This window comes from Mustela putorius, unplaced genomic scaffold (genome assembly GCF_011764305.1).
Source record: "Mustela putorius furo isolate JIRA1106 unplaced genomic scaffold, ASM1176430v1.1 tig00537227_pilon_pilon_pilon, whole genome shotgun sequence".
Classification (NCBI taxonomy): Eukaryota; Metazoa; Chordata; class Mammalia; order Carnivora; family Mustelidae; genus Mustela; species Mustela putorius.
In genome coordinates, this window is record NW_025422368.1 from 43,662,909 (window position 1) to 43,776,691 (window position 113,783).

At 39.1% G+C, this 113,783-nt stretch overlaps 2 protein-coding genes, 1 long non-coding RNA gene and 1 pseudogene across 4 annotated transcripts; 2 read left to right on the plus strand and 2 right to left on the minus strand.

The window, feature by feature from the left end:
* Positions 1–21,536: 21,536 nt before the first annotated feature.
* LOC101689299 lies at positions 21,537–46,313 on the minus strand. The gene is made up of 3 exons (XR_199400.3): positions 46,169–46,313; positions 24,743–24,919; positions 21,537–22,879 (listed from the first exon to the last, which is right to left on the minus strand). It is a non-coding gene; the product is annotated as an uncharacterized LOC101689299 (long non-coding RNA).
* LOC101689022 lies at positions 31,155–32,709 on the minus strand (annotated as a pseudogene).
* Positions 46,314–47,443: 1,130 nt separating the features above from the next.
* LYZ (lysozyme) lies at positions 47,444–52,800 on the plus strand. The gene is made up of 4 exons (XM_004752454.3): positions 47,444–47,626; positions 49,811–49,975; positions 50,966–51,044; positions 51,820–52,800. Exons 1-4 carry the CDS (start codon positions 47,491–47,493, stop codon positions 51,884–51,886), a joined length of 447 nt encoding a protein of 148 aa, XP_004752511.2. The 5' UTR covers positions 47,444–47,490; the 3' UTR covers positions 51,887–52,800.
* Positions 52,801–65,513: 12,713 nt separating this feature from the next.
* Positions 65,514–85,108, plus strand: YEATS4 (YEATS domain containing 4). Of its 2 annotated transcripts, XM_004752453.3 has the most exons (7): positions 65,515–65,805; positions 68,667–68,786; positions 71,695–71,761; positions 71,870–71,964; positions 77,094–77,186; positions 77,277–77,364; positions 84,457–85,108. In XM_004752453.3, the coding sequence occupies exons 1-7, from the start codon at positions 65,755–65,757 to the stop codon at positions 84,624–84,626; spliced, it is 684 nt and encodes a 227-aa protein (XP_004752510.1). In that variant the 5' UTR covers positions 65,515–65,754; the 3' UTR covers positions 84,627–85,108. The 2 variants fall into 2 exon arrangements, with proteins under 2 accessions (XP_044929055.1, XP_004752510.1); XM_045073120.1 differs by lacking the exons at positions 71,695–71,761; positions 71,870–71,964 and having other exon boundaries at positions 65,514–65,805.
* The last annotated feature ends 28,675 nt before the right edge of the window (positions 85,109–113,783 follow it).

The window sequence follows — 113,783 nt, forward strand, 5'->3', positions numbered from 1 at the left end:
ACTGCTATAGGAGCACCTGGGTGGCTCTGGCCGTTGAGCATCTGCCTTTGGCACAGGTCATGATCTCTGGGTTCTGAGACCGAGCCCCGTGTTGGGCTCTCTGATCAGCAGGGAGCCTACTTCTCCCACCCCTCTGCCCCTCCCCTCTGCTCTCTCAAAAAACAAAAACAAACAAAAAACCCACTTTTTTTTTTTTTTTTAAGATTTAATTTATTTATTTGACAGAGATCACAGGTAGGCAGAGAGGAAGGGAAGCAGGCTCCCTGCTGAGCAGAGAGACCAACGCGGGGCTCCATCCCAGGACTCTGGGGTCATTACCTGAGCCTAAGGCAGAGGCTTTAACAGGCGCCCCAAAAACCACCTTTTTATAAAAAAAATAGATTCCTGCAATAATTCCTATAGTTCTCCCCATTTTCTGCTCTTGCCTACCTACAGTCTTCCCAACACAACTCTTGGGGTTTTTGGTTTTTAGTTTTTTTATCCTATCTTCAAAATCCTGCAGTGGCTACACATTTCTATCAGGAAAGCTCCTGTCTTGAAAAGGTTTCTCCATAATTTGGCGCCTAAATGTCACCTTTCTGACCACATCTCCCAAAGCCACTTCCCTCTCCCTGCTGATTATTTTCTAGTCATTCTGGCCTTGTGTTGTGTTGTGTTGTGTTGTGTTTTCCAACAGGCCAGACATGCTTCTGCCTCTCACCCTTGCAGGGCCATTTCCCCTGCCTAGAATGCTTTGGATATCTGCATGACAATGTCATCTTAATGAGGTTTATTTTCACCTTTCTGTTGAAGGATGAAAGAGTCTGCTAACTCCCTTACTCTGCTTTATTTTCCCAAGTGCTTATTAACACAATGTATAATACACTCCCTAACACAATGTATGGTATGTTTGTTGTCTTTCAGAATATGACTTGTTTCATTTCTTTTTTTGTTTTTTTAAAGATTTTATTTATTACTTATTTGACAGAGATCACAAGTAGGCAGAGAGGCAGGCAGAGAGAGAGGAAGGGAAGCAGGCTTGCTGCTGAGCAGAGAGTCCAGGACCCTGGGATCATGACCTGAGCCAGAAGGCAGAGGTTTTAACCCACTGAGCCACCCAGGTGCCCCGACTTGCTTATTTTCTAAGTCCTAAGTTCCTACATAAGCGTGTGCCACATACATGTTCATTAAATGAATGAGTGAATGTCTTCTAAATTCGTAGCTCTACCACATCATCTTGTTAAGCTTATGGTATACAGGTATTCCTGAAAACAGGCACTGTTTTCAAAAGTTTGCATTTATGTCACTTCTATGAAATTTTACTAAAGTTAGTGCCTTGTTTTTGTTAAGCAAGAGGAAAGAGGATTTTTGGCTTTTATGGGAAAAGGCAAAAAGTAAAAGTGTCAATCACTTTTTTGACCACCAGCTGTTACAGAGGCTGTGTGGACCCTGAGCAGTGAATGGCACTACCAGGCTCCTTCCCTGGAAACCACTCAGCGTCAAACCACCATAGCTTTGCACTGTGAGCATCTGAGCTTTATCTTGATTTATTTTGTACACCCCTTAGCAAAATGTGTCCTAACATATTAGAAAAGCCTGAGGTTATTTTGGGGGTCTACTTTTGGTTGGCAGGGAAACCTGCAACAATAGTTTTAAGAGCTAATTCATGAGCATCTTTTAAATGGTAAAACATGTTTAAAATGTCATTTTAACCATTTTTAAACATGTATTTCAGTGGCAGTAAATACATTCACAATGTGCAACCATCACCACCATCCCTTTCCAGAACTGTTGGATCATCCCAAGCAAACACTGTACCCATTAAACAATAACTCCCCATTCCTACTTCACCCCCAGTCCTTGACAACCTCTCCCGTACTTCCTGTCTATCAGTTTGCCTGTTCTAGGTACCTCATATAAGTGGAGTCATACACTATGTGGTCTTGTGTGACTGGTATATTTCACTTAGCATAATATTTTCAAGGTTCATCCAGGATGTAACATGTATCAGAATTTGATTTTAATGGGTGATTGATCCATTGTATGTATATACCACCTTTCATCCATTCATCTGTTGGTGGGCATTAGGGTTTTTCCATCTTTTGGCTGTGGTGAATAATGCTGCTGTGAACATTGGTGTATGAGTCCTGCTTGCAATTCTTTGGGGGTATATACCTAGCAGTGGAATTGTTGAATCAGATGTGCTGATTCTGTTGAACCCCAAAGACTTTCCCATAGCAGGTGCATCATTTTATATGCCCACTAGCAATGCATAAGGATTTCAGTTTCTCCACACCCTGACCAACACTTACTTTTCATTTTTCTGATGGTAGCCGTCTTAATGGATATGAAGTGGTGTCATTGTCAACTGTGATTTTTAAAGTGAGTCTTCTTTATTGAGTCTTTCCAAAATATTAAGCTTAGTTTTCAAATTACCTGCAAATTTTGTACTTCTACAGAGACTGTTACTTTAATTAAAGAATATATTTAATGTTTCTTTGAAGAGGTGTATACAGTTTCCTAATGTCATTCTAAACAGAATTCTCATGGTAGGTTTAACAGTAGACTTACCTTTATTTAGTTACATAATACCATTTTGTTTTGTTTTTTAAACAAAAGATTTAAAGATTTTAAGATTTAAAGATTTTATTTCTTTATTTATTTGACAGACAGAGATCACAAGTAGGCAGAGAGTCAGTCAGAGAGAGAGGGAGAAGCAGGCTCCCCGCTGGGCAGAGAGCCTGACGCAGGGCACTATCCCAGGACCCTGGGATCATGACCTGAGCCGAAGGTAGAGGCCCTAACCTGCTGAGCCACCCAGGTGCCCCCCAATACTGTTTTTGTTTTTAACCCTACGTGAAAGCCTATCTTCTTTAGAATTTGAGTGCCTCTTCTCTGCTAAGTATGGGATTCAGGAATGAGTTATAAGCCAAGGAATATTCCTTCTGTTTTTGTGAGCCAGGAAATAGAATAATTTCTATTCAATGAATATTTAAAATTATTGCAATGTGCAAAATACCTTGAACATAAAAAAAAGCAATGTGCTGTCTGGAAAAAAAGAGTTGATGAGACTAATAGATGCTGGCCACTTCCCATGTGTTATTTCATGTAAGTGTCAAAACAGTATTATTAGGGTTCCTCATTTTATAGACAAGGAAACAAATTTAGAAAGATTCAGTAGCAAAGCAGTGATCTCTACTATGGAGTCAGAGGAGTCACCCTAGAGAATGTAATAGTGGGTCTCGTTAGTGGTCATTATTTCCAGGTGATAGGAGATGATATGAAAGACCGAAGTTAAATTATTAGAATTAATAGGTTAACAAGCTCTGTGAACACAAAATACAGAAATCAGATGTAAAGAGCTAGTATTAAATTTAATCAAAGATGTGGAAGCCCTCTTTTGGAGAGTTTTAAGCCTTTACTGGAAGATCTTAATTTAGATCCAAATTAATGGACATACCATGTTCATGAATAAAAAGTATTGTAAATTTGACAGTTCCCCCAAACTGATCTAGCATTAGTACAAATTCAATTAAAATTCCAAGAGGTTTCTTTCTTTTTGTTATTGAACTGGATAGCCTGTTTCTCAGCCTTATGTGGAAATTAAAGGCAGATGATGAACAACAATGAGATGTGGGAAGATGCCCGTCAGTCAAAACTTCTAATAAGAGAGTGCAGTGTACTAAGTCATGGTGCAAGAATAGATAAACAGACTATGGAACAATATGCAGAGGCCAAAACCACATGTATGAAAGCTAGATTTATGCTAGAATGCAAATTACTCTGGACTGTTCTGAGAAAAACTAGGATTTTTGCCTAATGCTATATGTAAGTACCAGTTCTAGGTGGATTAAATGTGGACTGAATCTGAGAGGCAAAGTTAGAAAATACAGGAAATACAAGAAAATCTGGAAAGTACTTTTATGACTAGATTAGAATTTCTTAAGGCAAGGTACACATCAAAGGGCAATATTGATAAATGTGAATACATTAGGAACTTCTTATTAGAAGATAACCACAGAATGCAAAGAGAAGCTGCAGTCTGGAAGGACTAGTATCAAAAATATAAAAACCCAGATCTGTAAGAATGACAAAAACCCAACAGAAAAATGGGCAACAGACATGAACTGACATTTCACAGAACATTCCATAATTATGTGAAATTATTTCTAACTTCATTAGTTATCTAAGAAAAGCATATTAAATTCACAGGTGTCATTTCAATTGAAATATCTGCAAGATAGGCCAAACATGTTTAATTGGTTCTAAGTATTAGCTAGGATGTGATCCAATGAAAAACACTGCTGGAAGGGGTGTTAATTGGTATATCCACTTTGGAAGACAGTTTAGCACTACTTTTTAAATGTGCATATATACATTAGGAAAACTTGAATCTCTGCACTAGGAGGCATATAAACAAAAATGTTTATAGCAACATTTTTAATAGCAAAAGATGGAACAGCTCAGATGTCCACTGACAATAGATAAATAGGACATTTGTACAATAAAGTACTAAAGCAGTGGGGCCACAGCAGTGTCCACATTAACCAACCCTTGGGAAGAGCCCAGATTCCCACTGACAGATGAATGGATAAAGAAGATGTGGTGTATATAAATGCAGTGAAATATGCAGCCATCAAAATCTTGCCATTTGCAAAGACATGGATGGAACTAGATGGTATTATGTTAAGCAAAATAGGTCAATCAGAGAAAGACAAATACATGTTCTCATAGATATGTGGAATTTAAGACACAAGGCAGAGGATCATAGGGGAAGAGAGGAAAAAAATGAAACAAGACAAAACCAGAGAGAGAGAGAAACCATAAGAGACTTTTAATCTTAGGAAATAAACTGAGGGTTGCTGGAGGGGAGAGGGGTAGGAGGATGGGGTAACTGCATGGTGGACATTGGGGAGGATATGTATTGTAATGAGCACTAGGTATTATATAGGACTGATGGATCACAGACCTGTACACCTGAAACAAATATGTTATACTTAACTGAATTTCAGTTTTAAAAAATGGGGGGAAAAAAAAAAGGCCAGGTAAGATCAGCAAGAGGGTGATGATAAAGAGAAAAGGCCAGCAAACTGAACTCTACGGTGCTTCTATGGCTAGAAATAGGGAAAATGGAATGATGCAGCAAAGAATACTGAGATGGGGCAGACTGTGAGGTGAGAGAGCCAAAAAAAAAAAAGGGGGGGGGGGTGAGGGGTCCCCTGAGTGGCTCAGTTGTTGAGCGTCTGCCTTGGGCTCAGGTCATGATCCCAGAGTCCTGGGAAGAGGGGAAAGAAAGAAGGGAGGAACAGAAGAAGGAACAAACAGGAGGGTGTCTCAAGCCAAGTTTCACAAAAGAGAGTGTGAAGTGTGTCACATGCTACTGAAGGGTTCAGTAGGATGAAGACTAAATCGACCATTTGATTTGACAATCCAGAATTCATTGGTGTCTTAGAGTAGTGTGATTTAGAGGAGTGGTGAGCATTAAAAGATGAGTGGAATGAACTTGGAAGGGAGTGGGAGACAAGAAAGGAGATCGTCAATTTTTAAAAAAATTTTTGTTGCTTTTTTTTAGAGGAGATAGTCTTGAAAAGAATACTGTGAACAGCAAATAAACGGGGAAGTAGTTGGATAGGGATGTTACTAATTGATAGATGTTTGGAGTGTTGCACAAACCAAGTGTCATGATGATTTAGAGTGACCAAGCCCTCTGCACTTGTTTGAAAAGCCCCTTCCCCTACTGCCTTATATAAACTTGAAGTCCCCAAGAAGTACACAGTTTTGCAAAATAGATATTTTTCAATGAGCTGTTACTGGTCAGGGAATAGCAGAAGAATCTAAAGTTCTAGATTTGTGACCTCTATGAGGCTTCCATCGTCCTAACAATGGAGCTTCCCATTTCTCTCACACAGTAAGCTTGTGTCTCATATGGGACTTAGAAGGCATAATGACTTTTACCAGAACTTACTGTACATCTACCTATAAAGAGCCTTTGTTCCCAATAATGTAAGCCCTTGGCAAGGACACAAGCTCACAGTCACTCAAAAGTCTTCCATATTGCAGTCACACTTATACTGTGGAGAAGTTTATTTGCTTACATGTATGAAAATACTCCTTGTCTATATTTATTCAGGATCCTTTGTAGGTTGGTAAGCAAAAGGAACACATTCCTTTTGGGGTAATCACGTAGGGAATTCTAGTGACAGAGTTCTTTTGTAAGTGTGGAGAATGGTGGGCAGTGAAATTTATGACCGCTTAGATCCAAAGTTCCTTCCACCTTCTAGACACCTACCAGAGCAACAAGCAGGCAGTATTTTCCTAGCACTGCTGTCACGGAGTACCATCACTAAAACAAATTTATTGACTCACAGTTCTGGGGACTAGAAGTTCAGAATCAAGGTGTTAGTAGGGTCATGCTCCCTCTGAAAACTGTAGGGCAGTACTTTTCTCTTCCTAGCTTCTGGTGGTTTGCTAGCAATCTTTGGCACTCCTTGGCTTGCATTTGCATGACTCTAGTCCCTGCTTTCATTATGACATTCTGCCTTAGTGTCTCTGACTTTTCATGACTGTAAGGACACTAGTCATATTGGATTAGGGGCCCACCCTACTCTAGTGTGACTCACTCTTAACTGATTCCATCTTCAATATTTCTATTTCTAGACCCTATTTCTAAGGTCATATTATAATCTACCTGGAGTTAGGACCTCAACATATCTTTTGGGTGGGGTAGTTTGCAGAAGGGGACAGACGATTTGACCTATAAATCTGGATTATAGACCCAAATCCACAAATGGCAAAAGATGTAAGTGGTATTGAAAACAAGTACGAATGGAGACTATTGGAGTAGTGGGGGAGAAGGGATAGATAACAGCTTTAGAAAGAGCCAGCAAACATATATGGTGACACTGCACTAATACAAATATACTACAGAGAAAAATGTGAGTAGAGCAGTAAAACTTGGCATCAGACCAAAAAAAAAAGTAACCAGAAAAAATTTTGTGCAGAAGATGAAAATTATAACCAAACTCCAGCACCACCCATAGATCTAGACAAATAGAGTCCCTGTTCTGGGTCCCACACTTGAGAGGGACCCACATATCACAGGCACACAAATATATTAAAGAACACACAAGGCAGCACTGTCACTTTGACTCCAATGCTAATTGCCAACACAGTGCAATTAGTAACTACACTTCTGCTCTTGTGAATAACCACACTCAGACCCTAGGGAAACACTTCTCCATATCCTCTGCCTAGTATCTTCAAAAGACAACCGTGTCCAAATATGCAGGTTTGTCGGTTGTGTTGCTACAGACATTGCTTCACGGAGCAAGGAGGATTTGAGTATCTGAAGTTTGGGGACACAGAAAAGACTAATTGTCAAGCTCTTCCTTAGCACAAGTGTAAAAGATTCCTGCATAACAAAGCAGTTTCCCACTAAGGGCCAAGCATTGATTTTCTTCTCTTTATGTTCAAATTTGTACTCTACAAATTTTGTATACTTTGAATAAGCTTTTGTTTAGGGTGGGCTGGGTGATGGACATTGGGGAGGGTATGTGCTATGGGGAGTGCTTTGAATTGTGTAAGACTGCTGAATGACAGGCCGGTACCCCTGAAACAAATAATACATGTATGTTAATTTTAAAAAAGATTTTGTTTGGGCGCCTGGGTGGCTCAGTGGGTTAAGCCGCTGCCTTCGGCTCGGGTCATGATCCCAGGGGCCTGGGATCGAGTCCCGCATTGGGCTCTCTGCTCAGCGGGGAGCCTGCTTCTCCTCATCTCCCTCTCTGTCTGTCTCTCTGCCTATTTGTGATCTCTCTCTCTGTCAAATAAATAAATAAAATCTTAAAAAAAAATTACAGAAATAAGAGGCAGGCAAAAAAAAAAAAAAAAAAGCCTAACGTAATTGAAGTTCTAAATAGATAATCAACATAGTTTTCTGAACTGAAGATTCCAATCTCTACATTGAAAAGGCACACTGTGTACTAGGTTAGTACAAAGAGATTTCTGTTTCCATTGATGGCAAACTGAATGGATTGCGCCTACTTTCTCACCTAAAACAACTGGGAAAGCTGGAGAAATTGTAAATCTGTTTGAATGCATCAAAAGCAAGCATGCATGAAGAATTGCAGGGTTAAAATCTAGGAAAGGAGTTATGAGTCTGCCATGTGAGATTCTGAAAAACATTCTAAAATTTCAATTCTGGAAATAGAGCCCAAGAGGACTAGAAGCTAAACACAATTTTTAGCATGCATGTGGCTAAAGGAACACAAATTAGAATTGAAGGCTGCAAGGAAAAACTATACATATCAGGTTTTTATTTGGGATCCCAGAAAGCTTATCCAGCTTCAAAATTGTCTTAATCCCTATATGAATGAAAGGTGCTACAAGTAAGTCTGCCTGCCTGGCAGAAACAGAAGTGAGTTATCTGGAGGAAGATTGACATCATCCAGAGTTTCAAAGTCTGCACTCGAGTGCAGTTCTGTCCCTCAATCAAAAATAACCTGATTTAACAACTGGAAGACAAAATATGAACAAAAGAGAAATGACAGATAATGGAAACATAATAATGGTCTAAGCCAGGGGCCAGCAATATATGGCCCATCCGTCAAATCCTGCCCCCTGCCTGTTTTGGTAGATAGATGTATTGGAACAGACCTACATGCATTCATATATGTATGTTTGTGGCTGCTTTTGTACTCTAACAGCATAAAGAGAACTACTCGAGGGCTCACAAAGCCTAAAGTATTTACCAGGAATATTCACAGAAATTTGCTAGCTGCCAATTTAAGCTACCTTGATAAGATACCAGAACAACAGGAAATTTTAAAAGGAATAGAAGGCAATTGTAGAGATAAATGCAGAACTTAGTAAATACTAAACAGAGAATCAACACAGTCAACAATTGGGTACTTCGAAAAGGTAATTAAAAAGCTTAGCCCTTAATGAGACTGATAGAGTTTGAGAAAGAGAAGGTAAAACTAACCAGTGTCAGGAATGAAAATGGGAAAATTAATACGAGTTCTGCCAGGCAAAAACCAATTTGCCAAAACTGAATTGAGAAAAGTGAGTAGTCCTTTGTCTGTTAAAGAAATTGAGGGGCACCTGTGTGGCTCAGTTGATTAAGTGTTTGACTTTTGATTTCGGCTTGGGTCATGATCTCGGGGTTGTGAGATCGAGCCCCACATTGGTCTCCGTGTTCAGAGCAGAGACTGTTTGTTCCTCTCCCTCTGCTCCTCCCCCTCCTCACACACTCTCTCTCATTCTCTCTCTCAAATAAAATCTTTTAAGGAGAAAAGAAATTGAATTCCATAATTCCCACAAAGAAACCACCAGATGAATTCTTCCAAACATTTAAGGAAGAAATAACACTAATGACATAAAACCTTCCAGAGAATAGAAAAAGGCATCCTGGTCTCACCTGAGCAGGATGAAAAGGGGCTCCCCGGTAGCTGGTCTAGTGTGTGATGCAGAGCCAAGCAGGGTGATGAGGCTGCCCACATGGGGGCAGCCTTACATAGGCTGTTGGAGCCCAAGTGCCATTAGCAGGGCGTCCATATGGAAGGAGTAGCCTGGATGGGGGGGCGTGTGTGGTGTGGGGAGATAGGGAGGCGAGGTTAGAGTCCAAAGTGCCCACACTGTGGAATAGCCTTTTAGAGCATAACAGCCCAGAGTAAAAGAGGAAAATGTTCATGATGGGCTACACCTTGGCATGGAGAGCCAGATCCTGAGGAAGGTAAAGAATGCCTGTTAAGGGTTGCCACAGCCTGTGCAATTAGGAGAACATCCATGTATGGAAGTAACCCAATGTGGGGAGTCAGAGGCTAAGCAGATAAGAGGAGGGCATCCCTGCAGGAGTGTGGACTGGTGTAGAGTGGCAGAAGCCAACCAGGGAGATGAGATATTTGTGTGCATAAGAGTTGGTAACAATAGGGCGCCTGGGTGGCTCAGTGGGTTAAGCCGCTGCCTTCGGCTCGGGTCATGATCTCAGGGTCCTGGAATCGAGTCCCGCGTCGGGCTCTCTGCTCAGCAGGGAGCCTGCTTCCTCCTCTCTCTCTCTCTCTGCCTGCCTCTCTGCCTACTTGTGATCTCTCTGTCAAATATATAAATAAAATCTTAAAAAAAAAAAAAAAGAGTCGGTAACAATAGAGATGGGAGATTAGTTATATGTAAGGGAACTGAGTAGACAGGAAAAGGGAGATAGAAGACAGGTTTCTCACTGTCTGAGAAGGGAGTTAAAAATCCAGAAAGGATGAATTACTGAATGAACCCTGTGTTTGTTTTTTTTAATTGGAGTTTTATGTAATATATTTCCTATATCTATCTACTCAGAGGGTCTGGGAACAGTGACACTTTAATACCAATGAGGATATCTAGTGTCTGGATCTTGACTTCTAAATGTCATATCCACTAAAAGGAATTAGGGCTGCTTAGAGAAATGACTGGTTTTGAGGCTGTTACAGGCAAAGTGAATCATAACAGAGTAGGGGTGCCTGGGTGGCTCAGTTGTTCAAGTGGTCGACTTTTGTTTAAAGTTCAGGTCATGATCTCAGGGTCGTGAGCTGGAACCCTACTTAGTGTTCTGAGCTGAGTGTGAAATCTGCTTAAGATTCGCTCTCTCTCCTCCCTCTGCTCCTCCCCACCCCTGCTTGCGTGCACACGCACTCCCTCTCTCAATAATAATAATATGGGGCACCTGGGTGGCTCAGTGGGTTAAAGCCTCTGCCTTCGGCTCAGGTCATGATCCCAGAATCCTGGGATCGAGCCCTGCTGAGCAGAGAGCCCGCTTCCTCCTCTCACTCTGACTGTCTCTCTGCCTACTTGTGCTGTCTGTCAAATAAATGAATACAATCTTTAAAAAATAATAATAATAATAATAATAATTGTAATAACATCTTATGTCAAAAAGCAAGGAAGTTCTCAGAAAATGGGAACAGATCAAAATGACCCAGAATCCAGTAAGAATGGGTGCTCCCCTGTCCAAACTGAGAACAATTTTGCAACAACCACAAAAAGGTGATAGTACAGACACATAGACCAATGAAACAGAATAGAGAATTCAGAAATAAACCCTCATATGTATGGTCAAATAATTTTTGTCAGGGTGCCTAGACCACAATGGGGAAAGGACAGTTTATTCAACAAATGGTACTGGGAAAACTGAATATCCACATGCAAAAGAATGAAGTTGGATCCTTATCTTACACCATATGCAAAATTTAACTCAAAATGGATTAAAGGCCTAAAGTTAAGACCTAAAAAATTTTATAGTTTTAACTATAAAATTCCTAGTTAAAAACATAGGAGAAAAATTCGATGGCATTGGATTTGGCAATGATTTCTTGGATATGATACCAAAAGCCCCAGCAAGAAAAGCAAAAATATGTTAATGGGACAACATCGAACCTAAAAACTTCAGCACATTAAAGAAAACAATAGAGTAAAAGGACACCATATAGAATGGGAGACAGTTGCGAATCATATATGTGATAAAAGGTTAATATCCAGAATAAATAATTCTCAAATATCTCTCAAAAGAGCAATGAACCCAGTTAGAGCATGGGCAAGGGACCTGAATAGACATTTCTCCAAAGCCGATATGCAAATGGCCAATAAATATATTAAAAGATGCTCTACATCACCAATCATTAGAGAAGTGCAAATCAAAATAACTATAGGATATCACTTCATACACATTAGGATGGCCACTATCAAGAAAAACAAAATACAAATGGTGAAGATGTAGAGAATTTGGAACCCTTGTGCACTGCTGGTGGGAGTGTAAAATGGTGCAGCCATTATGGATATCAGCATGGAAATTCCTCAAAAAACTGAAGATAGACATACCATATGATCTGGCAATTCCACTTCCGAATATATATCCAAAATAGTCAAAAGAATGATTTTGAAGAAATATTTGCACACCCACATTTATTGCAGCAGTATCCACAATATCAAAGAGGTGGAAGCAGCCCAGACATCCATCAACAGATGAATAAAGCATGGCGGAGGTACACAGTGGAGTATTAATTCAGATTTTAAAAAGAAGGAAATCCTGTCACCTGCTACAACGTGGATGAACTGGGAGGACATTATACTGTGTGAAATAAGTCAGTCGCCAAAGGACAGATACTGTATGATTCCACTTACATGAGATATCTAGAGTAATCCTCAGTCACAATTGTGATTCCAAATTTCCAGTTACAGTTGTGGAAACAGTAGAATTGTGGTTGCCAGGCTTGGAAGAGAGAGAAATGGAGAGTTGTTTACTTTGTGTATAGACTTTCAGTTTTTCAGTTTTGCAAAATGAGAAAATTCTAGAGGGGCACGTGATAGGCTTAGTCTGTAGAGCATGTGAGCCTTGATCTCAGGGTCGTGAGTTCAAGTCCCACATTGGGTATGGAGCCTATTTTAAAAAAAGAAAGAAAGAAAGAAAGAATTCTAGAGATCTCTTATACAAGATGTAAATATAGTTAACTCTACTGAGCTTTACACTTAAATTTTATACTATGTATTTTACTATAATTTTTTAAATTGCAAAAAAAGTGATAAAAGATTTTAACACATTGTAAACATAAGAGTGAGCCTATACAGATATAAACAAATAAATTGAAGAGTGAGTTGATGAAGAATGGGGTGTTTGCATAATTTCAAATATCTCCCCACAAATTACTTACTACTTATAAAGGAGAAAACATTATTTTCATAGTAATGATGCCTTGTGGACGTGACCGTAATCAAATGATCAAATGGATATTATTAGTAATGGGACAAATGGATACCATGTGCCACCTGATGGGATGCATTGAGGAGAACACAGTCTCGTATCTGTAATATTCCGGCCAACGATACATCACCTCAATCTTGTCATGAGGAAAAATCGGACAAGCCAAAATTGAGAGACATTTCTACAAAATAAGTTACCATGATTTCAAAAATTGTCAAGACCACAGACATGAAAAAAGGACTAAGGAACTGTTCTAGCCTAAAAGGACCAGAAAGATGGGACAATAGAAGTCAATGTGCGATTGTAAACTGAATTATTTTGCTCTACAAGATATTATGGGGATAATTAGTGAAACTTGAATGAGGGCTGAGGATCGGATTAACATATTAGTGTTAATTTTCTAATTTTGGTTGTGGTAACGTAGGAGAATGTCTGTTGGAAAGAATACACCTAAAGTGATGGACATCTGCTCAGAAATTTATTTTCAAAGGATTCAGGGAAAGTTTATAAAGGATTCAGGGAAAGTTTATAATATTCTTTCAACTTTCCTATAATCTTATAATTATTTAAAAGGAATTTAATGGTGTACTAGGGCTTTATCAGCTATTAGGGAAAAAAATATGCTGCAGCTTCATGATTCGGTTTCTTTTCAAATCTTTGAAAAATATATTTTGGAGCCCTTAAAATGTTTTTGAGCCCATGTTGCAAAGTTTGAACAGCTTCATCATGGGCAGATCATCTAGTTGGCCCAGGTATTTTCAAAATAGTTCATCTGTGAGATGACTCTGAAAAGAATACAAACAATAGTTGCGAAATGTTGTATCCAAGTCAGTAAATCCCAGTAGCGAAGAAGCCATATTTTCCCCAATGAGATTTTAAAAAAATAGCTTGACAGAGCACATATTGTGTGCTTACTTGTGTTTTTAAAGAATGCTTTGTTCACACCTGTCATTACAGTTGTGTCCTTATACAACTGATCACAAATGTCTTTTAACAGTAGGTTCCCATCATCCAGAACTTGCTTCACTTTGTTGAATAAAGCCACAGCTAGATAGTTAAAAATTATGCCTAGGGTTTTTTTTTTTAATCATGACTATATTACATAATAGCAGTTGACCAGAGTTGTCATATCTGAAAATCTCCAATAACTCCCTATTAATTTCTGCTAATTTGTTTTATTAGCAGAATTTAATTAGGTGTAATTGTTACACCTAATTTTATACATATTTCTCATTTTTTAATTAACTCTTAAATTTTTTTTTGTTAAATGCTAAATTTGTTTTTCTCATTTTAATATTTTTTCAAAGGCTCATGGATTAAAAGCAGCATTATTTTGATGACCTTCATGAAATTTAAGAATGCTAGTGTTCAGAGTGCCTGGGTGGCTCGGTGGTTTAAGCCTCTGCCTTCAGCTCAGGTCATGATCTCAGGGTCCTGGCATCGAGCCCCATATCCGGCTCTCTGCTCAGCGGGAAACCTGCTTCTCCTTCTCTCTCTCTGTCTACTTGTGATCTCTCTCTCTCTCTGTCAAATAAACAAATAAAATCTAAAAAACAACAACAACAAAAAGAATGCTAGTGTTCAGTATAAACTCTGAAGGGGAATTCTCTATTTTGTTTTTAAAATCTTAAGAGCCACAACTATTAGCACTTCAGAATAATGCTTAACATTCTTTCTTGTCTGTGTTATAATGCTCTGGGCTAGTGCATTTTTATTTGATTTATGTGTAAACCAAAGAAAGATAAGGAGACATGGAATCAAGTGCAATATGGTGTCCCCGGTTGGATCCTGAAACAGAAAAAGGACGTGAAAGGAAAAGCTAGAGAGATCTAAGTACAGTGTAAATTTAGTTAATAGTAATGTACTAATGTTAGTGGGTTTTTAAAATTTTTTAAAAAGATTTTTGTTTATTTATTTGACAAAGAGAGATAGCGAGAGAGGGAACACAAGCAGGGGGAGTAGGAGAGGGAGAAGCAAGCTCCCCGCTGAGAAGGGAGCCCAATGGGGAACTCCATTACAGGACCCTGGGATCATGACCTAAGCTGAAGGCAGACGCTTAATGCCTGCGCAACCCAGGTGCCCTGTACTAATGTTAGTGTTAACATCTTACATAACCCCAGTTGGTTTGTCAAAACTAAGATAGTAACATTAGGGCAACTTGGTGATGGACTTCTTTGTTCTATCTTTGCAGCTTTTCTGTAAATATAAAAAATGTTTTAAGGGCACCAAGACAATGCAGAGGAAGGATAGCTTTTTAACAAATGGTGTGTTGGGACAATTAGACATCCATGTGCAAAAAATTACCTTGAACCTATATATCACACCACATACAAAAAATAATTCAAAATGGATCACAGACCTTAATGAAAAACCTAAAACCACAAAAGTTTTAGAAAAAAAGATAGGAGACAACCGTTGTGACCTGGATGTTAGGCAAAGACGTCTTAGAGCACAGTCAAGAAAAGAACAAATAGATAAGTTGAACTTGAACATAGTTTATATATTATGATGCTTTTTAAAAGACACTGCTAAGATAATGAGAAGACTGGGAGTCTGGGTTGTATGGATGTACATCATGGGTGTATGGATATGTACAAACTTAACCAAATTGTATACTTTAAAAAAAATTTTTTTAAGATTTTATTTATTTGAGAGAGAGAGTAAGGACAGGCAGGAGAAGGGGGAGGTGCAAAGGGAGAGGGAGAAGCAGACTCACCACTGAGCAAGGAGCCTGATAGGGAACATGATTCCAGGACCCTGGGATCATGACCCAAGCTGAACGCAGACACCCAACCGACTGAGCCGCTCGGGCACCTCAAAGAGAGTGTTTTCAACAAATGGTACTGGAGTAACAGGATATCTCTGTGGACAAAATTGAACCTCTACTCTCATGTCATACATAAATACTGACTCAAAGTACATTCTAAACCTAGATATAAAAACCAAAACTATAAAACTTCTTGGAGAAAACAGAAGAAAATATCTTCAACTTTAGGATAAGCATGGATTTCTTAAAGACAGAGAAAACATTAAAAGTTGATAAGTTTTACATCATAAAAATTAATAATTTGCTCTTTGAAAGACACTTTTAAAAACAAGGCAGACTACAGGCTGGGTGAAAGATTCCCAGTACATACATCTGGCAAAGGGGTATTATCAAGAATTCTTTAAAAACTAATCAAAAGTAAATACCCCAATTTTTAAAGTAGGCAAAAGATTTGAACTTGCACTTTCTGAAAGAAGATATATGAATGACAATACCTGAAAAGTATTTTCATCATCATCATTTGCTATTAAAGAAATACAAATTTAAAACTATAATGTGGGGAACACCCAGGTGGCTCAGTCGGTTAAGTGTCTGCCTTCAGCTCAGGCCATGGTCCATGGGTCCTGAGATTGAGTCCCTGCATCAGGCTCCCTGCTCAGCAGGGAGTCTGCTTCTCCTTTTGTCCCTCACTCCACTCGTGCTCTCTCTCTCTCTCTCAAATAAATAAAATCTTAAAGAATATACAATGTGATGCTGCAATATACACACTAAAAAGACTAAAATTGTGAAGTCTGACAATATGAAATATTATGAGTTGTCAATGCTGTTGGGTATGTAAAATGGGACAACCACTTTGGAAAACAGTTTAGCTCTCTGTTACAAACCTATACCAGTGTACCAGCAATTCTCATCCTAGAGGAATGCAAATAATATCCTCACAAGACTTGAACAGAAATTTTTGTAGCAGATTCTTTCATAATAACTAAAAAAAAATGGAAACTATCAAAGTGTTAATTGAGGTGAATGGATACATTATGGTATAACCACACAATGAATTACTACTTCGCAATAAAAAGCAATAAACTCCTAATACATTCATCAACCTGGACAAATCACAAAAGCATGCTGATATAAACTAAAGAATCCAGATATAAGAGTGTCTATAGTATGACTCCACTTCTAGGAAATTCTAGAAAAGAAAAAACTGTCCTTAGTGACAAAGAGCAGGTCAGTGTGTACCTATGGCCAGGATCAGAAGGTATGGACTAGAAGGGGCAAAGAACCCTTTTGGATGATGAAAATGTTTTATATTTTCACTGTGATGATGATTAATCAGGTGTTTACATTTGTCAATACTTATCAAACTGCATTTAGATGAGTACATTTTATTTAATGCAAAATATGTCTTAATATAATTTAGAAAAAAGAAAAGTAGAAAAAATTCTTGACTTTCTCATGTTCCTTTCTCTCTTTAACCAACTGAGCCACCCAGGCGTCCCGTTCCTTTCTCTCTTTAACACTTCAGCCTGGCTTATATCACCAGGACTCCCTAAAAATTAATCCCACAAAAGATCACCAATTGCTTCCCAATTGCAAATTAAATTTCTTGCCTTATATGACACCACATTGTTCTCACATACTTTTCTGCTCAGTCTTTCTCAGTCTCTCTTGAGAGTTTTGGGGTTTTTTTTAAAGAATTTATTTATTTAGGGGCACCTGGGTGGCTCAGTGGGTTAAGCCGCTGCCTTTGGCTCAGGTCATGGTCTCAGGGTCCTGGGATGGAGTCCCGCATCGGGCTCTCTGCTCAGCGGGGAGCCTGCTTCCTCCTCTCTCTCTCTCTGCCTGCCTCTCTGCCTACTTGTGATCTCTCTCTGTCAAATATATAAATAAAATCTTTAAAAAAAAAAAGAATTTATTTATTTATTTGACAGACAGATCATAAGTAGGCAGAGAGGCAGGCAGAGAGAGAGGAAGGGAAGCAGGCTTCCTGCTGAGTAGAGAGTCCAATGCAGGGCTTGATTCCAGCACCCTGGGATTAAGACCTGAGCTGAAGGCAGAGGCTTTAATTCACGGAGCCATCCAGTCGCCCCATCTCTTGAAAGCTCTTGATAATAATCCGACTGGCTATAAATGATGTTTCCCAGAGTTTTTCTTAGGCTTCTCTCCTTTGACTTTCTTTGGGTGCTCTCATCTACTCTTAGTGTTTCAAAGTTGCCTTATAAGAACCCTGAGATGTTCACTTCTATCCCGGATTTCTCTCTTTCCAGATCCCAATAGAAACCTCTTCTCTTTGAAATCCCGCAAGCTACAAAAATCAACATGTCCAAAACTGAGCTCATAATATTTATTCCTAAATCTATCCCTCTCTCTCGGTGATGGTACTCTGTCTTGTTAATATCATCTTCATTTATCTAAGTTAGAGAACCAAAAGTGACATCTACCTTTCTTTCATTTCCCAAGGCCAACTGGAGAGCAAATCTTGTTTATTCTACCTTCTTAAAGTTTCTAGTATTTCTTTTGATCTTATTTCATCTTATTCATGCTTGCCTTAGTTACCAAAGTCTATAAATTGTCCTCCCATGACTGCATCCCAGCCCTTCCTCTTTTCCAAACCATCATCCACACTTTAGCCAAGGAAGCGCCGTATCTGACAGGAGTAAACCCACCCAAAATTTCTTGAGTGAATGAATCGCACTTCCTCTTCTGTGGCTATTCGTGGCAGTAAGAATAATAATAACCCTTTAGGAATAATGAACAATGAATGAAAATTACGGACTCTCTCCCTAGAAAAAATGTACATTATGCACATGTAATATTTTGCACGGAGTTTCACAGGGTCTCATGAAACTCCTGATGCTCATGTAAAATTAAGAATATTGTAGGATAAAACAGATACCCCTTAGCCCGACCCTTCATTGTCGGACCCCCCCCCCGTATTTCAGTACCTTCTCTGCCTGTGCCCCCTTTGCATCCTACCCTCTAGCCACGTAAACTACTGGCATTTCACTAAATGAATTGAGCTGTTTAAAGTCTCCGTGTATTTACATTGTGCTGCTTCCTTTGCCTGGAATAAACCAAGATGTTGTTATGAATATTTTGACACTCCTGTGCCACAATATTAAAACCTTAGTTTTTACTACCAAACATTTACTGTAACAGATATCTATGATATGAGCTATTTGGGGGATGAGAGTGGTGAAAGATGGTGTGAGGACCAATACCAATGTGAGGCTCAAACGTGGAATCAGAATGGCTTTTGGGGGGAATATATTACTTTAAAATAAAAAAGATATAATGAAACGATTTATGAGTGATATGAAAATATTTAGGCAAATGTATCTAAACTTTTACAGGTGCAACAACTATAGAGTTTGACGCCAGGGCTAGAAATCACTTTCTAAAAAATTTTTAAATAACGAATGATATTGGCAGCATTAAGTACATTTCTGACAGCAAAGAGCTTCTATTTTGACATGCATGTGACTAATCCTCTGGTTACAACTGTATTCTGACTCCTGGGAAAAAATATCCCAGATGGTCTTGTGACTATGGGTTTCAAACCTGTTTCTCTTACTTACGGTGACACATGTGGTAGGACATGTGCATTGTGCAATATAAGTTCCATCCATGCACCTTCTTATTGCATTGCCAGATGCACCGGTGCAGTGGATAATAAGAGTATCTCTGGAAGTTACTTCCAACACCAGATCAACTAGCAATAATCTAACTGCAAGAAGTGAGGGTTATCCACAGAATCCAGCTACAAGTATCTCTTGAGTCTACATTCCCAAAATGTTTACAGCTAGATTCCTGCTTCTCCCTCCCCCACACATCACATAAAAGGGGAAGTGAAAGGAGGGGAATTTGGAGTGGAAAGAACCAGCAGGATCAACGGTTTGAAGTTAACATGTCACATTTTTTGCAAATTTTACAAAAACATATGACCATGTAAACATATTATTAGGGTCCCTCCTAGGGCCTTATGAAGGGCCCAGGTAAATGAGGGGTCCCAAAGCTTAAACTTCATTAACTTTTAGTTAATGCCTATTAAAACTGTACATGGTACAAAAGTCAAAAAGTGCAAAAGGATAATACAATGTAAAGTTTCTTCGAAATGGGTCCCTCCGATAGTAGTTCTCTATTGCAGACAAAAAGAATATTCAGTTTCCTGAGTCCTCCCTGAAATATTACACATAGGTAAGTAAGCATTTTGTGCTGAATATTTGGCACCCCCCCATCTTTTCTTACACAAATACTAACCTGCTACATATAATGTTTTGCACCTTGCTTTTTTTTTTTTAAGACAGTTTTATTGGGTATAGTTCACACTACAATTTACTCCTTTAAAGTGTATGCTGAGTGGTTTTTCGTATATTTCGTATATATTTCGCGTATTATCATACAGATAAGTATATCCATCACCAAAGCTGATTTCAGGACATTTTCATCATCTAAGAAAGAAACCAGATACCTTCTAGCTATCACCTACCTGTTAACATCTCTCCCTGCCCATGCCTACACAACCACTGATCTACTTTCTATCTCTCAATATATTTCTCTGGTCTGGACACTTGATATGGAATCCTATAATATGCAGTTCTGTGACTTGCTTTTTTTTTTTTTTTAAGATATTTATTTATTTATTTATTTGTCAGAGAAAGAGAGAGAGGGAGAGAGAGAGAGCACAGGCAGGCAGAGTGGCAGGCAGAGACAGAAGGAGAAACAGGCTCCCTGCGGAGCAAGGAGCCAAATGTGGGACTTGATCCCAGGGCGCTGGGATCTGGACCTGAGCTGAAGGCAGCTGTTTAACTGGCTGAGTTACCCAGGCGTCCCATGTGACTTGTTTCTTTCACTTATCATAATGTTTTCAAGGCTCACTCTTGTATCAATACTTATACTAATCAGCACATGTATCAGAATTTAGTTATTTGTTGTCTTCTTGCTCTTTTACTTCATTAGTCTAGTAGAAGTGTATCAATTTTACTGACATTTTCAAAGAACCTGATTTTGGTTTTGTTGATTTTCTCTGTTGTATCCTTGTTTTCAATTCCATTGATTTCTGCTCTAATTTATATATTTTTCCCTCTGCTTACTTTAGACTTAAATTGTTCTTTCTCTAGTTTCCTAAGGTGGGAGCTTAGATATTTTATTTTAGATATTCCTTCCTAATATATGTGCTTAATGCCATAAATTTTTCTCTCAGCACTGTTTTCACTACATTCCATAAATTTTAATAAGCTGTATTTTTTTTCTTTTTTAAAAAAATTTTAAAAGATTTTATTTATTTGTCATAGAGAGCACAGGCAGGGGAAGGGGACAGCAGGCAGAGGGAGAAGCAGTCTCCCTACTGATCAGGGAGCCTAATCCAGGGACTCCATCCCAGGACCCTGGGATCATTACCTGACCTGAGGGCAGACTAACTGACTAAGCCACCCAGGTTCCCCTGTATTTTTTATTTTCACTTAGTTCAAACTGTTTTTAAATTTCTCTTGAGACTTCTTTTCTGACTCAAGTATTATTTAGAAGTGTGATGTTTCACATTCATTTTTGAAAGATATATTTCTGTATTTAGAATACTAGATTGATGATTTTTGCCTTTTAGGAGTTGAAATATGTTGTTCCAATGTCTTCATTGTTTATATTGTTTCTGACAAGAATTTTGACATCATCTTTTGTCCTTCCATATGTGACAAGTCTTTCTCTTTGCCTCCTTCAAAAAAAAAAAAAAAAAGTAACAGCTTTACTGAGACACAATTAATATCCCATATACACACTGATTTAAAATGCATCATCTGGGGCACCTGGGTGACTCAGTCAGTTAAGCATCAGCCTTTGGCTCAGGTCATGATCCCGGAGCCCTGGGATCAAGTCCTACATCAGGCTAGGAAGCTCAGAGGGGAGCCTACTTCTCCCTCTCCCTCTCCTGCTCCTTCCTCTGCTTCTCCTCTCTCTCCATCAAATAAAATTTTTAAATCCTTAAAATAAAATAAAATGCATCAATTGATGGGCATTTGAGCTGTTTCCAGTTTTTGCCCATTACGAGTAATGCTGCTATGAACACTTGTGTACAAGTTTTTGTGTGAACGTGTGTTTTCATTTCTCCTGAAATGAAACCTGAGAGTTGAGTTTCTGGGTCATAAGGTTTAACCTTAGGAACTGCTAGACTATTTTCCAAAATGATTACACCATTTTATATTCCTACCAGCAGTGGGTGGAGGTTCCAGTCTCTCTAGAGAATATTTACAGTTTGAACAAATAACAAAATTGCCAAAATTATCTTACGGGGATTGTATCAATTCACTCTCCCCCCCCCCAGGAGTGCACAGGAGGGTCCATTTCTCCACACCATTGCCAATATAGGGTCATATCAAGATTTTTTTGTCTATGACAATGTGATTAAATGTGGTATCATTCTTTAGTTTTAATTCACATTTCTTGTATTGAGTGTCATTAAGGTTCTTTTCAAAGTTTAAAAGCCATGTATATTTCATTTTTGGATGATTTTTTGGTACTCACTTTTTATTGGGTTGTTAGTCTTTTCCTTATTGATTCATAAAATCTCTTTATAATTTAGGAGGTTAAGTGCTTTATTTGGGGTATGAACAGCAAATATTTTTCCAGTTTGTCTTTTGTCTTTATCCCCAATGTTTTTGCCATGCAGAAAGTGTGTGTATGATCAAAATTTTCACTCTTTCTTTTATGGTTTTTGAATCTCCACTCAGAAATGTTTTTTATTCTCCATAATTTATTTTAATTCTTTTTTCATATTTAATATTTAAGTATTTGATCTGTCCATAACTCAGTTTTATTATAAACTGTAAAGTATGGATCCAGCTCATTTTTCCAGATGGTTCTTCAGTTGCCATCTTTCCTCCTATTGATTAGAAGCGTTGCCTTTACCATATACTCCATTTTCACATGAATGTATGTATTTATAAACTTTCTATTGTAATTCTTTGATCTGTATGCCGATTCATATGCCAGTAACATACTGTGCTAATTGATGAAGCTTTAGAATATGTTTTACTATATGATTAGGTTAATTCCCTTGTATTATTCTTTGTTTTTAAGATCTCATGACTGCTATTACTTATTCTTCAGGTGAGTTACCTATTGCTGTATAACAGATTACCCCCAAATGTAGTGACTTCTGTGGTAAACAGCTACTAATTGCCTCGTTTTTGTGGGTGAGGACCTTCAGGGCAGCTTAGCTGGGTTCTTCTGGAGCAAGATCTCTCGTGAGGTTGTGGTCAGGATGTCGGCTGAGGCTGGAATCATCTGAAGGCTTGATGGGGGCCGAAGGATTTACTTCCAAGTGGGCTTTGGCAAAAGACTTCACAGTTTTTCACTACACAGACCTCTCCATAGACCTTTTTGAGCATCCTTACAGTTTTGTGGTTGATTTCCTCCTGGGCAAGTGATGTTAAAAAAAAAAACAAAAAACAAGAAGGAGGCCACATAGCATTAATGACAGTCTCAGAAACGACACACTGTCACTTTGTCATGGTCAAGGACGGGAGTTAAGCTCCACTTCTTAAAGAATTTGTAGATATATTTTAAAAACCACCGCTCATTTTTTTCTGTATGAACCTTGGAATTAGTTTATCTGCTTTCCAAAAAATAATATTAATGGGTGTAATACTAATATATTAATAATATAGTAACAATATTGATTAATATTAATATTTTTATTATAATACTTTGATTTGCAGGCAGAGAACTTCCTTTTTGAAAGACAATTCTATCATCTTTTTGCAACATCTCTGTTTTTTTTTTACTGTCATAAAATAAAATAGGGATGCCTGGGTGGCTCAGTCAGTTAAGTGTCTGACTTCAGCTCTGGTCATGATCTCAAAGTCCTCGGATCAAGCCCATGGTAGACTTGGCACTTAGCAGGGAGTCTGTTTCTCCCTCTGCTCCTCCCTCCTGCTCCTGCACTCTCTCTCTTTCTCTCAAATAAATAAATGAAATGTTAAAAAATAATAAAGAATTAATAAAGCATGGAAACAGTATTGAGGTTCAAGCAACCTGCACTATGCACAGGAAAAACTTTAAAGATAAAAGTTACGGGGCGTCTGGGTGGCTCAGTGGGTTAAGCCGCTGCCTTCGGCTCAGGTCATGATCTCAGGGTCCTGGGATCGAGTCCCTCATCGGGCTCTCTGCTCGCGGGGAGCCTGCTTCCTCCTCTCTCTCTCTCTCTCTGCCTGCCTCTCTGCCTACTTGTGATCTCTCTCTGTCAAAAAAAGAAAAAAAAAGTTACATTTTCATGCCCAGCTTGTTGTTTTCTTTTTCCTAAATGAGAGAATGTCCAGCCCATTTATGGACACCTGGAAACCATAGAAGTATACTTCTCACTGGTCTGTTTTATCCATACCAGCTTCTAAATTGTCAAAATAATTCTGTTGAGAGATTTTCAATGGAAAGAAGAGAAGGAAGTGGGTTTTAATTTCAGGAAAATTTAACAGATATAAAACTCTTTTCAGTATATCTTGCAAAACTATTTATGAGAAATAAATTACATGTATTTTAAAGGTTCATAGCAGCTTTTAAAAAGCTCTTTATTTTGGGGCACCTGGGTGGCTCAGAGGGTTAAGCCTCTGCCTTCAGCTCAGGTCACGATCTCAGGGTCCTGGGATTGAGCCCCACGTCGGGCTCTCTGCTCAGCAGGGAGCATGCTTCCCCTCCTCTCTCTGCCTGCCTCTCTGCCTACTTGTGATCTCTGTCAAATAAATAATTATTTTTAAAAAAGCTCTTTATTTTGAGATAATTATAAATGAATAGGGGTTTGCAAAGAACATACAGAGGAACTCCATGCACTTGTCCTCTAGCTTCCTCCAGTGTTCACACTTTGCACAACTACAGTACAACACCAGCATCAAGGTTGTTGAAACTCATACCATCTGTAGAGCTTATTTAAATTTCACCAGTTATACATGTACTTGTGTTTGTGGGTGCGGCCTGATGCTGAATTCTTTCTTTCTTTTTTCTTTTAACTCCAAAAAGAATTTTTTTTATTATGTTCAATTAGCCAACACATAATACATCATTAATTTTTGATGTAGTGTTCAACAGTTGCGTATAACACAATGCTGTTTTCTCACATAGAACCCTTGGACAGTCACTGCCACAGCCATGATTTTCAACTGTACCCATCACCACAAGACTCCTTTCCTGTCACCACATACAGCCACGCCCCTCTCTTCCCTACCATCTCAAACCCTTGACAATTACTACTCTATTCTGCATCTCTACTATTAGGTTATTTCACCAACCTTCAATAAGTGAGATCATCCAGTATGTATCCTTTTTAGATGGACTCTTTTCATCCAGCATAATTTCCTTGAAGTTCCTTCAAGTTTATGTTGTGTGTATCAATAATTTGCTCCTTTTCTATTACTGAGTAGTGTTCCATAGGGTAAGACGTGCCACAATTTGTTTAACCATTCATCCTAGAAAAGAAATTTGGGTAGCTCACAGATTTTGCCATTAGGAATAAAGCTGCTATGAACATTCATGTACAAGTTCTTGTGCAGAAATAAGACATTTCTCTGGGATAAATACCAAGAGTGTATTGCTGGATTGTATGATAAATCCATTTTTAATTTGATAGGAATTGCTGGGCTATATTCCAGAATAGGTGTTACATTTCATATTCCCACAAGCAATGTATAAGTGAATGGGTTTCTCTGCATCCTTTTCAGCATTTGCTACTATTACTATTTTTGGGCTTTGCCATTCTTTTTTAAAAGTTTATTACCTTTTAAAGATTTTATCTATTTATTTGAGAGACAGAGAGAGCACAGCAGGGCTGGGTGTGGGGAGCAGAGGCAGAGGAAGAAATGTGCTACCCCCTAAACAGGGAGCCCAATGTCGGACTCAGTTGCAGGATCTTGGGATCATGACCTGAGCCAAAGGTAGACGCTCAACCAACTGAGCCACCTAGAAGTCCCCAGTTTTGCCATTCCTATATGTATATAATCATATCTCATTGTAGTTTTAGTGTGCATTTCTGTAATGGCTAATAATGTCAAAAATCTTTTCATGTGTGTGTTTGCCACCTGTACATTTTATTTGGTGAAATGTCTATGAATGTCTTTTCTGTATCAATATCCAGTTTTCTAATTGGATTTTTTTTATGTTGAATTCTGAAGGGGTTTTTTTTAATATATTCTAGATAAAAAGCTTTTGTGTGGCAGATGATCTGCAAATATTTTCTCCCAGTCTCTCATTTTTCGTTTCATCCTTTGAGTGGGATCTTTGGGATAGGAAAAGGTTTTTATTTTGATGAGGTCCAATTTATCTATTTTTCCTCTTAAGAATTACGCTTTGGGTGTTAAGTCTAAGAACTCTTTACCTAGTCCTAGGTCTCAAAGATTTTCTTGTATATTCTTTTCTATGAGTTCCCCAGTTTTACATTTAGCTTATGATCCACTTTGAGTGTGCTTTTGCATAAGGTGTGAAGTTTGGGTTGTGTTCTTTTTAAATTTTACTTATTTATTTATTTTGGCTAATGGATGTTTGATTACTCTGACACCACTTATTGAAAAGGCTATGCCTTCTCTGTTGAAATGCTTTTGTTCCTTGGTCAAAAATTAACTGAGTATATTTGCTTTCTGTTTCTGGTTCTCTATTCTGTACTTGATCTATGCGTCTATCTCTTCTTCAACACCATACCAATCTCGTTTACAATGATCAATTTTTAACAGCTATGTTTTCAGCTGTATCTTCTTATTTTTTTTCCTCAAAAATTTCTAAAATTACCTAATAAACAGATGCTATGAAGGTAACAAATTTTCTCTGATTTTTCTCATTCTTATTCTAGTATCAGATTGAGTCAACTGTGATAAAAATCTTTTCATCTCAATCGTGTTTATTTGGGTTTGTGGTTTATTCAGATGGTCAGGAGAGTGTTATATGTAAATGCTATGGCATGTAATATACTCAAAGTCTGGAATTTTTCTCAAGAGGTTATTAAATTCATAGATTCATGAGATCAGACACATACGTACTTAGAATAGTCTGTGACACATGGTATGTGCTCAGTTTATGTCAGTGTAATTGTTCTGGTTATTTTATAATAACTTATATTTATAGTTTGTAGAAGAGAGGGAGCTGGAGTGGGGAAGAGAAGGAGTTGTCATTTCTTGACTTTTAAACTTTGCCGTAATCTTCCTGGTATGAGTTAACAAAGTACAAAGCAAACGTTAGTACTTCCAGTGTATACAGGAAGAAAGTGAGCTTCAGAGAGGATGGATAACTGGCTAGGATCATACAGATGGGTGCAGTTTCTTAATCTCTCTTTTGGAGAGGTTACTTGGGCAAATACGTTCTCTGTTGGTGCTAATTCTGCCATGGCCAAACTCTTCATGGTAAGGTGAGTTGAAAAGAAAAAATATTTATCAAGTACCTGGGTTTCATAATTCGGATATCCTGAATGATGTCCTGTCTTAGCACCTTGGGAAAGCACCCTTGACATTGAGTGGTGCTTTACCAGTTAAGGTTCTACTTGGTCAGTTTGACAGAAAATTATGTTGCTGTCATATACAAACATCTTCTTCTTTTATATTTAAGGAATCCAAGGACACTTATTCACTCTGGAGTATCTATTCTGTTTACCCCTACTTCCTCCTGAAGTTGGACAACCCAGACAACTCAAGAAAATAACCAGTTCATCATAGCTATTGCTAAGCCTTAGTCCTTCTGGAGGGGAGGCTAACAGGTTGTCCCTTTCACCAGTATGGAGAGCAGTTGTTGCTGAAACATATGGGCAGCTTAATCAAGGGGAATAGATTTTCTGCCTGTCTTCTCTATTGCTGGGATGCTGATGCGTAGTGACCTGTGACTGACATCCTATGGGACTTCAGACTAGGACTCCCTTTCTTCCAGCTCCAGAATAGGGATGTCTATCCCTTAACAATTAGGCCCCTGACAGACTACTGTTATTCCCTGCTCTTGTCCTCCTACCTCCAACATGGTCTAGAAGGGCTTCTTCTTAGTAGGGCTCTAAGCCTTACTCAGAGAAGGTGCACCAATTGTGGCTATGAGAAAAAAGTCCGAGATCACTCAAAGAAAAGTGAACCATCTTTCAGAAGCTGCTGAAGTTAGAATGGGGTTGACAAAGGAGGGACTATGAAAGAGAGAGACAAGCACTCATAAAGCCTATACTCCAGGGGCGCCTGGGTGGCTCAGTGGGTTAAAGCCTCTGCCTTCAGCTCAGGTCATGATCCCAGGGTCCTGGGATTGAGCCCCGCATTGGGCTCTCTGCTTCGCGGAGAGCCTGCTTCCTCCTCTCTCTCTGCCTGCCTCTCTGTGATCTCCGTCTGACAAATAAATAAATAAAATCTAAATAAATAAATAAATAAATAAAAGCCTATACTCCAGTATCTAACTATGAAAATCTGGACATGTGTCAGGAGTCCTCACAAGCACTCCAGACTTCCAACTACCAAAGCCTGAAAACTTAGCAGGTGGGCTGGGAGAAACCCCCATGGGCATTCTGGACCTTTATGGAGAGAAAAACAGTTTCCCTCCAAAGGCCAGAGGATGGGCAGTAAGACTGAAGGAGATCTCTAAGCACAGAAGGAAGCTAGACTGAAGAACAAAGAAAGCTCCAAGCAACCCAATAACTGGCAGAGATAACCCTATAGTGCTAACAACTGAACATAGTTATGAAGCCCAGATTGTTCTTTAGGATCTTGTTAGCTTTCAGGTCCCAGGCTCTGCTGAAAATAAAGTCCTGGTCTCACTCTTATAAATTTGAAGCCAGTGATGAGCTGAATCACACGAAAACCATAACACAGCCAGACACAGTTCAGCTACAGATCAAATTAATTTGCAATAGCCTGACAGAGAAGAGGAGATGCATCTGGAAATGGTCCTCAGTGGCCATGACCAGAGGCCAGAAATGAATTTATTTTTTGAATTATAGTTTTATCTCTAGGGGGGGGGTACCTATGTAAAAAAGAAAATCAGTTTGGGTTCATATATTGTAGCATATCACCATATAAAAATCATGCCAAAATGGATCATAGATCTAAAGGTGAAACCTAAAACTGTCTAGAAGAAAACAAAAGAAAATCTTGGACCTTAGATATAAGGTCAAAAGCACAATCCATAAAAAAATTGATAAATTGGACTTCATCAAAATTTAAAAATATTGTTTTTCAAAGGACCATATTAGGAAGCTAAAAGACAAGCCACAGATCTCAGATGTGGAGATAATATTTACAAAGCAAATATCTGATAAAGGACTTGTATATAGAGTATATAAAGAATGCTCAAAACTCAGCAATAAGAAAACAACCCATTTTTTAAATGGTGCAAAAGAATTCAGCAGACACTACCAAAGAACATGTACTAAAGATGGCAAAGGATCACAAGAAAAAATATTCTCTCTCACTAGTCATTAGGGAAATGCAAATTAAAAGCAAACTGAGATACCACCACATACCTATTAGAATGGCTAAAATTGAGAAGATGGACCATAACATGTATTGACAAGCATGCTAGCAGTGGGAATTTAAAGTGTTAAAACTGTTTTGGAAAACAGTTTGGCAGTTTCTTTAAAAGTTAAACAAAGGGCCACGTGGGTGGCTCAGTAGGTTAAGTGTTGGACTCTTGATTTCAGCTCAGGTCATAATCTCAGAATGCTGGGATCAAGCTGTGCATCAGGCCCCATGCTCAGTAGGAAGTCTGTTTGAAGATTCTTTTATTTTTTTTTTTTCCTTAAAGATTTATTTATTTATTTGACAGAGATCACAAGTAGGCAATGGGGCAGGTGAGGGGTGGGGGAAGGCAGAGAGCCCAATGCAGGGCTAAATCTCAGGACCCTGGGATCATGACCTGAGCCAAAGACAGAGGCTTAACCCACTGAGCTACCCAGATACCCTGTTTGAAGATTCTTTTCCCGCCCTCTCCCTCTGCCCCTTTCCCTGCTTTCTCTCTCAACTAAAAATAAATACATCTTTAAAAAATTAAGAGGTTGGGATGCCTGGGTGGCTCAATTGGTTGAGCGGCTGCCTTTGGCTCAGGTCATGATCCCAGTATCCTGGGATAGAGTCCCATATCAGGCTCCTTGCTCAGCAGGGAGCCTGCTTCTCCCTCTGCCTCTGCTTACCACTCTGCCTGCCACTCTGTCTGCCTGTGTTCACTCTCTCTCTCTCTCTGACAAATAAATAAATAAAATCTTAAAAAAAAAAAAAAACTACATACAACTACCATTAATCCCAGCTTTTTTTTTTTTTAAAGATTTTATTTATTTGACAGACAGAGATCACAAGTAGGCAGAGAGGCAGGCAGAGACAGTGAGAGGGGGAAGCAGACTCCCTGCTGAACAGAGAGCCCAATGTGGTGCTCAATCCCAGGACCCTGGCATCATGACCTGAGGCCCCCAGATGCCCCTATTCCTGGCTTTCTAATCCTAGGTATTTACCAAGAGAAAGAAAACAGATATTCATACAAGGACTAGACAAGAGTGTTCATAACAGCTTTTTTTTTTGTAATAACCCCAATTTGGAAATAACCCAAATGTCCATTAACAGATGAATGGAATAGCAAATTGCGATATAGCCATATGATGGAACAGTGCTCAGCAATGAAAATAATGCACTATTGATACATGCAATGATAAAGATGGATGTTGAAATAGCTATGTTGACTTAAAGAACTTAGACAACAAAAAGCACGTATTGTGGGGATTCTATTTACCTGAAACTCCAGAAAATGCAAATGTATAGTGACAACAAATTAATTGTTGCTTGGAAAAAGGAAGGTGAGGATGAGGGGAAAGAAATTACAAAGGGGCACAGAAAATGTTTGGAGATGATGGATATGTTCACTGCCTTTGTGGTGATTATTTCATAGGTGTATACATATGTCAAAATTTCAATTTGGACATTAAAAATGTGAAGTTTACTTTATGTGTGTTATACCTCAAAAAAATATGTTTAAAAAAATGAGGGGCTACACTGGGTGGCTCAGTCTGTTGAGCATCTGGCTCTTGATTTTGGCTCAGGTCATGATCTCAGGGTCGTGGAATCAAGCCCCCTATGGGGCTCCACACTCAGTAGGGAGTCTGCTTCTCTCCTTCTCCCTCTCCCTCTTCCACTCTCCCCATTCACACTCATTCTCTCTCAAATAAATAAGTAAATCTGAAAACAAAACAAGACAAAAAAAATGAGATCTACTTCCTACCCACCAGATAGACTAACATGAGAAGTTCTGGTAATATCAAGAGTGTGAGAAATGAAACGTTAATCACTGCTGATAGGTAGCCTGGGGATGCACAGCTATTTTGGAATACTGACAGAACTTACTAAAACTAAACAAACAGCTGTGCTGGGCACAACAATTTCCTTTCTTGGATGCTCTCAAGAGAACAGAGTGCATATGCCTACCAAAAATATGTACAAGGATGTGCATAGCAACTTTATTCACATTTACACAAAACTGAAAAAATAACCCACCAATAGTAGAATGGACAAGTTGTGGTATATTATCCCCCCACCCTTCTGAACTTAATGAAAAAAAAAAAAAAACAATGATGGTAAATCCTAAGAATATTGCCAATTTTCTAGAATTCTTCCCTTGAAAATGGGACATTTGATTTCCAAATGCATGCTAAAGCTAAAGCATACAAGGTTCCCAGTCATATTAAGTAGGTGAGAAACTAAAATCTTTCAATGTTCATCTTCCAACTTTCCCCTGTCTGTGGTCTGTCTTTGGATCAGCCATAATTGCCTGCACAGCTACCATGGATGGCTTCATGAATTTTTTGTCAGTAGCTCATCTCTATGCAGCAACTGCAGTATTCAGGCAGCTTCATGAAGAACTGCATCTCCTATGTCAAAACTAAGAATATGTTTGTCTCAAGCAACAGGCAAGCCTTCCTTTGTTTGATTTGCTTTAGCACCTTCATCCTGGGTCAGGTGCTCCTGGATCAAAACGCGGTTTGCCTTAAGCATTATCAGGTAATTATAATGACAGCTGAATCTGGAGAAGGTTAGCCAAAGCCATTACACCAGCCTTGAAACTGGGATTATTTACATTCAAATGGTCAATGGCTCTGCAGTCTTAGCTGCATTGTCAGCATTTTTTGGTATTATCAGTTACCAACTTGTATTTTTCAGCATTATCTCCATATTCAAGTCTAACAGCTAAACCAAGAAGCCTGTCAGTTGCTTCTTGTTGATCTTGAATCTTGGTTCTTGTCCAAGATGGTGAAGGAATAGAAGACCTTAGTTGTTTCTGGTCCCAGGAATTCAGCTAGAAAGCTATCAAATCATTCTCAACACCTGCAAACTCAACTGGAGAGCAAAGGAAAGAATAGCTGCACCTCTACAAATAGAAAAGTGACCACTTTCTGCAAGAATGACAAAACAGATAAACTCATTAAAAAAGAGAACAAGATGCAGTACTGACTGCCAGGGACCTAATCAGTATGGACTTAAGTAGGATGTCAGAATTAGAATTCAGAATAACTATTATAAAGATACTAGCTGGGCTTGAAAAAGGCATAGAAGACACTAGGGAATCCCTTTCTGGAGAAATAAAAGAATAAAATCAAATCAAGTCAAAATCAAAAAGAATATTAATGAGATGCAATAAAAAATGGAGGCTCTAACTGCTAGGATAAATGAGGCAGAAAAGAGAATTAGTGATATAGAAGACCAAACAATGGCAAATAGGGAAGCTGAGAAAAAGAGAGATAAACAACTATTGGACAAAGAGGGGAGAATTTGAAAGATAAGTGATACCATAAAACTAAACGATATTAGAATTGGGATCTCAAAAGAGGAGGAAAGAGAGAGGGGGCAAAAGGTATATTGGAGCAAATTATAGAGGAGAACATCCCTAATCTGGGGAAGGAAACAGGCATCAAAATTGAGGAGGCACAGAGAACTCCTCCTTGAAATCAATAAAAATATGTCCACACCCCAACATATAATAGTGAAACTTGCAAATCTCAGAGACAATGATCTTGAATCTTGAGTTAACATCAGTTAACATCAGTTACTCTCAGTTAACTGATGTCTCATTTAACATCTCTGAGATACTCTTCAAAGAACTTGAGCTAGTCATTGCTGTGGATATTTCTTAAATTACCTCTGTCCTCAATCTTGTAGTGTCTGATTCTCTGGTCTTCAAGCCAAACAATAAAGTTCCTAAATTCTCATTCATTTTTGCAGTTGAAGCCAGCAGGGTTGTGGTATTCAAGGGCTGTGAGCTTGTGTCGTAACATGGTCCCCATATCTCACTCTGGTGCCCAGGGCTTCCACCAGGAGAAAAGAGGTGAAGAGGAGCTTGTGATGTGGCAAGAGGGCCAAATTGTGGTATGTTTATACAAAGTAATATTACACAGAGAAAATGAACTACCACAACAAAGAGACTCACATGAATGAATCTCAAAGACATACTGTGAGGTGGAATGAGGTGAGCCACACATGATGAAAACATACTCTCTGATTCAATTTTTATGAAGCTCAGAAAAGGACAAACTAAGAGATCTAAATAGTGGCTAGCTTTGGAGAAATATTGATTAGAAAGAGACATAAATGAACCTTCTGGGTTGCTGGGTCTATCCTATAAGTTGATCTCTGTGTTGGCTACACAGAAATATGTAAAAATGCCTTCAGCTGTACACGTAAAATGTGTGAACTTTGCTAAATGTAAATTATATATCAATAGAGGTATAATAAAAACATTTTAATTGGAATTCCTATTTATTATTTTAAATGAAAGAGAAATCAGACTATAATATGAATGTTTTACTTTCCTAAGTTAGGAACTTATAGCTCCAGCGCAAGACCCTCTTTACTGAACTGAAAGATCCCAGGATCCAGCTGCCTACAAGACATGTCTACTTGGGATCTCAAACACAACATATTCAGAATTAGACTCATCATCTCCCACCCACCCCATCCTCCTCCAGATTTATCCACTATCCTGCATTCCCCATATTCTGTTCACCAAAAACCAAAAATGTCAAGCTAGCTTTTCCACTCTACCTTGTAACTTCCATCCAAGCAATCAAAAAATTCTGCTGATTTTGAACCTTTGAGATGTCTCATCTGCCATCTCCTCTTTGTACCTCCTACCTTCTTCTATCTTAGACACTTATTTCTCTTAAAGATTGTTAACAGTGGTCTCTCAAAGAATGATCTGGTGTCCATGGTCCCCCTAAGAGTATTAATTGATAAAAACTGAATTTTTTTCTTCATTTTTATGGACTAACAATGCACACTCACAACCTGAATGCTAAAGTAGATGTATATACCATTCCACCAAACTTGTTTTTTTTTAAAAAAATGACATTTCATCCTAATGACTCCATTCTTTTTCCTCAGGAAAGTGGTAACAGTATGGTAAGTTAAGTTATGGGATCATTTCTTTCTCTTGCGAAGTGGACCATGATCAAAAGTTTTTGAAGATGGGACGCCTGGGTGGCTCAGTTGGTTAAGCAGCTGCCTTCGGCTCAGGTCATGATCCCAGTGTCCTGGGATCGAGTCCCACATCGGGCTCCTTGCTCCGCAGGGAGCCTGCTTCTCCCTCTGACTCTGCCTTCCACTCTGCCTGCCTGTGCTCGCTCTCGCTCTCTCTCTGACAAATAAATAAATAAAATCTTAAAAAAAAAAAAAGTTTTTGAAGATCATTGTCTTTGTTATCATCTTGCCTTTATACCTGCCTTTCTTTTTTTCAAACAGGCACACACCATCACTATAGTCTGTACTACCATAAAGATGATTTTTATGCAAAAAATATAATTGTGTCATTTTTCTTGCTCAGAATATTTCAGAGTATCTACATCAACTTCAACAATGATCATTAACATATTTTAGGTACTTTTCCCCTTAAGAACAAATAAATAATAAATAAAGCTTTTGACTGCCTTCTGAGAAGAACATACATATAGACAACATAATTTCATAAAATTTCAGAGGTTTTGTAATAGTCCTGAAACCTAGCCATAGATTTTCTAGAGATTAGTCACCTAGCCTATACAATTTAGGATTTTCAAGGATTTATACAAATTTTATGCTTTTCAAGGATTTATACAAATCCTTGAAAAGCATAAAAGATCTTTTACTTACCTACTCAAACTCATCATCTCCACTCCTCACTTTATTTTTTTTTTAAAGATGTTATTTATTTATTTGACAGAGAGAGATCACAAGTAGGCAGAGAGGCAGGTGGGGGGGAGGGTGGCGGGCAGCAGGATCCCCGCTGAGCAGAGAGCCTGATGTGGGTCTCGATCCTGGGACCCTGAGACCACAACCCGAGCCGAAGGCAGAGGCTTAACCCACTGAGCCACCCAGACACCCCTCCACTCCTCACTTTAAAAGGAATTTCCAGAACACACCATGCTCTCTCTTACATCTTCTTATTAAAAAAAAAAAAAAATTAGAATAGTTGTAGATTTAGGTAAAAACTACAAGATAGTACAGATAGTTTTAGTATACTCCATGCCCACTTTCCCCTATTACTAACATCTTACATCAGTATCGTTCATTTTTTATAATTAATGAACTAAGAGTGATAAGTTATATTAACTAAAGTTCATACTTTATTCAGATTTCCTTAGTTTTTACCAAATGTCTTTTTTTCTGTTCCAGGATCCCATGTGGGGTGCTGCATTACATATAGTTATGTCTCTTTTGGTTCCTTTTGGCTATAATAATTTCTCAAACTTTCCTTGTTTTTATAAGGCAATTCTTTTTTTTTTTTAAAGATTTTTTAATTTATTTATTTGACAGATCACAAGTAGGCAGAGAAGCAGGCAAAGAGAGAGAGAGGAGGAAGCAGGCTCTCCGCAGAGCAGAGAGCCCGATGTGGGGCTCGATCCCAGGACCCTGGGATCATGACCTGAGCCGAAGGCAGAGGCTTTAACCCACTGAGCCACCCAGGTGCCCCAAACTTTCCTTGTTTTTGATGACCTAGACAGTTTTGATGAGTACTGATCATGTATTTGATAGAATGACCCTTAATTGGCAATGACTTATCTGATGTTTTTCTCATAATTGGGCTAGGTTTATGTATTTTGGGGAGGAAGACAGCAGATGGAATGTACCATTTTCACATCGTATCTAAGATGCATGCTATCAATGGAATTTACCATTGTTGATATTAATCTCCATCCACTGGCTGAAGTAGCATTTGTCAGATTTCTCCACTGGGAAATTAATCCTCTGTCACCTCCCCCACCTCCCACTTCTTCTATGCTGCATTCTTTGGAAGGAAGTCACTATGCACAACCCACACTTAAGGAGGGCACTTCCTGGAGGGCACAAAGTCTTTTGGATGGGCAATTTCTCTATTCTTCCTTTCTTTTATTTTTAGCTGTGTTACCTCTATCTGAAATGCTGAAATAACAAAACAATCCCCAAACTTTAATGGCTTAACATATGATTTATTTTTTTGTCTGTGTCATAATGCCTATCACGGTTCAGCAAATGGCTCTGCTCCACAAAGTCATTCAGGCACCCAGGCTGACCGAGTTTCTGCAATCAGATAACTACACCTTCTGACACATAAAATGTCACTGGTTGTCAAGGCAGATAAGAAGTACTGGAGAGTTTTGCACTAGGAATTAAATGCTTCAGCTTAGAAGTGATAAATGTCATTTCCTCCCATAGCTCACTGATAGAATTAGTTACATAGTTTTGCTTAACTACAAGAGTAGGGAAATATGATCCTCTTCTGGAAGGAGAGAGAACCTGACATGAGTGAGCACTGAAAGTTTCTAGCATGGGGTGCCTGGGTGGATCAGTCAATTAGACGTCTGCCTTGGCTCAGGTCATGATCTCAGAGTCCTGGAATCAAACCCCTCATTGGAGTGGAGCGTGCTTTTCCCTGTCTGTCTACTGCTCCCCCTTCTTATGCTCTCTCACTCTATCAAATAAATAAAATCTTAAAACAAACAAACAAAGTTTTTACAAGTCTCCTAATCCAGCTGCCCACCAAACCTAATCCTACTCTTCCTCTAAATCTTATTTAGCTGAAATGCTATAAAGCCATTACTGTCTCTTCCTCACAGACTTCAGGTCCCCTCCACACTCTATTAGTACTTTGTACAGACCAACATTAGAGCAACTATTATAGGGACACCTCAGTGGCTCAGTCAATTAAGTGTCTGCCTTGGGCTCAGTTCATGATCCCAAGGTTGTGGGATGTAGTCCTACATCAGGCTCTTTGCTCAGTGGGGAGCCTCCTTCTTCCTTCACCTGCCGCTCCCTCTGCTTGTGCTCTCTCTCTCTGACAAATAAATAAATAAAATCTTTTTTAAAAAGCAACTATTATATTGGATTGTAATTATTGATTTTCATGTCCTGAAGAAGAAAACAATCAGCCTGCTAGCCTCAGTAGTGGTACAGTGCCTCTTACATAGAAGATAATGAATCAACCCTTATTAATTATTGAATTAATTGAAGGACAAATTATTAAATTTTATCCTCAAATGTTACATAGGAATTTCTTACATAATTCAGTTACTAATATATAATTTTTTGGCAAGTGAAGTGGAGACTTTTTCCCTAACTTTAAGTGTGGAATCATACCTTCAAAAATGTTTTACCTACATTGACATGAGGAATCCTGTATCTCAAATACAGGTCTTATTTCTAATTTATTCCAGCTTTCAATTTTTAAAAAATCCCTCTTTTTAAAATTCCAGCCTTTCTAATTCTTCTCTAGAATGTTTAAGAGGAACATCCTTTCGTAGTTTGTGGTTGGCTTTTATTTGTAAGTGTGTGTTACTTGCATGGTTTGCAATGCCAGAAACCTGTTTTAACATGTGGTCAAGAGAGGAGAGTAACACCTTAACTGTAGGTGGAATGCACTTTTTACACGGTGAATTTATCAATCATGTTGAATGTCTATATTGTACATACAAGTGAGCTTCTCACTGAAAAGGCAGAGGAGAAGCCTTGTCAGGTGAGTAAGCTCTTAAAGAGCTCATGATGGTGAGTATATAGACAATTTGACAGTAAACCACAACAAAGTCATAGATAACATGTGATTGACAAGTGTATGTTACAAACACCAAGTCTTATGAGCTCAAGGCTGACATGTTCTGGGTACAGAGTGGGTTGGAGAGGAGAGAATCTGGAGGTTAAGGAGACTACTAAGAAAGGCTTGTCAGTAGTCCCAGCATGACATTTAGGTCTATATTAGATCTCATACACTGCAGTGCACAGTGTAACTTGCATTGATTTCATTTATTTTTTTTTTTAAGATTTTGTTCATTTATTTGCCAGAGAGGGAGAGGGAGAGATCGAGCACAAGCAGGGAGAGCGGCAGGCAGAGGGAGAAGCAGGCTCCACGCTAAGCAAAGACCCCACCATGTGGGACCTGATCCAGGATCCTGGGATCATGACCTGAGTCAAAGGCAGATGCTTAACCAACTGAGCCACCCAGGTGTCCCACACTGATTTCATTTCTTACATAAGAAAGATATTTTAAGTGCAGTTTTTCTATATTTAGGTTTATTTTATTTCCATTGTATTTTCACAAAAGTTAGTAGTCATGTATATGGGTATATGTCAACTTTTTTATTTTAGAAGGTAGTATACTTATATGAGGAAACTTAAAATATCTTAAGTTCCTAGATGTTAAAACATTTACTTTTTGTTCTTTTTCTTTTTCTTTTTTAAAAAGAGAGGGAGCATGCAGGCATGCATAAACAGGCGGGTGGAGGAGCAAAGGGAGAAGGAGAGAGAATCTCAAACATGCTCCACACTCAACATGGAGCTGATGTGGGGGCTTGATCTCATGACCTGGAGATCATGACCCGAGCTGAAATCAAGAGCCAGATGCTTAATGGGCTGAGCCACCCAGGCACCCCTTACTCGTTTTTTAAAGCAGGTTCAGTTTACCATCCTATATTTTTATAACATTTCTAACATTTTTTGTAACATTTACTAAGTTACTCTTTAATTGCAAATTATTTTGAATCAGCAGTCAAGGAAACTATTTTCCAAAATCAATACATAAGACAATAATATAGCCCTCATTATCTTTTCACTCGTCAGGTCATTGTGAGACCCGTGTGTAAATGGCACAATATTTGTGAGCAGTTCCTACTTGACTGTTTCATGCAAGCAACCAGCTACCTGGCGGAGGCAGCTGACCTGGGGGTGGGAATGGAGGGAAGAAAAGATCGTATGGCTGCATCCAAGATATCTTGGAGTGATGCCAAAGGGAAGAAAGAATTGCATTATCTTCCATTACATGTACACACATAAATTATTATCAATTTGTTAAGCATATTACCTTATTTGCTTGCTAAAGGTAGCAATAAAATTTCAGTTTGTCAAGAGGTGAGGAAAGTACAACCCAAGGAGATGACCTCATTCTCCTATTTGCAACAATTTTTTCTCCTTCTCCAATGTTTTGTGATTTTACAGAGCTAATTTACAGGTTGAAATCATTGGTTTCTAGTCCAGTGAAAGAAATTTTAATGGCATTGGCACAAATGAAAAATCACACAGAATCTTAACCCCAAAGATTAAGAAAATGAAATCGGAATGCTCTTCTGGAAAGCGGAAATCAAAATGGGAACATGTCTTTGCAAATAAGACTAGATTTTATCACACATTGGAAAGGTCAGTTCAGTATTTCACCATAATTTCTCAATGCTGAGTGCCCAATTATTGTGTAAATTGAGAAAAGATTTTTGTAACTTGACCAAAGTGGGAAGGAAAATAATTGTTTCTAATGTGAAACAAGGAAGTGAGATCCAGCCAAAGTTCTAACTGTATTTGCGCTGGCAGCTTAAAGATAGAAAGAAATAATAGTGTATTCAGAGAGTATTCACAAAGAATCAAAAGCCATCCAGAATTATTCTATTAGTTGTTCACACACCAAACATATTGATTTTTAAAACAGCTTCTAACCGTTCAATGGCATCTAAGAGGTGTTAGACCAACTTCTCAGAGATAACTCATACTTTAAAAATAAATGTATAAAATAGGTTTGCCAAGCTATAAATGGGTTTGCAAAACTATTATCAGGAACCAAAGTTAGACAAGGGATAGACAAAGAATTTATGGCTTCGTCAAGGGATGAGAAGTGGGTCTCAATATTTAGTTCCTTCTCTTTCCCCCTCAATTTTTACAAGGTAGAGTGGTACACTGAAAAGGCCATGGAAATGAGTTGAGTCTAACTCCCCGCTCTGTCCTTCACCAGCACTATTTCTCTGGGCAAGGGACTTACTTCTCTGGGACACATACTTTTTTCAACTGTAAAGTGGAAATAATACCTACCTCTACAATCCCTGTAAAAATTACAGGTAGTGTTTATTTCCAGAGATTTTCAAACCTCTGGCCCCCAGTTGTCTCCACCCCCGACCATTGTCTGCCATCGGAATGAACTGGCCATTCTCTAGCAACAGTCCCTGAGTCTAATCTAGAGTGATTTTTATAAAAGATTTTGATCCTGTTATTCTCCAGTTTAATACTCAAAAACAGTCTCCCCTTGTCTTTCAGATTATGAGCTAAATCTCACTGTCTTTGGGATGAAGCACCTATCTGGCCCTGCTCACCCCTCGAGCCTCATTGCTCTTGGCCTTATTTCACCAGACATCCTGGCCCTTCTTTCGGGATCTGCACAGCAGATTGCAGAAATGGTGGCATGGAGGCAGAGCAGAGAGTGAGTGCACAGCAAATACCTAGGACGGCACATTGCCTCTGTAACTGCTTGTAGCATATATGGCAGACCTTCCAAGGCCAGCCCTGTTTATTAGATCTAGGGATGGTTCCATACTCAGTAACTCATGCCTCTGTCTGTGCGAGAGCCCAGGAACTAGAGACTCATGTAGCACAGTATTGGCACTACAGTAGAAATAATTCTCCAGTATATGTTAAACATTATTTCCTTTCAGTATGGATCAGTTACCTCCCTCAAAACACAGCAACAGCAAGGCCATAGAGTAAATTAAGTGCAAAAGTTAAATGATATCCAGAGTTTCGATGGTGTCAGGAGACCCAGGAAAGAAATTATCTTGCTTTTTGATCTTGCAAATTGCAGGAGCTTAAATCACAGGGATACTGAGAACTAAAGGAACAAAAAGTGATCACCAAGCCACAGGGGAATAAATACACTGGTCTAGATTAGGCAAACCCAAATTATTTACCATTTGCCAATGACCCAGGGATTCCGGGGCCAGCAAAATGCCACTTTTGGATTGGGGTCAAGCCCCGCTCCTGAAGCAGGAAATGTTCCCACAGGAAATCATGCTGCCCTGTGGGTAGGCTGCGGAACTTGCAAGGAACAGCTGCTAGGGCTCCTGGGCCCATTGCCGAGGGTGCTGTGCAGCTAGATGATGCCCCACTAATTGAATGAGAAAATACTTCACCTTAACCTTTCAGCACTTGCCCCTGGAGCTCCTGATGTGTTCTTCCCCCTCTACCTCCCGCTGCTTCCCTTCCATCTCTCCCATCCCTGCATATTCTCCTTAGAGCCATGCTGCTCCAGCAGAGATGAGACTAGGTCCTCTGACCCCTGGGCCAGACTCTGCAGAGACAGCATCAGCTGAGTAAGGAGGCGAGTACAGCTACTCTGCTCATGGTCCCCCAGAGTCCTTCCCAGCTTCACGGATATGGCAGTGTTTCACTGGCAAGTGTTACCTAACACCCTCTGACCAAACCCAGGCTAATGTCTTCCTCCATTAATATAAACAGGTTTTTTTAAAGTATTAATTAATTTATTTAAGTAATCTCTATCCCTAATGTGGGACTCAAATTCACAACCCTAAGATCAAGAGCTGCACGCTCTTCCAAGTGAGCCAACCTGGTGCCCCAATACAGTTTTGATTTACCAATGTCTGTTGCTTTCTGAGGCTAAATCATTTTTAAAAAACATTTTATTTATTTTTATTAAAAAAAATTTTTTTTTTAAATTTTCCTCCCACCCAACAGGGAGCCTATTGTGGGGCGTGATCCCAGGACCTTGAGGTCATGACCTGAGCCAAAGGCAGATGCTTAGCAGACTGAGCCACCCAGGCACACCTGTGTGTTTATTTATTATTTTGCTAATGGCAAAAGTAACAATTGCTGGAAGAAGAAGAAAACTTAGAATACGCCAAAAAAAAAAAAACCCAAAAAACAAAAAACAAAGTAAATAAAAATTCTGTAAGGTTTTCATAAATAACCACTGTAAACATTTTGTTGTATGTCTTTTAGTTCTTTTTCTCACACCATATACTTTTTAAATTTCACTTTTTCACCACAAAATATATGTGTTTATTTTTAGAGTAAAATGAAATGTTATAAATTTAATGAAAACCGAATGAAATTAATTGAATTAATTAATCAACTTAAATGAAAAATTGCCCTAATCTTTCTCATCTAATACCCAACACTAGGGTAATCTCTTTTTAACTTCTTTAGCTATTTATTTTTTCTAGTATTTACTGCCATATATCTCAAGAGCATGTTTATTCTACTATTTCTTGATTTTTAATCGTAAACGTTTCTCTTTATCTCCACCGCAGAAGATAAAGATTTAGGTCTCTCTCAACTCTCCCTTCCCTTGTTGTTGTTGTTTTTTAAGATTTTACTTATTTGAGAGAGAGAGAGAGAGAGAGAGAGGTAGAAGCAGACTCTTTGCTGAGCAGAGAGCTTGACATGGGGCACCATCCCATGACCCTGAGACCAAAGGCAGTCATTTAACCAACTGAGCCTCCCAGGCACCCCTCTCCCTTCCCTTGTTCTTCTTTACAAGCAAGCACCAACACTTGCAGATGACTATAATATCTACTAACTTGGTTTTGTTTCCATTCTTAAGTGTTTTGTTTTTCTTAGTATTAACAATTGCCTTGTTTTTCTGTTTGCTTGGTTTTTCATGTACTTATACATGTATTAAATCATTACCCAAAGTCTCGGACAAAGTTGCTAAACTCCTTTCAATAGGTTCAGACATTCCAAGCCATCTCTAAGTGTGGATCCCCCCCACCCCCCAGAGTCCACACTCCTAGAGCCATTCACGCTCTTGCTATAATCTGAAATGGCTTCTCTTTAACCAGTCACAAGGCTGTTGTTGTTGGACTGGACAACACTTCTTCTTTTGTCTTGTACCTTCCTTCATCTCTCTCCTATGAGATCCCTGTTTCCTAGATCCCACATCTTTTTTCTTATTTGCTCTTTCCTAACACATCTGAGAATGTTTGGGGGTCTTTTCCTCCTCTCACGCTGGATGGTTTGACTGCCTGTAGGACTATGGGTTGAAGATCACTGCCCTTAAGTATTAAATTTTTCTCTTTATCCCTGTTGTTCTGAAATTTCATGAGGATGAATTTATACTGGTATAAATTTTATTCCACACCACTGTGTCAAGCACTTGGTTGCCTTTTGATGTGGATAACTGTGTCCCTCAGCTTCGCACATTTATTGTGTATACATATATATATATATATATATATATATACACATACATATATATATATATATATTAAGATTTTATTTATTTATTTGACAGAGAGAGAGAGAAATCAAAATAGGCAGAGTAGCAGGCAGACAGAGAGGGGAAGCAGGCTCCCTGCTAAGCAAAGAGCCCAATACTGGGCTCAATCCCAGGAGCTTGAGGCCATGACCTCAGCCGAAGGCAGAGGCTTAACCCACTGAGCCACACAGGCGTCCATATATATATACATGTATACATATATACATATATATGGACATATACATATATGTGTATATATATACACATATATATGGACATATACATCTATGTATATATGTATACGTGTATATATATAAATATATAAAATATATATTTATATTTTATATATAAGTGTATAAAATATGTATTTAATATATCTATTAAAATATATATATATTTAAAGATTTTTTTTATTTGACAGAGAGAGAGCACACAAGTAGGGGAAGAGGAGGCAGAGGGAAAGGGAGAAGCAGGTTCCCCAAGGAGCAGGGACCCCAATGTGGGACTCAATCACAGGACCCTGGAATCATGACCTGAGCTGAAGGCAGCTACTTAACTGACTGAGCCACCCATGTGCTCTATTTTATATTTTTTTCTTCTGTAATTCCTTTAAAGAATTCCTATTAATTGGATGTTTGATTTCTTCATTCTCTAATTTTCTCATCTTTTCTCTCCTGTTTTTCACCTCAGTCTTTTTATTCTATTTCCAAGAATATTTCTCAAATATATCTCATAATTTTTCTATTAAATGTTTTATTAATATGGTCATATTTTTTAAAGTATTTATCTATTTATTTGAGAGAAAGAGTACACATGCATGGAAGGGGAAGGGAAGAAGGAAGGGGAGAGAATTCTCAAGAAGACTCTGCTGAGCGTTGAGCCCAAGGAGGGGCTCAATCTCACAACCCTGAGATCATGACCTGAGCCAAAATCAAGAGTAGGATACTTAACCTATTGAGTTACCTAGGTGCCCCATGTGGTCATATTTTTTAAATCTCAAGGACTCCTCTTTTTAAATTATCTGATTATTTCATTACTATATATCCTCTCTTGTTACATAGATATGATATCCCCCCCTTTTTTAAAGATTTTATTTATTTATTTGTCAGAGAGAGAAAGAGAGAGCACAAACAGTGGAGCAGCAGGCCGAGGGAGAAGCAGACTCCCTACTGAGCAAAGAGCCCAACATGGACTCGATTCCAAGACCCTAGGATCATGACCTGAGCCAAAGGCAGACACTTAACCGACTGAGCCACCCAGGCATCCCAGAGAACCATTTTTTATTGTACATTTTGTTCTTTGGTTGAATTTATAATTTTATAATCTCAAATAATTAGTACAGATGGTGTAAGCTAATTTAACTAGCCTTAATTTATGTAAGTATATATATACATATTTATTCAGTTGTTTGTTTTAGTACTTTTATTTTCTTTAAGGCAATTAATAGAACTCTTCCACAAGTTAGTTTTTAGGACTACCTTCCAGAGGGAGAAAAATACCATATATTATGTGACATGCATACATTGCCACACATAAACATCCAGACAGATGCAGAGACCTTGTAGCTTTCATTTAAAAATTTTAGCCGCATATCAAGTACAATAATACAAAACTCACCTAACTTATAAAAAAATAGTTCGATCTAAACAGTGTTTCTGGCAAATGGAATAAGATATTATGTTCAACTGCTTAGATAGCTAAAGATTTTACCAATATTTGTGGAGAAAACTTTTAAGATTTTTGTTTTTCTCTAGTAGATAATTCTATGGAGGCTGTGGACTAAATTTTGGGCCAGGAGCCTATAGAAATATCAAGTAGTGGATTGTTTTTTAAAAACCTATTTTTCCAGTCTCAGGAGTTGCTTTAACAAATTTTCTCCGTGGATACTTACATTTCAAAGATATGATAACATGAATATTTCCAAGGGACTGAGAAAGGATATGGGGTTTATCTAAGAAGGAAATCAGGGGTATATTTGCCTACTATCAAACCAAGGGTCATTACTATGAAGTTTTTCTTCCTTTATTAGGGGTAGGACAGTCCGATGAATTTTTTTTTTTTTTTTTCCTGCAGTGGAGGCCAGAAATATGGGAAGGCCTAGACCTCGTGGGATCTGCTTACAGAGTAAGGAACAATAAATCAAGCCTTCTTGGGCAGAAGGCTTATGTGCTTTTGTCAAATCTAATTCTTGGCTATCAGTATTTTCATGTTTCATACCTGCTTGAGTGTTATTTGCAGTTTTTAACACTTGCTCTGAGTCTGATCTCTATCTCTTAATCTAGTTAAGGAGGTGTATGGGTTTTTCCCCCATCATACTAGCCAAGGTTTTCTTCTGTATCTATTTCTTTCTTTCCTTTTCTTTCTTTCTTTCCATTTTCTTTCTTTCTTTCTTTCTTTCCATTTTCTTTCTTTCTTTCTTTCTTTCTTTCCATTTTCTTTCTTTCTTTCTTTCTTCCTTTCTTTCCTGATCTTCCTATAGGTATTCATGAGACATTTGTTTAGGATGAGACTTCTCTTAAAAATCCTTTTAGAAATAGAAGTCTAAATCTTCAAAGGTATACCTACTTCAACTGTGACTCCAAACCAGTAAGACTTTTATGGCTTAACCGTGGACAGAGAGAGAGTGCAAATGAGGGTGCCCTCTTGAGATGCAAAGCCTCCCAAGATGGCTTAAGAAAGCAAAGATTTTCACTGTCACAGGTGGAAAAGAAAGTTCTGTCTCCTACAAAACAGACACTATAATTCACAGATCCACTAATTTTTGTTACCAGAAACTGACACCGGAATAGGAATTTTCCCAGCACAAAAGAGAAAAGGAAAACAGAGATAGCAACAGCCCCCTAGCCTGCTGGCCCACGACCCCTTGTAAGCCTGCCACAGTGGACTCCCCTCAACCCCACTGTGCACTCTTCCACTTGCAGAGTGGAAGAGACCAGAGAATATTCTCATTAGTTACAAAACCAGGTTTCAGTACCTGAAACAAGACAAATGAAGAGTCTCATCTTACAATTTTCATCCTTATGACAAATAATACCGAAGTCAGACAAAGGAAAACATGACTATTTGGGGGAGGCAAAGAATCAATAACCTGTAGGTACCCAAAGCTAAATTCACGAGTGTCATGATTCGAGACCTGTTTTTAGAAATGTTATTCTCCTCCCGTGATGAATTTGGGAAGGAAGGGACAAGGAGAAAATTTTACACTCTTCTCTTGGCTGGAAACTATAGTCAGAGATATGGGAGGCTCACGTGGTAAGAACTCATACCTTCTGCTGGTCTGTTGTCAGTTACCCTACAAGTCAACTGCAGTCTTTGTGGAGAGAAGAGTTTTCCAGCCTTCTACTTGCCCATCCTCATCACTGGAAATGACAAGAGGAGGAAATTCTTTGTCGTTCTACTCTTTTAGGGTTTCAGCTGGGGCTCTGTAACAAGAGACAGATTAGCAAGAGTAAAATCAGTTTATTAACAGGGGTATCTCATATATATTTGAGAGATATGCAGGCATGAGTAACTCAAAGAGGTGGCTAAAATTTGGGCTTACATACCATCTTAACCAAAAGACAGTATATTTTTAGAAGAATGACAAGATAGAGGAAAAGAGTTTTAGGCTTCCACGGGCCACAAACCGTGGGAAGATAAATAGTGGCCACTGGAAGATAACAGCTAGTGAGTAAAATTTGTTATATGACGTCCTGCAGTGCTATATTGGGGCTGATAAGCCTGTAGGATTGTCAGTGATTAATGACTGTACAAAGCTAGGTTCTGTTTTCAGGTATATAGGGGAAGGGCAGAGAGCTTTCCTGGATCTGCTTCTTCTCATTTGCCTTCAGTTCAAAATAATCCTAACGCCAAAAGGGAAGATTTTCAGGTGGCATATTCTGTTACTCTTCTTAAGGTTTGATTATAAAATTCCCTTGCTTTATAATGACCCCTTATATTCTAAGATTACAATGTAAGACTAGGCACTGTTAAAAAGTTGTCAAAAAGCCATGAGGCTTATCTGAAACAGTAAAACATTGATTTATAAGCAAAATATAATAGCAACAAAAAACTTAGAGTGGAAATATGGCTGAGCAATATGGTATGCTATAGCTATACCCATTAAAATCATAGGCAACATGTTATGTGCTTTTGGGGAAAGAGTACAGAAAATAATTTTAAGTGAAAAAGATAAGGACAACGTAGTGAATGCAAAATCAAAAATTGGAGCTCTTTTTCTGTTGTGTGAAATGTTCATTCGGGATTTTTTTTTCTTTGTATTTGTTCAAATTCATAATAAAATAGGAGACAGTTCCTGGTTTGGAAACTGTCCAACTTCCCATTTCTTCCTGAGCCAGGTCTTTAAACAATGCCATTTCATCAGTTTCCTGTAGGTTAATTCTTAGAACATCAGAATAGCTCCTTTCAAATGTTAAAAAAAAAAAAAAGAGAGAGCTTTAATGTCAGTGAACCAATAAAGAGTTCCTGTTTTTCACATCTCCCAAAGGGTGGAACCCCCAAACCACCAGGAGAAGAAGGAAGTTAAAAGATGTTAAATACCGAGGACTGCTCTCCCTGGTCAGCCCGGAGGTCTGGCTTCCCAGTCAACATGAAGGCTCTCCTTCTTCTCGGGATTCTCTTCCTCTCCGTCACCGTCCAGGGCAAGGTCTTTGAAAGGTGTGAGCTGGCCAGGACTCTGAAAAGACTTGGGCTAGGTGGCTACAGAGGTGTCAGCCTGGCCAACTGTAAGTTAACTTTTTCCTACTTGCAAATGATTAGCCAGGTGTGGGACAGATAGAGGATGAATAGTAGTAAAGAGGCTTTGAGTATATGGGCTTCTTTTATTTCTTCTGAGGGTCTGTATACTTACAGTGGTGAAAAATATCAACTTGTTTCTTTAGAATCAGATATGCCAGATGAAGGGATGAAAGCAGGGGAGGGCAAAAGCCTCTGCCATTCCAAGTAAGTACAACAGGACCCCTTGTGCTCTTCTAGTGCCACAAAATTTGTCAGTTGCCTCAGACTCCGTGGCCCATGTAGGCTGACTGGAAGGTTTGTCTGAGCTCCTGGAATATCTATCAAGTCCTTGGTACTTGATGACGGGCCTTTCCTTTTTTTTTTTTTTTTTTTTTTTTAAGATTTTATTTATTTATTTGACAGACAGAGATCACAACGAGGCAGAGAGGCAGGCAGAGAGAGAGGAAGGGAAGCAGGATCCCTGCTGAGCAGAGAGCCCGATGCGGGCCTCGAACCCAGAACCCTGGGATCATGACCTGAGCCAAAGGCAGAGGCTTTAACCCACTGAGCAACCTGGGCGCCCCGATGACAGGCATATCCTGTGTGGAACTTGGTTCCTCGGGTAATGAGTCTAGAGCAATGAATATTTTTCTCGGCCGTGACATTGGATTTTTAGCAGCAACCCTACCTTGAACTCTCAGTGCAAGGGCAGTCGGAAACTATTTCCCCTCGATTACTGTTTATATAAGAATCCCTGAAATGCAGCTTGTTATGGTCTTTTATTATTCTTTTTTTTTTTTTGATGATTTTATTTATTTATTTGGCAGAGAGCACAAGCAGGGGGAGCGGCAGGCAGAGGGAGAAGCAGGCTCCCTGCTGAGCAAGCTGAGCCCGATGTGGACTCCATCCCAGGACCCTGGGATCGTGACTTGAGCCAAAGGCAGATGATTAACCAACTGAGTCACTCAGGCGTCCCTATTATTCTTACTCAGTATAGTTTATTAACTATTGTTCACTCTCTTCCACATAATTCAAGATATGTCTGAGCAAAAGTTACTGTATATTTTAGTTCATATTTGTCAGTGTGATCACTTGTATTTTCCAGGTTGAATTCAAAAATTTCTTCTCAATAACTACTTTTGAATGAACGAGTGGATGGATGGATGAAATAGTCTTTCCTATTGATATCTCTTTTTTTTAGATTCTTGATTTGATAACCAAATTCACCTTTAGATATCTTAAGAAAATTTATTTCTCCCAGAAAATTCTTCTTTTTCCTAATACAAAGCAGGTTTCCATCAGCATATGTATGTATCTGCTATTAATTATATAAATCCACTCAACAACTCTGTTGCTTTTTCCATTCTAGGCTAAATCTTGCCTGAGGGATGGGAGCAGAGGAAGGGTAATAGCAATGGAAGAAACAGCTATTTTAATTTTTTAAAAAAGATTTTACTTATTTATTTGAGAAAGAGAGAGAGCAGGAGTGCAGTAAAGGGCAGAGGGAGAAGAAGACTCCCTGCTGAGCAGGGAGCCTGACGTGGGGCGCAAACCCAGGACCCCAGGATCATGACCTGAGCCGAAAGCAGACCCTTATCTGACGGAGTCATCCAGGTGCCCCTATTTTAATATTTTAAAAGTATGTTATCTAGTTCATCAGTATTACAAAATGATCTGCTAACAAAAGGATTCTCCCTAGAGGGTTAAAATATATTGGGGGGCACCTGGCTGGCTCAGTTAGTGGGGCATGCAACTCTTGATCTCAGGGTTGTTAAGTTCAAACCCCAGGTTGGGTGTAGAAATTACTTTAAAAAATAAAACCTTAGGGGCACCTGGGTGGCTCAGTGGGTTAAGCCGCTGCCTTCGGCTCAGGTCATGATCCCAGCCAGGGTCCTGGGATCGAGCCCCGCATCGGGCTCTCTGCTCAGTGGGGAGCCTGCTTCCTCCTCTCTCTCTGCCTGCTTCCCTGCCTACTTGTGATCTCTGTCTGTCAAATAAATAAATAAAATCTTTAAAATAAAAATAAAAATAAAAACTTAAATATAGATATATTTTTTTTTACAAAGAAAACACACCTTTCTACTTACAAAATAAGTCATTAATGAAATAGAATAGCAAAATAGAACGGATTATGGTCTGTGAAATACATAATGTGGTGTTGATGTTTCTTACTAAAAATACATTTTTTTCAGGGATGTGTTTGGCCAAATGGGAAAGTAATTATAACACAAAGGCTACAAACTACAATCCCGGAAGCCGAAGCACCGATTATGGGATATTTCAGATCAATAGCCGCTACTGGTGTAATGATGGCAAAACGCCCGGAGCTGTGAACGCCTGTGGCATACCCTGCAGTGGTAAGAGACACTATGTCTGAGTCACGGCACAGGAATCATCTAGTCACACGTATGAGAACAGAGGTTCAGTGCAAATGAACAAGTCTTAAAAGATTCATCAGGGTCCAAGAAAAACTTTATTTTAGTGCCTAGAAACTCTTTAAAATTCCTTTCCTAATTCCTTAAGAAATTAAATAGCTGATGATGTCATAAAAGTTCGTGTTTTCTAATGTACACCAGCTTCTAAAATGATCTATTAATTTACCGTAAATGAACACATTGATGCTTTGTTGAAAACAATGCCGCTTCTCCCACTTTCTTTGGGGAGGTTTAGGGATAATTTGGATGTGTGGCTCTTTTCTAAAAATTGTTTTTACTTTTTATTTTGAGATGTCCTAAATATATAGAAATTTGGGGACTTTAGTATAAAAAACAGTCATATGCTCATCACATACTTGAACAGTTGTTAACACTTTGTCATTTTTACCTTTTTTATATGTATGGTGGTGGTGATTTTTTTGTTTTTGTCGAATGATTTTTTTTTTAAAGATTTTATTTATTTATTTGACAGAGACACAGTGAGTGTCTGTGTCTGGTGCCCCATTGCTATGAAATGTCTTGTGCATACATCTTTGGGTACATTTTGAAATCATTTCTTTCGGCTAGATTTCTGAAAGTAGGACTCTGATTTAAAAATTACTAGTCTGTGTTTGGTTTTTTTGTTTATTCTTTTGTTTTTACAGTGCCTGGTGAACAGAGAACCTTCTGTCACATTAGTTAACAATTCCAGAGCTTCCCATGACTTTGGTAAATGAGAAACAAAATGTTTTGTTCCATGCCAAATGGGATAGAATGAAGAAAAAATTTCCCCCAACATCTACAGATAAATGGACTCTTGGAAAATAATTTTAATGTTCTTTCCTCCTCCTAAGAGAATAAAGCTGACTAAATCTTAACTTACAATGAAATTTCTATGGCAGTTGTTTTCATTCCTCACCACCTCTTTTTCAGATTTGCTGAAAGATGACATCACTCAAGCTGTAGCATGTGCCAAGAGAGTTGTCAGGGATCCAAATGGTATTCGTGCATGGTATGTTTAAGCATTAAGGTCCGGGGGTGGAGAAGGGGGTGGTGTAGAGAGGGAGGGTGACTGGGTGGCTCAGCTGGTTGAGCTTCTGAATCTTGATTTCGCTCAGGTCATGATCTCGGGGTCCTGGGGTGGAGCTCCGTGTTGGGCTCTGCACTGGGCATGAGCCTGCTTAAGATTCTCTCTCTCTCTCTCTGCCCTTCCTCTTCCCTCACTCCACTCTCTCTTTCAAAAGATTAAATAAATAAATAAGGACAGCTATTTTGCCCTAGTGGTAAGAGAGAAGTGAGAGAAGATTTTCAAAGACTGAAGTATGGTAATGAGAACTGAACGTTGCAACTTTAGACTTGACCCTAAGCAATGAATTAGGTAGAAAAAACTGTTTCATCTGATTTAGAATCTTAACTCTTTTCCTCTTCGATTTATTTTAGAGGATTTCTGGAGTTTTTAAGATTCTCAACATTCTACCAGTTCGTTGTCTTATCTTGAAATTACTTTCGGAGTTAAGTAAATGTGGAAAGCACTTTGCAGTTGCTATTATAGAATGCGTAGATCAACGTTCATGTTCAGCATCCTGTTCTCTAGTGAGGGCTTTGAGGGGAAGCAACATACTTGGTGTACATACCTCCCTTTAATAAATAACAATACTTGAATCTTTCTGTAGCCTGTTGTCCCTTTACCGGTAAAACACTCTGTTCTCCGAGAGGATTTGAAGTGTATCTATTACAAGGAAGGTATGTTCTAACCTTACCAGCGTTTATTTCACTTTTCTCCACAGGGTGGCATGGAAAGCACACTGCGAAAACCGAGATGTCTCTCAGTATGTTCGGAATTGTGGAGTGTAACTGTGGAGTTTTCCTTCTGCAGCTCATTCTGTCTCTTTTTCATATTAAGGGAGTAGTAGTAGTTGAGTAAAAGGTCACATTACCATCCTGTCAAACAATAACACTTCTACAGAAGCAGTAACAAAATATAGTCTTTCTTCTAAAAGGCTTCATGTTTAAGAAATGTGTTTATTATTATTTGATAGCCTGTAACATTTTTCAGTTTGCTAATAGAAATAATGCTGGTGAAAACTTACCTAAAGTCTTGCCTATCAAATACATCTCCAGTATATTCAGTTCTTAAAGAAATAAACCCAACTTAATCTTTAGTACTCCCCAATAGTTCATAAAAATGTAACAAAAGATTATCTTAAAAATAAACTGATCTTAGGCAAAACTCTAGCTAAATAGGCATCTGTTCAGTCATCTCCAAAAGCAGGAAAAAACAAAATGAAACAAAACAAAACAAAAAAACCACAACAAAGCAAACTGAAAAACTACAAAACAAACAAAAAACACACTCTCTGTTGGGCAATATAAAGTTTGAAAAGGAGCAGAATGCCAAATGGCTAAAAGTGAAGAGAGCCTGAATTAAGAATTTTGTTTTTCTAAAGAGTGACCTTGGATTAAATATTTTCTCAGAAGTGTTGCTTTCCTACTGCTTTAAAAATAAGTTGACAGTTTATATGTCAATCTATTTTGGCTCTTTAAAGAACTCTTCTATGCATCTTTCTGATCATGAAGGAATATAAAGAAGGATTAGAGGAGCTGTTGCTGTTCTCTGATTTTATTAACTTAGATTTGTGCATTATGACTAAATGCTGAGGCAAATGACTTTGCAAGTATTGAAATAATTGCTGATTAACCACTGGTGTGAAATTATGCATTTTATGTTATAAAAATAATACAAACATCATTAAAAGTTTTGCAACTCATAACTTGTCTGTCTTTGTTTAGACCCAACTAGTGTCTATGAAGAAAAAATATGTGTATTCAAAAAAGAATTATTTGGTACTCTTAATATACCTTATATCTTTACCTATACCCAAAAAGCTGGATATTGCTGGGGGAAAATTCTACACGCATTCTGAGGGATCTCACTTTACTTTTTTTAAGATTTTATTTATTTATTTGAGTGAGTGAGAGAGAGCAAACATGAGCAGGGGCGGAGGGGTGGCCAAGGGAGAGGGAGAAGCAAACTCCCCGCTGTGTTAGGAGCCCCCCGTGGGGCTCGACGCTGGGCTCGACCCCAGGACTCTGGGATCATGACCTGAGCCAAAGGCAGATCTCACTTTGATAACCACAAATCTTACATGGGCCCTCTGTCTGCAAGGTCACCTGAGTCACTCCTCTGCACTCCTGTGTTGGTGTCCCCACTCTCCAAAGGGGAGAGTTTTACTTCTCTTCCTCTCTCTTCAAAGCCCTGGCACACACATCCAACTGCTTACCTTCCACCCTCTCTGTTCTCAGTAGATGACCTGGCCTCATACTACGCTGAGAAAATAGAAGCAAACTCATACGAAATTCTCCCCTCCTTCCCACTGTGACAGCGGTCACACTTCCCCTGGGCCCACCCTCTCTTCCTTTGCTTTGGCCAATGGCAGAGTCTCCACATGCAATCTTGGATTGCATCCCTTTCACAGCTCCTTTAGTGGAGTGTTTCCTGCACCCTGAGTTTCTCTTTGCTGGATATCCCCTGCCATTGTACAAAACGTGCTGGAAAACTTGCATCTTAAAAAACCTCCATTACCCCCACACAAGCGTCTAACTACATCACTCTGACTTCTGGGATGACAGATCCATGCCACACTGACTGCATATCCTCATCTCTCATTCTCTCTTCGAACCTTCTTAACCTGGCTGCTGTCCTCAGTCAGTTGAAACCTCTCCCTTCAGCGCTCCTCCTGTGGCTCCCTGGGGCCAATTCTAGTGATCTCTGTTCATCTCACATGATCTTAGAGCAGCACTTGGCTAAGTGAACCACTTCATCCTTCTAGAAAGCTTTTTCTCCCTCACCTTCTCCTCCTTCTGGTTCACATCTCGTCTCACAGATTCCGCCTTCTCAATCCTTGGCTGGCCTTCCTTCTGCTATTTAGATTCTAACTGAGGTAGTGCTCTAGCATTCAAGACTATAGCCGTTTGATAGACTACATGTCTTACTCATTTATTTACTTGTCATCTTTTTTTTTTAAAGATTTTATTTATTTATTTGACAGACAGAGATCACAACGAGGCAGAGAGGCAGGCAGAGAGAGAGGAAGGGAAGCAGGCTCCCTGCCTAGCAGAGAGCCCGATTCGGGGATTGATCCCAGAACCCTGAGATCATGACCTGAGCCGAAGGCAGAGGCTTTAACCCACTGAGCCACCCAGCCACCCCTATTTATTTGTCTTCTTGCTACAATATCACTTCTAAAATAAGAGATGTTTCTCACTTTTTAAGGACATTGAAATAACTCAATTTTCCTTAGGACTTATAAGTACAATACAAAGGCCTTAATTTTCCCAAGCAGTTTGAGGGTAAATTCATGCCCATGTGACCCTGAGTCCTTCAATGTGTGATTCCTACATAACCTCAAAACAGCACCCAAATCTGGAAGTGAACATCGATACATTATTACACCTAATCTTTAGATTCCATTCAGTTTCATCCACTGTTCCCTAAGTTCTTCACAATAGAAAGATCTAATTCAGAATTATGTGTTATAGGGGCACGTGGGTAGCTCAGTTGGTTAAGCGGCTGCCTTGAGCTGGGGTTGTGATCCTACTATGGGCCTAGGATAGAGTCCTGCATCGGGCTCCTTGCTCAGCAGGGATCCGGCTTCTCCCTCTGGCTGCCCCTCCCCTTGCTCTCTCCCCACTCTGTGTCAAATAAATGAAATCTTTTTAAAAATTATACGTTGCTTGCCATTTTTTTTTCCACTTTCTTCATTCTGGATCATTTCTTCAGTTTTTTTCCTTGACTTTGATGACTAACAATTTTGAAGACCGCAGAACAGTTACGATGCAAAATGTCTTAAAATTGTTTTGATGTTCTCTTGGTTAGGTTAAGTTGTGCATCTTTGGCAAAAATACACAGAGGTGATCTGTGCTGTTCCCATTGTATCCTCTCAGGTACCACGCACTTTTGAAATGTTCTATTACTTGATGGTGTTTACTTTGGTCATTTGATTATGTGACCCCCTCCGTGAAGTACGTGGGAAGGGGTAAGTTACTTTGAGATTGTTCCTTATCAGGTTTTCAGTTCATGCATTTATTTATTGTATCAATATGGGCCCATGGCTTCCTATTTTATTCAAGTTATAGTGAACAATCATCTATTATTATCATTTATTTTGATGTTCATATTGTTCATAATTTGGCTTGTAGAGCCTCTCTGCAAGCTAGCTTCTGCGTCATTTCGCCATGTCCCCATCATTCTTGAGCACTTTCTTGTTTTGCAGTACAGGATGTTCTAAGACTCTTCCTGTTCTTTACCTGCTCCAGCCCTGGAATCAGCCATTTCTCCACAGAGCACTAATTCCTCATAGTGGATAATGGTATTTATTTGTTTATTTATTTATTTATTTTTAAAAATTTAAGAGAGGGTATGTGGAGGGGCAGAGGGAGAAGGAGAGGGAGAGAAATCTCCAACAGTTTCCCTGCTGAGCGTAGAGCCAGATGCAAGATTTGATCTCATAACCGAGATCATAACCTGAGCTGAATCAAGAGTCCAGTGCTCGACTAACTGAGCCACCCAGGCACCCCTGGACAATGGTATTTGAAAAACAAGATCTAGACACTAGAGTGTCTCTGTTTCCAGGCCACACCTGTGGATGGAACTAGAGGATATATGTATTTACACAATTGATCACTTTATCTATTTATATTGAATTCATATCAGTATCTCCAATTCCAGTCCCACACCACAAGGTTCATTCTAGTTTTCTCTTTCTCCACGCTTCTCTGATAGTGAGAAACCTGGCTTCCATTGTTCTTAATGGCTTTCAAATGTATCCTTAGGACATGTGTGTATTTGATCAATTTGTCTGTATGTAATCAATCTCCCAACACTGCCATGCCATGGAATAGACCCTCTCTACTCAGGCTGTGATATCCTTCTTGGCTACCCCTTCCTCCACATCTGTACACTCTCTTAATCATGTTACCTCTCTGACACACCATACTGGGTCACTGTCCTAATAGGAAGGAGGGCAGAGTTTTTTACTCTTGTTTATACCCATATTCCAAACACCTGGAACATAATACGTGCTCCATAAACAGTTGAACCCATGATCCTCTTTCTGAGGTTCCATGATGACCCTCTCAGGATTTTTCTTACTCTTCAGGCCTACACGATTCCAGTAAAACAGCTTTTGGGATCCCAAGGGTCAAGTCTCAAGACTGTGTGGATGTAATGGGTAGATCAGCCATGGGAGGGCAGTAGAGGTCCCCAACACAGGCGCAGCCTTTGGCTTTCAGATTCTGGAGCCATTCTAATATGATGAAACTCAGAAAAAATACGGGTTTGTTCAGATCAGGTCACCCAAAGGTGTATAAAGAATGGGCCAAGGTAGGGGAGAGAGACTTGAGAGTGACAGCTCAGATGCAGAGATGGGTTATATCCAGGAAGCACGAGATAGCTCGGATAACAACACAGGATAACCACTGGATAACAAAAGAGGCTGATTGAAGAAACAAACACAGATTAGCAAAAAAGTTGGCTGAAGAGGGAAAGCAATGCTTGTTGGAGATGTTGCTTAATGTTTGTGATAACTGTCATTTCTTATTTACACCTGTTATTTTCATACAATCAAGTTCTCGAACTAAATTTCTAATTTGGGAATGGAATAAAAATCAATATTAATGTTTGATTTTTTTTTAAGATTTTATTTATTTATTTATTTATTTGACAGAAAGAGAGATCACAAGTAGGCAGAGGCAGGCGGGGGTGGGGGGCGGGAAGTGGGCACCCCGCTGAGCAGAGAGCCAGATGTGAGGCTCCATCCCAGGACCCCGAGACCACGACCCCAGCCAAAGGCAGAGGCCAACCCATGGAGTCTTCCAGGCGCGCAAATGTTTGATCATTTTTAAGAGAAACTCATTTTGTATTTACTTAGTTTTACCACAGGGTATTATTTGAAATGCAGAATGATGCTCCAGATGATAACTTAGCTCTTTATGTGGCACTAATTATAACTAAGCCCTGAACACATTTCTTGTACTTCTATTTAGTGGACTCATTTATTCTTTTTTAAGACTTACCTATTTTAGAGAGAGAGAGCACAAGCAGGAGGGGCAGAGGGAAAGGGAGAGGGATTTCAAGCAGACGCCCTGCTGAATGCAGAGCCTGACTTAGGGCTCAACCAGTGGGGGTCGGGGGGTGGGGGGGTGTCAATCTCACAACCCTGATATCAGGACACCAGCTGAAACCAAAGTCAGGCACCCAACTGATTGTGTCACCCAGGCGCCCATAGTGGACTCATTTAAAAAATATTTACTTAGAAGTTGTGAAAAGAGGGCACCTGGGCGGCTTAGTTGTTAAGCCACTGCCTTCAGCTCAAGTCATGATCCTGGAGTCTCCAGATCAAGTCCCACATCAAGCTCCCAGCTCCATGGGACATCTGCTTCTCCCTTTGACCTTCTCCCCTCTCATGCTCTCTCACTTTCTCTCTCTCTCAAATAAATAAATAAATAAATAGAATCTTTTAAAAAAAGGTCGTGAAAGTTGTGAAAGGAAATTAATAAAAATTGTAATTAAGAGTGATTGTCATTCATAGTTTTCCAATTAAATGCATGTCTATTATGCAATTGTATTTTTTCAATCATTTTTAAATTTTTTTAGCTTTTCTTTTTAAAGATTTTATTTATTTATTTGACAGACAGAGATCACAATTAGGTAAAGAGACAGGCAGAGAGAGAGGAAGGGAAGCAGGCTCCCTGCTGAGCAGAGAGCCCTATGAGGGGCTTGATCCCAGGACCTTGGGATCATGACCTGAGCCGAAGGCAGAGGCTTTAACCCACTGAGCCACCCAGGTGCTCCTCATTTTTCATTTTAATAAGGTTATAAATCCTCAATATTTAGAGTCAGCTCCACAAAATTTATGAAAGATGTACCTCCTCATTTCTTCCCCCTTACATGCAACTGCTTTCTGCTCTTTTAATGTTTGTTTTTTTTTTAATATTTACCATCATGCTTTTAAGTGTTAGGCTTATATTGCTTTTTCTTGGACTATTAGGATGCTGACTTTCCTGGACTATTAGGATGCTGACTTTCCACTATGGAAGTTAAGGATTAGGCTCTATTTCCTCCTCCTCAATCTCCATCATACATGGCACCCTTCCCCAATGCTCATCCTTCCAATGTAATTATACATTTTTGTTAGGCAAATACTCAGTATTTACATAGTCACAAATACAATTATTTTCTTATCTAGTGAAAGATTGTATTTTCCCTAGAGCTAATAAGTGCATGGCTCTTAAATTTGCTCAGTATTCTGTGTATCTCATTGGTTTACTTCCCAAACTCTAGATCTAATATTTAAACGTTAAGTATTAAGTATTTTTTTTTAAGATTTTATTTATTTATTTGAGAGAGAGAGCAGGAGAGAGGAGAAGGTCAGAGGGAGAAGCAGACTCCCCATGGAGCTGAGCCTGATGTGGGGCTCAATCCCAGGACTCCGGGATCATGACCTGAGCTGAAGGCAGTGGCTTAACCAACTAAGCCACCCAGGTGCCCAAATATTAAGTATTTAAATATTCTCCGAAGCTTCAGAGCAGCTGGAATTTTGTCAATTTTATCCTTTTCTTCTTGTTTATTAATTTATTGAAGGTATCTCTACACCCAATGTGGCCTTGAACTTATGACCCCGAGCTGGAGAGTCACATCCTCTTCTGACTGAGCCAGCCAGAAACCCCAATTTCATCTTTCTGAAGCAGTAATTCCCAAAGATTTCCCACCAAATCTAACTGGAACTGGTTTCTGTCTTTGCTATCATCCTGGCCTTGCTCTTTCAGCATCATCTTGGGACTCTCTTATCTCCGTATTTGATATTTATTGTGTTTCCTGTATTTCACAATTGCCTCCTTAGTTTGTTTCTTCCTTCTGGTGGGTCATACCTCCAGAGTCTTCCTGAGAAAGGGTTCATGAAAGGTACTTTTTTGGAGACTTAGCATGTCTGAAATTATCTTTGTTCTATTCACACACTTGGTTGATAGTTGGCTGGACATGGAGTATTAAGCTGGAATTAATTCTCTTTAGAATTTTGAAGGTGGTCTATTGAAATGGGACTACTTGCAGAACTGAGTCTAGGGAAATCCGTTGCTCCCTTAGATTACAGGGTTGCTACTGAGCCATCTGAAGCCATTCTGAATCTATAACCTGGAAGTATCTATGATCTCTTTCTCTCCAGTGTTGTGAAGTTCGAGATGATGTGCCTTGATGTGGATCTGTTTTCATTTTTTGTTCTGGGTGTTTGGTAGGATCTTTCAGCTTAGAACCTCGTAACAGGAAATGTACAAGAAAAACTTTCTTGAATCATATATTTATTATTTCTTTCCTTCCAGTTTCTTCATTCTTTTTGGAATTCCTAGCCCGGTCATCTGATGTAGTTATATGGAATGAATCGTATCCCTCTAAAATTCGTATGTTGAACGCCTAAACTCCCTGTGACTGTATATAAAGATTAGGCCTTTGAAGAGGTAATTAAGGTAATTAAATGAGGTCATAAGGCTGAGGTCCCAATCTAGTAGTCCTTTATAAGAAAAGGAGGAGACATTAATTATGTGTATGCACAGATAAAAGGCCATATGAGGACATATCAAGAAGGTCACTGTCTGCAAGCCAAGGAGAACAGCCTCAGGAGAAACCCCATCTGACAATGACTTGATCTTAGATGTCTAGCTTCTACAACTGTTAGAACATAAATTTCCATTGTTTAAGCCACCGAGCTGGTGGTATTTTGTTATGGCAGCCCTAGCAAACTAATACAGATGTTCTTGTGTTTTCTTCCCTCTTTTCCATTTCTTGTTTTTTTGTTCTACTTTCTGAGAGATTTCTTTGATTTTATCATCTGACCTTTTTTTTTTTTTTAATTTTATTTGTTATTTGTTTTTGGAGAGAGAGAAAGCAAGCACCTGTGGGGGGTGGGAGGGGCAGTGGGGATGGCAGAGGGAGAAGCAGACTCTCCGCTAAACAGAGAGCCCAATGCAGAACTCAATTCCAGGACCCCAGAATCATGATCTGAGCCAAAGGCAAACACCTAACTGACTGAGCCACCTAGGCACCCTACCATCTGAACTTTTAACTGATTTTTTTTTCATTTCTATCATATTTTAAATTTCCAATAGCTCTCTTTTGTTCTCTAAATGTTTTGTGTCATATTTACTATTTTTTATTTTATCTGAATATAGTAATAATAATGGTTCTGTTCTGTTTGTTTTTACGTTACTTCCCTATGTTTCCTCTAATACACCATTTTGTTTATTTTGAATTGTATCTTTCATATTAGAGGCATTTCTCAGTAATTTGGTAATCCTTGGTTGTCTGCTTATTAGGAGTGGAAAACTAAAAGTTTAATTTTGAGTTCTAAGAGCCTATATGGATTTGACTGTGCATACTTTGCTGAAGGATGATCAAGCTGTGTTGAGTTAGTTTCATCGGGATCCTTAGATCTCATCTCGTAGGCTGTCAGATTCCCCAGAAAAACCTCTTCCTATTGCCTGCTACAAAACAAAGGCCTGGTTGCTAGCATTTTAAAAGTTAAGTGAAGGACAGAGGTCCTGGCCTGGCAAGCCTATGTTTCATTAGTCTACCTATTTTCTGTATGGTATTCCTCCTTCAACTCTACCTAGTGTTCTCCAAAACAGAGACCATGTTTTTCCTGTTTTATTCCTTGGTGGTAAGTAAATAACAGGTAACTGCTTAATTATATTAATATTTCTTTTTAAAAGATTTATTTATTTATTTTAGAGAGAGAGGGAGAGACAGAGCACACGTGGGAGGGGAAGAGGGAGAGGGAGAGAGAATCTCATCTAAAGCAGACTCCACCCTAAGTGTGGAGTCCAAAGGGGGGCTTGACCTCAAGACCCTGAGATCTCCACCTGAGCTGAGACTAAAAGCCTGAGGCTTAACCAACTGTACCACCCAGGAAACAGACTCTCAATCCGTCTTTGTTAGCTTCTATCTTCCATCTCCTTCCCCTCATGTCCAGAGATTCCCCACAACTACAAATTCTTGAGACCTGGCGGGGAGGAGGAATGGTAATTAGCTTTGACTGCTCAGCTCTCAGAACTGCCCTATACCACCATTTGTAGTCCAGATTTCAAGATTTTGTGTTGCCTTCTCTCTCATTCTTCTTTTTTTTTTTCCCCTTCATTCCTCTTATCCTTACAGGTTTATGCATTTTTGAAAATTTCTTCACTTGCTTTAAAGGAGTTTTGGGAGAAGGCAAAAGTTGTGTAGTCAGTTCATTATCTTTTCACCAAATTTCCCAGTATGTTTTATGTATTTGCTTAATTTTGCTTTGTTAAATGTTATCTTACTTCAAACATACTTAGGGTAAGATTTTAAGCAAAGAATAAAAAATCCTCTGAGAAACAAGAGAAAAGCAGAAAGAAGAAAGCTAGAGTAATAAATTTAAAGGGCAAATTTGGTTTCCAGAGATCATTCTGATAGCCACAGTTTGAAAAAGATGAAATTTAGGTGAGGGTACAGGGAACAAAATATCCTGTATTGTGACATGAAGGATTTTGTAGGACAGTGTGCTTTAACAAATCTCACTGGTTTCAACCACCTTTGGAAAGTAGCCTCAAGTCTTCTTGACTTCTCCATTTTTCAGTTATTTACTATTCAACAAACTGATTATTAGGCACAAGAAATATTCACTAGGGCATACAAATACTAAGGTGAATAAGATACAATTATAGTCTTCAAAAATTATTAATATAGAACATGGTAAGTGTTACAATCCCTTAGCCACTATGGGAACATGGAGAAGAGAGTGACTAGCTATCTGTAAATCAGCTGGCAGAGAAACAACAGAAAAGCCACAAAATGGTTATCACAAAGGGAAACAGTGGATAGCGGAGTCAAATCCTGCCAGGAAGTCAAAGGAATTAAGGGAAAGTGGTTGATTTACTAATAGAGAGGTTTCAGTGAGGATGAAATTCAGAAGGTGATGGACTGAGGAACATATGGAAACAAATAGGAACTATCGAGAGCCTTTTCAAGGTTGACTTTTAAGGATAATACAAAAATAGAGATAGGCAGGATTAAAAATGGTTGGTAGGTTTGTGGGGTTTTTAAAAGATTTTATTTATTTATTTATTTAACAGGCAGAGATTACATACAAGTAGGCAGAGAGGCAGGCAGAGAGAGAGGAGGAAGCTCCCTGTTGAGCAGAGAGCCCAATGTGGGGCTCGATCCCAGGACCCTGGGATCATGACCTGAGCCGAAGGCAGAGGCTTTAACCCACTGAGCCACCCAGGCGCCCCGGTTGGTAGGTTTTTAATAAGAAAAGTTTTTTTCAAGTTTTTATTTAAATTCCATTAGTTAACATACAGTGTAATATTTAGAATTTAGTGATTCATCATACATACATATATCATACATACACACAATACCCAGTGTTCATCACAAGTGCCCTCTTTAATACCAATCATCTATTTAACCCATCCCCTGCCCACCTCCCCTCCAGTAAGTTTTTTCTCTAGTTAAGACTCTGTTTCCTGGCTTGCCTCTTCCCCCCATGCTCATCTGTTTTGTGTCTTAAATTCCACTTATGAGTGAGATCATATGGTATTTGTCTTTCTTTGACTGACTGAGAGGGAACGAGAGTGAGCGTGTGCACACAAGCGGAAGGAAGAGCACAGGGCAAGGGAGAATGAAAATCCTGAATCAGACTCCTTGCTGAGCATGGAGCCCAACAAGGGCTTGATCCCCGGACCCTAAGATCATGACCTGAGCTGAAATCAAGAGTTGGAGGCTTAAAGGACTGAGCCACCTAGGCACCCCTAGTTGATGGGAGATTTGGGCTCTTTCCATAATTTGGGCTATTATTGATAATGCTACTGTACACATCAGGGTGCATGTATCCCTTTGAATCCATATTTTTGTATCCTTTGGGTAATACCTGGTAGTGCAATTGCTGGATTTGGATATTTTTTTTTTTCTTTTCAGCGTAACAGTGTTCATTGTTTTTGCACCACACCCAGTGCTCCATGCAATACGTGCCCTCCTTAATACCCACCGCCTGGCTCCCCCAATCTCCCACCCCTCGCCCCTTCAAAACCCTCAGGTTGTTTTTCAGAGTCCATAGTCTCTTATGGTTCACCTCCTCTTCCAATTTCCCTCAATTCCCTTCTCTCCATCTCCCCATGTCCTCCATATTATTTGTTATGCTCCACAAATAAGTGAAACCATATGATAATTGACTCTCTCTGCTTGACTTATTTCACTCAGCAGGATCTTTTCCAGTCCCGTCCATGTTGATACAAAAGTTGGGTATTCATCCTTTCTGATGGAGGCATAATACTCCATAGTGTGTATGGGACCACATTTTCCTTATCCATTCGTCCGTTGAAGGGCATCTTGGTTCTTTCCACAGTTTGGCGACCATGGCCATTGCTCCTTTAAACATTGGAGTACAGATGGCCCTTCTTTTCACTATATCTGTATCTTTGGGGTAAATAACCAGTAGTGCAATTGCAGGGTGATAGGGAAGCTCTATTTTTAATTTCTTGAGGAATCTCCACACTGTTCTCTAAAGAGGCTGCACCAACTTGCATTTCCACCAACAGTGTAAGAGGGTTCCCCTTTCTCCACATCCTCTCAATGTGGTTTTAATTTGAATCTCCCTAATGGATAGTGATGATAAACATTTTTTCATGTATCTGATAGCCATTTGTATGTCGTCATTGGAGAAGTGTCTGTTCATATCTTCTGCCCATTTTTTGTTATGATTATCTGTTTTGTGTGTGTTGAGTTTGAGTTCTTTATAAATCCTGGATATCAACCTTTTGTCTGTACTGTCATTTGCAAATATCCTCTCCCATTCCCTGGGTTGCCTCTTTGTTTTGTTGACTGTTTCCTTTGCTGTGCAGAAACTTTTGATCTTGATGAAGTCCCAAAAGTTCATTTTCGCTTTTGTTTCCTTTGCCTTTGGAGACATATCTTGAAAGAAGTTGCTGTGGAAGGGTAGTTCTATTTTTAACTTTTAAAGTAACCTCCATACTGTTTTTTTTATTTTTATTTTTCAAGATTTGATTATTTTAGAGGGAGGAGGAGAGGAAGAGACATCTCCATCAGACTCCCAGCTGAGCATGGAGCCCAACACTGCAGCTGGATTCCACAACCCTAAGATCATGACCTGAGCCTAAACCAAGAGTCAGATGCTTAACCCACCGAGCCAGCCAGCCCCCCTTCCCCCATACTGTATTCAATGAGAAACATTTAAACCTAACTTTTATGGGAAAAACCCAAAGTAGAGGAAAAGCTGAAGATACAGGTGGAGTGGGTGTGATTGATGGAGACAAATCCTTGAAGAAGCAAAAAAGACTGAAGAACTGTTTTTAAACTGAAAGAAGATTCTCTCTTAAACAGAAGAAAAGGGATGGAAGATACTGAGCAAACCAAAGCTTATGTTTAGGTCTTTGGGTGTGGAGGTTTGTTTTCTCTATGAGATTACATGCAGTCATCTGATAAGAATGAGCGGGTTGATGCCAGAGTTGGAGGTTTGAGACTGGGTAAAATTTTAAAGTAACTAGGGGATAAAAAAGAGCGAGAACTTCTGGCAAGCATCTAAGGCTTCAACTGATTTGATTTCATTAATTTAGTGTATGTAATCTGCGCAGTTATGGGTGCCACTGAACAGGCAATAGGGGAAGGTTTGTGTCAAGTTATGGACCTTGGACTATAAATTCAAGAGTGTCAAAGAAAGCAAAGATAGGGGCGCCTGGGTGGCTCAGTGGGTTAAAGCCTCTGCTTTCGGCTCAGGTCATGATCCCAGGGTCCTGGGATGGAGCCCCGCATTGGGCTCTCTGCTCAGCGGGGAACATGCTTCCTCCTCTCTTTCTGCCTGCCTCTCTGCCTACTTGTGATCTCTGTCTGTCAAATAAATAAATAAAATCTTAAAAAAAAAAAGAAAAGAAAGAAAAAGAAAAAAAAAAAAAAAGAAAGCAAAGATAAAGGGATTAAATAAGAAATAAGCCATTCAACCCCGGAGGTCTGGATGAATACAATGAAAAGCTGTGGGCAGGCGAATAGAGTTGAACTTCATTTCAAAATACTTTTTTTTTTTTTTTAATTTATTCAGAGAGAGAGCACAAGCAGGGGGAGAAGCACAGCGAGGGCAGAAGCAGACCCCCGCTGAGCTGGGAACTCAACTTGGCGCCAGATCCCAGAATCTGAAGATCATGATCCAACCAAAAGGCAGACGCTAAACCATCTGAGCCACCTAGGCGCTCCCTAAAATCCTCACTCTTTAGGGATGATGAGGTATTGGCTCCAAAAGCCGACTTCTCGGTTGTTCCGTATCCAAGTTATCCAGCGGGTCCTCAGGGTAACAGCACCACTAGGCCTCCAGCGGTTTCCCACCACCGAGGCCCGCCCTCTGCAGAGCCCCGGCCGGGCGCCTGCGCCCTCGGCGCGCCACCTCTTCGCGCCTGCGCACGGCGCCGCCACCGCTCCTTCCGTTGGGCTCTTCACCGCGCGGGACTAAACGCGCTTCCGGGACGCTACCCGCCGCGAGGAGTTGGCCGTTCCTCAGCGCCCCGAGCCCCGGAGACTCGCCCTCACTCCGCCAGAGGCCATCCGCCTGGGCCCGCACAGGAGGAGCGGGGCCTCTGAGGGGAGCGGCGACCCCGCCGGCCCCGGTCTCTTTCCCTGGCGGCGGCGGCTTCTTCCGTAGGACAATATGTTCAAGAGAATGGCCGAATTTGGGCCTGACTCCGGCGGGAGAGTGAAGGTCAGTGCCCGGCACGCGCCTCCCCTCCGGGAGTGGCTCTCAGGTCCTGGCTCCGCCCTGCGCTGCGTGGGGAGGGCGCGGTGGCTTCCCTCCTCGCGCCTTCTCAGCCCCGGTTCCAAACAGTGGTTTCTAGACTGAGAGCCTGTCAGAGCCGCTGCGGGGAAAATCAGTGTGACTTTTGGCCGCGATTTGACCGCCTCTCAACCCCTTTCCCTCCCCCGCCCCAAAAGCCGGTGGTGGCTCGGGGGAGACCTGGACGCTGTTGCCGAGGAAAAGAGCTACGTTGATTGAGGGCTTGGTGCTCCTTCTGCCAACCCAGGTCACCGGTAAACTGGGGGTGCCATCCCCCGATGGTGAGGGTAGTAACAGCAGACACTGGATGCTGCGCGTAACCGTGCCAAGCACAGTAGCCAAGCGCCTTACCCGATTCTGTGACTCTGTCCTTGCAGCCGCTTTAGAAAGGCTTGCACACGTAACACGTGCAAGTGCGAGAACTGAAGAACTGCGGGGGGGGGGCGGGGGTAGAAAAGTTCAGAAAACTTGCCGGAGTCCATGATGTCCACAACGCCCCAAAGCTTCGGCCAAGATACTAAGCAAGGCACGCAGAGAACAGAACACTGGCCCGCACATAGAGAACATTCAGTCAGTGTGAGGTTTTTGTTGTGAAAGTTGTTAACGTAATGTTTGACACTGACACATTTCCCTCCCACTTTCCTACATGCCCTGGCACATGAGTTTTTAAGGCAGGGCTTTCGAGTTCTTGATAGAACACCTACTTTTACGCCTTCTGATTTTATATTTACTGCAGAAAGGAAATTTTAAAAAATCACGCGCATTTGCACCAATCTAGTTACTCTTATCAGTGTCCTTATCAGTGTCACACTGTTTTTACATAATTTTGACTCTCTGTGTATACAGCTGTTATGCACAGTGCTTTAATACCAAGCTGTTATGCACAGTGCTTTAATACCACATGCAAAGTAGAAGTTTTTGGAAAATTTCAGAAACTATACCAAAATTTAATAGAATGGAAAAGATGTCAGGTAAAAATTTATACTACCAGAAACTTAATAAATATATATCTTGCCCAAGCTTTGGGCAAGGTTTTGGACTGATAGGAAAGGGGTTGGGACGTTAGCTTTTGGAGAACTTGCGGAACTTTCTCTACTTGTAATTGTGTAAGGTTCAAAAAGTTAAGCCCACAGTGATTTGAGAAAATTAGGCTTGTAATCTTCAAATGCTTTTCCACCAAAAACGTGTGCGAGTTAGTCATGTAAAGCTTTAAAGTTCGGGATTTCTCATTCTTTTTTTTCTTTAAAGATTTTACTTATTTATTTGAGAGAGAGAGAATGAGAGAGAGAGAGCATTAAGTGGAGAAGGTCAGTGGGACAAAGAGACTTCCTGTCAAGCAGGGAGCCCAATGCGGGACTCGATCCCACTCCAGGATCATGACCTGAGCCGAAGGCAGTCGCTTAACCAACTGAGCTATCCAGGCGCCCCCGGGATTTTTCATTCTTGATTGTTATGTGGTTTTGTAGGCATCTTTTTCCAATTTAGATTAATTTCCTTCAGCGAGAAAGGCTTTTGACAGATGAACCCCGTTTGCATCATGTGAGGAAATCCACTCAGCAACACGTCATAGCTGCAGGATCTCTTATCCATTCCCCACACCAGTGCTTTTTATGCTCATTTATTCCTTCTTTCCTCATTATCCTTATGCCTTGAACATGATGCCCCTTCTGTTGTTGCCACAAGTGTCAAGTAGCACTTACTGTGATTATTTAAATTCTCATACAAACTGCTTGCTTTCTTCTGAACTAACTTGAGGCTAATAGGGATTGGATTTGTTAATTTTCCAACCAAAACGGAAAGTTTTTCCATTTGTTCACTGCTTTTCCTCTCTTATAAGTTGTTGAATACATTGGCACAGCACTTCTAATATGTGGTATGTATATCTTGCTCTTTGATGTTCAGATACATTTTTACTGTTGAACAATTAGTCTCAAATTTCATGTGCAATATTCAGCATTTTCTCCTCAACTTGAAATTTTTTGTCTCCTTTTCATGATAATCAGGCAACAGTCACCACATCTACACTTACCAGATGTGATGTGAAACATGAACTTACATCTCAGAACTTAATGCATGAGTAATCAATTGAAAAATGTTTGCCCTAATTCTACCTAAAATCCTCTCCCAGACTGCCTTTAATATTTGTACTCTGTTTTGGAAAGCACTGCCATAAGCTGATAAATCAGGACATTATTAACATCAGGTGATGGCAGTTAATTGGCAGTCTTAATTTAATTCCCAAGGCTTGATTTAAAGTTTGTAAATAAAGAGCCTTTCTTCAAAACAAACAAACAAAAAATCAAAGTATTTTACATAATTTAAATAGACATTTAAAAAATGGGGACATTGGGGCGCCTGGGTGGCTCAGTGGGATAAGCCGCTGCCTTCGGCTCAGGTCATGATCTCAGGGTCCTGGGATTGAGCCCCACGTCAGGCTCTCTGCTCATTGGGGAGCCTGCTTCCTCCTCTCTCTCTGCCTGCCTCTCTGCCTACTTGTGATCTCTCTCTGTCAAATAAATAAATAAAATCTTAAAAAAAAAAAATAAAAATAAATTAAAAATAAAAAAATAAATTAAAAATGGGGACACTGTAATTAATCTGGTGTTTAGTTACTTGTGTTAATATGAAGGTAATTGTCTGATACTGATTTGTTGAGAGAAATCCATGTTATAAGCAAACTATTTATTTAGATTGCTTGCCATTCCTTAAAACAAGTTTTCAGAGCTCTTATTCTGTATATTTGGGTAATGATGCAGTATTAATTTGTGTTGAAATTATTTTTCTTTTAGGGGGTTACTATCGTTAAACCAATAGTTTATGGTAATGTTGCTCGGTATTTTGGAAAGAAAAGAGAAGAGGATGGGCACACGCATCAGTGGACAGTGTATGTAAAACCATATAGAAATGAGGTAGGCACTTGTTTCTCCTGTAACTTTTTTGAAGCTACCGTTTGTTTTTGATTGAAGGTAAATTGTAATATTACAGATAACTTTCTGGTTATAAAATTGTCACATTGTAGAAATGTCATCCCCCAGATGTTGAAAGAATAAAGTGAGAGTTGTCTTCACATAACTATTAGTAGAAATCAATTTTCCAATAATGTTTTCTAACTTAAGTTATGACAACAAGAACCATGCTATAAACACAGCACATCTTCCAATCATTATGTCTTAAGTTAGCTTCCTATTTAATCAGGAAGGGTAGTTCATACTTTTTAGGAACAATTTGGTAATAAGACCATCAGGAAGGTGAAAGACATGAAACTATAATCTGGCTGCTAGTAATTTTGTTTGGCTGCTGAATCTCTAATGCCTGGAATACAGTCAGTACATAGTAGGTATTTGCTGATTTAAAGTTCACACAAAAATTTGTATGTGAATGTTTGTAGCAGGAGCATTCATAATAGCCAAAAAATAGAAACAATCCAAGTATCTTTCAGCTGATGAATGGATAAGTAAAATGTGTTATATCCATACAACAGAATATTACTAGGCAGGAAGAAAAGTACTGAAATGTGCTGCTACCACATGGAATAAATTTAGAAACATTATGGTAAGTGAAAGAAGCCAAACCAAAAGCTGCATATTGCATGATTCCATTTTTATAAAATGTCCAGAATAGGGCGCCTAGGTGGCTCAGTTGGTTAAGCAACTGCCTTTGGCTCAGGTCTTGATCCTGGAGTCAGGAGATCGAGCCCCATGTCGGGCTCCCAGCTCCATGGGGAGTCGGCTTCTCTTTCTGACTTTCTCCCCTCTTATGCTCTCTCTCACTGTCTTTCTCTCAAATAAATAAAGAAAATCTTTAAAAATAAAATAAAATGTCCAGAATAGGCAAATCCACAGACACAGAAAATAGATAAGTGGTTGCGAGTGCATGGGTGGAAGAGGGATTTCGGAGTGAGTGCTAATGGGTATAGGGTTTTCTTTATGTATGATAAGTACATTATAAAATTGATTGTGGGGATGGTTGTTCAATTCTGAATGTACTGAAAACCATTGAAGAATTACTATAAATGGATGAATTGTGTGGCATATGAATATCTTGATAAAGCTGTTATTTAGAAAGACAAAACAGAAAACCTTCATTGACTGTTGCCCTTAGGATAAAGTTAAAACTATTGTGTTTCACCTAGGTGGCTCAGTCAGTAGAGTTTGTGACTCTTGATCTGGGGTTGTGAGTTCGAGCCCCATGTTGGGAATAGAGATTACATAAAAATAAAATGTTAAATAAATAAAATGGTTTTAAAAGGCCTTTCCCAGTTCTGTTCCTGCAGCCCTTGCTGTGTTTGCTTCATCGTATACCCTACATTCCATCAATACTAGATTACTCTCAGTTTCCCAAAGGGACACTCTTAATTAAAATGTCTTCATTTACTCCTTCCCATCTACTCCATTCTTATTGTTCCCTTGGGTCCAAGTTTAAGTGTATTTTCTTCTGAACTACTCTCAGTCTCCAAAAATTAAATTAGATGCCGTTCCTACGAACTTATACCTATTGCTCTCCTAACACAGATTACATTGAAATGGCTGATTTTCCTGTCTTCTCCCTCCCCATGAGGGCAAGAGTCTATTATTTACCTTTGTAGTATCTGGTACCCAGTATTGGTCATTTGTAGAAAAAAACGAAAGAAAATATTGCCCAAATATGCTTATGAAAAGCTGCCTCAAAAAATGATGACAATATGTTACATGGTCAAAGCAGATGTTAGTATATCATTATGACCCCAATTTTAAAAAATGTAGATAATCATTTGAAAAAAATTCGCAAGAGCAACTAAAAAGATTAATGAACACTAGTGTCAAGTGTGACTGATTCAGTTTTGCACTTTCCTATTTTTCTGCAATGAAATTTTTTTTTGAAAAAGTCACTTTCCCTAGGAGTATCCCTTTATGTGTCAGAACTACTGAATATGCTTCTGTGCTTCAAAATAAGATTAGGAAAAGGAGTCTTATATCTGATGGTTTTAGGTTACTTAGTTTAGTTGACCTTAGCCTTACATAATATAATTTTATTCTTTAAAGTTGCTTAGTTCTTAGATGTGCTTTAGTTTATATTCTTATTTCTATAAAATATGTTGGAAATGTACTATTATATAAATTTTATATAAAATTTTAAATATTTATATGAATTTTGTTATGTATAATGTATCATATATAATATATATCTTATATATAAATCATATATAAAATTATTTTAAGTTTATATAAATATAAATTATGTTTATCTTTTAAAACATTAATATTTATATTTAATATATAAATAAATATAACTTTATTTTATTTATATATAATTTATGTAATATAATACATATTATATTTTAATTACACATATAGTTTATATAATACTAATTTTATATGATTTATAAAATAAATATAAATATTTATATATTTAAAATCTTTTTAGAGCATTGTCTGTAGAAATATATAAAAATGGGATTCGCAAAACAGGTAAATTAGGGATATGTATGTTCCTGTGTATTACGTTATGAAAGAATTCAACTCAGGCCTCCTTTGTTTAAAATAAAAACCGAACCTAGGTATAATTCACATTTTTTAGAAAATTATAGATTCCAGTAAGGATTAAGGGATACACTTGTCGTGTTGACCGCTGGTTGATATATGGAATTGTTCAATCACTATATTATACACCTGAAACTAATAAAATACTGTATGTTAACTATACTGGAATTAAAAGAAAAGAAAATTAGATCCCATAATATTTGAGGGGAAGTATATTTTATGAAATCAGGTACAATGCTCAGTGTATTTTCCTTGTAGTTTTTATATGTAGATAACAGAACTAATTCCTCTATTTTAGGATATGTCAGCATATGTGAAGAAAATCCAATTTAAATTACATGAAAGCTATGGCAATCCTTTAAGAGGTACAGTACAGCTTTTTGATTCATAATATAAAATTTATTTAACAAATTTAAAAAGATGTAGGAGACTGTACCAGTAATTTATAATTTGTAATTTTTTTTTCTCTTCAGTTGTTACTAAACCTCCCTATGAAATTACTGAAACAGGATGGGGTGAATTTGAAATAATCATCAAAATATTTTTCATTGATCCTAATGAGAGACCTGTGAGTAATGATAATCTTTGTAAACATAAAATAGATTTTTGTAATTGTGAAAATGTAACATACTTAATGAATAGTTTGTTATATGTTGACATTTTTATCCAGATACACTTTATGTAAGCTTATAGCATGGTGATTTTGCCATGAGTTAAGGTTTTTCATTTTTATGGGAAGTACCTTTCAAAACTTATTTTTCAGTTATAGAAAGAAGGGATATAATGCGAACATTTCTCAGAAAGAAACCATGGAATCATCTGATTACCACAGTAGAAGTTTAAAATTCAGGGCACCTGGGTAGCTCAGTTGTTAAGCATCTGCCTTCGGCTCAGGTCATGATCCCAGGGTCCTGGGATTGAGCCCACATTGGGCTCCCTGCTCAGAGGGAAGTCTTTTTCTCTCTGTGTCTCCCCCCACCCCCCCGCTTGTGTTCCCTTTCTTGCTGTGTCTATCAAATAAGTAAAATCTTAAAAAAAAAAAGGTTTAAAACTCATTAACATTATTTGGTTATTAGTAATAAACGAGATGAGTCCATCTGCTGTTCAGAATGAGAGTATCTGTTTTTTTATAGTTACAACACCTAGCAACAGTGTTTTTTGTTTTTTTAAGTTGCTGTCACTACTAGCAGCTTCATTTTATGCTTGAATTTTAATTTACAACCACTGATTTTTTTTCTTTTGTTCTCTTCTTACCAGATTGTTGCTTGATAATGTAAAAAGTCCCTCAAAACGTTCACTTTGATCCCTCAGCAGTTTTGTGAGGTTGAGGATATCATCATTTTAGAGATGAGGATACTAAGGTTCAGGGATCAAGTCATATACTCAGAAACACAGTTAACTGTGGCAGTTAGTTTTTGAACCTAGTTTATTTGCATTCAGACCTCACATTCTTTGCATTATCTTTCCTTTGAACTAAAACTACTCAGCTTGTTTTGTTTGTAAACCCATAGGGTTACAACTCAGTTATAGCTCCCTCATTCCACTTGTGTGGTTGGTGTTTAACTCCAATTTCAGATCATCACCATTAATTTTCATCTTGATAGATTCAGTGCATTCCTTTAGCACCAAACGTTTACACTTTAATAATCAGATTATTTATAAAAGTGCTTCTAATAGAGCTTCTAATAGGGCTTCTAATAGAGCTATGACCTGGGCCTGTAGTCAGAGAATTAGTTGTTTTTCAGTTGTTGTTGTTTTTCAGAAATTCAAACTCCTAGGCCCCATCCCCTGGAGAGTCTGATTTAGTAGGTTTGGAGAGGGGCCAGTACCCCTCAAAATAACCCATGTGATTTTGGTGCACAGTAAGACTTAGGACCCATAGGTATAGGCCATACTTCTGCTATGCAGGAAGTCCTTTAGGCAGTCTTTCAAATGAGTCTTGTTTGGGCTTGCTGTCTCCAATAGAGAGACTGTTGACTTTGTTATTAAGTGAAAGATCCTGTTCAGTCTGGGGTAGTTATGGTGGTAAGAAAGCTCTAGTTTAGGGCCTCCTGGGTGGCTCAGTGGGTTAAATAAGCCTCTGCCTTCAGCTCAGGTCATGATCTCAGGGTCCTGGGATTGAGCCCTGCATTGGGCTCTCTGCTCAGCAGGGAGCCTCCCTCTCCCTCTGCCTGCCTCTCTGCCTACTTGTGATCTCTCTCTCTGTCAAATAAATAAAATCTTTTAAAAAAAGAAAAAAAGCTCCACCTTGGACTTTTTACCAATAACTAACTATTCATATATTCATTTTCTTTTCTCCTGAATAACATCTATAGCTCATTTAAATGTTTTCCATGTGATAAGGTTTTCAGATGTCCTATCATTCTTTTGTTCTTTTAGAATACTCGCAACAGACACTATATTCTAACTGGCAAGAAATTATTAAATATCCATTACTTGCCAAGATACTGTTCAAGGGGTAGGATACAAAGATGAGATTCTGCTCCTGTCCTTAATGAAAATAGTCTATTAGGAAGGATAGAACCCAGAAATACAGCAGATGTTGAGAGAAGGAAAAGAAATCAGTAATGCTACTAGTGCAGAAACTCTTTTTAACTTTGTAAGATTACTTGAATTCATTTTTACTTTGAGAATGTGTTGCCTTACTTGTCTGTTCTTCATCTGTCCTATCCATCACTCCCAATAGGAAAATACATCTCTGAAAGACATCATTATATCATATAACATTGTTACGAGACAACTCTCAAAACTCTTGGAAAGAGTTTATTGTACTTCCGCAGTGATTAATTTATTGAATAGGTTTCCATATAGATCAACACAGGCCTGAATTTTATCACCCAAAAACTGTCTCATGTTCTTTTAGTATAATGAAACCATTATACTTTTTTAATTGTTGGCTCTTTTTTTTGTTTGTTTGTTTGTTTTTGTTTTAAAGATTTTATTCATTTATAACTGAGAGAGGGAGCACAAGCACAGGGGAGCAGGAGCGGGAGAAGCATGACTCGGGGCTTGATCCCAGGATCCTGGGACTGTGACCTGAGCCAAAGGCAGATGCCTAATGACTGGGCCACCCAGGCATCCCTTTAATTGTCAGCTCTTTTAAAATAAGTCAATGATGTTTTATTTAAAATAATAAAGAAAGACACAGGTAACATGTGATTTATTCCTGTTACCCGGTTATAGATTAAAAATCTATAGATCAAACCATTATATGCAGTCAAATGCTCTACCACGGAGCTATACCCCCTAGATCAAACCATTATAGATTATAGACCAAATCATTATAAAAGGAATGATTGTTCCTAAAACCAAAATGCTGAACTTGTGTTTTTATTCCTAGAAATATCTTTGTGTCTAGTTTAGGCATTTTCATTGATCTAAGAATCTTCAAACACCCCTTAAAATTAGAGACACCTGTCTTGGCATTTTTCATTGTCCACATCTACATGAATGCCTCTAAGTGTCTTAATAATAAATTCAAGGAAGGATAGTTTTATGATGCAGTTTTAAATTATTCATAAACTATAAACAGTATGTACATGGTTTAAAAAAAGATTTTAAAAATAAAAAATACAGGGCACCTGGGTGGCTCAGTGGGTTAAAGCCTCTGCTTTGGCTTGGGTCATGATCCCAGGGTCCTGGGATCGAGCCCTGCATCAGGCTCTCTGCTCTTCGGGGAGCCTGCTTCTTCCTCTCTCTCTGACTGCCTCTCTGCCTACTTGTGATCTGTCAAATAAATAAATAAAATCTTTAAAAAAATAAATAGGGGCGCCTGGGTGGTTTAGTGGGTTAAAGCCTCTGCCTTCGGCTCAGGTCATGATCCCAGGTCCTGGGGTCGAGCCGCACATTGGGCTCTCTGCTCAGCCAGAAGCCTGCTTCCTCCTCTCTCTCTGCTGCCTCTCTGCCTACTTGTGATCTCTGTCTGTCAAATAAATAAATAAAATATTTAAATAAATATATAAAAAAATAATGCAAGTCTCCTGCATGAGTTTCTTAGGGCTGCCATAACAAAGCACCCCAAACTGAGTAGCTAAAAACAACAGGTATTCTCACAGTTCTGGAGGCAAGGTATTGGGCCATTTTCTCTCCAAAACCTCTAGGAAAGGATCCTTTCTGGCATTTTCTAGTTCCTGTAGCCCAGAGGGTTTCTTGGCTCTGGTGGCATAACTAAAATCTTTGCCTCCATTGTCGCCTGGCTCCTCTCCTTCCTTGTCTCTGTGTCTCTTATGAGGACACCAGTCATATTGGGTTAGGGTCTTAGCTAAACTTTATTACATCTGCAAAGACCTATTTCCAAATAAGGTCACATTTACTAGTACTGAGGCTTAGGACTTCGGCATATCTTTTTAGAGGACACAGTTCAACCCATAACCTCTTTCTCCCACCTCTGGCCCCTTCCCTAGGAAAACCACAATGATTGTTTTCTGTTTCTCTAGAAATTAGTCCCATGCATCTCACATATTTGAATCGCCAAGTTTGGATTTTTCAGTTTTCAGCAGTACCTGTCCACCTCGTTATGATGATAGATGATCCCTTTTCTTTATTGTTTCAGGCATTTTTCATTTCTCTAGAGGAATTTCTTCAGAAATAATGCCTGAGAAACCTTCAGAGCCATTGCTACTGAAAATATCTTTATTTTGACCTCATACTTGATTGTTTGCGTAAAAACGTCTAAATTTCACAGGAGGATGTGCTGTCTCATGTCTGAGTGATGGGAGAAGGAATGTTAATGGGCCCTGCCACCACACAGCATTCTTGATTTCTGTACTTGTCAACTTTGGGCTTGGAGCCCCCCGTTTCCGCTGGTTCCAACCTGTAATGCTGCTTTCTGCCTTGAGTTTTCATGTTGTGAATTTCCCTATTAGAGTTTGTCCACTTGTGTAGTCTCATCTCCTTTCTGTCTACTTGAGAAACTTGTCAAATTGTCTGCTTTAAATATAGCAATAATGCATGCTTCTTAGAATTATTTAAGCTAACCTTTTGGAAAATTATTTGAGGCCTCTGGATTGGTTTCTGCAACTTTAATATCAACTGTCCTGTTTATTAGCTAGGTTTTATTTTGCTCAAGTAATCACACATTGTGCTGCAAAGCTTTTCCTTTGATGTCTTATTATACCTGTTTTTGTGTCTTTTGAAGACATGTTGGTTCTACCAAAGTGAATTATCATTGACAAACTTGTTTATTATGTTATTTGTTTAATAATATTATAGGTCACCAGAGAAAATATCTTGCCCTCACTGAGCATTTTAGTATTGGTTATTTATTTTGAAAGTGCCAAATCTTTCCTCCCCCTGTAAATTTATAAACTTTAATCTTGGGCAGAATAACTGTAAAATTAATCCCATTTCATTTGTGTAAGTAAAAAAGTTAGTATCTCAGTGAACTTCCAGCTTAATTTCTATAGCTGTACTTCATGTTATTTTTCTACATAGTTACTCTGTAGAGATATTTTCAGACATCCATACCTACCCTCTTTAAAACATTCATGTTTGGTAGAGGTGGATGGGTAATAATACCTAATAGGAAAATAAAAGTACAGAATTTGAGTAATTTGCCACACAGTAACTTGTAGTTGAGATAAGATCTTGAATTTGACATGTTAACTAATTCTACTTTCTAATTCAGTTACAGAAATCATGATGTCTCACGATGATGAAAACCATTGCACAGATGTGACATCTATTTTTATTTCACAGGTAACCCTCTATCATTTATTAAAGCTGTTTCAGTCAGACACCAATGCAATGCTGGGAAAAAAGACAGTGGTTTCAGAGTTCTATGATGAAATGGTAAGAGGATTTTATAATGAGAATTTTAAAAGCATTTTAAGTTGTAGAACTTTAAAGTTATTGGGCTTTTTTTTCATTTTATCCCATTAGATATTTCAAGACCCAACAGCAATGATGCAGCAATTATTAACAACATCTCGCCAGCTAACATTAGGAGCCTATAAGCATGAAACAGAATGTAAGTGCCATGAATTCATAATTAATCCTGAAATATAATGTATTCTATAATGGTGAAAGGATTATGGTTAGTGACTATTAAATTTTTTCTAAGGATATATAAAGATAAATTTTTTATGAGTTAAAAAAATATATATATTACTATAGAACCTCTAAGAAGGATGCTTTAAATTGTTCACAAAGTAGCGTCTCACATTCTCTGAAATACTGTCTTTTATTCCCTAATCACATTTTAGCATAGCTTTCAATTAGTTTTGCTTAACCTGTCAGTCATTTTCTGTTTACTAGTGCTTGCTAATAAAATCTGTGAAGAACCTTGCAGAACATAATTATAGTTGACCCTTGAACAACACCGGGTTTAGAGCTGCTGACCACCCTCCTCTACCCAACCCACAGATGGTCAAAAATCTCTGTAACTGTTCACTTCCCAAACACTGAACTACTAATAGCCTACTCCTGACTGGAAGCCTTATTGATAAACAGTTAACACATATTTTGTATATTATATATTTTTAGTCTTAAAATAAGATAGAGAAAAAATGTTAGTCATAAGGGAAATACATTTATAGTACCGTACTGCATTTACTGACCATAAAAAAAAAAATCCATGTGTAAGTAGACCCATGCAATTCAAACCCATGTTGTTCAAGGGTCAACTGTATACTTTTGTATATAGTAGTATCCCCTATCCATGATTTTACTTTTCGAGGTTTCAATTACTTATGGTCAACATTGGTGCAGAAGCAGGTGATCCTCTTCCTGACACATTGTCAAATGGTCAGTGGTAGCTTAATGCTGTGTCACAGGGCTTGCGTCGTTCACCTCACTTCATCTTACCACTTAGGTATTTTATCATCTCCTATCATTACAAGAAGGGAGAGTACAGTACAATCAGATACTTAGACCACATCTATGTAACTTTTTATGACAGTATGCTGTTAAAATGACTACATTTTATTAGTCATTGTTAATTTCTTACTGTGCTTAATTGATAAATTAAACTTTATCATAGGTCTGTATGCAAAGGAAAAAGCATAATGGATATAGAAATCAGTATTATGCCATGGTTTCAGGCATCTACTGGGGGTCGTGGAATATGTTCCTCATGGATAAGGGGGGACTTCTGTACTGTGAACTAGTTTATCTCTCTTTGTTTACCCTATGCCATTTCACATAGTTTCAGATTAATGCTGAGGTGGTGAATACTAGAATGACACATTGATAATTAGTCATGTTATATTTTCCCTCTAAGCTGACAGGGTGTCAGAATCCCTTACACATCTCTCCATACAGCTACTGCCAGTCATTTGCAGTTGGTACTCAAGATGATACCTATTTGCCATTCTTGTGTTAAATTAACATTTATGTCACCATTCATTCAGTTCTTTGATCTTCCATTAATTTGCTTACGGTATATATTGAGCACCAGTTACATACCAGGCATTATTCTAGGTTCTGAAGATAGAGCCGTGTCCAGAGCAGATAAAAATCCCTCCTTCCTAAAGCTTACACGCTACTGAGAGAAAGGCAAACACTAAATTAACAAAACAGTAAAGTGTAAGTTAGTAATTAGGTGATGGGGAGAAAAACAGGAGGGTAGGGAACACCGTTGGTGGAGGTTATAGATCAGGTCAGAGAATACATTTATGAAGCATATTGAAAGTTTATAAAACATTACTGCTAATAAATTCATGGAGATTTGCTCAAGCACAGTGATCTAGCTATTCATAATAATAATTGTTTCTACAAGGAATAGTTAGAACAATAGTACACACTTAATGAGAATTGACTGTATAGTAGATAAGTGTTTTACATTTCTGAACTTCTTGAATTATGGGTATAACAACCCTAGGAAGAAGATGCTACTATTAGCCCTGTTCTGTGGGATAAAGGCCCTAGTGCATAGTGAGACTTAATGACTTGTTTCAAATCACCCAACAGAGCCAGGATTTAACCTGAATCCATGCTGTTCTGTTTGTTCTATCAATAAGTTATTTTATCTCTGTGTAAAAGCCTTACAATCTGTGCTTCTAACCAGTAAGTTATATTGGCTTTGTAAAAATAATAGTCCTCTTTAGATTGGTTTACTCTAAATTGAGGCTTAATTTAGAAGTTTAAAACAAATTATTCTTATAAATTTATAAATTTTTATAAGCATTTAATATATAGGAAATAGAAAACTGAAATAAACTAAAAGAAGTTTTTAAATGTTTTTCCTTACAATCCTCATTGTGAATTAGGTCTTCCTCCAGATACATCGTGCCCTTCGCAGTCTTACAATTGGTCAGAAAATAAAGTGTAATGACTAAACCAAACAACAAGAATCTCTGTCTATAGTGTATGCTGTCCTTTTGACAAATAAGTAGGATCAGGTCTTCCTGGCTAGATTTAAAACTACCTGTTAACTGTTGTAATGACTGCTTGTTGTTTCCCAAATTTGTATGTGCTGTTTTCAGGGCCTGAGATGTCTATTTCATCCATCTAATTCCTTTCTCATTCTTTAAAACTTAGCTCGATTTTACTGCTGCCAAGAAGTCTTCCTTGATACACACACCCTTTCACACTGGTATGAATCCAGTCTGCTCTCATAGCTCCCTCTGACACTGTACAGCATTTTCCTTTCTTATCTATTGTCTACCTCACCCCAGCATCTAACAAAGTGCCTTACACTCAGAATATGTTTTTTGTTTGATGTGGAGAAAGAGGGAGCAAGGGAATAAAAGTTGTTGTGTAATAAAAAAGCACTCTAAACAAAGTCTAAGGACAGATAAGCCATGAAAAAGTAATGTGTTCCTATCACAAATGACTAGTTTCTTTAATATATGAAGAGCTCCTGCACATCAGTAAGAAGGGCCAATAATTAAAAAGCTTGTGCCCAGCAGAAGAAACCACCAACAAAATGAAAAGGCAACATACTGAATGGAAGAAGATATTTACAAAGTATATATCTGTTAAAGGGATAATATTCAAAATGTGTAAAGAACTCCTACAACTCAATAGCAAAAAAAGGAAACAATGCAGTTTAAAAATGAGCAGGATCTGAATTGATATTTTTCCAAAGAAGACATACAGGTGGCCAACAGGTACATGAAAAGGTGCCCAATGTGACTAATCTTTGGAAAATGCAGCTTAAAATTGCAATGAGGTATGACTTCATACCTGTTAGAATGGCTATTTGCTAAAGGACAAGAACTAACAAATGTTGGCATGTGGAGGAAATGGAACCCTGATGCACTGTTGGTGGGCATGTAAATTGGTGCAGCTACTCCAGAACACAGCATAGAGGTTCCTAAAAAAATTAAAAATAGAACTGCCATATGATCCAGCAGTTTCACTTCTGGATATTTATCTGAAGAAAACAGAAATGCTAACTTTGAAATTAAGTAGAGATAGATACTTCTATGTTCATTACAGTGTTATTTACAATAGCCAAGAAACGAAAACAACCTAAGTGTCTATTGATGAACGAACAAAGAAAATGTGATACATATATGCAATGGAATATTATTATTCAGCCATTAAAAAGAAGGAAATCATGCCATGTATGACAACATGGATGGACCTTGAGGCACTATGCTAATAAGTCAGAGAAAGACAAATGCTAAATGATCTTATTTACATGGGGAATCTTAAAAACAAAAACAACTGGGGCACCTGAGTGGCTCAGTTGATGAAGTGTTGACAGGATTTTGGCACAGGTCATGATCTCAGAGCCTTGAGCTTTGCACCCAGCAGGAGTCTGCTTCTCTGCCTCTCCCTCTGCCCCTCCTCCTGCTCACACATGCACACGCTCTCTCTAAAATAAATCTTAAAAAAAAAAAAAGCTCATAGATAGAGAACAGCTTGGTGGTTGTCAGAGGTGGGGGTGGGAGGGTGGTGAAAAAGCTGAAGGGGGTCAAAAGGCACAAGCTTTCAGTTCTAAATAAGTCATGGGGATGTAATGTACAGCATGGAGACTGTAGTTAGCAATACTGATTGCATATTTGAAAGTTGCTAAGAGATCTTAAAAGTTCTCATCACAGGAAAAAAATTCGTAACTATGATGACAGATGTTAGACTTAACTGTGATGTTCATTTTGCAGTATATACAAATGTAGAATCATTATGTTGTACACCTGAAACGAATATGTCACTTATACCTCAGTTTTTTAAGAAGGCCAAATAATGTGCTAGGAAAATTAGCAAAGGCGGGCACCTGAGTGGCTTAGTCAGTCAAGCATCTGCCTTTGGCCTGGTTGTGATCTAGGGTCCTGGGATCAAGCCCCATATCAGGCTCCCTGCTCAGTGGTTGGTCTGCTTCTCCTTCTCCCTCTGCTCCTGCTCATGTGCTCTCCCTCTCAAATAAATAAAATCTTTTTTAAAAAGAAAAGAAAAAAATAGCAAAGGGAAGAAAGACAATCCATACAAAGGGAAGGAGAAATGTCTCTCCTAAACATAAAATGATTGGCCCACTTCAGTAGGAAAAAGAGAAAGGCAAATTAAATATACCCTGAAATACCCTTTTTAACCTTTCAGGGTAACTGAACCAAGAGTTTGATACAGTAGGGAAACAGAGATAACGCTAGTGGGATTGGAAAGTAATAGAACCTATAAGAGTTACTTGGCATTCCTTCAAAGTTATAAGTACATATATCCCAACAATTGTACTTACAGATATTTGTCCTACAAGTGTACTCATTATCCCACAAATATACTGAAATAATTATAGCATATACCATAGCATTGTTTATGAAAGAAAGAATGGAAATACTCAGTGTATATCAAAGGAGACAGATTAATGAGTTATGTATGTCCATTAGGTGAAGTCACCTGCAGCCATGAAAAGAATGAGACAGCTGTAGGATATGGAATGGGCTTTCAGACATAATATTAAGTGAAGAAGCAAGATACAGAGCAGTGTGTAGATGGTATGATACCACTTGTTTTGGGGGGTAAGAAGAAATCACACTTAGATGTGTTCTTGTCTATGAACAAACTATTTCTGGAAAGATAACAAAGAATCCCCAAACTGATTATCTCTGGGAAGAAACACTGATTGGTGTTTCTGGTGGGGGTTAACGGGGGGCAGAGGTAGAAAGAGACATTTTTTCATTATCTACATTTACAGTCTTTTAATCTTGTATCATATATAGGTACTCCTATTTTCAAAAATAATTTTCAAAGTTAAAAGCAGTGAAAAATTACAAAGAAAAATAAGAATTGTTTTGGCAATATAAAATTTTACCTGTATTATAAAATACATCATAAAAAGAAAGTCACTGACCATAAACAAAATAAATATTATTGAATGTTTTTAATGTTCTAGATGCTTTAAATTTATTACTTAATCCTCAGATATTCTCTGAAAAATACAGTTTGAACTGTACCAAATAGAAACTAGATTGAGGGAGACTTAGGAAGTATCAGCACTTAGCTAATAAGGGGCCAAGGTTGTATTTGAACTGAAGTCTTTCTGATTTCAAAGGGTTACCCCCCACACACACCAAACCATGCTGCTTCCAAATAGTGATCTTATCAAAAGTACAGCTGTGGGGACGCCTGGGTGGTTCAGTGGGTTAAAGCCTCTGCCTTCAGCTCAGGTCATGATCTCAGGGTCCTTCGATCAAGCCCCGCACAGGCTCTCTGCTCAGCGGGAAGCCTGCTTCCCCCCCTCTCTCTGCCTGCCTCTCTGCCCACTTGTGATCTCTGTCTGTCAAATAAATAAATAAAACCTTTAAAAAAAAAAAGTACAACTGTGCTTTCATAGTCATCAGCAGCAATTACCTGAAATGTCCACAAGAGGGAAATGCTGGACAAAAAGTAGGCATTTTTCTTTGTAAAACATATTAATACGCTATCCAAATGGAATATTTAAGTAGTTGTGTCCTATTTTGCAGTAATGATATTTTCTTTAGTAATTTGTTATGTGACCAGCTAGAATGTTTTAAATATCATTTAGTGTTTCTCTGTCATAATTGGAGTTCGGAAGGCATTTTATGTACCTGACAGTATTCTAGATACTTTATGTACATTAATTCATTAAAAAAAATTTTTTTCATTTAAAATTTTTGAATAAAGTATTCATATGAACTAAAAATGAAAGTTTACAGGTCTGCTTACTAAGATGCTAAGTCCTCTTTACTTGCTGGTCATTAATACCAGTAGGAGTCATTCCACAAGCACCAAGAAAATAGAAAACTCAACTAAGAGCACATTATCTCCAGAACTTCTGTAAAACCATTAAGACTAGTTTGGGGGGAAAGAAATAGGTCATAATATATACTAAATGAGACAATTAAAACTAGAAGTTAAAAAAATATTAAAAACCCTTTTCAAATAATATGAGGTATTTGTTGTAGTCTCATTATAATATATCTCATCATAATGTAATGAGAAATGATCATAGAAATAATAAACTTAGAGTGGCACAGCTAGTAAATAGTACAGCTGGAATTTAGACCTAAGTAGTTATTGCTATTAAAAATAATAATAATAATAATAAAATATATATATATATGGGGTTTGGGTGCCTGGGTGGCTCAATTGGTTGGGTGACTGCCTTCAGCTCAGGTCATGATCTTGGGGTCCCAGGATCAAGTCCCACTTTGGGCTCCCTGCTCAGCGGGGAACCTGCTTCTCCCTCTGACCCTCCCCCCTTTCGTTCTCTCTCTCATTCAAATAAGTAAATATAACCTTTTTTTTTAATAGGGGTTTGTTTTACCAGCATGATTTTATGTAAGCTTTACTGTACATACATTTAAGAACACTGTATTTAGTTATCTCTTCTTATTGGCTGGATGTCTCTTGGATTATATCCCACCTTATTTCCAAATTAATATGTATGTGGAGAGAAAAACAAGGACATTGTCTTAACATCTTAATTGTGAAATAAAATGTGAATGATCAGAATTTCATTCTCAGTTGTAGAAAGTGTCTCAGATTCTCTTGTGAGAGTTTAAGACTTTCTACTCCCCTCCCTATATTTAGTGTATCTTAAGTTGTTTATATTTCATCATGGAAACTGACCTAAGGAAATGCCATATTTATTACTCTCTGACATACCTTAGACATGTGAGAAAAATGAAAATGTTCAATAAAAATGTGTTTTCCTCAGTTGCAGAACTTGAAGTGAAAACCAGAGAAAAATTAGAAGCTGCGAAAAAAAAAACAAGCTTTGAAATTGCAGAGCTTAAGGAGAGATTAAAGGCAAGTCGTGAAACTATAAATTGTTTAAAAAATGAAATCAGGAAACTTGAAGAAGATGATCAAACAAAAGACATATAAATAGTTCTAAGAGAACTTGCTAGTAAGCTAAGCTGAAAATATGATGGACTTTAAGGGAGAGATGGACTGCAAATGCCATGGTGTTTCTTAGAGAAACGACACATGTAGGTGTTGACCACAGATTTCCCAGAAATGGGGTCAAAGGATTTGTACTTTTCAAGCAATCTTTAAGGTGAAATAGATGTGGGTAATAAGAATGAATGCTGGATAGGCATTTATCAACCCATTTTGGGGTAACTCTAATGATGTTAAGCACAATTTAAAAAAATTTTTTGCATTGTATATATAGTTTATCCTTTTGACAGGCATCACAATTTCATAATAAAGTATAAGTTGTACAAATTTTGTACTTTCCTGGTAGAAATAGATGGTAAATTAACATGTGTATTTAATTTTTTAAGTTCTTACCTGTCCCCATCCTAACTCTTTTGTATCGGTTGTACCCACTGCCCAGTAAGTACTCAATAAATGTAGTTTACAGATCTTGTGTCTGCCTCTGGTTGTGTTTCCTCCTCTTTGATGAACCACCTGTATGTAGCTCTCATTACAATTAATGTATCTCCCATTATACTGTAACCGCACATCTCTTACTGGCACTCACTGTAGCATAGACATGGCAAAGATCATATTTTGAGTATTGTTCTACCTCAGTACCACAGTATCATTTGTTTTCATGTAGAAAAATGTTTAATCCCTCATATATTTTCCAAAGCTGCTATGTATCAGCTTCATATATGACCCATAATTTCTCTACTTTCTCCTTAGCCTCCTGTTCAAATCCACATAGTGAGCCCTATACTTTTGGACTCATCTGATTGGAACCTGTAGTAGTGCTTGAGGCCACATAGGCTGATCTTTCTAGGCAACCCAGGGACAACAATAGGTAGAAAAGTAATTTGGGAAACCTGTAACAATATTAGTTAATGGCAACCATGCCTTTACCTAATATAAGGATTCTGTATTCTCTGTATTTATCTCCTCTAGCACTTGATGCTTTTTATCTGCCCGTAGGTTAGTTACTTTGAGTATTTACTTTGTTGCTTTATTTTTTAAGTTGGGGCACTTTTTAACGAGCATTATGAGGTTGTGGTCTTAAAATTTCTGCCAGGCCCTGTGGGATTGGAAGTGGCACTTCTTGTGACAGACCTCATTATCTTTCCTCTACCTCCAATCCAATGCCTACAGTATAGGGTGGGGCCTGGGGGTTGACCAGAAAAACTGCAATAGGGAAAAGTCCCATTCTACTTGAGGGACCCTGACAGAGGGGAGATTACCTCTCCATCATTCTAGTCAGATTAGCCCCCAAGAATGTGTTGGTTCATGGAGGCAGTTCTGACTTTAGACATGAATGAGTACAGAGTCCAAAATAGGTCATTATGGCTCAGTCTTACCCTCCAACAGTTCTTTAAACTAAGTAGGATCTCTCCAGAGTATGCATAGAGCTCTTATAACTCAGGGTCATCCAATTTTAAAATGGTCAAAGAATTGAATAGACATTTCTTCAAGGAAATACAAATAGCCACCAAGCAAATGAGATGCTCAACATCATTAGTTATTAGAAAAATGCAAATCATGGGTTCCTGGGTGGTTCAGTCATAAATGTCTGCCTTTGACTCAGGTCATGATCATGGGGTCCTGGGATCGATTCCCATGTCGGGCTCTCTGCTAAGTGGGAGGGATTTGCGTGTTTTCTCTCTCCCACTCCCCCTGCTTGTGTTTCCTCTCGCTGTGTCTCTCTGTCAAATAAATAATTAAAAAATTAAATTTAAAAAATGCAAATCAGAACCACAATGAGATACCATTTTTATACCAACCAGGCATCTATAATTGTGAACAAAACAAGACAAAAAAGTTGGTGAGGATGTGGAGAAATTGGAATTCTCATACATTGCTAATGGGAATATAAAAAAGTGTAGCCACTTAAGAAAACAATTTGGTGAGTGCCTGGGTGGCTCAGTGGGTTAAGCCTCTGCCTTCGGCTCAGGTCATGATCCCAGGGTCCTGGGATCGAGTTCCACATCAGGCTCTCTGCTCAGCGGGGAGCCTGCTTCCCTCTCTCTCTCTCTCTGCCTGCCTCTCTGTCTACTTGTGATCTCTCTCTGTAAAATAAATAAATAAAATCTTTAAAAAAAAAAAAAAAGAAAACAATTTGATTCCTCAAAAAGTTAAGCTTGGTTATGCTAATGATCCAGTAATTCTGCTAGGTGTGTACCCAAGAGAAATGAAAACTTGTTCATATAGAAACTTGTACTTGAATGTTCATGGCACAATTGTGTATAATGGCCAAAAAAGGAAACAAGCCAAATACCCAAATATCCATCAACTGATGAATGAATAAATAAAATGTGCTATATCCACACAATGGAATATTATTCAGCCAAAAGGAAGGAAGTACTGATTCTGCGGCATCATGAATGAACCTTAAAAACATGCTAAGTGAAAGAAGTCAGACACCAAAGCCACATATTGTATGATTCCATTTGTATGAAATTGCCAGAATACCCAAATATTTAAAAACAAAGTTTATCAGTTGTTGCCAGCAAATGGGGAGAAGGGGATTTCTATTTGGGGGTGATAAAATGTTCTGGAATTAGTGGTGATGATTGCACAATCTTGTGAATACATAAAAACACTGAATTGTATATTCTCAAAATGGTTTAAATGAACACTGTAAATTTGATCTCAAATTTTAAACGTTTAAGTGGCAAATTTTGTCTAGAGTTATACAGACTTTAAAAACATTCTACAAGCTCTTGATTTCTATATCTCCATTTGTCTACATGTAGAAGAGAATATTTATTTACCAAGGAATAATTCATTGAGCTAAAGACTTTTTAAAAACAAAAGAAACACAGCTAATGAGGCAGCTCACTTTTTACAAGAAGATTAAAACAGAAGTTTCATTTTTCTGCGTAGTGGTAAATAGTGTTGCTATCCAAATTTTATACATAGGAAACTAAGGGACTATAGCTAGATGTTGGGTCAGCCAACAGTGTGACTCAAATTAGTAATTAGTGTGACTCAAGAAAGAAAGACTTAATTTTTATGTTCAAACCATTAGCATTTTAAATTATTGTTCATCGCTAAGTACTTCTCAAATCTCCTTTCTTTGACTAACTGGATTAATTTAAGAAATAGGAACATCAGGTGGCAAGAATGCAAAGTGTTGAGATAAGAATCTGGCTAGCTATTAGCAACATTTTCAAAATCTTTGGGGTTAAGTTCTATTGGCTGGAAAATAAAAGGATAGATAACTGGAATCTCATGTGGAAGACATTTCAGGTACTTGTTCCTAAGCATTATCCCTAATATCTGCAGGGTGTTTTTAAATCTTAAATAGTAATAGACTTTAAATTCTTGAGATTGAAACCAAAGAATGAGATCATGGAGGTATTAGCTAGAGAGAACATGAGTAAATATTTTTTGAAATTGGAAAGAACTGTTAAAGCACAGAGGGAAACTCAGAAATCGAAAAATTCTAGATCTCAAATGGAATGAGTTTGGGAATCTCTTGGGATTTGCTTTAAAAATAATCTGGGAATAATAGATGGGAATAATCTATGGGAGAAGGTAGGGGGAATAGGGCATATGATGAAACATGACCATATGTTGATAGTTTTTGAAGCTGAGCAGCAGGAATTATTCTTTCTACTTTTGTATATGCTTGAAACTTTTCATAATAAAATTTTTAACATCAGATAGAAGAAACTATTAAAATTCTACTTTTCTTCTTCCTGAAGTCAAGAACTGATAAAGTCATTTTAATCATAACACACACTCAGAAGATGACAGTAGCTTCCAGCTGCATAGTTTACATTTTTACTTCTGTATCTCTTATTTTAATAATTCTAGCAGATTCTTCTCTATTGATGGGATATGATAAAAGTCTGGAAGGATGGGGGTGCCTGGGTGGCTCCGTCAGTTAAGTGTCTGACCTTTTACTTTGTTTTTGGTCATGAGATGGGGCCCCAAGAGGGGCTCCGCACTAGGGGAGAAGCCTGCTTGAGATTCTTTTCTCTGCTTCTCCCTTTCCCCCCAAAAAAAGAAAAAAAAATTCTGGAAGAATGGATGGGAGGAAGAATTATAAACTGTTGCTATCTACATTATATATGTGTATGTTTGAACTTTTGCAGTAAGAGTGAATTTCATTTGAGTGGAAAAAATAACAAAATAGTTTAAGTGAAAAGGAAGAATAGATGTCTTGATTATCAGAATATTGCCTCCTGTGAGCCAGATCATTATGAAGTGTCATGTGACAGTTCAGAAAAATGAAACATGACTTGTGAATTATTAGAGAAGCTGATGAACCAGGACTTCAGAAACTACTGGAGGGACTCCAGTAAGCATCATCCCTTGAACTGGGATAAATAACATCATGAACTCTCTGGTCTGGCTTTTTAATTATTTGTAGTTATTTTTAATTATTTGTAGCTGTTTTTTCATTAATTAGCCACCTAGATTTCTATAGCTTTGTGTTTTTTTTTTTTAAGTTTTACTTGTCTTTTTTTTTTTAAAGACTTTATTTATTTATTTGACAGACAGAGATCACAAGTAGGCAGAGAGGCAGGCAGAGAGAGAAGGGAAAGCAGTCTCCTTGCCAAGCAGAGAGCCCGATGTGGGGCTTGATCCCAGGACCCTGAGATCATGACCTGAGCTGAAGGCAGAGGCTTTAACCCACTGAGCCACCCAGGCACCCCTAGATTTCTCTAGCTTTGTATAATATGTTCCATGATATTCCTAACTCCAGGTAGCCTCCCCTTCTCGCACCCCAGTCGTGTTTACTTTGCCACTTTCACTGGCTGTGCAGCCTGGCTTAACTGCTCTCTATCCTCTACGAGGCTTCATTGCTCTGCAGTAATTCTTTGTCTTCCCTTAGTGAATTCATCATTGCTGTTTGAAAATTTCCAGTGAACCAAATCACCACTCCCCTTATTTCACTAAATAAGAATCATAAAATCAGAAGAGAGTTTAGAGAATATTAGACTCAATTCCTTCATTTGATGAGGGAATACAGTCTTGCAGGAATTAAATGGCTTTCAAAGTCACACAATCTTTTGGGGCCAGGGATAGAATTTGAATTCAGCATTTCCTGACTGAGCAGCCATAGTACTAGAGCACCAGAGTACAGCTCCATCAAGGCTTACACAAGATTCTATGAATTGGCTGTCCCCCTGAAATAAACTTGCCAAGAATGAAGGAGGGATGTACTGCTACCGATTCAGTCAAATCCCTATCATCAAAACTTTGGTTTATTCTCCTTTCAGCTAATCTGGTCAAATCATGGTCTCAAAATTAATGAGAATTGTCATCCCTACTTGGTTTAATTACATGCATGAATTGAAACCACAATTCTATTTACTCTTATTGTGCACATCAGCAGATGAACTCAGTTCTTACATCATTGAGATCACTGATGCCATTCAAATGGATCCTGCTCACTTCCACCCAGCCAAATTTCCTCTTTGTTCTTACCAAATCCTTCTTTCTTTCATCCCCCTAATGTTGTTTCTATCTGTAGTTTTGATTCCAATCTATACTACCTACTACTGCAAATTTATAATTGGGGAAAAATTGCTTCGCTCTCCTGAGCCTCCGTTTGTTTTAGTGAATATGAATATACTACCCATCTCAGAGAATTCTGTTTAAGGGAAAATGAAATAACATATGTAAAAGCACTTCGAGTGGTAAGAATAAAGAACAATAATTCTAGCTAGCTGTTTGTAAACGTTTTCAACAAAATACAAACTGAACCCAGCAACATACAGAAAGGATTAAGTGATCTCATGATCAAGTGGGCTTTACACCAGGAATACAAGGTTGGTTCAACATGCAAATACCACTCTGTGTTAAAGGCTGTTAGGGGTTGAATGGTGTCTCCTCAAAATTCATATGTTAAAATCCTAACCTCCAGTACCTCAGAATATGACTGTATTTGGAGATAGGGCCTTTAATGGGGTAATAAAGTTAAAATCAGTCAATATGACTGGGTTCTTATAAAAATATTAGGAAGACCATACGAAGAAGATAGCCATCTAGGAGTCCTGGAGAAAGGCCTCAGAAGAAATCAATCCTGCTGACATTTTGCAGTCAGACTTCCAGCTTCTAAAATTGTGAGAAAAATTTATGTTGTTTAAGACATTTATGTTGTTTATGGCTCTTTGTTATAGCAAGGAAACTAATAAATACACCATATAATAATAATAAATAATGAATAATAATAATGAATAATGAACAATAATAATGAATAATGAATAATAATAATGAATAATGAATAATAATAGAAACACTCAACAAACTAGGAATATAAAGGAACTTCCTTAACCTGATAAAAGCACTTATATAAAACTCATAGTGAACATTATACATAATCGATGCTTTTCCTGTAACATTAGGAACAAGGCAAGGATATTTGACCACATTTATTCAACATCTTGCTGGAGTTTCCAGCCAGGGCTACTAGGCAAGAAAAAGCAATAAAAGGCATCCAGATTGGAAAGGAGGAAGTAAAACTATCTCTATATGCAGAGAACATGATCTTGTATCTAGGAAAATCCTAAGAAACATACACACATACAAACTACTGGAGCTAATAAATGGGTCTAGTATGGTTGCAGGATGCAGGATCAATATACAAAAGTCAGTTATATTTCTATACACTAGCAATGAACTGAAAATAAAGTTTAAACAATTTTATTTATGACAGCATCAAAAAGAATACTTAGGAATATTCCTAAATATTTAGGAATATGACACCTAAAGTTCAAGCAACCCAAGAAAAATAGATAAATTGGACTTCATCATTGAAAATTTATGCTTCAAAAATCATTATCAAGAAAGTGAAAGGATGATTCACAGAACAGGAGAAAATATTTGCAAATCATACGTCTGAAAAGAGGTTAGTATCCAGAACATACGAGGAACTCTTAGAACTCAATAATAAAAAGAATTAAAAATTGGACAAAAGATTTTAATTTCTCCATTTCTCCAAAAAGAATTTTAAGTGGACAACAAGCTCATGAAAAGATGCTCAACATCATTTGTTATTAGGAAAATGCAAATCAGAACCATTATGAGATACCATTCACTGGGATGACTATAATAAAAGAAAGAGACAATAACAAGGGTTTACAAGGATGTGGAGAAATTGAAACTCTCTTACATTGTTGGTGGGAATGTAAATCAACATAGCTGCTGATGAAAATAGCTTTGGAGTTCCTTAAAAAGTTAAACATAGGAATGCCTGGGTGGCTCAGTGGGTTAAGCTGCTGTCTTTGGCTCAGGTCATGATCCCAGGGTCCTGGGATCGAGTTCCGCATCAGGCTCCTTGTCCAGCAGGGAGCCTGCTTCTCTCTCTGCCTCTGCCTGCCACTCTGCCTGCTTGTGCTCTCTCTCTCTGACAAATAAATAAAATCTTTAAAAAATAATCTTAAAAAAAAAATTAAATAAATTTTTTAAAAAAGTTGAACATAGGGGTGCCTGGATACCTCAGTTGGTGGAACATGCAGCTTTTGATTTCAGAGTCATGAGTTCGAGCCCCACAGTGGGTGTAGAGATTGCTTAAATAAATTAAAAAGAAAAAAGTTAAACATAGAGTTACTATGTGACCTAGCAGTTCTATTTCTAGGTATTTACCTAAGAGAATTGAAAACATATGTCCAAACAAGAACTTGTACATGAATATTAGTAGCAGCATTATTCAGAATAGCCAAAAGTAGAAACATTCCAAATGTCCATCAGCTAATGAATGGATAAATCAGATGTGGTTTATCAGTACAATGGATTATTTGGCAATAAAAGTGAATGAAGCGCTACAATAGGTTAACAATATAAGTAAACCTTATAAACAGGCTAAATGAAAGATACCAGACACAAAAGGCCATACGTTGTATCATTCAACATATATGAAATGTATAGAATAGGCAAATCCACAGAGATAGAAAGTGATTAGGGTTTGGAGAGCCTGACTAGCTCAGTCAGTAGTGCATGTGACTTCATTTCGGGATCGTGAGTTCAAGCCCCACATTCAGCATACAGCCTACTTAAAATTAATTAATTAATTGATTAATTAATTAATTAAAATTTTAAAAAAGTGATTAGAGTTTACCAGGGTTTGGGGGGTGGTGTGGGGAGTAAATGGTACAAGATTTCTTTTTGGAGTGATGAAAATGTTCTGGCACTGGATTGCAGTAATGGTTGCACAACCTTGTGAATATACTAAAAAGTTACTGACTTGTACACTTTATGGTATGTGAAATTACACTTTAATTTTTAAAAAATATCATTTACTGAATACTAAATGGCCCCAAACTTGGCTAAAGACAACCCAGTGAATGGGATTAATATTATTATCCCCATTTAACGAATAAGAAAACTGAGGTTCAAGGAGATTAAGTGCTTTGCCCAAGGACACATACTAGGAAGCACTTGAGCTGAGCAGACTCAAATCTAACTCCAAAGCCCCAGTGCTTAATCACTCCCAGCGCCAATCTATCCTGGTCTAAAATCATTAATATTCCCATTACATGTCTGATAATACCCAAATATTTGTGTGTACATAAACAACAGTTTAAATACATTTTAATTTAATTTAATTTAGTTTTAACACAGTTTAAATACATGCCATATTTTTATAGTAATGTATATGTATGCATATATGCCTAACAAAATGCATAAGTATACTATATAGTACATGTAATATATAGTAATATAGATCTAAGAGGTGCCATCTGACTCTTGATTTCGGCTCAGATCATGATCTTAGAGTTGTGAGATCGAGCCCCGTGTTTTTGTTAGCTCCTCGCTGGCCTTGGAGCCTGCTTGATGTTCTCTTTCCTTCTCCTTGTGCCCCTCCCCACCCTCTTTAAATTAAAAAAAAAAAAAGATATAGGTGTATTATAGCTATATATATTACCCACAAATCAATAAAAACATCAACTCAAAAGAAAAATGGGCAAAGAATATGACTAATACACAAAAGAAAAAATACAAATAGTGGTCAATAAATATTTGAAAAGATCTGTAAACTCACTAGTTATTGGGGAAATGCAAGTTAATACAAGACCATGCCTCCTTCATTGTGGGGACAAAATTTAAAGACTTCTAATAAACAGCATCCCTGAGAGTGAAGGGGAATTGGTACTCCTACCCTGCTGGTGTGTATCAACATTGACAGTGATTTAATATTATCTATCAGAATTTTATATTTATGATTTAACCAAATAATTTCACTGCTAGGAAACACTCTTATTTGTACATGAGGATGTTCATTGCTTATTTGTAAGTGAAAAATTGGATCTAAATTAAATGTCTACCAATATGTATACAATTTTATGTAAATTATTTAATGAATAAGAATTACTTTTGGAAGAAAGCACTGAAATTGGAGTGGTATTGGGGAGGATGATCAAAGGGTTAATAAAACCGTTTTCCTTTATGCATGAGAATTTGACCCTTGGTTTCTCAGTCAACTTGATAAAGATAGAGTGTCCACCCTGCTCTTAGTCAACACTGCACGTGGGAAAAATGATCTCTGTTTGGTAATTGACATCTGGAGTGAGAGAGCTATCAGTCTGCGGCAGGAAGTCCCATCTTCGGACTGAGTGCTGTGACTGTAATTGTTGTGTCTCTCACAGAAAGCCTAGAAGCTATACCTATGAGGAGCGAGGCCTGTAAGCTAAGGCAGCTTCTGTGCTTGTCAGATGGGCACTTTGCTTCCTTGGACCCAAGCTGTATGCTCAGTGGACTGCTGCCTGGACTCCTGGGAGGGCTGGCCCACGCCCTAATGGTGGTCTGTGGTTCCTGTGCCTTTGGAGGGTCCCAGTGTGGTCTATCATAGAGTTGTGAGTCAAGGTATCATTGAACCCAAGATCTTCCCTGTTAGGCAGAGTCAGAAGGTTTCCACGGCAAAATGAAAATAAAGTTGTAAGTGAAAAAATTAGTTTACAGGGACACCTGGGTGGCTCAGTCAGTTAGGTGTCTGCCTTTGGCTCAGGTCATGATCTCAGGGTTCTGGGATCGAGCCCCACATCGGGCTCCCTGTTCAGCAGAGAGCCCGCTTCTCCTCTACCTCTGCGCTGCAACCTCCCCCCAACTTGAGCTCTCTCATTCTTGCTCTCTCTCAAATAAATTAATTAATAACAAAGTAAGTTTACATACACCCCCAATTTCAGCCAGCAGAATCTTCATGCTACTCCTTAAATATACCCTGCCTTCTCCTGCTCGTACACCTCTGTCTTCTTCCTTTGTTAAAATGTTGCTTTTCTTCCAGGCCCCAATTTCCCTTTCCCTACAACCAAGTAAGCTTATTTCCTCGAAACTACCATAGTACCTTGCTGCTTCTCTTCCGGGTTGTAGTTCGTCCTGCTGCGAGAAAACTATGATACGCTTCTATTGCCATCCTTCAGATTTTCTTCACTCTTGGCAAAAGAGGGGAAGTTAGTTTTGTTTATCTTGACAACAGTATGTAAAGCGTTTGGCATGCCTAGCACCTAGAAGTGATCAGTAAACAGTCACTGGCACTTTAGTGTTCTCTGTCCCTTGGCCTTTAGTATCTGCACTAGTTCTAGTCCATGGTGAGGCACAATTCTAGTGGCAGATCTTGGCTTTTCCTTCATCAAGTCTAGCCTGTCCCAGGACTGGGCACACAGTCTTGCCCAGCTGTGTCCTAAGATATCATCAGCATAAATAAGTCGAAAGTGAAAACTGAGTTTGGCCTGAAATGTGCAAAATTCATATGGGTCGAATTATGACAACACTGTTCATACTTAAGACTTTAGGAAATTTAAGGGTGCCTGGCTGGCTCAGTCCGAGGAACACGTGACTCTTGATCTCGGGGTTGAGTGTCTGAGCCCAAATTTGGGTGTAGAGATTACTACAGAAAATAAATAAATAAGGGACACCTGGGTGACACAGTTGGTTAAGTGTCTGCCTTCGGCTCAGGTTATGATCCCAGGACCCTGGGATCAAACCCCACATTGGGCTCCCTCCTAAGTGGGAAGCCTGCTTCTCCCTCTCCCACTCCCCCTGCTTGTGTTCCTGCTCTTGCTCTCTCTCTCTGTCAAATAAATAAATAAAATCTTTAAATAAATAAATAAAATAATAATGATAAAAGCGGTGCCTGTGTGGCTGAGTCGGTTGAGCATCTGGCTCTTGATTTCAGCTCAGGTCATCTCAGGGTCGTGAGACCGAGCCCCATGTCAGTCTCCACACTCAGTGGAAAGCCTGCTTGAGATTCTTTCCCTGTGCCCCATCCCCAGCTCAGGCGTGCTCTCTCTCAAATAAATAAATCTTTAAATAATAATAATAATAAATAAGAGGGAAAAAAGACTTAAGGGAATTTGACAAATTTATAGTTTTTTGTTTTTTGTTTTTTTTAGTTTGGTGATCCGAACTAAGCTATTTTTATATCCTGGAGAGTAACCTATCCAGTCTTTTAGGGTAGGGGTCTGTCTGTCTGTCATCTTTTAGAAGGCCAGAGAATATTTTAGGCTTCATGAGGTTGGTTATACGTTCTCTGTCACTGCTCCTCACTTGTGCTACTGCAGCAGAAAAGCAGCTGTGTACTAATGGAAACTGAGATTTGAAGGTCCTATAATTTCCACATCACACAATAGTTTCCTTCATTTGATTTTTTTTTTTTTTTTTAAGCGTTAAGAATGTCAGGAAACATCCTTAGTTCACATGCCATGAGAAAACGGGGGAGGGCCAGATGCAGCCCCGGAGCCCTAGTCCTGCTGGTCTTCTGTTTCCAAGACTAGGTAGGAATATACAAGAATCGCCAACCCCAAGAGGGAGCTCTGGGATTTGCTCTGTGAATTCAGCGTCCCAACCTCAGTTTGGGCCTTTGTAAAGGTCCCTGAGCTGACTAGGTTAGTCCAAGTTGCTCCGTACAAAAGCGCTTTGCAGGAGAACCATGAAGCACAAGGACACGCTGATTTATTTCTTCCATTTAATCACATGAAGGCTTGTCACGCCCCTGTTTCATGAGTGGCTGCAAAAGCATTAAATCATGAGGAGTTCATTTCCTAACCTCCTAAACCTACTGCAATTTGGTTTCTTCCTTCACACTGATGCCCACATCATCTGAGACCTTGGGGTCATACCAACTGGGCATGTTCGGGGTTTATCTTATCTAACTGAATTGATCACTTTCTTTTCCTTGAAACCTCTCTTTCTTCTCTGCCTTCCTCTCTCCATGATCTTTTTCTGTTTGTTTTCTCACTGGTCCTTTTGGCCAATTTTTCTCAGTCTCTCTCTCTCTCTCTTTTTTTTTTGTTTTTAATTTATTTTCAGCATAACAGTATTCATTGTTTTTGCACCACACCCAGTGCTCCATGCAATCCGTGCCCTCTATAATACCCACCACCTGGTTCCCCCAACCTCCCACCCCCACCCCTTCAGACCCCTCGGATTGTTTTTCCAGAGTCCATAGTTCTCAGTCTCTTTTAGTATTCCCTCTTTCCCTCTGTTTATCCTGTAAATATTTTTTAATTTTCTAGAGTTCTAGCTTAAGCCAGCATTTTTATTCTTACTTATGAATGACTGCAAATACTGTTTTTTTGTGTTTTTTTTTTTTAAAGATTTTATTTATTTACTTGACAGACAGAGATCACAGGTAGGCAGAGAGGCAGGCAGAGAGGAAGGGAAGCAGGCTCCCTGCTAAGCAGAGAGCCCGATGTGGGGCTCGATTCCAGGACCCTGGGATCATGACCTGGACCCTGGGATCATAACCTGAGCCGGAGGCAGAGGCTCCAACCCACTGAGCAACCCAGGCACCCCTGCAAATACTGTTTTTATGCTTATTGTCCTAAGTCTAGATTTCCAGTCCAAATTCCCATGCTGAAGTCTGTACATTCATTTACCTCCTAAACAATATAGTTAAATGTTCTGTGGGCATCTCAATTGAACACGTCCAAAACCAAAGTTACTGATCTTTTCTGTTCTGTTCTGATCTTTTCCCCATGACCAACCCCCTACCTTGGTAGATGGCATCACTACCAGTCCAGTCTGCCATATTGTTAACAATATACAGGATCTTGTCAACTGCGGCTCCTCTGCCGAGAGCTTCAGTCTCTATTCAGAGGTCAATCATGTGGCCTTCCTCCTGCCCCCCAGAGATGATTGGATTTGGGGGGATACTTAACCCAATCTGGATCGATCGGATTATCTCCTGGGATTATTCTCAGCCATTGTGGGTGCTTGAACTAGAGCTGGTGCAGCTGTGCACATGGAGAATAGAAAATTGGTCTATCCCGAGGGATTGAAGTTGATACACAAAGAGGAGAAGGGAGAATTGAAGAAATGGTTGGAGTGATCTTTTTTTTTTTAAGATTTTATTTATTTATTGGACAGATAGAGATCACAAGTAGGCAGAGAGGCAGGCAGAGAGAGAGGAGGGAGCAGGCTCCCTGCCGAGCAGAGAGCCCCATGCGGGGCTCGATTGGGGCTCGATCCCAGGACCCTGGGATCATGACCTGAGCCGAAGGCAGAGGCTTTAACCCACTGAGCCACCCAGGTGCCCCTGGTTGCCCCCCCAACTTCCCAGCGGCCTGTGTCTTGCCTGCAGGGCTGCCTGTGTCCTTGAATCACCACCCTCTGATAAAAAATAGCTGGCCTCTTAATGTTTGTAATCAATTACTATATTGAATTTTCTCTACTGAGTTATCTAACATGAATTTTGTGTTCCTGGCTGGACCCTGACTGATGTAAATATCTTTGCAAATGAGCACAGAGGTTGACATCATTTATTTTAAGAGCTGCTTATGTTTCACTGTACAAATTTCCACAGTTTGTTTCATCATTTGGCTATTGATGAAAACTTGTTTCCAAGTTTTTTGCTACTGCAGTTAGTGCTGTAATGAACATCTTTGCATATATAGGTATTTCTATAGGACAAAGTAAAATTGCCAGAAGTAATATTGCTAGGTCATAAAGGGAAATATGTATTTTTTATTTTAATGATTATTCCCAAATTTCTGCCAAAAGTTTGTACCAATTTATATTACCAACAGTTGTGCATTAGAGTGCCTATGTACCCTATCCCCCCCAGCTCTTGGCTGATCTCACAGGTGAAAAATATTCCATTGTTTTGATTTGCATTTCTTTGCATTTTGAATGAGAATAAGTAACTTTTCATACATTTTTTGGGGCATTTGAATTTCTTTTTCTGTGAACTGCCAGGTAACTGGTTTTATTTTTTGCTTTTTTTTTTTACTATCATATAACATGAACTTTATCTAGAACAATAATAAAAAACATCACAGATAAAGACTGCATATTATTCCATTCTGACTATACCATAATTATTCTTTTACTATGGGATATTTAGATTGTTTCCAATTTTTTTTCATAGAATTTATAAATTCTTAGATAAGGAATTATCAGGACATAAGGGTGTGTGTGTGTGTTTGTGTGTGTGTGTGTGTGTGTTGTGTTTAAGGCTTTTGATACACACTGCCGGGTTACCCAATGAAAAGTTCATCCCAGTTTGTGTTTCCATCAGCAGATTAGGAGGGTGTTCATACATAAATATGAATTTGTTCATAAATATAATATAATTATGTTCATATACAAATACACAAAAGTAAACAGCCAAGAGGTAATTTCCGGAGTTTGTATCATGGACTCTGCACATGCAAGATGATCGATTGCCTGACTTGGGGCCTGCAGAGTCAGTCTCCAGAATTGCACATTGAAGCTGCTCAGGTCTCCAGCATGAGCAATTTCCTTTATCCATAACGGTGGAGTCAAAACTCCAGACTGGTCCTTTTCAATACATTCTCGTTCATTCCCAAACTATTTGTTGAGCACGTATTGTGCTGTGAGGGTTCTTCTTGTCCTGGAGGTCTCCCATCAAAAAGGGTGAGAGCCATAGTTACACGTAGTTAGAAATACCGTGTATTTAGAAAAAGCTTGGGTTTTGCAGGCGACCCAATCTTAGACTTGTGTGAATTTGGGGAGGGTGCTTAATTTCTCTGAGCGTCAGTTTTTCTCTTGCATACAAATGAGATTATGAAACTGCTAACAGACGACTGACTTAAACAGCCTGAGTGCCTGGCACATGTAGGTGTTAGCACAGGAATTAAGTGTGTGGGCTCTGGAGTTAGGCTACGTGGATTTAATCACGGCTCCATTGCTTAATGGCTCTGTGATCACAGGCAAATTACATAACCTCTCTGTGTCTTCTTTCCTTAATTTAAAGTGGGCATAGGGGCACCTGAGTGGCTCGGTTGGTTGAGCATCTACCTTTGGACCAAGTCATGATCCCAGGGTCCTGGAATTGAGCCCTGCATCAGGCTCCCTGCTCAGCGGGGAACCTGCTTCTCCCTCTCCAGCTCCCGCTGCTTGTGTTCTCTCTCTCTCTGTGTCAAATGAATAAACAAAAATAAAATAAATAAATAAAGTATGCATAGACATTCTTCATACTGTTGTTGTTGAAGATCAAATGAGATGATATATGTAAAGTACTTAGCATAGTGCCTAGAGCCTAGTAAATGCTCAGTTAATATGAATTGTTTTAAAACAGCTTTATAGGGGTGCCTGGGTGGCTCAGTGGGTTAAAGCCTCTGCCTTTGGCTCAGGTCATGATCCTGGGATTGAGCCCCGCATCGGGCTCTCTGCTCTGCAGGGAGTCTGCTTCCTCCTCTCTCTCTGCCTACTTGAGATCTCTGTCTATCAATTAAATAAATTAAAAATATATATATATATATATTAAAAAAACAGCTTTATGGAAGTACAATTTACATAGAGGCAGACTTTTATTGTGCCTCAGTTTATTGCACTTCACAGATACTGCATTCTTACAAGTTGAAAAGTTTAAGACTTTATTGGGAGGAAGTAACTGCAGATGTGATGGAAATAACAAGGGAATTAGGATTGGAAGTGGAGCCTGAGGGAGCACCTGGGTACTCAGTGGGTCAAGCATCTGCCTCTTGATTTCAGCTCAGGTCATGACCTCAGGGTCGGGAGATGGAGCCCCACATCGGGCTCCACACAAAGTAGGGAGTCTGCTTGGGATTCTCTCTCTCCTTTTCCTTCTGCCCCTCCCCACTCCCAAATAAATAAGTAAATCTTAAAAAAGAAAGAAAGAAAGAAAGAAAGAAAGAAAGAAAGAAAGACAAAGTGGAGCCTGAAGATGGGACTGAATTCCTGCAACGTCATGATAAAGTCGAACAAATGAAGAGTTGCTTCTTATGGGTGAGGAAAGAAAGTGGTCTCTTTAGGTGGAATCTTGTCCTGGTGAAGATGTCTTGTCAAAATGACAACAAAGGATATAGATTATTAAATAAACTTGTTGATAAAGCAGAAGTAAGTTTTAAGAGGACTGACTCCGATTTGAAGGAAGTTCTGTGGGTAAAATGCTGTCAAACAGCATCACATGCTACAGAGAAATCATTCGTGAAAGGAAAAATCAATTGATGTGGCAGACTTCATTGGTGTCTTAGTTTAAGAAATTGCCACAGTCGCCCACCCTTAGCAATGGCCACCCTGATCAGTCAGCAGCCATCAACACAGAGGCAAGACGCTGCTTAAGCAAAAAGATTATAACTCACTGGAAGCATTTTTTAGCAATATGTTAAAATTAAGGTATGTACATTGTTTTTTTAGACATGATGCTATTATGCACTTAATAGTCATAGTGTAAACACAACTTTTATGTGCACTGAAAAACCAAAAAATTCATTTGACTTCCTTTATTGTGATACTCGCTTTATTGCAGTGGTCTGGAACCAAACCTACATTATCTCCAAGGTATGCAAGTAGTGTTAAGGGCTGAATTGTGTACCCTCCCAAATTCCTATGTCAAAGTTCTAACCCTTGGTATCTCAAAATAGGTCTGCATTTAGGTGGGGTGGCCGGGTGGCTCAGTCGTTAAGCATCTGCCTTCAGCTCAGGTCATGATCCCAGGGTCCTGGAATCAAGCCCCCCTGCATGGGGCTCCCTAATCAGCAGGGAGCCTGTTTCTTCCTCTCCCTCTGCCTGCCATTCCTCTTGCTTGTGTGCTTTCTCTCTCTGTCAAAGGAATAAATAGAAAATCTTAAAAAAAAAAAAATCTACATTTAGAAAGAAGATCTTTCAAGTTTTAATTAAATTAAAAAGAGGCCATTAAGGTAGACCCTAATCCAATGTGACCAGTGTTCTTGTCAGCAGAGGACATTTGGACACACATGTGGATGGAGGGAAGATGATATGAAGCTAAAGGGAGACGATTACCACCTACAGGCCATGGAGAAAAGCTTAGAACAGATCCCTCCCTCACAGCCCTTGAAAGGAACCGACCCTGCCCACACCTTGATCTCAGACTTCCAGCCTCCACCTTTGAGAGAATACATTTGTGTTATTTCAGCCACCCAGTCTGTGGTGCTTTGTTACAACGCCCCTATCATAAAATTCACCTATTTTCGTGTATAATTCAGTGATTTTTAGTAAATCAACAGAGTCCTGCGATCTAATGCTAGAACATTTTCTTCACTCCTTGAAGAAACCCTTCCCCCATTTGCATCTACTCCCCATTCCCACCTTCAGCCCCAGATCACCACGAATTTTCTGTCGATATGAATTCTCTGGTCATACAAATCATCTCCAACAATTAGGCGATCTTACATGTCAAGAGCTCACACATTCTATATTCTGATTTTCTGTTTGTTCAAATATCTTCTATTGAGTTTACATGGGTTTCCTATAACTTCTACACAGTCACATGCCTTCAATCATTTATTGTAATATTAGGAAGACGAAAAATATTCCATGGAATTGCAGAACTGTCGGAATGGGATTGAAATATTCAGTCAAAATGACCAGCGTGGTCATAAATTCAGAAATTATTGCTTGTTTTTAGCGATCAATAAGGAAAAAATAAAGACTCGGGGAAGAGTGCCCTCTTGAAGTACAGGAGGATAGAGCGCCCAGGCAGAGTTACCGTAGAACCGATAATGAGATCCACTTCCCATGACGAGACCTGAACTGACGAGCTACTCCCCAGAGCTGCTCAGGCCCATTTGGTAACTAATCGGGACATCCCATCAAGACCACACATGCAGGGCCCACCGGGACAGCAGAGCACCCTTACTGCCAAATGCAGTGTCCAGACTGCACGTAGAAGGGGCTTTGTACAACAACCCTTGTGTGGAGAAAATCCGCTTAGATGCAATCAAGTGAGGGCCTTATGTCAGAACTACCACTGGAGAAGTCTAGGCTTTTCTCACCCGGAAGACCTGGCCCTTCTGTTCACTTTATCAACCCAGAATAACTTTACACTGAAACTATGGATCGTGGTACTGATAAGTATCTATGTGACCATTTATTCCAGAATATTTATCAAGTGCATTCCGTGTGCCAGATATGTCTCTAAGCCCTTGGGAATCTATCTGTGGGTCAACAAAGGTCCCTATGCTGGGGAGCATTTGAGAGGAGAAAGCCAGCAAATGAACACTAAACAGAGTCAGAATAAAGAAGTTAACTCAAGTGTGAGGTCGGAAGGTGTGAAGTTAAAATTAAAGCGATGGAAAGGGGTTGGGAGCACTAGGGGTGAGCATAGACAAGGATGCGACTTTATTCTTTTACTTTTTTTCCCCAAGCCACTTTACTGATGTGTGGTTGACATACAAAAGGCTGTATGTATTTATTGTATCAACGTGATGAATTTAAAGATACATAAACAGCAGAGAAATCACCACCACTCTGCACGCCTTAAATAGATCCATCACCTCCGAAAGCTTCCTCCTGCCCTCTTTATTATTCTTTTCTTTTGTCAGGAGTTTGCAATTTTAAATAGGGTGATCTATGTCAGCCTTATTGAGAAGGTGGCATTAGAACAAGACATAAAGGAGGGGATGAAATTAGTTAGCAATTCTCTCTGTGGTGCAGGCAGAAGGAACAGCAAAAGCAGTTCCTGGCCTGTTCGAGGAGCACCCAAGAGGCCACCGTAGCTGGAGTGGAGTGTTCGAGGGAAGAGTAGCTGAAGTACTACAGTCAAGGACTTCAGTTGTTATTCCAAGTGAGAGCAGTGTCATCAGAATCAAGTTTAGAAAGACCCTGTGGATGGACCGGAGGGGAGCAAAGATAGACACAGGAGAGTATAGGTTAGGAGCCTGTTTCAGAATCCAGATAAGACATGGTGGTGGTTGAGACCAGGAGTAGAAGCAGTGGACATGCTGTTTGTGCAAATGGAGATTCATTTATCCAGCAAGTAATTCATAGGCACGGTACGTGTGCTGGAATGCTGTGGTGACCAACCTATGACAGTCCCTCCCCTATTACTGCAGATGATGGTAATAGTTACCAGGGATAGAGGGCTTGCTACAAGATGGGTTGGCTGTAAGAGGTAGAAAGGTGTGTTCTCAGTGAACCTGGATCTACTTTTAAGAAACTCAGGTGCCACTCTTGTCCCCATTAAAGGGGAGGAAGGTCAGACCCGGAGAGGGTTAGTGAGTAGCACAACAGGCAAAGGCAGAACTCAAGTATAGTCGGGGGTGGTCCAGAATGCCTCCCTTAAAGATGGCAGCCATGGCAGGGTTATAACAGGACGGTTTGGGAGGGAGGGGATGACTTTGAAGCTGGAGTTTTGTTTTGTTTTTTAAAGATTGTATTTATTTATCAGAGAAAGCAGAGTGAGAGAGAGAATGGAGGGAGAGCGAGAAGCTGAGCAGGGAGCCCGATGTGGGGCTTGAGCCCAGGACCCCGGGATCATGACTTGAGGCAGAGGCAGACACTTATTAAACAGCTGAGCCACCCAGGGCACCTTGAAGCAAAGGATTAACAGTTTGCCAGGGGAAACGGTGAGTGCAGGGAGAGGAGAAAGCAGGGGTAAGAAGGGGGATGTTCAGCGTACAGGGAAGATCATGTACAAAGACAGACCTAGCAGAGAGGAAGCAGGGCCTTGCGAAGACTGAAAAAAACTCCACCATGGTGTTGGATCCCCAGATGTGTGAGGGCTGGTAATATAGAATGAACCAGAAAAACAGACAGGGAATGCAGCTTTGGATACATGCGTCTATGGGTCAATAATCCACTAATCGTGTTTTCTTTCTCATGTTGCAAATGTATCGACTGGAAGAGAATGGATTTGGGAGTCAGAGAAGCAATGGCAGCCCAAGAGGCAGCTTGCAGTGGGAAGGCTAAAGCCCCAGATCTCCATCACCCCTCCATCCAACCCAAATAAATATGCTAAGTAATACTAAGTAAAGCAATGGGCTAGCTATGCTGCGAACACAGCTTCAGGAGAAGTCCTCTGCCTGCATTTCCAACTAACCCTTTCGGAGCCTCCATTATAGATAAGACTAACTAAACCCTTTTCTACCATTTATTAGTTGAACATGAATTAGTTCACATCTATAAGCTTCACTTATCTATTCAAAAAAATTTACATAATATTACCCATCTCAGGATTATCATCACTCTGAGCTCATGCAAATTGCATGTTTGACACTTCTATTCATTTGCAAAGTTCAAATATCTAAATAACAATTCAACATTCTGATAAATAATGCATTTTGATTATCCCACAAATTGGATATATGATTCAGTTTTGGTTTTTTTTTTTAAAGATTTTATTTATTTTATTTGACAGAGATCACAAGTAGGCAGAGAGGCAGGCAGAGAGAGAGAGGAGGAAGCAGGCTCTCTGCTGGGCAGAGAGCCTGAAGTGGGGATTGATCCCAGGACCCTGGGACCGTGACCTGAACTGAAGGCAGAGGCTTTAACCGACTGAGCCACCCAGATGCCCCAAAATGATTCAGTTTTAAGTGATAGAAATAAATATTTAGTTCCACAAACTCCATTCACCTCAGTCCAGAACTTCCCATTTATTCCAAAATAAGATGGGAATTTCTTGGCATGTGATGTCTGGAAGGAGGGGAATGCACTGACGTGTCAAGCAGAAAATCCCCTGGACTTTGATGGTAAGAGCTGGTCCGGCCCACTGAGAAGTGCACCTGACAAATGGGGGTTATCTGGGGTACTGTGGTTGATTTCATCAGTGGCATTGGGAATGAATTTGCACTGCCTTGCACTTACCTGACTTTCTTTCTCAGAAGAAATGTTGCCATAAATTGTTTTGTGAGACATGAACGACTGGGCAAGGAAGAAAGTCTTCCACAAAATACTGTAGTCATTGGGAGGACAAAACTCTGGGAAATTCACCCAAATTCTCATGGGATACTGACAGATGTCTGCAAAGAACATAAGCAGAGCAGTTCAAAAGCCCTTTATCATGCATAGTGTGAGCCCACGTGCATATGGAGCAGTATTTTGTCCTCAAAGCCAGGGGCCCTCAAACTTGTACCCCTCTATTAGTTTTTTTTTTATATATATATATTTATTTATCCATTGTGGGGGAGGGGCAGCAGGAGGAGGGGTAGAGAAACTTCAGCAGAGCCCCGCCTAGGAACCTAGCTCAACCCCATGACCCTGAAATCACAACCTGAGCCAAAACCAAGGGTTGCAAGCTCAACCGACTGCGCCACCCAGGGGCCCCTCTAGTATTCCTAACTTAAGTTAAGTGGGCAAAGGTCCAGTGTACTCAGTGGTTCCAAATCAATATTTAGTCTCACAAAAGTATTTGGAGTTGGTCATGGACCCAGTGACGGTGACAGTTTCAAAACAAGGATGGGTCCAAAAATGGGAGAGAAATACCCCTTTGGGCTTGGTACACCCATAAAAGCCAAGACTGTCTGTGTGTGGGGACAGGTAGAACAGAAGCATGTGTGCAGGGAGATGACTACGCGAGAAATGGACTCAGGGGAATCATGTGTGAGGGCAATGCAGGGAGGGAGAGCACGGGACGAGAACAGAGTAGAGGCCTGTCCACGAGGTCCCAGGCGGAAACAGCCGCCCTTCTTTAAATGTCATGTGCATCGCTGCCTGAAGGTGACATCTCTCAGTCTGAAGGATTCCTATGAAGATTAAGAAGTCTTGAAATATATTTGTGGAAGGTCAGTTCACATCTGATTTCTATTCGCCCGTCATGCTCTGAGAGAACAGAGCCATCACACCAGCCTTGGAAGCTAGAGGCAGGGGGATCCTCCAGGCCTAGCCTCTCCTGAGCCCATGGTCCCACCTCAAGTGGCAGAAGAGTAGAAAACACTGTGGCATCCCATCTCCGTCTCTGCCACCCCCACTAACTCTTACCTGTACGCTGTGCTTCGAAGAGCAAATGGGTACAAAGAATGCAGCCTGCTTAGTTGTTCTCTTGCCCACGAAACAACACAGCAACAAACAACCTAGAGGCTCTTCTGTCCTCTGGTGTGTTTGATTTGTTATCTCACAAGCAGTAAAAAGAAATTCTCCTGAGTTTTATAATATTTACAGTCCTCTAGCTAGGAAACTGGAGTTTGCCCAGGAGGCATAATGCAAAGTGATTGTCTGGCCCCAGGGAAAGCCCAGAATTCAGAAACACTCCTGTTGGCCTGGTGATGTTTATCAGAACGGTGAAGATTTCCAAATGGCGCTTATCAGTGTGTGAAGGCACTTATCACAAGTAAGGAAAGACTTCCATTGATTTGGTTCAAAGGGCAGCCCAAGACACACAGTGGGTCACATTCCCTGCCCAGCTCCCTGCAACCCTCCCACCACCGCTGGACGACCGCCCGGTTCCCCGGGGTCTGGGTTTAAAATGACAAGCCGTCCATGACAGTTCACTTTCCTCTCACATCGGAATGAAATGCTTAATTTTGATTGTAAGAATGCTATTGGTGGGAGATGGATGGGTCAGTACCCACTTGTGTCAGGACCAGATTTTCAAGATCTCAGCTGAATGTCTTCAAAGTTTCTGAACAGAGGAGAAAGGATGACCAACTCCTAATGCATGAAGGCAGTATGGGCAGGAGGCCCAAACTCCTGTGACTGTAAACCCTTTGCTTTTCAAATCTAATTCTCAGTGTTCTCCACTAGTGATCCTGCGATGTTTTAGAACTAGATTTGCTGTGTTTCTAGGACTGCTTATTTATTGGTGTTTCTGTGAAACAAGACAAAACATCAGCCATTTGTTATTGTGGAAACAGTCTCAGTGGAAATCACAAGGACTTAGTTTGATGTGGGCATTTTTGTTGATGCCTCCCCAGAAATGCTTGAGTTAATATTTTTACTAATAGGAAAAAAAAAAAAAAAAAAACCCAGCAGGAAAAGCTTTTGAAGACAGATGTCTCTTTAAAAAATTGCTGATGGGGAATCTTTTCTCATGTCGAGGTTTCAGCGAAGGTGATCAAATAGAATCCATCATACTTAAAGTTTCTGGCTTTTTTGTTGATCTCAGTCAAATAAAACTGTGTATTCTAGTGAAGCAACCAAAGGTCAAAGGCCAAAGGCCAAAGACAGATTCTGGTGATTGTCTTGTCTCAGGGAAGCCATTTTAGCAGTGACTTCAGCCTTGGCATGTGTTCAAGTCATGTTCAGAGAATGGAAGAGCTCCAGAACCTAAGTCAGTTTTGGACTGCAGACACTGTGCTTGCAATTTGTATAAGGCGCTTTATACTAGTTTTCTGATCTGTACCAAATCTTGATTGCCAGCTATCTCTGTTAAATGTCAATAGGTAAATAAACGCTAGTCTAAAATACTCACTTGTCAACAATGCGATGTATGTTTTGGAAAGAGTCAACAACCAAGAATTAAAGTGACTTCAGCTGGTTTTTCCCCACTCATTTCCCTTGGTAGAATCCATCCTTGTGTGTTAGTTAACTCTTGCTTCTTTGTTTCATACTAGACTAAAACCCAAATAATCTAAATACGATGGGGCTAAACCCTCAACCTGGTTACTTGACCACCGTCATCATCGCTGGTAAATTTTAAGTATAGTTGACTTAAGTTTCACTTCAGTCCTTTCTCCCGCCTACCTCTCTGACCTTTCTTCCTTTAGTGCCCGATTCAAGTGTCCCATCCTCTGAGCCCTCGCTTTCCTATTCTCAGTCAGTCCTTCGTGAGTGAAATCCTCCCTTACTTTGCACGTTTCCCTACTGCTCACCATACTTTACAGTCATGTGTTTATGTGTCATTCTCACCTGTTGAGAACCGCATCAGGGCAGGAGCTGTTCCACATCCATCTTTGTATGCCAGCACCTGGCTCCCTGTCTGGCATTATAGAAGACTTGTCTAAATACTTGTTGATTGAAAGGATGCCATGTGTTGGGCACTCAGCTGGGAAAAAAGATGGAGAAGGAGTCAGTCCATTTTCTCAAGGAACATACAACATAGTGGGCCAGAGAAGACCCGGCCATAAATACAGTATAAGACTGTATGTGACAGGTGGCATTATCAGTGAAATATTTGAGATGGGGCTCAAAGGATGCTGGGAAGACCTTCCAAACTATAGACCTGCGTCAGCGAAGGGAGAAAGCATGAGGTATCTAAGTTGTCTGGTGAATTTCAAGTTGTCCAGGTGGCATTACACAGGTGTCATGAAATGGTGGGAGGTTCGGTTGGAAACCTTCAGATGGCTGAAGGTCATAAGTTTGAGATTTTTTTCTTCAAATGATAGAGGACTACTAAAAGTCCCTGATGCACTAAGAACAGTGTGGGAGAGTGGCCTGTCATTGCTTTGAGGTTTAAATATACCTGAGTTGCTGAGAAGAATGTGGACAGGAATCTTGACTAATTCTATGTCTCATTCTTTTAGCTACTGAATGTAGAGTAGTAAAGAGACATTATCACAACAGTGTTTTAGAAGAACGAATTTGCCAGGGTACAAAGAATGAGATCTGGAGAAGGGGAAGGTCAGGTGGCCAGTTGGAAAGCCAAGAGCTTTGAAGACCTGAAGAAATGCCTTAAAAGTCAAAGGAAAGGAATAAGGTGGTTAGTAGACTGGGTCACTCTGAGAACTTCATCAACAGATAACTAGTCAGGAGGGACATATTTTGCTTAACGGGAGGGGACAAGAAGCAAAGATGATGAATTACATTTCAAATGCATTGAGCCTGGGGTGCCTGGGTAGCTCAGTGGGTTAAAAGCTCTGCCTTCGTCTCAGGTCATGATCTTAGTGTCCTGGGATCGAGCCCCGCATCCGGCTCTGTTCAGCGGGGAGCCTGCTTCCCTCCTCTCTCTCTCTCTCTGCCTGTCTCTCTGCCTAGTTATGATCTCTGTCTGTCAAATAAATAAATAAAATCTTTTTAAAAAATGCTTTGAGCCTTGAGGTGCTGGAAGCACATCCAGGAGGATATTTTCAGCATATTACTGGAGATATATGAAAAGAACATGAGGAAGAGAGCAAGAGACGTTAGAGACAGAGAAATTTGGAAGCTCTTCACGTGAAGGGATGGGTGGCAAAAGCCACATGATTCAGTGAATCCATGGAAGTGAGTGGGATCTTAGATAGAAAATTCCATGACTAAATCTTAGGAAACGCTTTCATTTAGGGGGCAGGAGAAAAACAGCCAGCAAAATCCCCTCGTATTAGGGATCTAAGAGAACAGGAAACAGGAGGCTAAGGGAGCCAAGCTGGTGGTGGTTTTTGGAGAGGTTTCCATAGATGCAGAGAATTCAAGGGCAATGAGGATGGAGGAAACACCTGTCTATCACATAACTTGAAGATCACTGGTAACTTTCAAGAGGGCACCTCCCGTTGCAAGATAGGAAGAAAACCAAAAGTCTAGCAAGGGATTGCAAACCCAAATGCTCATAAGGACCAGACAGGTAACAGAAGTGAGCAAGGAGACTGTGATGATCTAGCAATCACATGCCCCACCCAATGGTAGCAGCCATGCCCAGACCATTGTTGCCACATGGAAAGGGTGACGCAGTATAGCCAGCTATCTGACCTTTACAGGGAAGACTGAAGTTCTTATTTTTAAGTGAAATTTTCCAATTTTAAAAACATGTGAGAGTCAGATGAAACACACCTATACACTGTATCTGGTATTTCAGTCACCAGTACTGACAACTTATACTAGGTTTGAAGGCATTAATGAGAGGAGAGGAATCTTTTAAGATATAACTGATCTGTTGAGTGTTTTAGAGACTGGAGTGCTAGCAGGTAAAGACAGAAGATGGAAGATTCTGGAAAGAGAGGTCCAAGGGAGGAGGTGGAAGTCGTGAGATCCATAGGAAGAAGAGATACACTTTCCTTTCAAATGAGAGGGAAGAAGAGAGTAAGAGAAGTGTTAAATATTGAGAATGAGACTTGAGGAAAATTAGGGAAGATTAAGGACTTTGAACTTAATTTCATCAGTGAACTCTTAGAAGTAGATGTTGAGATTTCCTGCTGAAGAGGAGGGAGGTGAGGATTGCACTTGGGCCATGGGAGGGTGGGGACTGTAGCAGTAGTCCCCAGGGTTAGGGTTCACCAAGTGACAAATCAAACAAAGATGTGGTTGAGGTTGATGGGGTACGTCTATAGGGATTTTACATTTAAGCAGCACTTATTAAGTGGATTCTGCATTCTGGGCATCTGGGTCAAGTTAAGGAGATAGGTGAAGAAATAAGTAATTATCACAAGGCTATAAATGTCACAGAGGGGTGCAAACAGGGTGCTTTTGGGACAAGAGGAGAAACCTCTTGGAAGACTTTCTGAGGAGAGAGGGTTTACGTCTATGTTTGAAAAATAAGTTGTAATAGAAAATAAGCTGATGGTTAACAGAGGGGAGATGGGTGTGGCGATGGGGGAAATAGGTGATGGGGACGAAGGAGGGCTCTTGTTGTGATGAACACTGGGTGATGTATAGAAGTGTTGAGTCAGTCACTATGTTGGACACCTGGAACTATTGTAACACTGTATGCTAACTACACTGGAATTGAAATTAAGACTTATGTAAAAAAGTTTTAGTCATTATGAAGGCAATGGTGAAATTCAGAAGAGACAACATACAAAATATTAGAGGTAATAGCAGGCATGGTGCATTCTGGAATTTCAACTAAGTCCCCGTGTCTGAAACAATGCCCTTGGCAGAGCTGGAAAGGATGAAAATGAAGAGTAAACACAAAGAAACATGAATGGTCATGGAACTTCGACTTGCCCTATAGACAAGAAAAACCCATAGAGGGACACCTGGGTGGCTCAGTTGGTTGGACGACTGCCTTCGGCTCAGGTCATGATCCCAGAGTCCCGGGATCGAGTCCCGCATCGGGCTCCCGGCTCCATGGGGAGTCTGCTTCTCCCTCTGACCTTCTCCTCGCTCATGCTCTCTCTCCCTGTCTCTCTCTCAAATAAATAAATAAAATCTTTAAAAAATAAAAGAAAAAAAGAAAAACCCATAGAAAGATTTAAAACATGACAGTGACATTATCAGTTTGTTAGAAAGAACATATTGACTATAATTGAGATCAAGAAGGAAGCCAATTTTGATGTACAATTACATACTCAGTCACAGAGGATATATCTTGATTGATTTAAGTTAATAATGGCAGTCTTAATCTCTTTATCCACTGATTAATCTAGGGTTGGGATGTGTAGCCCACTTTAGGTTAATAGGATATAAAAGGATGTCTACAAGTAGCCTCTGGGGAAAATAGGCTTTGATTAGTAGGAAGTACTTGAGAGGAAAGTTTCTGTTTCTCTATTCTTCCTCCCTTTTGGGATGTTGTTCTGTGAAGACAATAATGTTTGGACCTGCAGAAATTATTTTGAGATCATGGGGCAGTAAGTCTAAGGATGAAAGCAACAAGTTGAAGATTGCAGAACACAAGACAGACCTTGAGCTCTTGCTGTTGGAGGAGGTCATCAAGAGGATGTGACCACTGGTTGACCCACAAACTGGACCCAAGCAATCAGAGGTTCTTCACCTTCTTCCCTGTCCTTGGAGTATACCTTTCTGCCCACCATTTCTATAGCCAGAGCCATTTCAAGGGCACAACTTGAGAAAGTAAAGTGTCGTTGAGACCATCTGAACTGTGTATGTGAGTAAACTCCATTAAGGCCTCTAAATATAAACCTTTAAGATTCTGGTGACCAGGCATAGAGATCTACTAATCTTGTGCTGCCCAAGATGAACCTTGTATGAAAGTCCCCTTGCTTATTAAACTTCCACCTAGCAATCTGGAGTTGTCCTCCTCTTTTTTTGATCTTTCCTTGCCCCCATGTAGAGGGTCCAGTTTCAGATTTCACTTAGGGAACTCCCAAGGTTGCAAACCAACTATGGTGACACTTTTGTTTCCAAAACCACTCTGGGATGATTGGCCTTGAACCTAACAAACCAGTAATCGGTACACCCATGACTTAAATCATGATTAGTTGGATATTTTGTTAATTGCCACATCTTCTATGTGGCTATCACAGTAGAAAGTTTAAGAAGAAAGCTAGAGGTAATCACTCATGTATAGTCCTATTTTTGTGCTCAAGAGATACAATGCATACTATTAGTCAGTCTTCTATATCTATCACCTGTCCTTACCCTTCACTTCCACATGTCACACTCAAATTAGACAAAGCTACCTTATTCATTCATGTTCTCATCATTGCAGCTTTACTTGCTCTCTCCTAAATAGAATTCATTTCTTTCATTTAAATTCCCAGTGTCACATGATGTAATGAGCACTTGGTGTTATATATAACTGATGAATCACTGAACTCTACCTCTGAAACTAATAACATACTATATGTTAATTAATTGAATTTAAGTAATAAATAAATAAATAAAGTCCCAGTGTTGGGGCACCTGAGTAGTGCAGTTAGTTAACTCTTGGTTTTAGTTCAGATCATGATCTCAGGGTCATGAGATCCATCCTTGCATCAGGCTCTGCACTCAGTGCAGAGTCTGCTTGAGATTCTCTTTCTCTTTCCCTCTGCCCTGCATGCTCTCTCTCTCTCTCTCTCAAGTAAGTAAGTAAATCTTTAAAAAAAATAAAAAAATAAAAAAAATAAAGTCCTAGTGTCTTGGGACCCCTGCCGGCTCAGTGGATAAAACATGCAATTCTTGATCTCGGGGTCATGAGTTTGAGCCCCATGTTGAGTGTGGAGATTCCTTAAATAAATTAATTAATTTTTAAAAAATGAAATCCCACTGTCTTGATATTATATTTAACTATAGTTAATTGTGATGCCAGGGGTCTTGTTTTCTTTATCTGTGTGCCCCAGCACAAAGGCTGGCAAATAATAGGGGCTCAAAAAAATGTGTTTTAATGGAACTTTGATATAGAGGGTTTAAATAACAATAAAGAGAATATTGGACCTATTTTATATGTTTCCCCAGGTTTGCCTCATTGACCTTCAGGCTGCTCCCTGATAGAGAATCCTGATG

What these genes read in the sequence shown, in the direction of transcription:
- LYZ (XM_004752454.3), top strand. Translation starts at nt 47,491, where the DNA reads ATGAAGGCTCTCCTTCTTCTCGGGATTCTCTTCCTCTCCGTCACCGTC. An exon ending in CTGTGGCATACCCTGCAGTG is followed by an intron (nt 49,976 to 50,965) that starts GTAAGAGACACT and finishes CCTCTTTTTCAG; the next exon opens with ATTTGCTGAAAGATGACATC. An exon ending in CCAAATGGTATTCGTGCATG is followed by an intron (nt 51,045 to 51,819) that starts GTATGTTTAAGC and finishes TTTTCTCCACAG; the next exon opens with GGTGGCATGGAAAGCACACT.
- YEATS4 (XM_004752453.3), top strand. Translation starts at nt 65,755, where the DNA reads ATGTTCAAGAGAATGGCCGAATTTGGGCCTGACTCCGGCGGGAGAGTG. An exon ending in TAAAACCATATAGAAATGAG is followed by an intron (nt 68,787 to 71,694) that starts GTAGGCACTTGT and finishes CCTCTATTTTAG; the next exon opens with GATATGTCAGCATATGTGAA. An exon ending in CTATAAGCATGAAACAGAAT is followed by an intron (nt 77,365 to 84,456) that starts GTAAGTGCCATG and finishes TGTTTTCCTCAG; the next exon opens with TTGCAGAACTTGAAGTGAAA.